At 42.0% G+C, this 144,179-nt stretch overlaps 1 protein-coding gene across 2 annotated transcripts; it reads right to left on the bottom strand.

Moving 5' to 3' along the window:
* Nucleotides 1-60,151: 60,151 nt before the first annotated feature.
* LOC106574268 (neuroligin-4, X-linked) lies at nt 60,152-135,879 on the bottom strand. Of its 2 annotated transcripts, XM_014150053.2 has the most exons (7): nt 135,480-135,879; nt 129,859-130,639; nt 117,020-117,079; nt 107,764-107,916; nt 69,842-70,027; nt 65,666-66,455; nt 60,152-62,575 (listed from the first exon to the last, which is right to left on the bottom strand). In XM_014150053.2, exons 2-7 carry the CDS (start codon nt 130,364-130,366, stop codon nt 61,681-61,683), a joined length of 2,592 nt encoding a protein of 863 aa, XP_014005528.1. In that variant the 5' UTR covers nt 130,367-130,639; nt 135,480-135,879; the 3' UTR covers nt 60,152-61,680. The 2 variants fall into 2 exon arrangements, with proteins under 2 accessions (XP_014005528.1, XP_014005529.1); XM_014150054.2 differs by lacking the exon at nt 117,020-117,079 and having other exon boundaries at nt 135,480-135,874.
* Between the last annotated feature and the right edge of the window lie 8,300 nt (nt 135,880-144,179).

Genomic DNA, 144,179 nt, shown 5'->3' with positions numbered 1-144,179 from the left:
TCTCTACCACTCCTGCTGTCTCTAGAGAGTTGAAAACAGCAGGTCTGGGACAGGTAGCACGTCCGGTGAACATGTCAGGGTTCCATAGCCGCAGGCAGAACAGTTGAAACTGGAGCAGCAGCAAGGCCAGGTGGACTGGGGACAGCAAGGAGTCATCATTTCAGGTAGTCCTGAGGCATGGTCCAAGGGCTAAGGTCCTCCGAGAGAGAGAAAGAAAGAAAGAGAGAAATAAAGAGAGAATTAGAGAGAGCATACTTAAATTCCCACAGGACACTGGATAAGACAGGAGAAATACTCCAGATATAACAGACTGACCCTAGCCCCCCGACACATAAACTACTGCAGCATAATTACTGGAGGCTGAGACAGGAGACATGCTTGCACCATTTGAGCATGGTGGTACCTGACATTATCCCACACAATGACATAGGTCATGCCATCAGCTCTACAGACCTGATTTAGCTCATCAAGGAAGGTTACATTCGAACAGCGAATCATGTGGCTGCCTGCAACTCAATATATAGAGTATATAGAGTAGAGAGCTTAAGATGTTCGACCAAACATTAGAACAGGCAAGATGAGTAATCTAAGCAACTTTGACCGTGGTATAATTGTTGATGACACACATGGTGATTCCAGCATCTCAGAAACAGTTGCCCTCCTGGGATTTTTACGCACTACAGTCTCCAGAGTTTACAGAGAATGGTGCGATAAACAAAACACATTCAGTGAGCGGCATTTCTGTGGGCAAAAACACCTTGTTAATGAGAGAGGTTAGAGGAGAATGTCCAGACTCATTCAAGCTAACAGAAAGGCCACAAATGCTCAAATAACAGCTGTTTAAACCAGTGGTGTGCAGAATGGCATCTCTTAACATACAACACAATGAATAATTCAAGCTGTTGTGGAGGCAAAAGGGGGTCCTACCCAGTACTAGATAGGTGTACCTAATAAGGTGGCCATTGTACAGTAATGTCAAATCTGAAAACATGGTCTGGAAAAGTGGTACATGGGACCATAGAAACAGTGTCTGATAAAGAATGATGATGAAATATTACATCCATAGATAATGTAGTCTAATTGGTCATCAACCAATTAGACTAATTGGTGTCAATGGATCTCGTTATCCTAAAACTTTCATGATCTAAACAATGAATATTCTTTGTCAGTTTCCATAAAACTATGCATTAAGAGTAATGGAACAGTCATTAATCATTTTGAGCAGTTGTATCAATTGATAGTAAGATCATTGTAACGAAATGAATAGACAGTCATCTCAGATGTAATGTGTGAATTGCATTTTGAAATGGTAATACTTTGATGTTAAGTTGTGTCATTTTGAACAGATGATTTTAGTTCAATGAACAAATGATCTTAGCTTTATGTGTATTGTATCCAAGCAATTGGATAAAGTGTTAGAGTTTTGAAAAATGTGCATTTTGATCATCGGTTGTGAGTTTTGTGTCTAGAGTTTTGAAAAATGACATCAAGGTTCCGAAATTAGTGCCAAAGTGATTGTAAAAAACTGTAATCAACAGAAAACAGCCCACTTTTATAGTCAATAGTTTTATACTCTCATCATTACAGCCTTTGTTTGTTGTCCAACGATTACCCATTCACGTCCTTGTACTATATTTAGGACAATATCAAAATGCGCCACTGAACAAATTCTGTTTGGTGTAAATGCATGAAATTTGATGTCAACATAATACAAGTGTCTAGACAGGCCACATTGACATTGTAAGATTATAACAATCTATCATACTTCCAGAGTCAATTAAAGATGGATTTTTAAAAAAATATTTAAATGATTTAAGCATTTGTATTTTCAAATACATTTCAGAATTAGATTGTTTAAAGAAATATAGTATTGTTATTTGACCAGTTCTAAGCCCAAACTTATTGTGGTATGTGAACTACAGCCGTTTCTGTATTGTACTATATTTTAGTCTTTGGACACATGGGGTTACTGTTTTTTTACACATTTCACGAATCAAGTCATGTGAATACATGTTCAAATGATCAGATCTTAAGAATTTTTGCTAGACCAATATATACAGTACCAGTCAAACATTTGGACACACCTACTCATTCAAGGGTTTTTCTTTATTTTTACTATTTTCTACGTTGTAGAATATTAGCGAAGACAACAACACTATGAAATAACACTTATGGAATCATGTAGTAACCAATAAAGTGTTAAACAAATCAAAATATGATTTATATTTGAGATTCTTCAAAGTAGCCACCCTTTGCCTTAATTACAGCTTTGCACACTCTTGGCATTCTCTCAACCAGCTTCATGATGTAATCACTTGGAATGCGTTTTAATTAACAGGTGTGCCTTGTTAACATTTGTGGAATTTCTTTCCTCAATACATTTTTCGCCAATCCGTTGGGTTGTGACAAGGTAGGGGTGATATACAGAAGATAGCCCTATTTGGTTAAAGACCATGTCCATATTATGGCAAGAACAGCTCAAATAAGCAGTCCATCATTACTTTAAGGCATGAAGGTCAGTCAATCCGGAAGATTTCAGTGCAGTCGCAAAAACCATCAAGCACTATGATGAAACTGGCTCTCACGAGGACCGGTACAGGAAAGGAAGAGCCAGAGTTACCTCTGCTGCAGATGATAAGTTCATTAGACTGACCAGCCTCAGAAATTGTCAATTAACTGCACCTTAGATTGCACCTCGCAGAGTTCAAGTAAGACACAACTCAACATCAACTGTTCAGAGGAGACTGCGTGAATCAGGCATTCATGGTTGAATTGCTGCAAAGAAACACTACTAAAGGACACCAATAAGAAGTAGAGACTTGCTTGGGCCAAGAAAAATTAGCAATGGACATTAGACCGGTGGAAATCTGTTCTTTGGTCTGATGGTTCCAACCGCTGTGTCTTTGTGAGACGCAGAATAGGTGAATGGATGATCTCCACATATGTGGTTCCCACCGGGAAGCATGGAGGAGGATGTGTGATGGTGTGGAGGTCCTTTGCTGGTGACACTGTCTGTGATTTATTTAGAATTCAAGACGCACAACCAGCATGGTTACCACAGCATTCTACAGCGATACGCCATCCCATCTGGTTTGTGCTTAGTGGAACTGTCATTTGTTTTTCAACAGGACAATGACCCAAAACACACCTACAGGCTGTTTAAGGGCTATTTGACCAAGAAGGAGAGTGATGGAGTGCTGCATCAAATGACCTGGCCTACACAATCACCAGACCTCAACCCAATTGAGATGGTTTGGGATAAGTTCGACTGCAGAGCGAAGGAAAATCAGCCAACAAGTGCTCAGCATATGTGGGAACTGTTAGAAAAGCATTCAAGGTGACTACCTCAGGAAGCTGTTTGAGAGAACGCAAAGCTATCATCCATATGTGTTATTTCATAGTTTTGATGTCTTCAATATTATATATAAATGTAAATAGTAAAAATAAAGAAAAACCCTTTAATGAGTAGGTGATATTGATATGAAATCAATATCGAAATTAATCTACACACTCTCTCTCTCACACACACATCGCTAGAGTACATGCAGTATTTGCAAATCCAATGCAAGTAATTTTCTCTCTTTCTCAGATCTTAACAATGTTTTGTATATAGATTGTCTTGACAAATATATAACCTACATACTCTCTCACACACACACACACACACACACACACACACACACACACACACACACACACACACACACACACACACACACACACACACACACACACACACACACACACACACAAGAGACAGAGTATATACAGTATAAGCAAATTCAATGGAGTCATTTTATCAGTGTTTTTTTCTCTTTCTCAGATCTTAAACATGTTAAAATATTCATAATTGTCTGGACCAATATACGAAGAATTCCACACACACTCACATACCCTCATAGTAGATTATACAGTACAAGCAAGTCCAATGCAAGTCAATGGAGAGTGAGGCATGCTACAGCATTCTCCCTCTTTCTCTCACAAGCTCATACTGTACCACAGACATACACATGGGTGTTCATTGATGTATACGGTATGTGTGTGCACGTCCTTATATCTATATGCCCATTTTATTCAGAGCTGGACGGAGTATTGGACTGTGGCATCTGACAACAGTGCCGGTAGGCACTTGGTTTCTAATGAAGACCATGATCAACTGGCCGGTCTGGATCAGTTTACACTTCAAGAATATCTGTACAAGATGCGTCTTCGACTACCTCCGCAGATGGTCAGAAAGATCTAATAACAATCAGATCACAACGCGTCTTTTGATTGTCTACAAATGTGGACTATCAGAATGCGGACAAAGATCAGAACAAGAGGACGCATCTTAGAACCAGGTATAAACGGGGCTAAGGGAACACATCCTGGCTCTGGAGACACATAGAGTAGAGTGAAGCTATTTCCAATAAGCATTAGTGTTAGAATAATTTGTATGGGTTAGGATAATGACTTAAGTGTTCCACTCTGAAATTATAGGATAGGGTGATATGTTTGAGAATCATGGGAAGATAAAACCAGGATATGGGGGATTGTAATACTCTGATCTTATATGCTTTAGTAGGGATGTAAACAGAGTGAAGTTGTAGAGTAGGTAATAGAAAATCATTGGAGGGTTTCAAACCAAGAGGGTCCCAACGGGGGAGGGGAGGGGAGGTGAAAGCCTTGAAGAATGTAACAAATTTTATAGTTCTTTGTGGTTAGTGGAAAAGTACTGGTTGTTTGAGAAGGGAGTGGTCTAAAGATTGGAATGTATGTGTGTATTATAAAAGGACTGAGTCCTAATTTTTGACTTTAGAACGTTCTCTGAATAAACTGTACAGACCTTTTGCAGAAAGCTGAGTCCTTGCCTAATTATTCTTAACCCAGTGTCTTACAAACCTTGGGGATTAGTCAAAGCTTATTGATTGTTAATTATTTTCATTTGGATTCAAAATTCCCATAACAATTAGTGGCCCATCGGTTGATTTGACAGATTTGCATTGGTTCAGTGTCAAATTAGTGGAAACTTCATTTACAATTTACAAAAATGTTGTGCATTTTCTACTGTGGCATAACTCGTTTTGACAGTATAAAACAATCGACATAAGCCATTAGAAGACGTGATGTCGATTAAGACATCCTCCGCACCTCTCTGACACATTTCAGTTGAATGCATTCAGTTGTACAACTGACTAAGTATCCCCCTTTCCTTTCCCTTTATAAATGGTTGTATTACTCCTCATCGGTGGATTGTAGGGAGATGGTACTCTTTTTAAGTGATATACTGATAGTGACTCATAACCATGATAAGCGCAAAGATCATCAAGATATACTCAAGCGTAACCACACTGGCATTTCCAGCCTCACAACCCTAAATCCTTCACACCTGAAAGAATCCCTGTTGTAGCCACCGCAAATACATTCTGTTTAGCACAAGATGCAGGCAGCCGAGAGGACACAAAGACATTTAGACGTTTTCAATAAGTCACCACTGTCAATTGAAAGGCATATAAAGTTCATATACACTCTTTGCCAAGGATAAAGCAGGGTACAGTCATTTCAGGAAGGGTCCATCTATCAAGCGGTAAAAGTGAACCAGATATGCATTGGGTCATCCCTCTACTTGTCACACTATAAGAATAGCGAAGCTTGTACATACATCTTCACCCCTGTTTGCCACTGGGGATTAGCTTGACACCATGCTATAATTCTGTGGCAACTGCATCCTACTTTTTTCCCCTGTGTTTATAAATCAATAATCATATATGTTATAGTTTGATTCTAGATTGTCATTAGTAGTAATTTTCACCATAGCCCAACATTGTCTAAACCCCAAACATCGAAAAGCAATGTTTCTGTTTGCATACCTAGCTACTGTACCATGTATTTTACATACTGTGTTGTGTATGGCATGCAGCTGGCAGATGCATCCATACTATGTCAATCTGGCAGATAGATACCTCCATACTATGTAAATAAATGTGCATGCCATTGAAATATGATGGTGGCGATTAGCACATCACAAAGTGATATACTTAGCAGCACGTTGACAGGGCAGACTGGATCATTATATCGTAATGATGAAGGTGAGTTGTGCTTGTCCTGACATATTCAGATTAGTTTCTCCTCACCAGTCATGGATTTCATTTCACCTTTAAGCTCCTCTGTAACTGCAGGAGGCACATATTGTAATATGGACAGACTGGTAATGTGAAGGACACTGTAAATACAGATACTCGTCTGGTTCCTTACCTGTCAATGTCCTCATTTTGAACAAAACACATCCCCATTTTGCACAAGTTTGAATCACACACACACACACACACACACACACACACACACACACACACACACACACACACACAAAACCATCATATGCAAGATATGAACAGGTGCTGCAAAAGAGGCAGCCATTTGTAAATGCATATGTTACTCCTTGAAATAATTGTGTGCAAGTGCGTTTGTTTAATACACCTAGCACAAGAGTTTATTTCAGTGATAACGCCAGAGAAGCCGGTGTTTGGAGGATATACTGGCACGGGTGTTGTTAGGCCCGAGACGAAGTCGAAGCCCAGCAGACCATGCCAATATATCCTTCAAACACCGGCTTCAAGAGCATTATCACTTTAAACAACTGGTTACCAACATTTTCAAAGAATGATTGACATATTTTCATTAAAGACGTTATTTTGATGAATTTACTCATACTATTTCATCCTTCCACAAGATATAGTCCCGACACAAATCTAGGGTAGCTACCCAAGCCGGCTGGTCGGTTGCTAGAGACACGACCCAGTCGTTCAGTCTTTTTGTTCTGTATCTATGGATGCGACCCTTCGTTCTAAGTGTTCCATTGCCGTACTGGCTGGCAACGTTCTTATCCCTTGCTTGCTAGTTAGCCAACTACGGCTAACTAACAGTCACGTCAAAAAGTGCAGTTAGAATAACAGCAAAGTAGCTGCATTTGCATGTGTTTAAGCTGTTTTCTAGAGACATTTATTTGGAGACACCCATAACAATAAGATAATGAGGTACAATTTCATGTGCTCTCTCATCAGGACACTGTTGCTCAGAGGACCTAGCCAACAACACAGCTAACACAATTACTTCAAACTGAAGCTGGAAAGACTGCAAACTAGCTGCAGTTCATTTAATTTGACATTTTTTCAATTTACATTTATTTGCATATATCCATAAAAATTTGGCCCGCTGATTCATGATTTTGACTGGCTGAGAAACGATGCCTGCCTGTCTGTCTTGTCCTGACTCCCGACATGTTCATTACTATGGGACAGCTGGAGTTTGAATATTGAAACAATGTTGCAATTGTCTCTCAGCAAGGTGTGTACAAATCTCCGCTGTTAGTCAGAAAAGAAATGTGAGATAATGTCTAGATGCTTTTTATAGTGGACAGCAAGTTTATAAATTGCTTGGCTCGGCTGATGAGACAGTGGATTGGGCAGTCAGATGGAACGGAGTAAATAGGCATTTTAACGTCATAGATTTAGCCGGTGGTAACTTGTGGAATAGACACCGGCTGGAATGTGGTTTTAAACAAGTATTCAGGACAAACACCTAGTACGCACTTACATACACAAGTCTGTGTCACAAGAGTGTGGAGGACTTTCACTTCAGACTCAACTCTACCATACTGTTCAGCAAATGCTGACCTCAATGGAAAGGAAAGACGCATCAGTGCAACCTCCACCAAAACGCTTGTCCTTTCATTGATACAGTATGTTTAGCTCTATTGAGTGGCACCATATACCTTACATAAGTCTCTGGTCAAAAGTAGTGCACTATACAGGAAATAGGGTGCCATTTGGGATGCAGTCACAGAATGAATCCAGTGACTTGACTTTACAGTTAGTGGATTGGCACCTGGCATCATTGACCTTGTTAGGATCTGCCTCTGAGCAGCACCCAACGAGACCCTATGAGACCGAGTTCCTTCTCCTGGTCAGCACTTTCTACCCACAGTAATACATCCACATCTCCCTAAAGAGGCCACAAGTCACAGCCAATAATCAGCACACACAAGATGAATGTGAAAAGAGTTATTGGTATTTCTTATTTATTTTCTTTAGTCTCTCTCTCTCTCTCTCTCTCTCTCTCTCTCTCTCTCTCTCTCTCTCTCTCTCAGTAACAGTATAGTATGTTTGTTGAGCATTGCAGCACAGCTCAAGGACTCAAGCGGAGAGGAAATAAAATGTGAGCTGGATAAGCAGTGAAAAACATTGAAAAAGAAACGAATCAACAAAGATTTCTGGTAATCTTCACTGGAGAAATTCATTCAAGAAAAGCCTGGGGCATGAATTTTCTCATATGCGGCAATTAAATGCACATCTTTTAAACACGGCAAGATCTTATGGATTTTTATTCTAAAGAGTGTAATAAAGTACTATGGAGAGTTTATGTTCTTAAGATGGCCTCACTATACAGTTAGAACCTTATCAAGTGTGATGGTTCTATAATTGCCTGACTGTGATGGTTTCATTTCTATTATTGGTTATTTGTTTGTTAAGTTTAATCTGAAAGCTTTTCTTTATTGGTCTATTGTTCACAAATGTGTTTTCGAGTTTACATTTGAAGTGGCTATTATTAGATCATTTTTGCAAAGCTTTCATCTAGCGAGCGCATTGAGCCTTGAACGAGGACATATGCGTGGCTGTTAAAATGGCATATCACAAGAGAGCAACTTCAAAAGGAAAAATAAATGTATATCTCAAAATGGATTCACCCACATAAGTCAATTTTGAAATGACAGACTTTGATCTGCTTTTAACTCTCAAAAAAGCTAAGAGTTATAACGTAGGTCAGGGTTTCCCAAACTCTGTGCACGTTTTGGTTTTTGCCCTGGCACTACAAAGCTGATTCAAACAATCAACTAAACATCAAGCTTTCATAATCAAAAACTAAACGAACCCCTTGGGGTCCCGGGGACTGAGTTTGGGAAACACTGATGTAGGTAGAGAAAACGAGAGCACACAGAGTCCTCGTGAGCATGTTGATGGCTCGATGTTGTTTTCCTCGAAGCAGGCAAAAAAAGTAGTTTATCTTATCCGGGAGCGAGGTGTCAGTGGCTGGCTTTCTTTCCCTTTATAATCGGTGATTGTCTGGATACCCTGCCACATACGTCTGATGTCCGAGCCGTTGAATTGCAACTCCACTTTTTCCCTGTACTGTCATTTTTCTTCTTTGATTACGTTCTGGAGATCCTAGCTGGTCTGTTTGTAAACGTACATGTTCCCAGTCACCTTGCCATGGTTAAATGCGGTGGTTTGCGCTTTCAGTTTTGCACGAATGCTGCCATCTACCCATGCTACATTAACTGTAACTTTTATTCTGACATTTGGAACAAAACAAATAAATTATTATTTAAACTATATTTAAACTATATAAATATAAAAAGATAGTCAAAAATAAGACTCATAAATATCAAAAAGAAGTAACAAAGACAAATAGAAACAAATTTGTGTTGATTTGGCACTCGAGCATCAATACATTACCCATCCCCCAACACTGTCAACCAAGAGTCAAGACTAAACCAATTCACTTTGCTGGTGTGCAGACTGGTTTTAAATTGTTCTTAACGATTTCGCACAAACCAGAAAAAAATGCAACAATATGTCTGTGAAACTATATAGTCACAGTATTATGACTGAATTGTGGTTTATTTGGTAGCATTTCGTAGTGTGGCTGATTATACTAATTACATTAGTACTGTACACATTTTGGGGGAGCTATTTGATAGATTCCTCTGCTCTCCCTACCTCGGGCTCCAGTGGGGAGACCTGAGGTCAACCCCCCCCGTGCCACCCCCGGCAAGATGCCGCCCTAGGCTGCTGCCCATGTCGCCCATACCTAAATCCGCCAATGCTCTGCCAATGCAGAGGCGACCCGTGACATTTCCCAGTTGTCGTGACGTTGTATTGATTAATGTGACGACTGCTGTTCATCAAATGATTAACTGTTTAAAATTACGAGATAAAATTAATCAGGTAATTTGTAACTCAGTAACCTGGGCACTATGGGAAAGTTTGTTTTTGTTGAGTTTCCATTTTCCAAATCAAAGAATATCAGAATATCGATTTTACAACAGTCGCTAATTAATCAATTTCCTCTACAGTCTCATCCTGAACGTCGCATAATCCGGAAATCTGCACAAACCCGAGTCTCACTAAATAAGTCCGTACCACACTAATTGAGTTGATTATTCATTTACTAATAAGCTAAAATGATAATATACAATACACATACACAAACACATAGTCTAGGCTATTGATTAGAACTTAGTACACTGAAACAGGTCCCTAGCAGACCAACACAATATGACACGTGTTACAGAAAATGGAAATGTAAAAAGAGAGAGAAAGCGAGAAAATCACACTTGGATACATTTGTAAACTATGCTTAGTTTAGCCCTAAAACCTTGCCCCGAACTGCCTCTCTTATGGGTCAGAATATAATGATGTAATTTCTAGTCGAAGGTCTCCGATGGGGTGTCTCTTCGTGGACCGGGTTCGCCTTCTCCTCTGATGATGGCACTCTTTGGTTGTCCACATGATGTCAGTGTCCTTTCTCTTAGTGGTTTGTTTCCTCACCCTTGTTCCGAAAGGGGGTCTTCTGAATACAGTCAGCCGTGTAGCTCAGGGCTCCAGCATAGGAATGAAAGCAGTGTAGGCACACGATTCCTTGGAGAGTGGTAACTGGTTGGTCCTGCTTGAATTCACCCTCTTAGACACAACTACTCAACTGTAGCATATATTTTTCAAAGGTTCCTTTGTCTTCTTCAACCTCGTGTTGCATTTTGGGGTTGTGACTAACTCGAACCTTGGGTGCATCGCGTGGTCACTTTGTCTGCTATGTAATTTCTTAACTCACATGTTTTATACCCTCGTGTCAGAACGGGGCGTTTCAGTCTTTATGGCAAGTTCTCTTGGCGTCACTAGTTACGAGGCAAGGTCTGGATTTTACTCAGATCCAATTTAGACAACTCACTAACATTCTCTTTGATCTGGACATTTTCCACACAACGTGCAGTACGCAAGCGTCAGGTGCATATATTGAAAACTCTTCAAGTTACAATGTTTTTGTTATAACGTTGTCATTTAACTTTTAATAACATAACAAAAACACCATTCATTTTTATATTCCTTTTATCGTCATTACCACCATTTTGTCTGACGAAACATATTGTCCCAAAGTCCAATTATTACATGTTACTGTTCTGAGGTAGGTTATCCATAGGCCCATCCTACATTCCATTCCTCCACACATAGGACAAAGGGATTTTTTTCTGCTGCCTTAAGATTTACAATGGGCGGGGGGTGTCATAAAACCCCCCACCTCCATAACTCTTGATCTCTCCCCCGCTGGTGGGTGTGAAAGATGTGTCTGTAGGACTGTGGTCCACGGTAACCTGACCTGAACAGGCCAGTCATGACAGTCCTTGTGATTAAAACAATCTTGAAGCATAGATTCTGATTGGTCAGACCAACATTGAGCAGTCCTTACCACGGGTGCTTCCTGTTTAAGTTTCTGCCTATAGGTGGGGAGGAACAGAATGGAGGTGTGATCTGATTTGCTGAAGGGAGGGTGGGAGTGGGGGGGTGGGGAGGGGGTGTCCTTGTAGCGGTCAGGGAAGGGAGAGTAACAATGAACCAGGGTATGTGATGCGTGTGTAGCTCAGGAGATGTATTGATAGAATTCTAGAAGCATTTTCTTCAGATTTCCTTTATTAAAGTCCCAAGCTACAATAAATGCAGCTTCAGGATATACAATTTCCAGTTCACACATAGTCCAGTGTAGTTCCTTGAGAGCCGTCGCAGTGTCGGCTTGGTGGGGAATATACACGGCAGTGACGATGACCGAAGAAAATTCTGTCGGGCGGTAAAGCGTTCGGCATTTGACGGTGAGATATTCCAGATAGGGAGAACAAAGGGACTTGAGTTCATGTACTTTACCAAAATCACACGCTGAGTTGTTAATCATGAAACAAACCCTTTCGCCTTTCTTTTTCCCTGAGAGTTCTTTCGTCCTGTCCGCACAATGGACCGAGAACCCGGCTGGCTGAATGGACGGGGACAATATATCCGTCTAGAGCCATGATTCCATAAAACAAAGTATCTTACAGACCCTGATGTCTCTCTGGAAGGAGAGTCTTGCTCTGAGCTAATCTACTTTATTGTCCAGGGACTGAACGTTAGCGGGTTAGCAGTCTGGCCCTACTCCAACTACCTCTTCTACGACGTCTGCGTTTTGGTGCAGCCCCTGGGATAAATAGAGCTGCCACTGGATCCTGGTCAGGAAGTCGAATTTCTGCTCTAATTTCTGGTCATTGACTGCAGATCTAATATCGAAAAGTTATTTCCATCTGTAGTTAATGATACAAAAAAAATTCTGAGCAAATAATGTAAGAAATAACAAAAAATAAATAATAATACTGTAAAGTTGGCTCGAAGTTAGAAACAGGGGGCACCTTGTCTGTCGGCACCATCTTGTCTTTGGAAGCGTCCTTACTCCATATGCAGAGAGGTCAGGTGCAATCCTAGGTAAAAAAGTACTGTTCAATCTAAATTACATTTGCAGATATCAAACAGAGCACTTCACTCTTGCTGAATGATAATTGTAGCGGGCTGCCAGGACCAATACACCAGGGGTCATCTGTGGCTGGCAAAGAGTGAAAAAGGCCTGACTGATTCTGCAAAGAAGTGAAGGAATTACCCCCTCTCTATGCACACAATCCCCCCCCGTCTTGTTTTGAGGTCTACAGTGAAGGAGGTAGCTAGCAAAGAGACCAGAGAGTCACATATATCAGAATGCTGTGTTGATGCTGTGCTTTGAGGAAAACATTTTCACATGAAATATTTAAACTGAAATAAATGTGCTTAATAGGTTGTAATTCTAACAATCGTGGATGTAATTTAAGTGTATCATATTCAACATAAAATTAAGCCACTGAATTGAACACTCTGAAAACATTTAAAGTGATTTGGCAATCATATAAAGAACAAAGCTGTTTGAAAGGGTAATTTTTGTAAAAATGTAACATTTTAGTCACTTAGCAGACACTCTTATCCAGAGTAACTTTCAGTAGTGAGGGCATACATTTTTCATACTATTTCGAACTTGTGATATTCAGTAAAAGACTATTCCAACAGAAAATATGGCATTACCTCAGCCCATACTCACCTTCCTTGTAATCTGTCTTTATTTGTATTCTACCCTCGAGCAATCAGTTTTTAGATTTCACTTTCGCCCATATTTAGCTAACTTTAAACCAACTTGACAGAATGAAAAGGCACTCTCATTTCAACAATATAATAGGAAGAGACCCTGGCTAAATAGCAAAATGAATCTGCGATCGACCAGCGCCACGTTAGCGCTCACAAATTCACTCCCGTAACCAAGCCTGAAACTGAACGTCCATAGCTGTTACAAATCCAATTTATACACATCAGTTGTTTGCTCGAGTAAGTCAATAGAAAGCATTGGATCACCTTGTGACATGCAAATGACCCTCTCTTTCTCTCTTTGTTCCACAAGGCAGGTAGCGGGCCTGGATGACGTATATCAATATATTGTATTCTCCACCACAACATCCTCCCATAGAAACAAATAATACGGTCTGGCCCCTTTGAGAACTCATTTCGGATGTTCTAAGCCTCGATTAAGGCTTTGCTGGCTAGGTAGCTATTGGGAATTTCTGCCTGCCTGTCGGTCTGTCTGTCTGCACAACAACCTGCCTGTCTATCTGTCAGTCAATCCAGCATGCCCTGTGATTTATCTATAAACAGCAATTGCAGGGAATGATCACTGTGCTATTTTGTCCACCTTGCGTTCTGTGCAGGCTGTATCATTTCCCAATATGATTAGCAATTCTGAAATGTACCATGGCGTATCTATTTGATTGCTCCTACAGTACCAGCATGGGGTTACCTTGCAATGGCTAGTAAATAATGGAAACTCAATGCAATGTTTTTTAATACATATGGAAGCAGATACTAATGCTTTGGGACATGTCAACCTGTGGTCCATATGGAAAATGGAATGGAAAAGCTCAATGGAAAAACAAGAAATATACAGTTGAAGTCAGAAGTTTACATACACCTTAGCCAAATACATTTAAACTCAGTATTTAACAATTCCTGACATTTAATCCTAGTATAAATTCCCTGTCTTAAGTCAGTTAGGATCACCACTTAATTTTAAGAATGTGAAATGTCAGAATAGTAGTAGAGAGAATGATTTATTTCACCTTTTATATCTTTCATCACATTCCCAGTGGGTCAGAAGTTTACATACACTCAATTAGTATTTGGTAGCATTGCTTTAAATTGTTTAACTTGGGTCAAACATTTCGAGTAGCCTTCCACAAGCTTCCCACAATAAGTTGGGTGAATTTTGGCCCATTCCTCCTGACAGAGCTGGTGTAACTGAGTCAGGTTTGTAGGCCTCCTTGCTCGCACACACTTTTTCAGTTCTGCCCACACATTTTCTATGGGATTGAGGTCAGAGCTTTGTTATGGCCACTCCAATACCTTGACTTTGTTGTCCTTAAGTCATTTTGCCACAACTTTAGAAGTATGCTTGGGGTCATTGTTCATTTGGAAGACCCATTTGTGATCAAGCTTTAACTTCCTGACTGATGTCTTGAGATGTTGCTTCAACATATCCACATAATTTTCCTTTCTCATGATGCCATCTATTTTGTGAAGAGCACCAGTCCCTCCTGCAGCAAAGCACCCCCACAACATGATGCTGCCCCATGCTTCACGGTTGGGATGGTGTTCTTTGGCTTGCAAGCCTCTCCCTTTTTCCTCCAAACATAACGATGGTCATTAAGGCCAACAGTTCCATTTTTGTTTCATCAGACCAGAGGACATTTCTCCAAAAAGTACGATATTTGTCCCCATATGCAGTTGCAAACCATAGTCTGGCTTTTTTATGGCGGTTTTGGAGCAGTGGCCTTTCAGGTTATGTCGATACAGGACTCCTTTTACTGTGGATATAGATACTTTTGTACCTGTTTCCTCCAGCACCTTCACAAGGTCATTTGCTGTTGTTCTGGGATTGATTTGCACTTTTCACACCAAAGTACATTAATCTCTAGGAGACAGAACGCGTCTCGTTCCTGAACGGTATGATGGCTGTGTGGTCCCATGGTGTTTATACTTGCGTACTATTGTTTGTACAGATGAACGTGGTACCTTCAGGCATTTGGAAATTCCTCCCAAGGATGAACCAGACTTGTGGAGATCTACAATTTGCTTTCTGAGGTCTTGGCTGATTTCTTTTGATTTTCCCATGATGTCAAGCAAAGAGACACTGAGTTTGAAGGTAGGCCTTGAAGTACATCCACAGGTACACCTCCAATTGACTGAAATTATGTCAATTAGCCTATCAGAAGCTTCTAAAGCCATGACATCATTGTCTGGAATTTTCCAAGCTGTTTAAAGGCACAGTGAACTTAGTGTATGTAAACTTCTGACCCACTGGAATTGTGATACAGTGAATTTTAAGTGAAATAATCTGTCTGTAAACAATTGTTGGAAAAATTAGTTGTGTCATGCACAAAGTAGATATCCTAACCAACTTGCCAAAACTATATTTTGTTAACAAGAAATTTGTGGAGTGGTTGAAAAACGAGTTTTAATGACTCCAACCTAAGTGTATGTAAACTTCCGACTTCAACTGTAGATAATATTTTTGGCTGCCATATGGGGGCCATGTTACATGTGGAAATTAAATGTCTACATCTGAATACACTAGCTTGTGTAGTACTTCATGTTTCTAAGGAAATATAATGGGATTGTTTGTTGTATTATTCTTGAACACCACAGATTTTGGAGCACCCCATAGTTCTCCATTTGAATGTGAAGAATTACAAACAGAGTGAAATGGTCACTTTGAATGGGTTAGAAGCTGACAGACAGCATTCACTAAGGCAGTGAAACACTATCATGAAATTACAGAGAGAGAGAGAGAGAGAGAGAGAGCGAGCGAGCGAGCGAGCGAGAGAGAGAGAGAGAGAGAGAGAGAGAGAGAGAGAGAGAGAGAAAGTGCTCTCATTCCCCTGATGTTATGCTTCTTTGTTTAATACAGCAGGTGGGTTAGAAAGCCTGGTTAAAAGCACTTGAGAGTTGATTTTGTAGCACTCTGAAGTTCTGAAATGCCTAATACATCAAGTCAATGCAGATAACATACCCTCCAATTAGGCCTGTAAACACTCAAGTTGTACAGCTGGTGTACAATGCATTTGTCACAACGGTTGTTACACAACCACTGTGCAACATCTCGACAACCATGTCTTTTTTTCTTCTTTTTTTTACAAACTCTGTTGTAGTATAACAGTTATGTCAAATGCATTGTCTATCATTTGGACAATTTGAGTCTGAGAGGATGTACTCTGTCTTGGGAACTGAACAAGAGTTAGATTATTATCATACAGATACCAGGTTTATTCATTAGCTATGATACAGATTGTCTTTTCTGTCTGTATTTTTTTGTCTACTCCATCTCCAACATTTGCACATGTCAGATGTTGTAAAGCACATTCTAACTGGAGGTTACATCCATTATGTCCATTGGACTAAGTGACGGGGTGGATGGATAACCCAATGGAACTGGCCTATGTAGAACTAGGATCTAAGTGAGGCAAGCACAGATACTGACGAGGTGACAACACCACTTTGTTTGCGTCCCAATGGCACTCTGTGATCTATATACTGCACTACTCTACTCTGGCTAAATGTAGTGCCCTGCAGGGGGAATAGGGTGTCATTTGAGATGCTGACACTGTACTCACTAGGCTCTTGGCTGGTCTGGGTGAAAAGGTTGGCACGCTAAGAAGGAGGAGAAGAATGCCTTATTTATTGTACCTTTTTCTCCTGGATCAAGACAATGAACAGCGGTTCTATGTCAGCAAGGTGCTGAGATTAAATCCGTTCCAGCAACAAAGTGCTAGGCCTTTATCCTCAAAGCAATCATCCAAATAATAAACACAACAAACTAGCCTCCACCCATCCCCCACGCACACAGATCCTTGAGAGATTGTTACAAAGTAATACATTCACGCAAAAGATCCTGGACAGAAAGGGGGGAAATACTTAACAAATAAAGATCCAACCAGACAATGTCCATTCAGATCAAAGAACCAAGGAACCACATCTGTTTGTTAATCCAATATATATTACATTTGAAGTTTGAAAGCAAAGATTTGCGGGTCTGCAAGTTGGCACATCTCTAACTAATTCCTGTTCATAATTAGGTGACACAGGAATAATCTGTATTTCTTCAGCGGGGGATGCATCTTGGAACACTATTGTCTCTGAAAAGTAATGTAATAGGCAACCTGAAAATAATGGACCATTTGGAATAGTTGATCCTCCACTAAATTTCTTCATAGAATCTCTGATCCTCTATGTGGTTGTCCATGAAAATAGGCTACAAGAGATACTCAAACATCTAGTATGTGGCATCATCTGTAAATGCACTGTAAAATCTCTGGCTTCGTTAAAAAAATGCACCCTATTCCCTATTTTGTGCACTACCTTTGACCAGAGCCCTAGTCAAAAGTAGTTCACTACATAGGGAATAGAGTGCCATTTGGGACGCATGCTTCCTTTAGGTTTGTACTCTCTCAGCACAGCCGAGGCTCCCAGCGGAGGCCCCCGCAGGATGAAATTGATGATGATGATGCCACCATCAATTATTTAGGACAGGTCAATATTTCACATACATGTATAGGGGGAATGAGGGTCAGGCCTTGTGGACGTCTACGAGATAAATATTTAAAGATCGATATTTCACGTGCATGCGGGTGGAAAAGACGGGGGGTATCTTATCCTTCCTGGTTGTTCCTCATTCCTACTGACCTGCTACATAGAGTGGCTGGAGAAAAAAAAACATCAACACCTTCTTCAATAAGTCATTAAAAGTTATTGATTTTCAATATATTTTCCTGGAGCACCTCGCTGAAGAGATTTACCAATTTGTGGTGGAAAATAGCCCTAACTGCCCTTCAAATCAGAGTATTTTCCATTCACCCATACTTTCACAGTATTTCCCCAGGGGTCTCTCTTTCCCCCCCCCTATTTTCCACCTGCATGCACGTGAAATATCGGTCTTTAAATATTTATCTCGTAGACGTCCACAAGGCCTGACCCTTATTCCCCCTATACATGCACGTGAAATAAACATCTCTCCTAAATAATTGATGGCGGCATCCTTGTTTCTTCCTGCGGGGGGCCTCCGCTGGGAGCCACGGCTGTGCTGAGAGAGTGAGAGAGAGTGAGAGAGAGATTGTTTTATTGGAGAATCAAGCCTGGGGTGATATTTGATATGTATGGATATTATATACACCTCACATGCAACCCATAATACGACTATGCAATTAGCCTATTCAAATGATTATCTGACTCCATAAAGATAGTACAACTATATCCAAGAGACTATAGTTGAGTTACAGGAATTAGAACGTCAAAAATGGTCTGAGAATGGAATTCTAAATGCAAATAGAATTCATATAATTGTAAAATGAACGGATTCACATACAAGGCATGAAGCTTACATTACGAAGCATTAGCACCCATTACAAGGTATTATTCGAGCCATGACCAGAGAAGGAGAGAGAGAGAAGTTGTAGCCTGAAAGGCCCTGCCCCAAAAGTCCATGGAGTGGAATAATGCCCACAGTGCAGTTTAGGAACAAAAAAGAGAGAGAGACAATGAAGCTAAGACCCTTTTATAAGCATCTGACTTATTTGGATTCAAAATCTGAGTTGTTGTCCAATTGCATTACTGTAAAGTTAACCTCCTACAGGATGTAAAGACAACAGCACCTCTGCTACCCAGAGGTGTGACACAACGGGGGTTGGAGAGATAATGCAGCCGTCCTAAGACAACACAGAGGGATCCTTGCATACCGTTGATAAGAGTCACTTTGGGGGCAGGGCTGCATTACAAGCCTTCTGAGCGTCGGCTGTCTCTGTGGTGACAAAGCGGCATTTTGTTTTAATTGGGCGCTGGGCTGAGGGGCTGGAAGCAAGGAAGGGAGAAGCGCAAAAACAAGAGAGAGCTTGGTGTCAGGAATACTAGGTGATTCCAGACACTCGCACAGAGGGGCACTGCTGTGAACATCAGAGGTTACGGTTCTGACCTCTGTGGCGCTGATGGGTTTTCGGGTTTGTAGAGTGTGTTGGTAATGAACAACAGAGGGAGGATGGAGGAGAAGAGAGAGGGGGGCCATGATGCAATGCCTTCTGACCCGCGTGTTTCTGGGCTCCCAGGTGAAGGGATATTGATCTGCTAGCTGCTCCGGAACCTGTGTTATCCAAGACATGGTAATCCTACAGGCTGAACGAACAGAGGATTCAGGAACGATTATTGTTGAGACGAATCCTTACTGAGCCCTTAGACATTTTGAGAGCTGGGAATGAGATTAAACTAATTTGCTCAGAGAACAAGTCTGTTTGAAGAGTGCGTAGGGGTTTCAACTACTGCAACATGCAATGACTGTTACAGAGATATACTCTTTATGACATATAGCTTATAGTTTTAAACCTACAGCTTTATAGTGAGAATAACGTACAGTACGTAGGTAAAACTGTTCATCCTCAAAAATGATGTTGGCCTGAACACAGCAGTGTAGATCACCTCAAGATAAAAACGTAATATTCAATATCGTTAAGTTATACTAAATATTAGCACTTCACAAACTGATGGGTAATAACCTTCAATCTGGATAACAATACAAAACAAACCATAAGGCTAGACAAATGTAATGACAAATATTACGAAAACAAGCAACACCCAAACATGACGGAGAGTAAAAAAGGAGAACCAATCCCCAAAAGAAAACGAGACTCTTCGACGGACACAGACGATTTAAGCTTCTCACCACTGGGAATGGTAAAGGTAAAAACCGATCTGTGACAAACTGGGCATACTTGAATTAGTCAGCAAAGATATAAAGGAGTTGAAAGCAAGCCTCAAGATGAGTGACGAATAAGCTGCGACATTGGAGAAAGAAACAAGCTTAAAGGGACAGTCAATAAGATTGACACCGACGTTAATGAACTTAAAAAGGAGTCTTCCTGAGAGAAGCGTTACTTGACATACAGGCTAGATCCATCAGAGAAAATCTGGTACTTACAGGTATCCAAGACAAAGAAGGAGAAGTTCCTGATGGTGTAGTTGGGGAGTTCCTCCTTACAGTGCTTCAGATCCCACGCGAAGCTGACGACAAAATCCAACTCGAATGTGTACACCATTTCGGACAGAGAGTACAGAGATTTGAGCACCCAATCATTGCCAAATTTGCTTTCTTTAAAGATAAAATAATACTTAAAACCCTGGGTAAAAGACTTGCTGGCATGAAATAGGCATGAATGATCAACTCCCAATGGAAATTGCAGAACGGCGCAAAGTTCTGTACCCAATCTTCAAGGAAAATAGATTTAAAAGGAAACGTGTAGCTCTCGTAGTCGATAAACTGTATATTGATAATCAAATGTTCCAAGACACAAAGACTACTCCATGACTATTCTAAATATAACAAAGTTTCCATAGCCTGTTAGGGCTAGGGGGCAGTATTGACACGGCTGGATAAAAAACGTACCCGATTTAATCTGGTTACTACTCCTGCCCAGTAACTAGAATATGCATATAATTATTGGCTTTGGATAGAAAACACCCTAAAGTTTCTAAAACTGTTTGAATGGTGTCTGTGAGTATAACAGAACTCATATGGCAGGCAAAAACCTGAGAAGATTTCATGCAGGAAGTGGCCTGTCTGACAAGGTGTCGTTCTTCTTGTCTCTGTTTATTGAAGAGTGAGGATCTTAGCTGTACCGTGACACTTCCTACGGCTGCCATAGGTTCTCAGAAGGCGGCAAAACGCTGAATCGTGGCTTTGCAGGCTCTGGCTGAAACAAAGTAGCGTGTTTGGGTAGTGGCTGGTTAAAGTACTGTGAGACTCAGGCTCGTGCCCGCGTCGACCGAAAGCTTTGTTTTCTTTCCTCTGTTTAGCTAAATGGGCATTCCCGGTCGGAATATTATCGCTTTTTTTACGAGAAAAATGGCATAAAAATGGATTTTAAACAGCGGTTGACATGCTTCGAAGTACGGTAATGGAATATTTAGATTTTTTTTGTCACGAATTGCACCATGCGCGACCCTGATTTACCATTTCGGATAGTGTCTGGGACGCACGAACAAAACGCCGCTATTCGGATATAACGATGGATTATTTTGGACCAAACCAACATTTGTTATTGAAGTAGCAGTCCTGGGAGTGCATTCTGACGAAGACAACAAAAGGTAATCAAACTTTTATAATAGTAAATCTGATATTGGTGAATGCTAAACTTGCCGGGTGTCTAAATAGCTAGCCCGTGATGGCTGGGCTATGTACTTAGAATATTGCAAAATGTGCTTTCACCAAAAAGCTATTTTAAAATTGGACATATCGAGTGCATAGAGGAGTTCTGTATCTATAATTCTTAAAATAATTGTTATGCTTTTTGTGAACGTTTATCGTGAGTAATTTAGTAAATTGTTAGTGAATTCGCCGGAAGTTTGCGGGGGGTATGCTAGTTCTGAACGTCACATGCTAATGTAAAAAGCAGGTTTTTGATATAAATATGAACTTGATTGAACAAAACATGCATGTATTGTATAACATAATGTCCTAGGGTTGTCATCTGATGAAGATCATCAAAGGTTAGTGCTGCATTTAGCTGTCTTCTGGGTTTATGTGACATTATATGCTAGCTTGAAAAATGGGTGTCTGATTACTTCTGGCTTGGTACTCTGCTGACATAATCTAATGTTTTGCTTTCGTTGTAAAGCCTTTTTGAAATCGGACAGTGTGGTTAGATTAACGAGAGTCTTGTCTTTAAATAGCTGTAAAATAGTCATATGTTTGAGAAATTGAAGTAATAGCATTTCAAAGGTTTTGAAAATCGCGCCACAGGATTCAACTGGCTGTTACATAGGTGGGACGAATTCGTCCCGCCTGCCCCAGAGAGGATAGGGGAGTCGATTAATGGAACATCCAATACTAGCCATGGTAGGGATTGAAATAAAAAAAATACAGATTTCCACTCCACAAATTTCTTGTTAACAAACTATAGTTTTGGCAAGTCAGTTAGGACATCTACTTTGTGCATGACACAAGTAATTTTTCCAACAATTGTTTACAGACAGATTCCAGTGGGTCAGAAGTTTACATACACTAAGTTGACTGTGCCTTTAAACAGCTTAGAAAATTCCAGAAAACGACGTCATGGCTTTAGAAGCTTCTGATAGGCTAATTGACATCATTTGAGTCAATTGGAGGAGTACCTGTGGATGTATTTCAAGGCCTACCTTCAAACTCAGTGCCTCTTTGCTTGACATCATTGGAAAATCAAAAGAAATCAGCCAAGAGTTCAGAAAACAAATTGTAGACCTCCACACGTCTGGTTCATCGCTGGGAGCAATTTCCAAATGCCTGAAGGTACCACGTTCGTCTGTACAAACAATAGTACGCAAATACTAATTGAGTGTATGTAAACTTCTGACCCACTGGGAATGTGATAAAATAAATAAAATCTGAATAATTCATTCTCTCTACTATTATTCTGACATTTCAAATTCTTAAAATAAAGTGGTGATCCTAACTGACCTAAGACAGTGAATTTTTACTGTGATTAAATGTCAGGAATTGTTGAACTGAGTTTAAATATACTGCTCAAAAAAATAAAGGGAACACTTAAACAACACAATGTAACTCCAAGTCAATCACACTTCTGTGAAATCAAACTGCCCGCTTAGGAAGCAACACTGATTGACAATACATTTCACATGCGTTGTGCAAATGGAATAGACAACAGGTGGAAATTATAGGCAATTAGCAAGACACCCCCAATAAAGGAGTGGTTCTGCAGGTGGGGACCACAGACCACTTCTCAGTTCCTATGCTTCCTGGCTGATGTTTTGGTCACTTTTGAATGCTGGCGGTGCTTTCACTCTAGTGGTAGCATGAGACGGAGTCTACAATCCACACAAGTGGCTCAGGTAGTGCATCTCATCCAGGATGGCACATCAATGCGAGCTGTGGCAAGAAGGTTTGTTGTGTTTGTCAGCGTAGTGTCCAGAGCATGGAGGCACTACCAGGAGACAGGTCAGTACATCAGGAGACGTGGAGGAGGCCGTAGGAGGGCAACAACCCAGCAGCAGGACCGCTACCTCCGCCTTTGTGCAAGGAGGAGCAGGAGGAGCACTGCCAGAGCCCTGCAAAATGACCTCCAGCAGGCCACAGATGTGCATGTGTCTGCTCAAACGGTCAGAAACAGACTCCATGAGGGTGGTATGAGGGCCCGACGTCCACAGGTGGGGATTGTGCTTACAGCCCAACACCATGCAGGACATTTGGCATTTGCCAGAGAACACCAAGATTGGCAAATTCGCCACTGGCGCCCTGTGCTCTTCACAGATGAAAGCAGGTTCACAATGAGCACATGTGACAGACGTGACAGAGTCTGGAGACGCCGTGGGGAACGTTCTGCTGCCTGCAACATCCTCCAGCATGACCGGTTTGGCGATGGGTCAGTCATGGTGTGGGGTGGCATTTCTTTGGGGGGCCGCACAGCCCCCCATGTGCTCGCCAGAGGTAGCCTGACTGCCATTGGGTACCGAGATGAGATCCTCAGACCCCTTGTGAGACCATATGCTGGTGCGGTTGGCCCTGGGTTCCTCCTAATGCAAGACAATGCTAGACCTCATGTGGCTGGAGTGTGTCAGCAGTTCCTGCAAGAGGAAGGCATTGATGCTATGGACTGGCCCGCCCGTTCCCCAGACCTGAATCCCAATTGAGCACATCTGGGACATCATGTCTCGCTCCATCCACCAACGCCACGTTGCACCACAGACTGTCCAGGAGTTGGCGGATGCTTTAGTCCAGGTCTGGGAGGAGATCCCTCAGGAGACCATCCGCCACCTCATCAGGAGCATGCCCAGGCGTTGTAGGGAGGTCATACAGGCACGTGGAGGCCACACACACTACTGAGCCTCATTTTGACTTGTTTTAAGGACATTACATCAAAGTTGGATCAGCCTGTAGTATGGTTTTCCACTTTAATTTTGAGTGTGACTCCAAATTCAGACCTCCATGGGTTGATAAATTGGATTTCCATTCATTATTTTTGTGTGATTTTGTTGTCAGCACATTCAACTATGTAAAGAAAAAAGTATTTAATAAGATTATTTCATTCATTCAGATCTAGGATGTGTTATTTTAGTGTTCCCTTTATTTTTTTGAGCAGTGTATATTTGACTTCAACTGTATATACACTACTGTTCAAATGTTTGGGGTCACTTAGAAATGTATTTGTTTTTGAATGAAAAAACATTTTTTTTGTCCATTAAAATAACATTAAATTGATCAGAAATCCAGTGTAGACATTGTTAATGTTGTTAATGACTATTGTAGCTGGAAACGGCAGATTTGTAATGAAATATCTACACAGGTGTACAGAGGCCCATTTTCAGCAACCATCACTCCCGTGTTCCAATGGCACGTTGTGTTAGCTAATCCAAGTTTATCATTTTAAAAGGCTAATTGATCATTAGAAAACCCTTTTGCAATTATGTTAGCACAGCTGAAAATGGTTGTTCTTATTAAAGAAGCAATAAAACTGGCCTTTTTTAGACTAGTTGAGTATCTGGAGCATCAGCATTTGTGGGTTCGATTACAGGCTCAAAATGTCCAGAAGCAAAGACCTTTCTTCTGAAACTCGTCAGTCTATTATTGTTCTGAGAAATAAAGGCTATTCCATGCGAGAAATTGCCAAGAAACTGAAGATCTCGTACAACGCTGTGTACTACTCCCTTCACAGAACAGTGCAAACTGGAACTGGCTCTAGCCAGAATAGAAAGAGGATTGGGAGGCCCCGGTGCACAACTGAGCAAGAGGACAAGTACATTAGAGTGTCTCGTTTGAGAAACAGACGCCTCACAAGTCCTCAACTGGCAGCTTCATTAAATAGTACCCGCAAAACACCAGTCTCAACGTCAACAGTGAAGAGGCGACTCCGGGATGCTGGCCTTCTAGACAGATTTGCAAAGAAAAAGCCATATCTCAGACTGGCCAATAAAAATAAAATATTAAGATGGGCAAAAGAACACAGACACTGGACAGGGGAACTCTGCCTAGAAGGCCAGTATCCCGGAGTCGCCTCTTCACTGTTGTTCTTCTTTCAAAACAAGGACATTTCTAAGTGACCCCAAACTTTTGAACGGTAGTGTATGTGGGTATGTGTATGTATGCATATATATATATATATATATATATATATATATATATATATATATATATATATATATATATATATATATATTTTTACCCCAAGAATATGTGGGGGATTGGAAATGATGCAGACAATTACATTAATGAAAGCTGAAATCTATCCGCAATATTACAGCTAAATTTACCCCCGAAAAGAACAACAAAAAAAACACTGTTCACACTGAAAAGGACGTCATTAAAATTGTAATTTGTGTGTGTAGTCTGTTTACGTAGTTGGCTCTGAGACATACAGACGCTTTTGATAACCAGCCTATTGTGACTTGGACAGTGTTCCTCCTTGGTCTTGTTGTCTCTATTGTGATGAATTGAATATGGGCATTAATAGCAGCTCAATATCCCAGTTTTTATCAGTACTGTTGATAGGAGGAGAGACATGAACGCAATTCAACTCGTCAAACACCTCCTACCTCCAAATCCATTATGGCCGTTTATCTTCCTTCTCTCCCTCTGGTGTCATTTTGGTCTAACATCTCTTACTCAGTGAATCCAGGAGAGGGGGAGGAGGGGGAAGAGGAAAGGGGAGGAGGGAGGGTGGGAGAGGGTAACAATACATCTGAAAACAGCTGTGGAATAGAGTATGTGCAGTGACAAATATTTAACTATATTTTTCCTAATACATATCTGTAGATCAAACAGGGTAAGGGGGAGTGAAGTAAAAATACCCCCAAAAATACAGATTTCCTGGACTGTGCCAGCTACTCAGTTCTTTTGACTTTAATGAGCCACTGCAAAGGTCATAGAGCCTAGGACTAAAATGTTATACCCTCTACATCTCTACAGTACATGACCCTCCAATACTCCATGCGTATTCTGGCTATTTATAGTTCCAATCAGAGTCAGTGAAGTGTACATGGGTCATACAGTATATTTCTCCTGAAGACCCGAGATATTATGGCAGGTGTGTGTATTACTATGGTCTGATGGGGAGACTTGTGTAGTGATTCTCTCTCTTAAGAAATACACCTCAATGAGATGTGAATCATTAAAATGACACAATGCTTTACAACTAATGATGGTTCATCCACCACAAAAAAAAAGGGCAATTGTACATGTACTTATTACAATCGCTAGTTTCAGGTCTACACACTACAGTTTAGTCAGTTTAGATGAACATGTTGGCTAGCAGAGTTCATACATGGTTGTGTGTCAACCTCAAGTGCACCCATCAGACCCATCTTCAAAAAATGCCATTTCTGTATGTATGTACGGGGCGGCAGGAAGCATAGTGGTTAGAGCGTTGGACTATAGTAACTGGAAGGTTGCAAGATCAAATCCCTGTGCTGACAAGGTAAACATCTGTCGTGCTGCCCCTGAACAAGGCAGTTAACCCAGTGTTCCTAGGCCGTCATTGAAAATAAGAATTTGTTCTTAACTGACTTGCCTAGTTAAATGAAAATAAAAAAAGGCTTTGAACTCAAAGTGCTTTTCTGTTAGCATAGTTTTCCTGATATGTCTGGAACACATAATACCATAGGGACCTGAGTAAGGTCTACCTTTTGTGTTTCCTTTTGGGAATAGACTCAACGTTCATCTCTGTTGCACCTTGTTCTCTATCAGAGACATCTCTTATTTTCAAATTCCCTTGCTTCTATTTCTGCTCTTGTTCATTTAAAGTTCATTAGTTCTTACCTACAGATCCCCTCTTCTCCGAGTGATAAATAATTATCTCGCTCTCTCGCTCTCGCTCTCTCTCTCTCTCGCTCTCTCGCTCCTTTTTTCAAAGACGGCTTCATGAGTTTATCCAAAGAAGCAGCAGCATCCCACACTCTCTGATCAGAGTCTGATGATGAGATGAATATGAGGCTACCGCTATTGGGAGCAGGATAAGAAGCTCAGTGAGTCAGCTGCTTGAGTCAACAGTTGTTCTAATCTATTAAATCATTTTCAATCACTATGAAGTATTTTTTGTAGTGTGTGTGTATGTGTGTGCTTCGTGTTTGCGTTCACAACCCTTTGAAACAACAAGCATCGCAGATCACACTACTCTTTTGCACTACAAAAAAAAGTGCCCCATGGTAATATGAAATGTTCAAATAAATCTGAACTGTCCTTTGGATCTTATGAATATAGACTCTGCAGTTCCCTTCGACTCAAAATGCCCATCACTGGAATTAAAATGTCAAGACACAAATGAGCTCCTAAGCCCCATATTTTATAATCAAACAGTGCACTAGGGATAATTTCAACGCCAGAAATAGAACCAAATCAAATGCTTCAATGGAACAAGACGAGGATCGTGCTCCCCCCTTAGACCATGTCTACACTGTGCTCAAAAAGGCATCGTGGCCAGATTACTCTGCATATGAATTTCCTTGCGAATATTGCCACTTCATAGCACCCATCTAAGAAATTCATTTACAGCCACTTACAACAAATTGATATTTTGAGGGACTGAGCAAGTGATTACTGTACATCGGCTGGTTCATGAATAATTTCCTTGAAATGAGCCTCTCGACGAAGAGTGGAAGAGAGAGGGGGAGAGAGAAAGAGAGGGAGAGATAGAGAGGGGGAAAGGGGGAGAGAGAAGGAGAGGGGGGAGGAGATAGGAGAGAAGGAAAGGGGGAGAGAGGGAGAAAGGGAGAGAGAGAAAGAAATAGAGACAAAGGAGAGAGACAGGGAGAGAAAGAGGGTAAAAGAGGAAGAGAGAGAGGGAGCGAGAGGGTTCCTCTTCACCGTGTCACTCGACCATGGTGTTTGAGTTTCACACACTGAAGAGCCATCTTCGGGGCTGCATCTCTGATACAGAAATGGCATCCCATCCTCGTCGAGAGGAGAGTGGAGGAGAGGGGAGCCAAGGGCTGCGGGGCCGCAGCAGCAGCCTCCTTTGCATGGTAATTTGAGTAGGAAACAAGGGCCCTGTCATTAGTGCATGTCATCTCACCCACTCAGACAGAGAGAGGGAGTGAGAGGTAAAGTGAGCAGAGAGAGAGAGGGAGAAAGAGAGAGAGAGAGAGAGAGAGAGAGAGAGAGAGAGAGAGAGAGAGAGGGAGAAACGGGTCGGCAGCGGGACTCGTGCGTGGGCTGCGACACCCACCTCAAGGTAGGGAGAGGTCCACAATACTAATGCCAACGTAATTAGTGGGTGAACAGACAGACAGAGAGAGATGGAGATGGATTTGTTCCTATCTCGCTTTTTCAGTGACAGACAGACACAGTTAAACACTGACATGCTAGACAGCCGACTGTTAGACAGGGCAATCCCACTCATTTGTTCTAGGAGTAATGATATCAATATAACCCAGTAATCCTTTTGTTTATGTTACTGGGAAAAAAAGGGTTATATGCTGTATTAATTGCTGAAGAATGGTAGACTTTGGCAGTACTGTTGTTGAGAGGTTATGGCAGTGGGCAGGATACCCAGTCACCCTGTTACCCAGCTGACTTCATTCAAACTAATGAGGCTATGAGTCGCTCACGCCATACACACATACACGTGCGCGCCGTGGACACACACGTGCACATACACACACACACACACACGTGCGCGCCAGTACACACACAAACACCCCACACCACACACATGACAGTGTGTCTGGGCTGGGGAAGCTACATGTCCCAAAGAAAGGTCATGGTAGATGACGATAAAGGCTATGGAATCGAGAGGTTTCTCTCCTGTCACTGACAAGAATCTCCCTTTCGCTCGCTTTCATCAATGGGCAATTATCAGATATGCTGACTGGGCCTTCACCAATACCTGTCAATCACACTAGCCCATTCCAACCACCATTCCACTCACTCACCCTGCAGTAGAGAGAGGAGAGAGAGAGGATAGAGATACCATGTTAGGGTTGTCTGATCCAGTTCTGCCTGCTGTTATAAGTCCATTTCAGTCCAGGGCAGAATGCAGGGCCACGTTCAGTGGTCTAACATTGAAGAGAGAAATGGCATGATTAGAGCCTTGGTCTACATGTCATAGAGGCATGTTTGTTCCATATAACATATTTCTATCTGAAAGTTCCAAAACATTGAGTCCTACATAACCTAAAAATGTATTTAGTACTACTGTGACCAAAAATAAAATATAACCAAATATAACCAAAATGAAGTAAACCAAAGTATCCTCAATACTTCTCTCATTGGCTTAGGCTACTGTTGCTGTTACCATTAGTAGCCAACAGAATGATCTACCAGGCTAAATAAATATCTGTACCTGTTTATCTTAAGTTGTTTTTCTCCGTTTTGCATTAGCTATACGTCCTTTGAGAAAAAACTGTTAAAGGGATGGGTCCTCTGAGTAAAGCAACAGCTTTGAATGGATAGAGAGAGAGAATGTCACATCTACATTTATGATCTGGCAGTGGAAGCACAGCCTGAAACACCTCACTGTCGTCAAGGCAACACAAGAAGAATTTGCACACAAGAGGGATGAGCATCCATAGAAGAAAGATAAGTGTTACAGGGGCCAGATTGAAGAACCCTCTCTGCACCTGTTGTTTTCTCCCAGGGACTAGAGTATGGAAGTTAGGATGCTAATCAAGCTAAAGTGTAGAGAAAGACAAGGTTATTGTTATTATTGTTTTAGGCTATGAAAATAAGGAGAACTGTAAAAGTGCAGCTTTCGTAAAACCCTGGATTCTTGCCCTCCTCCATTTTAAACCTAGTCAGCGTAATTAAGTTTTAATTGCCTTAGAATTTGTTGTACAAAACAAAAAGGATTGCAACACACACACACAAATATGTTGCGTGTTCGTTCATGAGATTATATTAGCCACCTGTTGGTGTCTGGCATTTTGACAGGCACAGACAGTGAAATTGGTTCTCATAAAAAGCCCCTGTCAGGCACACGTCAGACTGCAGTCTGGCCGCAGCTGGAGAAATTAGAAACACAAAGATTATTTCTAAAGATGAATCATGCAATCTGCTTCTGTTTTTCTAGCAACCTTTTTAAAGTCCTCTTTGATTTGTTCTATAACTTTACAGAGGGCTAAGAGTGTTTTGATCATTTGTGTGGGCGGTTGTGTCGTAACTTATGGTTCTTTACAGTATCATATTGTAACATGCTGTGCTAATCATCATAAAAACTCAAATAAATATTTTGTGGAACCAAAAGCTATGTCGTTATTTTATTTAACCATAGAATAAAAAATATTTGACATGATACATGCCGAAATACTACCAATACTTTTAAGGCGTTGGTTTTATTCACTGCCAGTTCCCTCATAACCATCATCATGCAGTGATTTCCAAACAAGAATATCAAAATGCTATCCACAGTCCTGTTAGACACAAGTCTGTCACGCAGGATGACAGCAAGATTAATGGTTGGAGAGAGGAAAGAGATGCCCTCTTCCCCTTCTGTTTCTGTGCTTTAGAACACATAACTAGTGCTGCCTCGCTCCATCTCTCCCTCCCTTGGCGTGCTGAGGGACGGCTGAATTAGGTGTCTGACTGTAGGCTTGTTATGCCTGCTGGGTAAATGCATAGCGTGCTCTGGTGCCTAATTTACCACTGTGCCGTTTACAGACACGACTCCCCCGGATTATACACACCCAACCCACCCAAAATAAACAGCAAAGCGCAGAGACGCACAGCGGCGGCATCTGTGTTCTGTTACGCCAGCCGGGAGTGGAGAGGCGTTGGTTGGAATTGATGATTGATCAGCGGGTTGATTGATTATGATTCATTCATCTGTCGGCAACGTTCACCCGGAGTGTCTCTCCCGACGCTGGCAGCTCATTTGTTTATATTAGAGGGACATCAGGGTAAAGTGGCTTTGTGTTTTAAGGCCTGTGTGCATCAGTCTTCAGTCACTCCACCACAGCACCCATCTTTCTGGACTAGTCACATATAAAATGTAATGGGTCCTAGTATCCAAATGTCCATTCTTTGGCAGTTTTCTGTAGCATGCGACATTAATACATAGTCAATCATAAATGTGTTCCACATGGATGAATGACTGTGTGCAAACTTTTTTCCAATACACATGTAAACCACGGCCATCAAATTTGAGGACAAAAGTTTCAGCTGCCTGGTCTCGTGAAACAAAAATAGGCTCCTGTTTATCTGACCGTCTAGCAGTGGTACTGAACATTAAAGGTGGATATGATCAGTCAGAGAGTACGTGTTGATAATGTCAGACAGATCTGTCGGTTAGAGGAGCTTGATGCCTCCCCAGACTGCTGTACTTTCCTGATATCTGACCTTTAGTGTAATCTACCCATCTTTAATTGTCAGAGTGAACTTTATCTGAAATAGATTCATTATTGTACCCCCTCAGTGCTCCAACTATCTCTTTTCTCTGGCGGTGATGTATATTGATATTTTTTTTATCTTCTTCTTCAGACAGAGCTTTTTGCAGTTCATTTTTTCAGTAACTAAAAAACTGTTGGTCGATTTTTATGCAATTATTTGAATTTCAAACCTGTCCTTAAATTGACTGAGTTGATTGAATGGAAGGGAATGTAACGTGTCAGTCATAGTAAAGTCCATAGAGTTGGTGGTCAACTTAATTAAGATCTGATTACTATACCAACGTGTAGTAATTCATCTTGGTAGTAATACATGTGTTCACCTCTTTAACACTAAGGGCAAACCCCTGACTTGAGATTTCCACACACACACACACACACACACACACACGCACACTCACACACACACACACACACACACACACACACACACACACACACACACACACACACACACACACACACACACACACACACACACATACATTAACACACACACTTACCACTTCACGCACTCCTGCACATGCCAAAAACACACACACACACACACACACACACACACACACACACACACACACACACACACACACACACACACACACACACACACACACACACACACACATACATTAACACACACACTTACCACTTCACGCACTCCTGCACATGCCAAACACACACACACACACACACACACACACACACACACACACACACACACACACACACACACACACACACACACACACACACACACACACACACACACACACACACACACACACACACACACCCCACACACACGATCCTGTGCTGTTTCACCTGGAGGGACAGACTGTATACATACACACTGTCTGCTGTCTGTCGAAATCCCATTTTGTTTTACTTTACTGTTTCCCTGTTGCGCTTCCATATGTAAAGCCTGCAGACATTTGTTTTGTTAACACGGCACGGTAAGAGGCAGTTTTGATTTATTTTAGCACATTCGTTTCATTCTCTTGTCTCGGGTCTCTCTCGTGATACCCCTGTTTGCGTTTTTTCCCCACCCCCTCTGGACATTATGTATGCGCCAAGCATGTCAGCCAGTAATTGGAGCATCAAGGTCATCGTTAGATGCAGGAAGCCTACAGTAATGAACCTTACAATCTCGGATCTAGAACCAGAATGCCTCAGAAGGCACTGCATTCTTCTCACTACAGGATGTTCACCTTATAAACAGTATAAATACAAAATAAGGTAAGACTTTATTTGGGGCTCCGAGTGGCGCAGCGGTCTAAGGCACTGCATCTCAGTGCTAGAGGCATCATTACAAACCCTGGTTCGACCCTGGGCTGTATCACAACTGGCAGTGATTGGGAGTCCCATAGGATGGTGCACAACTGGTGCACAATTGACACAGCATCGTCCGGGTTAGGTGAGGGTTTGGCCAGGATAGGCCGTCATTGTAAAATAAGAATTTGTTCTTAACTAACTTGCCTAGTTAAATAAAGGTAAAATAAAAATGTGGATTGTCCATCTGTAGATGCTCTACAAACTATCAGTAACATTTCAACTATCTACTAACCCCTATTTTTTACCTAACTGTAACCTTAGTAACCAGTTGCTTATCAACAGATAGTTTGTTGATAGTATGACCATCTGTAGAGCATCTCCAGATGGACAATCCTGACTATCCAAAAAGTGTGACCAAATAGCAATTTTACAATGAATAGGAATATCTTTCCATTTTGGAAAAATACAGCTTTCACACCTGAAATATTTGTGATGTTTGTTAAAACCTCACTGATTATAGTAAATAGTGCTGTCCTCTTTGGGCACGTCTCCCTTGTAGAACATTGTAGTTGTGTAATTGTTTTTATTTTATTTTACCTTTATCTTACCTGATCACTGGAGGTTTACAGGTAACTGCCAAAATAATGGAAACACTTGAGTACATGAGGGATACAACGTATATTGAAAGCAGGTGTGGTTCATGAGTTAATTAAGCAATTATGTATAAAAATGCTGGGCAGACCATTATTTTAGCTACCATGGCTATGCCCCCATAGGATGACAATACCCTAAGCCACAGGGCACGAGTAGTCACTGAATGGTTTGATGATCATGAACACTATGTAAACCACAAGCCATGGCCATCACAGTCACCAGATCTCAACCTAATTGAACATTTATGGGAGATTCTGGAGAATCAGACATCGTTTTCCACCACCATCAACAAAACACCAAATTATGGAATTTCTTGTGGAAGAATAGTGCCGCATCCCACCAGTAGAGTTCCAAATTTGTAGAATCTATGCCAAGGTGCATTGTAACCGTTCTGTCTCATGGTGGCCCAATGCCCTATAAAGACACTTTATGTTGGCGTTTCCCTTTTTTTGGCAGTTACTGTACCTGTATGTCAGAGGTTTTCTGTGAAAGTTCCCAGAACATTTGTTAGGTTGCGGCTGTTACGTGTGCTCCCTCTCCGGCCTCTAGGTCACCAGGCTGCTTGTTATGGCGCACACCTGTCACCATCGTTACGCTCAACAGCGCATTATGACACTCGCCTGGACTCCATCACCTCCTTGATTACCTGCCCTATATATGTCACTCCCTTTGGTTCCTTCCCCAGGTGTCATTGTTTCTGTTCCTGTGTCTTGTCTGTGCGTTGTTCGTGTTTTCCTGTTTTGGATTCTGTTACGTTTATTTATTAAAACACTCACTCCCTGAACTTGCTTCCCGACTCTCAGCACACATTGTTACAGCTTCAAATATTCTCATAACAAAAAAACTGTCCAACTGTGCTGATGATTATACAACGTTTGTATAAAACATTTGCCTGATGTTACAAGAACGTTCTCAGAACACATTTCATCTGTTCATTACCTGGATACCTAATGAGAACGTTTGGAGAATGGTGGTTGTTCTGTGATGGTTCCAAGGATATTTCATTTAAAACATTTCCAGATGTATTACATTTTTTTTTATCAAAAACATTATTTTAATGTTTTTAGGATGTTATCATCCTAATGTTAGATAAAACCCTAACTTGAACTTAATGGGAATCTTTGCACATTTTCCAGGAATGTTCCCAGTTTGCTCGAAATACAGTATTCCCAAGTGTCTCCTCTGATCTGATTTCTTTCAAGTGTGCCACAGTTACTACAACTACCACTGAGCCTTGAGCGGGTTTACTTTCTGTTCAAGTTGAATTGTGTTGCCGCACCAACGGATCAGTCATTTACATTTCATGGGAAGATCCCAGAAAAGATCGACTCCATGACCAGCCATTCTGGCTCTTCAGCTCCCCAGGCAAAGCCAACATGGCCGTTAGTTTCCACACAGGAAGTGTCAGAAGCTGCCAGAGGGCAGCGACAGGTTGCCTGTCTGTCTGTTCCTTCTGCACCATTAGAGAGCAATGCTTCTCCCAGGGGCCATTTTACTCACTTTAAGTCTCACTGGCATGTGTGATACTGTGACCATGGTGAGATATCACCAGCAGCACTGCCACTGACTGAAAGAAGTACCATGTCATAGATGAGAAGGATTGTGTTATGTTGAGAGATCAATCATCCATGTTCAGAGTAAAATCACATAGTATGATAACCTGCACTAGGACTAGACACATTGCAGCTGCTCTGTAAACCAAATGACAAAAATAACATAACATTAACAAAACAATGCTCATAACATCATGCATATCCATGCCAATACATGATTATTATTATTTATTTTTTTGTATATATAATTTACATCACACTACTCACAGGAAGTTTGACATCGTGACATGAAAGATTGAATCAAATAACCTCTAGATCTCTAGCCTAGAAGGCAATCATGTGTGACGGATTATTAATGAGATAGGGCGTATGTCCCAAATGGCACCCTACTCCCTGACCTTAACCCCATCGGCCCCGGTCAAAAGTAGTGCGCTATCAAGGGAATAGGGTGCCATTTGGGATCCACATACAGACAGAAGAATCACGCGAATTAAGAACATGAGAGCAAAGAAGCTGCTCATTATCATTCAAGAGGAGCTGTAAGACAATGACCTTTCCTCTGTCTGCAAGCTAAAACCAAGTTGTATTGCTAAACCACAAGTGGCCATCATTATTCACAAGTACTTGAATGAAGAAAAAACCCTAGACTTTACCTTTCAGGATTACATTCAAGAGATCGTGGACCTTGTGATGAAGGCTTGTTTCAAGGGTATATTTAACCTAACATAGCGGCTTTTCTTTCTTTCTTTTCCTGATGAGAAAAAAATAACTGTCTGGGGAGGTTCTCTTCTGCACTGTTCAACCAATTCAGTAAATATGGATGAAGAGTTAAGGTGGAGTGTCTCCTTGTTACCGTCCAGAAGTGGATGTGATGTCACGGGCTCTCTTTACATTTCCCCTGAAAACCGGATGCATCCGGTCCTTGCCATCCTGCTGAGGGTGGTGCATATGCTACCTGAGATGTTTTTACAGTTTTTCTCATTTGCTTAAACACAAAAACTGGTTCCTGTAGCACATAAACCTTTACGTCATTCCCAAAAACACACATTTCCCATAACCGTAAACACTATTCACCTGTTTCCACACGTTTTAATATTGCAAAAATCTTTCTGCAAAACCTTACACAAAAGTGGCCTAATAAATCATTCATTGCACTATATATTCATTCAGCAACCACGTGCTCTCAATATAATGAACTCAAGTCATCACAACCTAAACTCAAAGAGCACACCTTTCTCCAGGTGCAAACACTAAGCCTCAAAATTGTTAACACACCAATCAGAATTGCAGGATCAATAAATAGGGCCTAGATGCATGTCAATGTGTTTGGAACAATGGATCCTAACAATGCCGAAGTTGCAAGACAACAGAGAGGAAGAGGACGACAACAACAACAAAGACTAGTAATCTCAGATGAAATCCGTGCCACCCTAGTTCATCATGTGCTCATACATGGAAGGACTATGAGAGAACCTGGACAGCTAGTGCAACCCAACCTAAGCCGTTACATGGTTGCATCCATTGTCCGTACTTTCAGAAGGGAAGACAGGTCGTTTGCCTTGTTGTTACCGTGATACATGTAATGTTGTCGTGCATATAGACTGAATCTCCACTTTGTTCTCAGTGTAGTTATTACCACAGTAATGGATGATAGGTCAGTAATGGTCAAATTACATTTTTGCAGAACTGAGAGGCGGCCATCTATTGGAGGTAGGCGGAGACTTCTCACAGCTGAGCAGGAGACTGCCCTGGTGAATATATGGTGATTGCCAATAATGTCATCCGTTTGAGGGAAATTCAAACCCAAACAGTTGTAGACCAGGTAGTCTTCCAAGGAATTGACACCATCAGCATTTCCGATAACGTGAGTTTCCATCGGGCTGCTCTGGTTCGCGCCTGGTTCAATGACCACCCCAGGTTCACTGTTCTTTTTTTGCCAGCATATTCCCCATTTCTGAAAAAAATCTAATAATTCAGCATGGCGGTAAAGAGTGTATGACAGCAACACCTACGCACAGCAAAACCTCCTGGAGGCAATGGTGGACACCTGTGGTGATGTCTGTGGAGTCTATCCAGGGTTTTCTAATGCACACAGGGCATTTTTCCCATGCTGCCTGGCAAGAGCAAACATAATGTGTGACTTTGATGAGATATTATGGCCTGACCCAGACCTGAGATGAGATGATGAGAATGCTGATGCTGATGCTGAGTAACCAGTACATTTGCTGTATTTGGAAATACAGCTTTTGGAAATTGGGTATTTTACTGTGCATGGACTCGTCCTTACATGTTTTGTCAGTGTGACATTTCAAAGGTCAGGTTTTTGGCCAAAACAGCATATATGGTAGTATTCCCATATGCACTAATGTAAGAGGTATTTATTACAGTAGTGTTTTGAATTTCTCTCGCCAGGGTGTTCCTGAAAGGGTTATCTGGATAGTCAGTGCTGTGATTTTCCAAAGTTCGAAATTATTTATCTGAAAACCTATTCTAAACATTTTGGTAGCAGTGTTCTGAATGAATCCCTCCAGTGTGTAACAAACAGTCATGTCGTCTGTGTTTTCGACAGCTTGTGTGTTATCTGAGGGCAACGTTTGAATTGGGACGCAGAAGTTAGATGTTTGTACCGTTGTGTGTGAGTTTTAAAATTGTGTGTGAAGATTTGAGAAAATGGTGAGTTGTTTCAAGAATTGTGCCCAAGGAATTGAGAAAAACTGTAATTGAATTGGATATAAGGACATCAGGGCTGACATATCATTCTCTCCTTCAGAGAACCGAGGTTACTCAAATCTACACGCTTTGGTCACCCTTCAGTCTGTTCTGTTGTTCTCCACCGTCTGAAACAAGTAACACAAAGCGCCAGTGGACAAACTGGACCAGATCCCAGAGGAATTAAGTACAACTTCAGTTTGGTCATTTCTAAGGCTGCCTGTCTAACCATACATACAATGCAGCCCTTCCCTTTTTGCACATTTTGTTACGTTACAGCCGTATTCTAAGATTGATAAAAAAATAGTGATAATCCTCAAACATCAACACACAATAGCCCATAATGATGAAGCAAAAACTGATTTTTTTAAAAACATTTAGCAAATGTATAAAAAATTAAAAACATGTCCCTTATTTACATTAGAATTCAGACCCTTTCCTATGATACTCGAAATTGAGCCTGTTTCCATTGAACATCCTTGAGATGTTTTTACAACTTGATTGGAGTCCACCTGTGCTAAATTCAATTGATTGGACATGATTTTGAAAGGCACACAACTGTCTATATATGGTCCCACAGATGACAGTGCATGTCAGAGCAAAAACCAAGCCATGAGTGTGAAGGAATTGTTCTTAGACAAGACAAGATTGTGTCGAGGCACAGATCTGGGGAAGAGTACCAAAAAATGTCTGCATCATTGAAGATCCCCAAGAACACAGTGGCCTCCATCATTCTTAAATGGAAGACGTTTGAAACCACCAAGACTCTTCCTAGAGCTGGCCACCCGGCCAAACTGAGAAATCTGGGGAGAAGGGCCTTGGTCAGGGAGATGACCAAGAACCCCATAGTCACTTTGACAGAGCTCCAGAGTTCCTCTGTGGAGATGGGATAGCCTTCTAGAAGGACAACCATCTCTGCAGCATTCCACCAATCAGGCCGTTATGGTAGAGTAGCCAGACGGAAGCCACTCCTCAGTAGAAGGCACATGACAGTCCGCTTGGAGTTTGCCAAAATGCACCTAAAGGACTCTCAGACCATGAGAATCAAGATTCTCTGGTCTGATGAAACCAAGATTGAACTCTTTGGCCTGAATGCCAAGCATCACGTCTGGAGGAATCCTGGCACCATCCCTACGATGAAGCATGGTGGTGGCATCATCATGCTGTGGGGATGTTTTTCAGCGGCAGGGACTGGGAGACTAGTCAGGATAGAGGGAAAGCTGATCGGAGCAAAGTACAGAGTTCCTTGATGAAAACCAGCTGTGAAGGTTCACCTTCCAAACAGACAACGACCCTAAGCACACAGCCAAGACAACGCAGGAGTGGTTTTTGAACAAGTCTCTGTATGTCCTTGAGTGGCCCAGCCAAAGCCCGGACTTGAACCTGATCGAACATCTCTGGAAAGACCTGAAAATAGCTGTGCAGCGATGCTCCCCATCCATCCTCACAGAGCTTGCAAGGATTTGCAGAGAATACTCTGAGAAACTCCCCAAATAAAGCTATGCCAAGCTTGTAGCATCATTCCCAAGAAGACTCGAGGCTGTAAATGCTGCCAAAGGTGCTTCAACAAAGTACTGAGTAAAGGGTCTGAATATTTGGGTAAATGTGATATTCTCATTTTTTTTATTTTATATACATTTGCAAAAATGTTTTTGCTTTGTCAATATGCGGTATTGTGTGTAGATTGATGAGGATTTTGTATTTATTTAGAATAAGGCTGTAACATAACAAAATGTGGAAAAAGTCAAGGGGTCTGAATACTTTCCGAATGCACTGTACATACAGCAGGCCTACCTTCCCATACCCAGACTAATAACTCAGCTGTCAAGCTAGAGTTGACCTTCTGAGTGACCTCAATTCAACCTATCATAGATTATGTGTGCCCCCTGCTAGCCTCCCCTCAGCCAGTGGACAGCATGGTCTGACACTCACCCAATTATCCTCATTCTGGAGCTGGCTGGATGATTGCCATGCAGTAAAAACACATATTTCTGGTCTTTGTGCATATTAAGTACAAGCAACAAAAACATTTGCAAAATGTTACAACACAGAGTAATATATTTCTAGCAGCCCTGTGTCACGTATTATTGTCCCCCTCAACATCCACATCTGTGATAATATTGGCAGATTGTCAACAAATTCTCACACACAGTGTTGTTGTAATTGATTTGGTGTGTGTGTAGGTGTGTGTTTGTGTAGGTGTGTGTGTGTACATGTTTGCTTGCGTGCGCGTGTGTGTGCGTGTGTGTGTGTGTGTGTGTGTGTGTGTGTGTGTGTGTGTGTGTGTGTGTGTCTGTGAAAGATGCTCTGTCCTACTTTGTTTGTGTTTTTTATGTACATGTGTGTATTTGTGCCTGAAAGTGAGTGTGTGTGTTTGCCTGTACGTGTTTTCACATGAGTAGCTCAGGCAAGTAAAGTGTTGATTAGGACTCACACTGTGTGTCTCTGTAGCAATTAACACATACTCAAAATGGCTAATTAGTCTGTTTTACTCTCTCTCTTTCTCCTCTCTCTCTCTCGCTCACTTGCTCTTGCTCTCATTCTGTTTTTTTGTCCGAAGTAATGTGTTTACTGGGCAATATGGTGACATCCAAGAGTGCAAGGCAAAAGAAATTGTCCACAAAAAAACAGATACAATTCCTGAAATCTTTGTTTGAATTTTATTTGTCATGTCATGACTCATAGGAAGTATATTTTTAAGAAAGGAACATTATTTAATTCTCAGGTAATGAAAACTGTTTCAGGAATCCCATACTATGAGTTACCTCTCTACCCTGTATGTTTTCTGCCACTGTTGCTATGGTTTTTGATGAATATCCCTAATGATAACAATATGGCGGTCATCTAAGTCAGAAAATGAAACATTTTCCTCTGCTTTGAATTACTGAGAAAGCACAGAGCATTTACCTACAATACAAGGAAATATAATTAACTTCTATGACATTACATGACATACAGTTCTCTTTTAATCAAAGGTCAAATAGGCGGTGCTTATATTTGTCCTGTTTCATACATGTAACATGACCCATGATAAGACCCAGATGCAGCCACAGGAGGCAGACAATTCGAATCTCAGATGTTTATTACAAAACAGGGCCAGGGAAACGGCAGGTCAAGTGCAGGCAGAGGTCGGTAATCCAAGGCAGCATCAATCAGGGGCAGAACGGCAGGCAGATTCAGGGTAGGCTGAATGGTCAGAATCGGGAAGATTAAAAAACAGAAACTAGAGATACTGAAAACACGTTGGTAAGACTTCACAAGACAAGATGAACTGGCAACAGACCAACAGAAAACGGACCAGGGGTGGTGAGGAACAGGGAGTGGTTGAAGAAGGCCAGCCGGAGCTTGCCGCGGAGTCTTATTCTGAGCATACACAGTGCAGGCGGCGATGAATGCAGAGACGTCAGGAACCAAGGAGGCCAGCAAAAATGTTGTTGAACAAAGGCCAGGGTCTGACGGGAGCCAGGATGATAGGCAATTAGAGAGAAATGAGCCCATTCCAGGACCGGGTAACCGGGAAGAGTCCGGGACAAACATCTGGTTAGCCGGGCCGGATCCGGATGGATTAAGTTGGGAGCTGTGGTGAATCGATGCTTGAGGTCTGAGAATGCACAATCAGCAGCTGGAGAACATGTGAACGGGACCTTGGGAGAGGTGAGTGCTGAAAGGGGGGAAGCCAGAGTCCTGTAACCCTGGATGAAACGGCAATAGAAATGGGCAAACCCAGGAAGAGTTGCAACTGCAGGAGAACCAGTTCAATGTCATGGAGAACATCGTTAACAAGGGCCTGGAACACTGCAGGAGTGTTGATCAGTCCAAATGGTATCACCAGGTATTTGTAGTGCCTGCTTGCCATATTAAAGGCTGTCTTCCACTCGTCTCTTTCCTGTATCCGCACCAGATAGTAGGCGTGCCGAAGGTCCAAATTTGAGAAGATCATAGCCCCTGGAGAGGCTCGAAAGCCGAGGTGATGAGTGGTATCGGGTAACGTTTTTTAACCATGATGTCATTAAGGCCACAGTACTCAATACATGGCGGGGGAGGCAGATGTACTTTTCCATTGCCTTGGTCTCCGGACCCGACAAGGAAAAAAGCAGCCTCTGAGGTGGTGTAGTGCCGGGGAGAAGGTCGATAATGCAGTTGTAGGGCCGACGCGGAGGAAGCGATGTGGCACGGGCCTTGTTGAAAACCTCCCAGAGGTCCTGGTACTCCGCAGGAATGGCAAAAAGGTCTGAGGCTTTTCCCAAGCCCGCAGGAAGACGTCCCGGGGCAGGCTGCGCCGACTTCAGACAATGAGTGTGGCAAAACGGGCTCCAACGCTTGATAGAACCAACAATCCAGTCAATAAGGGGATTGTGCCTCTGGAGCCATGAAACCCCCAAAACCACAGGTACCTGAGGAGATTCGATGAGCAGAAATTGCATAGACTCACTGTGGTTACCTGACACTCGCAGGTTGATAGGAACCGTATTGTGGTTGACATTGCCAATAGAGCGCCCATCCAGCGCTCTGATGTCCATGAGAATGGAGAGGGGTTGAGTTGGTGTTCCCATCTCTGACACCAGGGTAGTGTCCATAAAACTCTCGTCAGCCCCAGAGTCAATGAGAGATTTTGACTGGTCACCCCACAGCAGGATGGCATGGCGATGGGTACGAGAACTGGGAAATTGGAAATTCTCCCTATGGCCCACCAACGTACTCCTACCTACTGATGAGCCAGGTCTTTTAATGGACAGGTAGAAATGTCATGAGCTGTAGTTCCACAATACAGACAGCTCTTGGTGTTCAGTCTGCTTAAACTTTTGGTAGTAGACAATCTAGCTCTGCCAAGTTGCATAGGCTCCGGAGGAGGCGAGTCGGCAGACCTCGGTGATTCCCGGGGGCACTCGGGTAACCTCGGACTCTCTTGGTAATGTAGATGCCGGGGACTTCCGGGATTCCTCACAGGCGAGGTGGGATCCTTGGACAAGTGAGTGTGACTGGGAATAGACCTTCTCTCCCTCCTAGGTTCCCGTAGCCACCCATCGATCCGTATGGTCAAGGCGATGAGAGTCGAGATCCATGGGCAGCTCACGTGCTGCGAGCTCTTCTTTAACCTCCTCCTATAATCAATTAAGGAACATGTTGAACAGGGATTCTGGGTTCCAGGCACTCTTGGTGGCCATGTGCAGGAAATCGACTGCATAGTCTGCCACACTAAGGGAGTCTTGACGTAGTAGAAGTAGCTTCGAGCAGCCTCTCTCCCGGACAACCGATTGTTGCTCACACACCGCCGTAGCCCAGGGCTCTCCCAGATATCAGCGTTATAAGGTACTCTATCTTCGAGCGGTCCGAGGGAAAAGAAGGGGGCTGCAGCTCAAAAGATGAGGGAGCACGGGGAGAGAAACGCCCGACAGGTTCCTGAATCTCCAGCGTAGCGCTTTGGAGGAGGTAAGCAGGGTTCTCAGGAAGCCGGGGTGGGCTGGGGAGACACGCTGCTGACAGCAGGGTTACTGAGATGCTGGAAGGTTACTGTTGTGACTGGCTGCCTAATAGACAATCCGCGGGAATTTCTCCAGCAATGTATTGACAGCGCGGTCATGGCATGCCGCCAATGTCTGGAATCATTCCATAAGATTTCGACGTAACTCCTCGTGTTTTCCAATGGTGGCTCCTTGGGAAGAGACGGAGTTGCGGAGCTGGTCCGAGTCTGCTGGATCAGTCATGGCCAGTTCGTTCTAACACGACCCAGGATAAGTCCCAGATGCAGACACAGGTGGCAGACATTTAGAATCTCAGATGTTTATTACAAAAGAGGGGGCAGGCAAACGGCAGGTCAAGGGCAGGCAGTGGTCAGTAATCCAAGGCAATGTTAATCATGGGCAGAACGGCAGGCAGGCTCAGGGCAGGCAGAATGTTCAGAATCGGTAAGACTAGAAAACACAAACTAGAGATACTGGAAAACGGGAAAACACGCTGGTAAGACTTGACAAGACAACGCCGGTATAAGTGCACAGAGGATAATGGGGAGAAATGGGAGACACCTGATGGGGGGTGGAGACAAGCACAAGACAGGTGAAACAGATTAGGGTGCGACAACATGTACAAATATTCACCTGTACAAGTGTGTGGTGTGAAATGGAAATATGTTTCTAGCATATCCCACTCCCCCTGAGACACCCTCAGAGAGGGGTAATGCCTCTTTATCAGTGAGTGGTATTTATGCTGAACCATAAAAGGCCCTGAAAGAAGATGTTTTGTAGCAAAAAAAAGGCCCTGAAAGAAGATGTATTGTAGCAAAAAAAAGGCCCTGAAAGAAGATGTATTGTAGCAAAGGATATTAGTGATTATAGTTATTACATACAGGCATGTAGGCTTTGTATGGTTATGATTGTAGAACATTTAAGACAACACTTTTGCCCGGGGAAATATAGACATAGATTTTTCAGAGGAGGCTGGTGGGAGGAGCTATAGGAGGACTGGCTCATTGTAATGGCTGGAATGTAATTACTCCGTTCCATTGATTCCATTCCAGCCATTACAATGAGCCTGTCCTCCTATAGCTCCTCCCACCAGCCACCTCTATGTGAATCGCAGGCCATGTCATTTCTGTCACATACTGTAGTGTGACAAAGTCAACAAAGCTCCCAAGCTGCGTATCCTTACCTTGTGTCTGAACTCACAGCCATTTTCAATGGGTACATGTAAGCCTTGGTGAGGGTACTCACACACCTATCTCTCAATCAATCGTAGGCCTAAGAGTAACATTCATGTACTACATTTTACATTTACGTCATTTAGCAGACGCTCTTATCCAGAGCGCATACATTTTCATACTGGTTCTCGTGGGAATCGGACCCACAACCCTGGCATTGCAAGTGCCATGCTCAACCAAGACTACGAACTTAAAATCGGCTAAACAAGATATCTGAAATTTAACATTTTAAATCATGATTTAACAAATTGAAATCACATTCACTGATATGGCCTGACATCATAGCATGTAATATTCCCTTCTTACTTTCCCAATCAACAGAATCTCAGTGGAAATTTACAGGGCATTCCATTCTGTGGAGCTGCACAGCTGGAACAGGAGCTGGGAATGCAATGTCTTGATTTTAGTTGACAGGTTTCATTCGCACTGCGGCTTGCTTTGCTTGTGAGCTGCAGTGGATCCCATGCTTAAAGACCAGAGGTCTCTCTCCGAGCAGCTCAAGGACATTAGATGAAGTAAGAGCCGTTTATTCTGCTACACCGCTCCTCGATGGGTTCGCTGGCGAGAAACGCAGGCGCGGTGCTAAAGAGAAATCCTTCCTGGGACCTGTGTGTTGTACAATGATTGGTTAAAATTTATACTACTACAGAGTCAGAGACATTAAAGTTTGTCAACCAAATCAGGAGAGTTGTAAATCATATATATTAATATAGTACAGTAAAATATTGTACAATTATACAGTATATAGCATATAGAACCCATAAGTATCCTTCCCGTGCCATAAAATAGAGCGTTTGACAAATACATTTAGGAATAATGGAGATGAACTGTAAAAGACAATAACAAATTCATAAAAAAAATGTACATAATGAGATGATCATAAGTGATCATATCAATGGAGCATCTCCCATTTGTTTTAAACAACTGGGTCGGCTATATCCAAACCAGGCCATGCATATTTACACTTTGCCCGTGGAGGGAAACCACACGATTGTAAACGTCCTGGTGTTATAATTTTCTTTCAGCAGATACACAGTATTCAGCAGTATTTCGCACGGGGTGTGAAAATTAAACTTTGCATTTAGTTACATTTGATGGTGACGGTGAAGATGGTGCTGGGGGTAGATTAGTGACATACATTCATACATCTAACTACTTTCAATTCATGTTGGGTTAGCACTTTTAATTTAGTGGGTATACCTGTGAGACAGTGTTGTTTATTTCCTCCTCGCGCCTCTTCACTGCCATTTGTTTTCTACTGCATATACAGGAGCTTTGTGTACATTAAACACGTAGAGGGAGGTGGTGAACTGAAAATCAATACAATCTCCTCCGGCTGTCACTACCTCCCTGTCTTCCTCCCGCTTTGACAGGTCTTTACCTGGCCCTGATTAGATCCCTTGGCATCCTAAGGGCGATGCTCGCTTGCATGATAATGTTGTCCATTTAGAATAGAGAACAGGGGCCTCCGGTGAAGAGAGAGCGAGAAAGAAAGAGAGAAAGTGAGAAAGAGAAAGACAACAACTTTGTCCTCTGTTAAGAACCTTTCAAATCGTTTTGTTGGATTGCTGCTTGCTTCGCTCTTCTCTCTTTATCTGGAGTTACAGGAAGGGCCACGGCGTTACATTATTGGCATGATAATTACGGGTGACCCCATTAACCACAGGATAGTTCTATGGGAGAGAAGAAAAGCTCTAGATGATAATGTCCTTTCTAGGGGTTTTCACTGAGCTCATTAACCCGTCCTAAAACTCTTAAACTTTCATTCGTAATGAAAAGGAAGGAAATTAACATTACATTTTGTGGGGATTTAATAATGCATGTATTGCTCCACCTTTGACATAGCAATGCAAAATGTTTCCCTCAATCCTAATCTTTGTTCAGTATCAATATTAAAACCAACTTAGTGTCCAATAAATATATCGGTCTGCATATACTCCTGCAATTGGAACGCTGAAATATCAGTTGGGTATACAAAATATCTATGAGATTCAATGGAATATACAGTATGTCTGCCAAATATATCTATTTTTAAATGTCCCAAAAAATAAATGAGAACGCATAAGACCTCTTTTGGTCATATCTGAATCCTTTCATTTTAAAAAGTTGTTCTCCTTATTACTTGTTACATGTGACAATGCCATCGGTCTATTGACATAGTCAGAGGCCTTACTCAGCACTCTGCGACTAGAATACCAATTCTATTATACATAGACTACAGTAGCTTTCAATTACTGTGATATAACTTAGAATTTAGAACATTAAACTAAAGCTACTGTTGAATGGAAGCCCTAGAACACAGGTATCAAACTCATTCCATGGAAGGCCACGTTTCTGTGGGTCTCCACTCCTCCCTTGTACTTGATCGATGAATTAAGGTGACTAATTAGTAAGGAACTCCCCACACCTGGTTGTTTAGGGCTTATTAACTGAAAGGAAAAACTAAAACCTGCATACACTAGGCCCTCCATGGAATGAGGTTGACACCCGGCCCTAGAAAATACTCTAATCCCCTAAATATAATAGAGTAGAATGGAACAACTGTAGCAAATGTAACTTGCATGATACAGCCTCTTATTTACAAAAGCCTATTTTACAATGATAGAAGTGGCCCTTTGAAATTAAAGAAAAGTATTCTAATCTCACAAACACACTACTCCCTCTATGGAGAGAGAGTGAGATAGAGAGAGAGAGAAAGACAGAGAGAGAGAGAGGCTGCTGTGTGTAGTATGGGTTGCGTGCAGCATAATCTTTAGGATCCCTAAGAGGATCGAAGCCAGGTAATTACAGATTTCTGATCCTGTAAATTGAAGTCAGTCACTGGTCTATCAGATTTGATAAAAAATATAGCAAATATGGAGTGAAAATAAGTGCCATATCATTCATTCACACCCAAGCCTTACATACAGAGAGGAGAGATTTGTTAGCCTGTAAGACCATGACAAATATCATTGTAATACCTGCAATTTTGTAATACCTGCAATGAGGTATTCCAGTTTTCATAAAGCATTATGAAGCTAATCCACTACAGGCATTTGACTACAACAGTAACCTACCAGGGTTGATGCTGAGTTTCTGTGAAGGAGCTGTCCCTTGCTGCGGAAGCCTACATTAAGCAAATGTTGAAGTGGCCAGAATTCTAAATTATACAAGAGGAATTCAAACACCTCTCGAGGCCAAAGATACAGTAGTACATGGATAACGTTAGCTAGGCTAGGGGTTAGGGTTAAGGTTAGTGTTCATTTTAGGAGTTAGATTAAAGGGTTAAGGTTAGTGTTAGGGGAAGGGTTAGCTAAAAGAGTTAAGACTAGGATTAGGGGAAGGGTTAGCTAACATGCTAGGTAGTTAAAAATGTGTTAATTAGATCGCTCATCAAGACCAGTATCATAGGGCTGCTTGGAATGTTTGATCTGTGAGATAAGCTTAGACAGATGATCACTAACTGCCTTGCATTTGCTCAATTCCATGTCCATTTTACATTTTACATTTTACATTACATCTCTCTCATCATCACTCAATGCCTAGGTTTACCTCCACTGTATTCACATCCTACCATACCTTTGTCTGTACATTATACCTTGAAGCTATTTTATCACCACCAGAAACCTGCTCCTTTTACTCTCTATTCTGGACGTAATAGACGACCAATTCTCATAGCTTTTAGCCGTACCCTTATCCTGCTCCTCCTCTGTGCCTCTGGTGATGTAGAGGTGAATCCAGGTCCTGCAGTACCTAGCTCCACTCCTATTCCCCAGGCGCTCTCTTTTGATGACTTCTGGAACCGTAATAGCCTTGGTTTCATGCATGTTAACATTAGAAGCCTTCTCCCTAAGTTTGTTTTATTCACTGCTTTAGCACACTCTGCCAACCCGGATGTCCTAGCCGTGTCTGAATCCTGGCTTAGGAAGTCCACCAAAAACTCTGAAATCAGTTTTTCTGGACCCATACAAAAGCCTGTTGAACCTCTCTTTCGTGTCGTCTGAGATTCCAAAAGATTGGAAAGCAGCTGCTGTCATCCCCCTCTTCAAAGGAGGGGACACTCTTGACCCAAACTGCTACAGACCTATATCTATCCTAGCCTGCCTTTCTAAGGTCTTCGAAAGCCAAGTCAACAAAGAAATTACCGACCATTTCGAATCCCACCGCACCTTCTCCGCTATGCAATCTGGTTTCAGAGCTGGTCATGGGTGCACCTCAGCCACGCTCAAGGTCCTAAACGATATCGTAACCGCCATCGAAAAGAAACAATACTGTGCTGCCGTATTCATTGACCTGGCCAAGGCTTTCGACACTGTCAATCACCACATCCTCATCGGCAGACTCAATAGCCTTGGTTTCTCAAATGATTGCCTCGCGTGGTTCACCAACTACTTCTCTGATAGAGTTCAATGTGTCAAATCGGAGGGCCTGTTGTCCGGGCCTCTGGTAGTCTCTATGGGGGTGCCAAAGGGTTCAATTCTTGGGCCAACTCTTTTCTCTGTATACATCAATGATGTCGCTCTTGCTGCTGGTGAGTCTCTGATCCACCTCTACGCAGACGACACCATTCTGTATACTTCTGGCCCTTCTTTGGACACTGTGTTAACAACCCTCCAGACGAGCTTCAATGCCATACAACTCTCCTTCCGTAGCCTCCAACTGCTCTTAAATACATGTAAAACTAAATGCATGCTCTTCAACCGATCGCTGCCCGCACCTGCACGCCCGTCCAGCTTCACTACTCTGGACGGTTCTTACTTAGAATATGTGGACAACTACAAATACCTAGGTGTCTGGTTAGACTGTAAGCTCTCCTTCCAGACTCACATCAAACATCTCCAATCTAAAGTTAAATATAGAATTGGCTTCCTATTTCGCAACAAAGCATCCTTCACTCATGCTGCCAAACATACCCTCGTAAAACTGACCATCCTACCGATCCTCGACTTCGGCGATGTCATTTACAAAATAGCCTCCAACACCCTACTCAATAAACTGGATGCAGTCTATCACAGTGCCATCCGTTTTGTCACCAAAGCCCCATATACTAGCCACCACTGCGACCTGTACGCTCTCGTTGGCTGGCCCTCGCTTCATACTCGTCGTCAAACCCACTGGCTCCAGGTCATCTACAAGACCCTGCTAGGTAAAGTCCCCCCTTATCTCAGCTCACTGGTCAATTCCTCCTTTGGCCGTCTCTCCTTCCAGTTCTCCGCTGCCAATGACTGGAACGAACTACAAAAATCTCTGATACTGGAATCACTTATCTCCCTCACTAGCTTTAAGCACCAGCTGTCAGAGCAGCTCACAGATCACTGCACCTGTACATAGCCCATCTATCATTTAGCCCAAACAACTACCGCTTCCCCTACTGTATTTATTTATTTATTTATTTTGCTCCTTTGCACCCCATTATTTATATTTCTACTTTGCACTTTCTTCCACTACAAATCTACCATTCCAGTGTTTTACTTGCTATATTGTATTTACTTTGCCACCATGGCCTTTTTTTGCCTTTACCTCCCTTATCTCACCTCATTTGCTCACACTGTATACAGAGTTATTTTTCTACTGTATTATTGACTGTATGTTTGTTTTACTCCATGTGTAACTCTGTGTCGAACTGTTTTGCTTTATCTTGGCCAGGTCGCAATTGTAAATGAGAACTTGTTCTCAACTTGCCTACCTGGTTAAATAAAGGTGAAATAAAATAAATAAATAAATGCAATTTGAGCAAAATGAACAGATATTGACATTTGAATGGAGATAATAGTACAAGAAATACCCATAACTTAATATTTTTATGGAGAGGATACTATAGTGAAGGTTTGAATTAATACGCTCGTCATTGTCGGTGATATGTTTTTCTATATGTGAAAAAAACACCAACACCCAGCAACAAACATCATTCACAGATCACACACCAGCTAGGGCAAAAAAAAAATCATGTTTTTGAATTCCCGAAAGAGGCAGAGGAAAGATTCCATTTTGTGTGGCCAGAGAGCTCCCTGTCATCCCGCAATATTAAAATGACCTCACGGGAAGGAATGACTGATTGAATTTGTTAGCCTGAGACAGAACCCTTTGCATTTTGTGAATAACCCAATTTTCTGTTGCATCTGCTAGGCCACTGAAAAGTTGTTCGCTGTGCTCTTGTCATCCTGAGATACAACATAAATCATAGCCGCCATTTTATCTCACTGTGGAAAGTGACAGGACAAAAATAATCCTTGGCGACCCGTTTGTCATTCAGTGTGTGCATTTTAGGTGCACTTATACAGGTACTTGATTGTGATCACATCAGTATTCATTTGAATGTTTCCATCACAATTAAATCTATATTAAGACACATTTGACTGATGTGTAAAGTTAAATGGTTATTGTTTAAATTGCTAAGCATAATCTGTATAAAAAACCTGCTGTGTCTAAGAATCAAATGGGACACACAAAACAACAACAAGAGCTTATCTAATGAGTGACATTCTTGGTCTCAAACCAACTTAGTCTTAGAGCATTTCATATTATTCAATACGTAAATCCAAAACACCCAATTTAGCATGATTTGTTGTTTTTCTTATGGCATGTATTAATTTGTGGATCCATTTCGTATATGTTATGATTTACAATTCGTATGATATATTATGAATTGCAATTCATACAATATGTTATGAATTGGTAAACGTATGATATGTTACTAATTCCAATTTGTTGTGGCTAGCATTAGCTAGGTGGCAAACGCTAACATTAGCTGGCTGGCTGGCTAATGTTAGCTAGGCTAGGGGTTAGGGTTAGGGTTAAGGTTAGGTTTAAGGTTAGGAATTAGCTAAAAGGGTTAGGGGAAGGGTTCGCTAACATACCAAGTAGTTGCAAAGTAGCTAAAAAGTAGTAAGTCATTGAAAAGTTGCTAATTAGCTCAAATGCTAAAGTTGGTTTCTGACAGATTGTGCAGAAACTCTTTGGTTGTGCAAATCCACAATTTCATCAGCTGTCAGGGTGGCTGGTCTCAGACAATCCCGCAGGTGAAGAAGCCGGATGTGGAGGTCCTTGGCTGGCATGGTTACACGTGGTCTGCGGTTGTGAGGCCGCTGGACGTACTGCCAAATTTTCTAAAACAACGTTGGAGGCAGCTTATAGTAGAGAAATTAACATTCAATTCTCTGGCAACAGCTCTGATGGACATTCCTACAGTCAGCATGCCAATTGCATGCTCCCTCAAAACTTGAGACATCTGTGGCACTCTGTTGTGTGACAAAACTGCACATTTTAGGGTGGCCTTTTATTGTCCCTAGCACAATGTGCACCTGTGTAATGATCTTGCTGTTGAATCAGCTTCTTGATATGTCAAACTTGTCAGGTTGTTGGATTGTCTTGGCAAAGGAGAACTGCTCACTAACAGGGATGTAAACAAATATGTGTACAAACATTTTGATAAATAAGCTTTTTGTATGTATGGAAAATGTGTGGGATCTTTTATTTCAGCTCATGAAGATATGCATTTATAGTTTTATTCAGTACAATTTAAGATACTCGGATTTAGTTTACTATGTTACGTCTAGTCTATGAGACCAGGCTGCTCAGACAGATATCCTCAAAAGCAGATGCAATTCTTCTGACAACTATCGAAATGGAAGAGCAAACCATAATAATACAGTCTATCTCTCTTTAACGCCTCACACATGTCTGCCATCCGCTAAAGCGAAAAGTTGGATCAGATCCATGGCAGAGCTGCTTAGCACACAAGATGGCACTGCATCTGTGCTGTGAAGTCACACACTTCCAATTACATAATTATATTTCATCTCCCCTGAAAAAACGTTTCTCATTCATTTTCTCCCTCTCTCTGTTTCCATCTCTCTGTTTCCGTCTCGTCTGTCTGTCTGTCTGTCTGTCTGTCTGTCTGTCTGTCTGTCTGTCTGTCTGTCTGTCTGTCTGTCTGTCTGTCTGTCTGTCTGTCTGTCTGTCTGTCTGTCTGTCTGTCTGTCTGTCTGTCTGTCTGTCTGTCTGTCTGTCTGTCTCTCTCTCTCTCTCTCTCTCTCTCTCTCTCTCTCTCTCTCTCTCTCTCTCTCTTTCTCCGCATTTGCTATGTACACTATACATTATTTAATTGACTGGTATTAGTCGACTGTTGCTGTGATGAGACGGTGGGAAAGTAAAACATTGAGAGGAGCGAGCTACATTAAGGAGGCACTGCTGTCTGTCCAGATGCCCAGAGCTATATGTTCCAAATGGTACCAAATTACCACTCTTTTTGAACATGACACACAAGGCTCTTATCAAAAGTAGGGCACTGTATAGGGAATAGGATGCCATTTGGGAAGCATGGTCAATCTCTAAATCTTTCAGCAAAATGTCCTGCAAAAAGTATTTGCTCAGCCTCGCTACTTAATACCAAGCAAATCAATACAACAGGAAATCAGAAGCTACTGTGTAGTCATGATAGTATCCTTTCAGTAACAATGCTGTGAATAACAAGCGAAATCCCTGAGCCAAGGCTCAAATATATTGTTTATAAAGGAACTACTGTACTAGACACAAACAAGACTTGTTTTATCCACTTGTGAGCGTACAGTCACACTACTGCATTTCAAAAGTATTCAGACACCTTGACTTTTTTCACATTACAGCCTTATTCTAAAATTTATTAAATTGTTTTTTTCCCCTCATCAATCTACACACAATACCCCATAATGACAGAGCAAAACAAGTTTTTTGAAATTTTGCAAATGTATAAACAAAGAACTGAAATACAGAATTTACATAAGTATTCAGACCCTTTACTCAGTACTTTGTTGTACATTGAGTTTCTCCCATTCTTCTCTGGAGATCCTCTCAAGCTCTATCATGTTGGATGGGGAGCGTTGCTGCACAGCTATTTTCAGGTCTCTCCAGATGGCTGGGTCACTCAAGGACATTCAGAGACTTGTCCTGAAGCCACTCCTGCGTTATCTTGGCTGTGTGCTTAAGGTTGTTGTCCTGCTGGAAGGTGAACCTTTGCCCCAGTCTAAGGTCCTGGGCGCTCTGGAGCAAGTTTTCATTCTCTGTACTTTGCTATATTCATCTTTCCCTCGATCCTGACTAGTCTCCCAGTCGCTGCCGCTGAAAACAATCCCCACAGCATGATGCTGCTACTACCATGCTTCACAGTAGGGATGGTGCCAGGTTTCCTCCAGACGTGACGCTTGGCATTCAGGCCAAAGTGTTCAATCTTGGTTTCATCAGAACAGGGAATCTTGTTTCTCATGGTCTGAGAGTCCTTTAGTTGCCTTTTGGCAAACTCCAAGCGGGCTGTCATGTGCCTTCTACTGAGGAGTGGCTTCCGTCTGGCCACTCTACCGCAAAGGCCTGATTGGTGGAGTGCTGCATGGATGGTTGTCCTCCTGAAAGGTTTTCCCATCTCCACAGAGGAACTCTGGAGCTATGTCACATTGACCATCAGGTTCTTGGTCATCTCCCTGACCAAGGCCCTTCTCCCCAGATTGCTCAGTTTGCAATCTGGGGAGCCAGCTTTAGGTTCTTGGTGGTTCCAAACTTATTCCATTTAAGAATGATGGAGGTCACTGTGTTCTTGGGGACCTTCAATGCTGCAGACATTTTTTGGTACCCTTCCCCAGATCTGTGCCTCGACACAATCCTGTCTCGGAGCTCTACGGACAATTCCTTCGACCTCATGCCTTGTTTTTTTCTGCTCTGACATGCACTGTCAACTGTGGGACCATATATTGGCAGTTGTGTGCCTTTCCAAAGCATGTACAATCAATTGAATTTAGCACAGGTGGACTCCAATCAAGTTGTAGAAACATCTCAAGGATGATCAATGGAAACAGGATGCACCTGAGCTCAATTTCAAGTCTCATAGCAAAGCGTCTGAATACTTCTGTAAATAAGGTATTTCTGTTTTTTATTCACAATACATTTTCAATAATGTCTAATAACCTGTTTTCACTTTGTCATTATGGGCTATTGTGTGTAGATTGATGAGGAAAAAAATGTAATTTAATATATTTTAGAATAAGGTAAATGAGACAACAAAATGTGGAAAAAGTCAAGGGGTCTGAATACTTTCCGAATGCACTGTATAATGGTGAATGACGGCAAACCAAAGAGAGAACATGAAAGGCCTTTAGGTCTTTCGATATCACTTGGTATGAAACCACATCCAGTTACATCAACATCTACATCAATTTAGCGCATTCTGTGTTCCTCAGAGGCCTGTCAGCTAGGAAGACAACAACAGACAAGCTGGAAGGTCTCAATGAGACAGACAAAGCTATCAGGGAGTGTCATTAGTTTGCAATGCTGCAGATTTTTTAATTAAGACAACATACTAGTCAGAAACACTTGCAAATGCCAATGAAGAATTGTGCACACCCACGCACCACTCACATGCATGCGCACACACATACACACATCACACACTTACACACGCACATGCACACCCGCACAGACACACACACACACACACACACACACACACACACACACACACACACACACACACACACACACACACAAACACATACACAGACACCTGATGTATTACTATCTGAGTCATCAAACAGCAGGCAGTCGGCTAATGGTTATTCTGTGGGGGTGTGAATGTGTTTGTTATGACAGAAGCTGCACTGATAGAATAAAGAAAAATCCATTTACATAAGGAAAGAAATTGGTAACACTTTACTTGACACCCAGTGTCATAAGACGTTATGACATGGTCTTAACCAAGTTATAATATGTCATAACAGCTGACATAACTTGTCATATAATATGGTATTAACACTGTCATGACACATATACAGTACCAGTTAACATTTTTGACACACCTACTCATTCAAGGGTTTTTCTTATTTTTTTCTTCTTTATTTACATTGTAGAATAATAGTGAAGACTTCAAAACATGAAATAACACATATGGAATCATCTAGTAACCAAAAACTGTTAAACAAATCAAAAAAAAATTATACTTAAAATTATTCAAATAGCCACCCTTTGCCTTGATGACAGCTTTGCACACTCTTGGCATTCTCTCAAACAGCATCACCTGGAATGCTTTTCCAAGTCTTGAAGGATTTCCCACATACTATGCTGAGCACTTGCTTTTCCTTCACTCTGCTGTCCGACTCATCCCTAACCGTCTCCATTTGGTTGAGGTCGGGGGATTCTGGAGGCCAGGTCATCTGATGCAGCACTCCATCACTCTCCTTCTTGATAAAATAGCCCTTACACAGCCTGGAGTTGTATTGGGTCATTGTCCTGTTGAAAAACAAATGATAGTCCCACTAAGCCCAAACTAGAAGGGATGGCGTATTGCTGCAGAATGCTGTGGTACCCATGCTTGTTAAGTGTGCCTTGAATTCTAAATAAATCACAGACAGTGTCACCAGAAAAGCACCCCCACACCATAACACCTCCTCCTCCATGCTTTACGATGGGAAACACATATGCAGAGATCATCCGTTCACTCACACTGCGTCTAACAAAGACTCGCTGGTTGGAACCAAAATTCTCAAATTTGGACTCCAGACCAAAGGACAAATATCCACCTGTCTAATGTCCATTGCTCATGTTTCTTGGCCCAAGCAAGTCTCTTCTTCTTATTGGTGTGCTTTAGTAGTGGTTTCTTTGCAGCAATTCGACCATGAAGGCCTAATTCACACAGTCTCCTCTGAACAGTTGATGTTGAGATGTTTCTACAACTTGAACTCCGTGAAGCATTTATTTGGGCTGCGATTTCTGAGGCTGGTAACCCTAATAAACGTGTCCTCTGCAGCAGAGGTAACTCTGTGTCTTCCATTCCTGTGGTGGTCCTCATGAGAGCCAGTTTCATCATAGCGCTTGATGGTTTTTGCGACTGCAATTGAAGAAATTTTCTAAGTTCTTGAAATGTTCCGTATTGACTGACCTTCATGTCTTAAAGTAATGATGGACTGTCATTTCTCTTTGCTTATTTAAGCTGTTCTTGCCATAATATGGACTTGGTCTTTTACCAACTAGGGCTTTCTTCTGTATACCCCCCCCCTCTACCTTGTCACAACAAAACTGATTGGCTCAAAAGCATTAAGAAGGAAAGAAATTCCACAAATTAACTTTTATGAAGGCACACCTGTTAATTGAAATGCATTCCAGGTGACTACCTCATGAAGCTGGTTTAGAGAATGCCAAGAGTGTGCAAAGCTGTCATTAATACAAAATATATTGTGATTTGTTTAACACTTTTTTGGTTACTACATGATTCCATATGTGTTATTTCATAGTTTTGATGTCTGCACTATTATTCTATAATGTAGAAAATATAAAAAATAAAGAAAAACCCTTGAATGAGTAGGTGTTCTAAAACTTTTGACCAGTATTATATTTAGACCTGTTGTTCCATATATTGTGTTATTATATGGCTGGTTATGACACCTACATAAGAGTGTAAAAACCCACAAAACCTACCACGGTAATTATTTTATGACTGGTTATGACACCTACAAAAGAGTGTCAAAACCTACAAAACCTACCACACAAGGCAAAACATTCCATTACACCATAACCTACATGTCAACAGTATGTAAATTGACAATTTTAAATTATAATTGTAATTACTCACACATTGATGTCAGACACGCGCTTATCTATATTGCTGATGGCTGGGATGAATGCAGGAGCAGATTTCAGGGGCATGACAAGTCACACTCTTTTTGACTGATGACTGATATAAGGGCATGCACATGATAGGCCTATCTGCCATTAACATGGTCATAATGCTTCTTGACAGTGTCATGAAGTGTATTTTCTTAGTCCAGGTAAAGTGACACAGGATGGTCATAATGCTTCATGACAGTGTCAGAACAAAGAAAAGGAAACTTCTTTGCAGGAAAAAAAACTAATTGGAATAAATGTGGGTTTTGAAACTTTTACTGAGCAAGAGGACAAGTACATTAGAGTGTCTAGAGAAACAGACACGTCACAAGTCCTCAACTGGCATCTTCATTAAATAGTACCCACAAAACACCAGTCTCAACGTCAACATTGAAGAGGTGACTCCAGGATGCTGTGTTCTTTTGCCCATCTTAATATTTTCTTTTTATTGGCCAGTTGAGGACTTGTGAGGTATCTGTTTCTCTAAGTAGACACTCTAATGTACTTGTCCTCTTGCTCAGTTGTGCACCGAGGCCTCCCAATCCTTTTTCTATTCTGGTTAGAGCCAGTTTGCACTGTTCTGTGAAGGGAGTAGTACACAGCGTTGTACGAGATCTTCAGTTTCTTGGCAATTTCTCACATGGAATAGGCTTCATTTCTCAGAACAAGAATAGACTGACGAATGTCAGAAGAAAATTATTGGTTTCTGGCCATTTTGAGCCTATAATCGAACCCACAAATGCTGATGCTCCAGATACTCAACTAAAGAAGGCCAGTTTGATTGTTTCTTTAATCACACAACAGTTTTCAGCTGTGCTAACATAATTGCAAAAGGGTTTTCTAATGATCAATTAGCCTTTTAAAATGATACAATTGGATTAGCTAATACAACGTGCCATTGGAACACAGAAGTGATGGTTGCGGATAATGGGCCTCTGTACACCTACATAGATATTCCATTAAAAATGGATTCAACCAAAATCGTTTCCAGCTACAACAGTCATTAACAACATTAACAATGTCTACAATGTATTTCTGATCAATTTGATGTTATTTTAATGGACAAAAAAAAGCTTTTCTTTCAAAACAAGGACATTTCTAAGTGACCTCAAACTTTTGAACAGTAGTGTACTTTCAAATGCCTCTCCTGTGAAGACGTGCGACATACGCCTAGCTTCTTAAAACGGGACACATTTCATTTTAAAACTAATTGCAATATTCATTCAAGCTTAATTTATGAATTCAATGATTAGATTTGGGCATTACAAATTAAAAAGTTCAAAATTCAAATGCAATATCCTAATACAAAATTCAAAATTATGGAATTCTAATTCAATATCCTAATACAAATACTAAATTGTGGAATTCTATTTAACATCCTAATATAAAATCGACATTATGGAATCCAAATACAATTTTTGTTGGCACTAAAATAGCTCCACATCTCTCTCTTTCTCTCTGCACAACTGATTTGAAAACTATTGACAAGTACTGAGAATGTGAAAAGAGGACAATATTTTTCTCAAAGCAAAAATCATAAAAACCGTTAAAGGGAATTTTCTCTAGGCCATTATCATTACCTTGGCAGCCGGTCAGGTCTTCACCACACACAGATGAGAGTTCCTCTCCACTTAACTGTTCAGCATATATATTGGCTCAGAAGATTTCATATTCATCTATTAGGGTCCTGCCACCTAGGGAGGGAATGCAATCAACTGACTTCGATGCAAGAGGTATTTACCTGCATCTTAATTCATGGTTGGAAGAAAAACACCACACAGCAATAATGTGAAGGGAGGGTGTAGTAGTAGCAATAGCTGTGTATTAGTGAGCTATAGGCTGGTCACAGTGGGCTTGACTTTATGCCTTCATGGGCCTTCCCCAATGGTATTGAGTCAGACTCCTCCCTCATTCCTGCCCACTCTTTATTTGGTTCGCTACCTTGTCACCGTGGCGATCGATACCACTCGGTAATGGCTGCTTGGAGAGCCGAGGGACTTGAATGACAGACAGTGGTGGGACCGAGCTGAGCATGTCCCCGGCTGAGCTGCCTGACTCTGAGCTGAGTGATGGAACGCTGTAGCTGGCTTAATTAACTTCCAGTCGAGTCTGGAGTATTCATGCTCAGTGAACCCCACCCCATTACCCCTAGCATAAACAACCTACCAATTAAGAAGAAGAGCTGTTTGCGCGTCCAAAACGATACCCTACTCACTTTATAGGGCCATAGGGCTCTTCAAAAGTAGTGCACTGTAAAGGGAATAGGGTCCAATTTGGGATGGAGCCCTGGTCTACTCTACAGACACACTCCATGCATGGTCGTGTGTTTTCGCTGGTTGTCTTAAGATACATATTTTAACATGCAGTTTGAGACATAACCAGACTAGATAGATAATGTAGACAATGAAGACAACATATTAAATGATCTTGGCACTTTGGCAAAGTTTTTTTTCTGTCTCGTAATAACAATTTTCTTTGCCCCCAATCTCTTGCATCAGGGCCTTATACACTGTAGGTCTAATGTCAAAGAGATTGTATAGAGACATCTACTTCGCCCCAGTAACTGCAACAACAAAAAAACTATTAAAAATGTAGATTTTCCTTCTGTCAAGTTAGTTTGAAGAGAGATCATACATTGACCCGTGGGAAGGAAGGAGGGACAGCATTGCAAAGCAATTTTACGCCGTACAGGATGCAAACCCTTGTATGCAAATACCACTAGAGACACTGCAAACCCAATGCAGCTACACACTTGGCTATTCAGCTCATAAGTGGGTCTGTTTTTACTGAGCAAAGTGGCAATTTATCAAGTCTGTAAGTCCGTGGTTTTTTCTTGGCTAAACTATTTACAAATTCCGATATCACATTTTAAAAGTTTTGGTTGTTAAATTGCCAGTGTTGATAAACTCTAAATTGTTAACTTCATGAGGTTCATGAAGAGTGCATCTGCACAAAGTAAATAGGAGTAGAGGACGGAATTGCAACAAGATACAGTACATCCATTTATATGGAAACGCATGTCTTCATTGTGTAAGATAGCAAATGAAGGAGTCTTATTCAATAGCACGTGTTCCAAATCCTGCATGTCATCCAACATTTCTTACACAGACTGGCACACACACACATTTAAAAAATGTCCATGAAGCTTTTCTTTAGAAAATACTGTGATATTTTATTAAAAATGCTGCAGAAAATCTTTATACAGGTGTCCAGCCAGAAATATCATCTATCACTTAAGGCAAAACTGCAAACAATATCAGACAAATTAAATGATTTCAAATCCTACATCAAAACCCTTGGTATCTTGACAGTTGATGGACCATTGGTAAGGATATATCTTTCATTGAAGTTACAAATGTAGCATTATTATAAACCTTTTTATATGTACTTGCTTTAGTTTTTCTCTGTAATAGGATGCAGAACGGAAAATCATTTGGGTTAATGTTGACTTTTTATTGTACTTATAATTGTTATTATTAATAATATCCTTTATCATTATTATTATTTACACTCATTCACTTGTGTTGTAGTAACCCAAGATATCAAAAGCCCGGCACAATACTTTACATATTGCTAGCATATGACAATTTGAAATATCTAACATATACTTCTTTACAAACATATCCAACTAATATTGATACCAAAATCCACTGCCTTTTTTCTAAGTAATACATTGCTGGTCACATTTGAAGCTCAGACAGTGGTGAGATTGCTGCTAGACATAAATAGCCTACAAACAAAATGATTAAATGCAGAACAAGATGAATCAGGTCACAAAAAAATGGACTCACGCTATCAAACCTCATTTTGAGACAGAATCAGAATGCTGTCTGAAAATGTAGATTATAAAGCAGTTCTCAGACATGCATTGTGTCAGAAATGGATACAAAGGATACACAGGACAATGTAATGGTTGTCTAGACGATGCACAGTATGCTCCCAAAATGGATAGTGTTTGCACTTTTTTATCTGCTGCTGTGAAAACAATGAAACACAGATTTTTATTTTTTAAAAATGGATAATGACTGATAGTGTTTATTTACATGCACCTCAACAGAAAGAACACGCTTGGAAAAGCCATAGTTAAACTCAAACAACAATAGAAGCTCTTTAAAGTTCTCTTTTTTGTTTATTTTTACTCACAACTATATACTGTTTTTTACAAAGTTTTCATAAATACATGTCAGGCTGGGGGGGGGGGGTTAAATTCAGTGCCCATGACTAGTCTGTCATACTTTACCAATGTAGTAGAGTGGTAATTCACTGTACAATTGTGTGTTGTTGTCCTATGATGTACTTGATGGCACAAAAAGCTTTTTGAGTAATCCTTATCATCACTGTAACCCTTCATGTTTTGTACTGTCTATTCAAGCATTCTACAGCAGATTATTCGACTTGTCTTCCGGTGTTGTTCTTCTGGTAAAACTCTCTTCGATTCATTCGAGAAGCTTCACTCCGAAAACAGTATTACTGTAGTAACATTCACTTTTCAAACATGTCATTAGAAGTTCATATTTGACTTTGATATACTGTTCAAGAAGGCATGGTAGCAAAATAACATCTCATCCACTGAGATGAGTTCTGTGTGAAACACAGTCAGTCACTCTGCTCTCTTTTCTTAGCGTTTGTCCAACATAGGCCAGGCAACATCGACGTTTGACTTCTCCACAAAGAGCTATACCCTGGTGGTGGAGTGTCCATGGGGCAGGTTGGTACTGTTCTGACTGCCGCCAAACGTGTTGAAGTTGTGAAGCGGCTGCATGGCGGCCAGCGAGTTGGGGATCATGGTTATGGTGCTGGGCGTCATGAGGGGGATGTCGTCTGGCGACCTACGTAGCGTGAGGGTGTAGTCGGGCGGGCAGGTGAGGCGCAGCGTGTCGTGGGCCTGGAGCGACTCACACTCGTGGTGGTGCTCGTGATCCATCTGCTGCTGCTGCTTCATCTGCAGGGACATCAGCTCCTCGCTCTGCAGGTGGGCGATGTCATTGGCGTTGGCCGCCGCATTGGCCGGCCCGGCGGAGATGCGCTGTGGGCTTGGCCCGCGCCGGTTTGACTCATGCCGCCGCTTGTCCTTCTTGTAGTAGAGCGCAGCGAACGCCAGGATGTTGAGGAAGAGCAGCGAGGCTCCCACGGCGATGGTGACGCTCAGCTCCGTGGAATAGTCCCGTTTAGTCTCGATAACCACGGCTGATTCGTCGGTGAGGTCCTCACCTTTCCGCTGGTCGGTGGTCTGCTTGGTGTTAGCGGAGGGAACCCCAGGGTGGCGGGTGGTAGAAGGCCGATTACCTGGGAAACGCTTGGTGTAAGGAAACGGGGTGGTGTCCTGCGGCGGTATCTTGGTCGTTGTGGATACATACTGGAACAACTCATTTATGTTGTGGAGGTGTGGAACTAGTTCCAGCCAGAAGGCTACCTTAGTGGCCCGGTAGTGGTCCCTGACCCTGGGTTTCAGGCCGATGTGCAGGTAGAGCTGGTCCTTGGGGTTGTACTTCGACCAGGCAACCTCTTCAAAGCGGTTAGGTTTTGTATGGATGAACTTGGTGTCCTGAGGAACGGGCTGGTTTGGATCTCTGAAATAGAGAAGATAAAAAACATTAGTCATGAAATTATTATACAATTGTCCTTTTCAGGACAGTGTTCTACAAAATGTTTAAAAAAGAGAGAAAAAAAGGGCAGCATTCTGAATAATGGCCACCTAAGCATTATTTTATCTCTAGGCTTGTGAAGTCAATGCTCGTGAAATTGAAAATTATTGACCCAAAATATTAAAATATACTAGAACGAAATGTTATGTTATATTCCTCCCAAGTGAGTCAATGTGGTCATTATTACCTCTGTAATATATATATATTTTTTTTTTTCTTTAAGCCCACTGAAGGGAATCTTTATTAAAGTAAAAAGAAGATGAAGTCACAAATGGCCACTAAAACTACCCATTAGATTCACTTTAGAGCTGAGTCATCCTACTGTACAGTTACAAGACTCATATAATTGATGAATGCAAAGCATATCCTGTGCCCCCATGTTTAACGTTCATAACAAACACCTCGGTTATTCATAGAACAAATCTGCAATAGTATGAAATGGCCCAATATCCTAGATCATGTTAACATTTTACTGTAGCGTAGCCTTTTTATTCTCCCATTGACATTTTGAAGTAGATATTATAGTTGACTGCCTCAGAGTTGGAATCAAACAACTTTCCTGTGACATTGTGACTCTGATTTCATTAACTTTCAAAGGGAGACAGAGGCAAGTAGTACAGTCGAGACGACAACCTTGGAGCCTGACACTGTTGAGTGAGTGGAAGCGTAAAAGGAATGGAATGGGAAGGGGGAATGTCCAGCTGAATGCTGAACAGAAAAAAAGGCCTCATCTTGAGTCATACACTGCACTCAGGCACCATGGGACACTCAGGACCCATCAGACCATTCAAGATGACCTCGGATGCAGACCTGGGTTCAAATACTATTTGAAATCATCTAAAATACTTCAGCTGGGTTTGATTTTGCTTGCCTGACCCAATGAAACCGATTGAATAGGCGGGAAACAGCAAACCACGCCCACCTGGCACTCCAGGCAGACTAGAGCCAATGCTAAAATACATTTGATAGACGTCAAAATAGGTATGTACCAGGAGGTCTGCTCTGCTTCCAAAACGAGCTCTTAGAGTACTGAGAGACTGTGAGACTGGGAGAAGGCTGCTTTTATCACAGCTCCATCCGTCCATCAGGTGGCCTACTAGATAACAGTGGTCTCAGGGGATCAGGATACATTTAACTGGCTAATCCTGCATGACAGTATCTCCGGCTGATGGAGCACTGTTTAATCCTGTCCTTACCGATTACAGCAGGATCTAAGTATGCCATTCATTTGTAAATGGAAGGATGGACAGAGAGAGAAAAAAATAGGAAATTATGTCTGTGCATCCCTGGAGAGTAGGATTCAATTAGATCTGATTCAATACAAAGCTAATCTTGTGACATTTTGCTATGTCATTCTACTCAAGAGAACTTGTGTGTTTGTTTGCGTCACTCTGAACGTCGTGGGCCACATTCACTCTTCCACAACTACAAAAACATTACCAAAATGGGTATATTGCTCGCAGTACTTTGTGTCAAACCCTAGTGCCTTGCTGAATATTACACTACAGTCTTTGTTAGTAACATCTTCCCATTTGACATGTTTTACACTGTCAAAATGTCACCTCTTGGTAAATTAAACTAATCTCCCTGAAATGGATCCAGTGACTGTCTAGTAATAGTTACTTACATAGTGTATGTGCATATGTTCCAGCTAGCATGTGGATCCCAGTACAATATCACTTAAGGCCTGTAGCCCTGATAGAAGCATATGGAAGCGTCTGCTGTAACAATATGCCATTTTCTCCAATACTATAGACTTGGAATAAAGACAACGCTCCAGGCATCCCATGCCCATCGGACTGATAAATACTTAGCAAGCTATTCACATGTATCTCAGAAGGTCCATAAAACATATGCTTTCACCATGCTGTCAATCTGTTTTGTGTGATAACAGAAGTACATTCAGATGGAGGGCTAGTCTACACCTCCTAAGAGACTTGTCGTCGCAGGTTTATGGAAATAGCAAAGTCCTGGATATAAATAAACCGCACGTCGGTCTACCCAGCTTCTGCTTTTTCACCAGAGGGCTGTGGCTTGCACATAATACTTACATGTATCTACTCAGATGCTCACAAATGTATCCAATCCTATCTCCCTCTGTTTGACACAAAGCCTCTCTTTGCAGGTGAAATAAAAAATCTGCTTTTCCAGTCTGCCATGTGTTCCCAGCTGTCTTCATTTTTAGTTGACTATAGCCTGCGTGTGCAGTGTATACTAAGAAACACGCACGCATGGATACACATACACACAAGCCTCACCCATTGTTCAGTCCACTATCCACCACGAATAAGAAGAAGGCTTCCCTGTGTATTGTACTTTTCAATTTTGTACATCACCCCATTTCAAAGCACTGAGATGAGTAGTTAATGATATGCCTCTCATCCCTCCGAATCCCCTGTCTGTCGTTGGGAGCCTTCTTCTGGAAAACCCTCAATCTAGCGAGGAAATTGAGGATCGCAACGGGAGTGTTTGCCTGCAGTTGGAGAGACTCTTGTGAAAAATGGACACTCTCAAATGCCATGAATTTGCTTTGGGTTCGTGCTTTGTTTGAAGCAGCACTATGGGAAAGCAAAAAGCACTCAGAGTAAAAGAGCCTCCCCATGTCAATAACGTTGCCAATCTATCCCCTGATGAACTGGGATCAGTTGGACGCTAGCCAAGCCGGAGAGCTGGGGGAGGGAATGCTACAGCCTATGAAGCTGTTCAAGAATTTATTTATTCACCTTAAAATTAATTTTCAGTGTGACTGGGTCGCAAACATCCTGCTACCTGGCTAATCCCAGGGTTCAGGAAACAAAGACGTGATCCAAATATCAAGTGATATCTGCAAACGGCAAAGCCTTAATGAAAACCAAAGCCTCTATAAGACTTGCTGAAGCACTGATTTGTTCAGTTTAGTTGAAGCTATGCTTCCATAACTTGCTAAGTGTCTTCTCGATCCATGATGGATATTTATCCACTTCAAATAAACAATCTGACAGACAGTATAAAAACAGAATGAATTGGACAACCTACCCTGTCTTGGCGAAGTTAGTCCAGTAGGTCATAACCACTGCGCTGAGCATGACGTCGTTCTTGGAAAAGTTGCAGTTGAACAGGTCCGTGGGTCCGATCATCGGGATCCCGAACACATAGGGCACCTCGTCTCCATGTGCCGAGTCAGCCCAGCTAGGCTTCATGTCGCTCTGGCAGTGGTGGTAGAAGGCGTAAAAATACGTTGGCGAACCATACTGGGCATGGAGGTCCGCTGTGGCTACGGCCGGTGCCACCCACTGGTGGTCGGTGAAGAGTGCGACTAACGTCTTCCTCCTTGTCTCGGGGTTCTCCTTGTCGGCCCAGTCAGTGTACATGAACTTAATGGTCTCCCTTAGTGTGTCCTTGCCCTCCGGGTAGCCGTAGAGGTGATCCACAAAGTCCGACACGGCAAAGTCGAAGTCGTTGGCCGAGACGCCGTCCTCGCTGTCCACGCTGCCCTCCACAAACTTGAACCCTTCGCCTTGGTTGACCCCCAGCATGATGTCGTAGTTGAGGAACTCGCCCTGTTCCATGAGGATCTGGGGGTCGTCCGGGATGACATCGCCGTCGATGACGGGGCCAAAGGCGATGTGGTACTTTGCGGGTAAGATGTTCTGTTCGATCAGCTCCTTGTAGTTCTTGCTCTGGAGGCACTCCACCAGGTCGATGGTGTCCAGCATGTTGCAGCCCACCTTCTCAGCCAGCATCCGTGTGTACTTGGCAGGCTGGTAGTTAACCGCCCAGCTGGACAGAGCTGTACCACTCTGGATGATGGCTTTCTGGAAGAGATCTGAAAGGGAGACAACTGATGTTAGACACAACAAATCTCACACATTGTGTTTGGTGTTTTTCACATGTTTTGCAATAAAACTACTAAAAGAAAATACACACACCTGGAACAGCCACATTGGTATTTACTCAGTATATAAATAATTTGTATTTTCTGGTCTGTTTATGGTAGGTATGTGTATATATGCAGTGTGTATGTATGTATGTATGTATGTATGTATGTATGTATGTATGTATGTATGTATGTATGTATGTATGTATGTATGTATGTATGTATGTATGTATGTATATTATTTTACTGCTCTAGGGATGTAATTATTGTTTGGATAACCTTACTGACTATTATGTATTGATGTATTGTGTTCTTTTCACTCTATGTGATGTGCAATGCAGAGAACGCCACAAGAAGAATTATCATTTAATTACCATGGTGAATTATTGTAATGTTTGTTAATGTGTCAATTAATCCCATAAGGGATGGGTTGCCAATTGGTGATTTGACGCAAAAATAAAATGTAATTCATTAATTCGGTATTATTTAAGTAATTCTGATGTAACATCTTCTGTGAGTGCTATAATCAGTAAAAAATGTTTTGCCTGATTACGCCTGTAACATCCACACAGATCCATAGAAATCAGACAGAGATACATGTTTACTGCATATCCTCCTATACTGACAAAAATATGTAGCAAAAGGATGATTAAGGACATGGACAGGGACATCACATCTTGTCAACGCTGGTCATAATAAATGAATCAGACTGAAAATAAAAGACACATTTGTTTATTCTGCAATGAGGCCTCAGGCCACTTATTCATCCTGAATTATGTTGGAGCTGCATGTCACGATCTGTCTGCCACTGCCACTGCAAATAGGCCACAGCGCACTAGGAACACTTCTTGTATGTTACATTTTTTCCCCCAGTATTTTCTAAGTTCTATTTATATCCTTATGATGGTGACTCAACAAGGACGACTTGAAAAGTATGCTTCCGAGCCGCAGAAGACGAAGTCTCCCTCAAGGCCTAGTTAGCAACAGAGGTTTATTTAGCTTTTTTCCCCCATTTCCTCTGGTTAAAGAATATCAGTTAAAGCCTGACTCACCAGAAGTTAATTTAAATATGTTGCATCTGCCTCCTGTGTTTACCTCATTCTGCTTGCTGAGGCGTGCCTGTGGAGCCGTGAAACAGAAACATATCATGTCCTACAAGGGGAGCAGCGATGAGGGGCTACGGCTCCCATGCCACCTGGGTCTGGCTAAAGGGAGTGATGCAGGAACATAGCTGCTTGACTAACAAGAGCCCTAGCAAATCCAATTCCATCACAACACCAATACAGGTGATAGGATACAGGGCTAACCAAAACTAGTGTGAGGGATTTTATTCCGGTGGGTGGGGGGGTATTGGTAAAATGTTTGGCCGTAGTGTGAGTGAGGGAACCAGGCTGGCAGATGTTAAAGAAATAATCCACTCAAAAACTATCTTGTCCCTTTTAGCCCAGTAGTTGTCTCTCCTTGAAGGAATCATTTGTTTCATTAGTCCACTTTTGATACAGTCCCGAAATGTTTTGCACATCAGCAATCAAGTCTTCAAGATAGACAACTTTCATAACGCTAATTGTCACTTACTACATCATAATGATGATGCAAAATGCATCACATTATGCAAAACACATCATCATGATGATGTGGAAATTAGGATTTTGAAAGTTGTATATCTTGAAAACTTGATTGCTGAAATGCAAAACATTTTGGGACTGTATCAAAAGTGGACTAATGAAACAAATTATTCCTTTAAGGAGAGACAACTACTGGGCTAAAAGAGACAAGAAGATCCCTGACTGTCTGGTAACATCTCTTCCCAACTTGAGTGTCTTTTTCCGTCCCTATCATATATATATATATATATATATACAATAATACATACATACATACATACATACATACATACATACATACATACAGTACCAGTCAAAAGTTGACACAGCTACTCATTCAAGTGTTGTTATTTTGACTATTTTCTACATTGTAGAATAATAGTAAAGACATCACAACTATGAAATAACACATATGGAATCATGTAGTAACCAAAATCAAAAATATATTATATATTTGAGATTCTTCAAAGTAGCCACCCTTTGCCTTGGTGGCAGCTTTGCACAGTCTTGGCATTCAATGTTTGAATTGGACTTCTGAGAGAACGACGATGAAAGAAAGGACTGAAAGCAGAGGATTTATGTTTTTTTTTTAGCAGCAGCGGGGCATGGAGAGAAATGAAAGTCCATTGACGAGTGCAAGACATGTCCATTTCCTGCCATAACTGATATTGATTTTGTATTGACGGGAATAAAGCCTGAAGTTGCGAGATGTGCCGGTTAAGATCCATCTGGGGCTTTGCCCTATGGAGACTGAGTAGGTAATGCTGTTATCACAGTCATTTACTCAAACAGCTCCTGGTGAGATTCAGCTGCAGAGAAAGAGAGCGAGAAGGTACACCTAGCTATTCAATTGTCTATCTCTGTCTGCGTCCCAAATGACATCCTCTTCCCTGTACGGTGCACTACTTTTGACCACCATAGGGAATATGATACCATTTGGGACGCAGCCTTTGTTTGCCTCTCTACAATGTGCTGTGCACTGGGCTGAGAGAGAGCAACAATGACACTTAATGACACTCACATTTCTAGGATACTGTTTTCTAATGATAATAAAAGAAACAGCGAGATGTAAACGTACTATAATGTCACGGCGGTGAGCCATTCTAATATTCTTGATATCCACCTACCACTTTTCTCAGGCTGGTCACACAAATATCTAGTGGCTGAGGTAGGCAATATTGTACACTTGAGTGAACCTGTGAACACACTCTAGTTGTTATCTCTGCTATGAAGGCCATCAAATGTGACGCTACGTTCTCTGAACAGTCATGATGGTGCATCCTGACTGTTTAAACAACGCACAGGTTGCGTCCCAAATTGAACTGTTTTCCCTATGTAATGCAGTAGGTTTGATCAGGCGCCATGTAGGGAATATGGTGCCATTTGGGACACAGACATACCCTCCCAGCGAGAGAGATATTCCTGTTTGAAACAAAATCCCTCTGTAGATATCTATCATATAAAGCAATACATATAATAAAACATTTCCCCACAGGTGTTTATTTTATTACCATATTCTACAATTATTGCTGAAGTTCATATGACCATATGAATTGAATTAATAATCATTCAGTGCAGTGTATAAATCTCACAGTGGACGCCGAGAATTATTCCTTTTCTGATTCATAAAAAATTCAAAAGGAATTGTATTCACTGACATATATAAAAAATATTATATAATCTCAATGATTTCCAAGGAAGTAAGGAAATATTTTTGGAGACTATACATACCTTCTGAGTAGTGAGAGAGCGTGAGCAAGCTAACACACGATGCCCCTGCACCAGAGCCGAAGATTGTCACTCTCTTTGGATCTCCTTTGAAGGCCTGAATGTTCTCTTTGATCCACCTCAGGGCTTGGATCTGGTCCAGCAGTCCATAGTTCCCCTTGGCTGCCTGGTCCCCTGTGCTTAGGAAGCCTGTGTGAACAACAAGAGACAGAATAAACTCATTGATCACCTCCTTGATCTCCCTCTAAAAACAGCTTGTCATTGAAACAAAGGGGAGACAGGGAAAATTCCTATTGGACAATATTCTGTACCTGGTGGTGATTTAGAAATGTATCATAAAGCAAATAAAATAAATAAAGCATAAAGTGTAAATACAATGAAATTGAATTTAAATGAATACATTATTGCACCTGCTAACACTTTTCATTGTAGATATTGTTGTCTTTGGGACCATGGTACAAGGAAACACAGTACAGTTAGTCACACAAAGAACAGTACTTAGATCCCTAGTGGGTGTCTCAAAACATACAGTAATAGCCCGTCTTAGACTATATTTATCACCACAACGGATGGAGGTAAATGTGACGTGAATACATTGAAGTTCCAACAATCAGTGAAATAATGGATGACCCCACCCAGGGATAAATGGCCTGTACAACACAACACAAAGGGACAGGAAGGAGTTACCTGGCATTCTCAAGGAACCCTCCTTATGGAACCAATTGTTACTGTTCTATAAGAATTTAAGCACTCAGTGAGTCAGCAACACCCGCATGCTTCTAGTCTTATTATCCAGTCAAATAACAAAACTCTTCAGTAAGTCACAGTGGTTCCTAATGACCTGGGAATCATCACTTGCTGTTTAGATCAAGAGAATAATGTAGGATAATGTAGGATTGTACTCCCTCAGTCATTTAACCTGAGCTGGCAGGAGGGATTCTAACCGAACCACCATTATACTGAGAGTAGCGGAAGAGAAGACAGAGAGACAGACAGAGAGAGGCAAAGCTCCTTTTCACAGTCAACATTCACTTGCTTTGGCTTCGACTATACAGTCTATAGAGAAACAGACAGAGAGAGAAGGCAAGTTCCTTTTTCATAGTCTGAATTCAACCACACGGCTTCAACTTGGATTCGACTTTATACAGCCGAGTGTCAGGCCAGACAGACAAGCTTGTTGATATGCTTGTCGAAATCAGAAACTTGTTGACAAATTAGCTGATTAGTCTAAACCCATTAGGTGGTGGGCCTTTAGAGTCTGCGAGAGACGGCCACCGGGGTGTCTGGTCCTTGCAAGCGCCAGGCCTTGGATGTCTAAGCCGAGTCCCTGGCACAGACAGCCCCCAGGCAGTGTCCCAAATGGTGCCCTATTCCCTACATAGTGCACTACTTTTCACCAGAGCCCTTGTTAAAAGTAGTGCACTATGTAGGGAATAGGGTGCCCTTTGGGACACACCTCAGCTCTCGGCTTCCATCCCAGGGGGGGAGAGCCCAGACAGAGCAGTCTACAGGCTACAGGACAAATCGGATGAAAGGATGGAGAGAAGGAGGAAAAGGAGGAGAAGGGAGAAGAGGAAAGACGTCCTGTGGCCCTGTGATAGGGAGCAGATCCAGTTAGTCATGGACTGGCTGTGAGGTGGACGGGATAGAGGGATGGAGGGATGAGGAGGGGTGGAAGGGATGGAGGAGAGGTGGAGGAGATAGAGGGATGGAGGAGGGGTGGAGGGATGGATGAGGGGTAGAAGGGATGAGGGATGGAGGAGGGTTGAGGGGTAGAGGGATGGAGGAGGGGTAGAAGGGATAGAGGGATGGAGGAGGGTAGAAGGGATAGAGGGATGGAGGAGGGATAGAAGGGATGGAGGAGGGGTGGAGGGGCTGGATGAGGGGTGGAGGGATAGAGAGATGGAGGGGGAGTAGAAGGAATGGAGGGGGGGTGGAGGGATGGAGGAGGGGATAGGGGGATGCAGGAGGGATAGGGGGATACAGGGAGAGGACAGACGGGTGGTAGAGGGGATAGCAGCAGAGGGTGTTGTGGGATTATAAGTCCCCTGGCAGGACTCACACTCCTGGGTGTATGACCTCCAGGCCTCAGCTTGCTCCTCTCTCTCCCCATCTCCCACTCTCTCTCTCTCTCTCTCTCTCTCTCTCTCTCTCTCTCTCTCTCTCTCGCTCTCTCTCCTCAGTCTCCACTCACCACCTCTGTCTGAGAAGAGGAGCCGAGGAGAAGGTGAGCGGAGCAGAGGATAGCCCACTCCTCAGGGTGTGTGAAAATATGAGTGAAAGCTTCCATTTCAAGAAGTTGCTGCGCATATTACTGAGAAGAACATTGCATTAAGATGTATTTATGGACCTGAGCTTTGAAGCTATGATCTATTATTTGAACTGATATTGATAACTGCTATAACTGACATTACAAAGCTTGTAAAAACACACTATACTAGTATATTTAACATCAATATCAATGTTTTGCATGGAAGTGCAACACAATGCCTGATTTAAATGCACTGTCACAGACAAACACAGCTTAAACCTCCATTAAAATGTAGCTAATCAAACATGCTGTTCAGAAATAAAATATTCCTTGAGCAATATTATTTTAGTATTGATCTTACTCTGCCTGGGAATGCATCTGAGTAAAATGTTATTTGCAGGGTTGGCCTCACAATGTGCAGAATGTTAATATTGTAACAACAATATCACAGGGTCGATGCAGGAATAACAATGTCTTTCCAATGCATTTTTTACGTCTCTGGCTTAAGGCATCCGCACGCTTCCCAGACATTTTGTGGCGAATTTGTTCGTTTTGGACTTCGGTAAGGGTTTTTTTGGCTGCTCGGGCACACAACATTTTTTCTCGAGGCCAGCCGAAGTTCGGAAACCGAAATCTCAAATCAAATCAAATTTTATTGGTCACATACACATGGTTAGCAGATGTTAATGCGAGTGTAGCGAAATGCTTGTGCTTCTAGTTCCGACTATGCAGTAATATCTAACAAGTAATCTAACAAATTCACAACAACTACCTTATACACACAAATGTAAAGGGATGAATAAGAATATGTACATATAAATATATTGATGAGCGATGACGTGTGGCATAGGCAAGATGCAGTAGATGGTGTAGAATACAATATATACATATGAGATGAGTAATGTAGGATATGTAAACATTACTAAAGTGCCGTTATTTAAAGTGACTTGTGATACCACCATGTAACCATTATTAAAGCGGCATTATTTAAAGTGACTAGCGATACCTTTATTAAGTCAGTTTATTGAAGTGGCCAGAGATTTGAGTCTGTATGTTGGCAACAGCCTCTCTATGTTAGTGATGGCTGTTTAACAGTCTGACGGCCTTGAGATAGAAGCTCTTTTTCAGTCTCTCGGTCCCAGCTTTAATGCACCCGTACTGACCTCGCCTTCTGGATGATAGCGGCATGAACAGGCAATGGCTCGCTTGGTTGCTGTCCTTGATGTTCTTTTTGGCCTTCCTGTGACATTGGATGCTGTAGGTGTCCTGGATGGCAGGTAGTTTGCCCCCGGTGATGCGTTGTGCAGATCGCACTACCCTCTGGAGAGCCTTGCGGTTGAGGGCGGTGCAATTGCCATACCAGGTGGTGATACAGCCCGACAGGATGGTCTCAATTGTGCATCTGTAAAAGGTTGTGAGTGTTTTAGATGACAAGCCAAATTTCTTCAGCCTCCTGAGGTTGAAGAGGCGCTGTTGTGCCTTCTTCACCATGCTGTCTGTGTGGGTGGACCATTTCAGTTTGTCTTTGATGTGTACGCCGAGGAACTTAAAACTTTCCATCTTCTCCACTACTGTACCGTCAATGTGGACGGGGTCCACGATCATTCCCTTTGTTTTGTTGACGTTGAGTGAGAGTTGGTTTTCCTGACACCACACTCCGAGGGCCCTCACCTCCTCCCTGTAGGCTGTCTCGTCGTTGTTGGTAATCAGGCCTACCATTGTAGTGTTGTCTGCAAACTTGATGATTGAGTTGGAAGCGTGCATGGCCACGCAGTCATGGGTGAACAGGGATTACAGGAGAGGGCTGAGAACGCACCCTTGTGGGGTTCCAGTGTTGAGGATCAGCGCGGTGGAGATGTTTCCTACCTTCACCACCTAGGGGGGGCCCGTCAGGAAGTCCAGGACCCAGTTGCACAGGGCGGGGTTGAGACCCAGGGTCTCGAGCTTAATGATGGTGGGTACTATGGTTTGGTGGGTACTATGGTGTTAAATGCTGAGCTGTAGCCAATGAACAGCATTCTTACATAGGTATTCCTCTTGTTCAGATGGGATAGAGCAGTGTGCAGTGTGTTGGCGATTGCATCATCAGTGCACCTATTGGGGCGGTATGCAAATTGGAGTGAGTCTAGGGTATCAGGTAGGGTGGACGTGATATGGTCCTTGACTAGTCTCTCAAAGCACTTCCTGAAGACAGAAGTGAGTGCAATGGAGCGATAGTCATTTAGTTCAGTTACTTTAGCTTTCTTGGGAACTGGAACAATGGTAGCCATCAGACTGGGATAGGGATTGGTTGAATATGTCCGTAAACACACCAGCCAGCTGGTCTGCGCATGCTCTTGAGGACGCAGCTAGGGATGCCATCTGGGCCAGCAGCCTTGCGAGGGTTAACATGTTTAAATGTTTTAGTCACATTGGCCACAGAGAAGGAGAGCCCACAGGCTTTGGTAGCGGGCTGTCTCAGTGGCACTGTACAGTATTGTCCTCAAAGTGAGCAAAGAAGTCATTTATTTGTCTGGGAGCAAGATGTCGATGTCCGCAATGGGGCTGGTTTTATTTGACTGTAGACCTGCCACATACGTCTTGTGTTTGAGCCGTTGAATTGCGACTCTACTTTGTTTCTAAACTGACGCTTTGCTTGTTTGATTGCCTTGTGGAGGGAATAGCTGCACTGTTTGTATTCGGTCATGTTTCCAGGCGCCTTACCATGATTAAAAGCGGTGGTTCACGCTTTCAGTTTTGCGCGAATGCTGCCATCAATCCACGATTTCTGGTTAGGGAAGGTTTTAATGGTCACAGGGGGTACGACATCTCCGATGCACTTGCTAATAAACTCGCTCACCGACTTAGCGTATACATCAATGTTATTGTCTGAGGCTATCCGGAACATATCCCAGTCCACGTGATTGAAGCAATCTTGAAGCGTGGAATCCGATTGGTCAGACCAGTATTGTATTGACTTGAGTACGGGTGTTTCCTGTTTTAGTTTCTGTCTATAGGCTGGGAGCAACAAAATGGAGTCATGGTCAGATTTGCCGAAGGCACGGTGGGGGAGGGCTTTGCATGCATCGCAGAAGTTCGAGTAGCAATGATCCAGAAAGCTACCAGCTCTTGTCGCGCATTCGATATGCTGATAGAATATAGGAAGTATGGTTCTTAGGTTAGCTTTGTTAAAATCCCCAGCTACAATAAATACAGCCTCAGGATGTATGGTTTCCAGCTTACATAGAGTCCAGTGAAGTTCTTTCAGGGCCGACGAGGGATCTGCTTGGGGGGGATATACCAGGCTGTGACAATAATCGAAGAGAATTCTCTTGGAAGATAATGCGGTCGGCATTTGATAAGGTAAGGAATTCTAGGTCGGCTGAGCAAAAGGACTTGAGTTCCTGTATGTTGTTGTGATTACACCATGAGTCGTTAATCATAAGGCATACACCCTCGCCCTTCTTACCAGAGAGATGTTTGTTTCTGTCGGAGCGATGCATGAAGAAACTGGGTGGCTGTACTGACTCTGACAACATATCCCGAGTGAGCCATGTTTCCGTGAAACAGAGAATGTTACATAGAGAGGTCCGGACAACAGGCCCTCCGATTTGACACACTGAACTCTATCTGAGAAGTAGTTGGTGAACCAGGCGAGGCAGTCATTTGAAAAACCAAGGCTATTGAGTCTGCCGATAAGAATGCGGAGATTGACAGAGTCGAAAGCTTTGGCCAGGTCGATGAAGACAGCTGCACAGGACTTTCTTTTGTCGATGGCGGTTATGATATCGTTATGGACCTTGAGATTGGCTGAGGTGCACCCATGACCAGCTCGGAAACCAGATTGCATAGTGGAGAAGGTATGGTGGGATTCGAAATGGTCAGTGATCTCCTTGTTAACTTGGCTTTCGAAGATTTTAGAAAGGCAGGGCAGGATGGAAATAAGACCATAACAGTTTGGGTCTAGAGTGTCTCCCCCTTTGAAGAGGGGGATGGCTGCGGCAGCTTTCCTAATCTTTAGGGATCAAAGACGATACAAAAGAGAGGTTGAACAGGCTAGTAATAGGGGTTTGAACAATTTAGGCGGATCATTTTAGAAAGAACATCAGCTGTCTGGATTTGGGTGAAGGAGAAGCGGGGGGGGGGGGCTTGGGCAAGTTGCTGCAGGGGGTGCTGAGCTGTTGGCTGGGGTAGGGGTAGCCAGGTGGAAAGCACGGCCAGCCGTAGAAAAATGCTAATTGAAATGATCGATTATCGTAGATTTATCGGTGGTGACTGTGTTTCCTAGCCTCAGTGCAGTGGGCAGGTGGGAGGAGGTGCTCTTATTCTCCATGGACTTTACAGTGTCCCAAACCTTTTTGGAATTAGTGCTACGGGATGCAAATTTCTGTTTGAAAAAGCTAGCCTTAGCTTTCCTAACTGACTGAGTATATTGGTTCCTGACTTCCCTGAAAAGTTGCATATCGCGGGGGCTATTCGATGCTAAAGACCTAGTAAAGACTGAAGCTACCGTTTCATCGTGGAGGTATTTGACAGCCTCAAGGTTAGCCTTGGTTAGACAGGATGTTTTTGTGCTGGTCAAGGGCAGTCAATTCTGTGGTGAGTCAAGGGCTATATCTGTTCTTAGTTCTACATTTTTTGAATGGGTCATGCTTATTTAAGATGGTGAGGAAAGCACTTTTAAAGAGCAACCAGGCATCCTCTGCTGATGGGATGAGGTCAATATCCTTCCAGGATACCCGGGCCAGGTCGATTAGAAAGGCCTGCTTGCTGAAGTGTTTTAGGGAACGTTTGACAGTGATGAGGGGTGGTCATTTGACTGCGGATCCATCATGCACGTAGGCAATGAGGCAGTGATCGCTGAGATCCTGGTTGAAGACAGCAGAGGTGTATTTAGAGGGCATGTTGATCAGGGTGATATCTTAGAGGGTGCCCATGGTTATGAATTTAGGGTTGTACCTGGTAGGTTCCTTAATAATTTCTGTGAGATTGAGGGCATCTAGTTTAGAGTGTAGGACGGCTGGGGTGTTAACCTGTTGGGGGTAGGGGGCAGTATTTACACGGCCGGATAAAAAACGTACCCGATTTAATCTGGTTACTACTCCTGCCCAGTAACTAGAATATGCATATAATTATTGGCTTTGGATAGAAAACACCCTAAAGTTTCTAAAACTGTTTGAATGGTGTCTGTGAGTATAACAGAGCTCATATGGCAGGGAAAAACCTGAGAAGATTCTATACAGGAAGTGACCTGTCTGACAAGTTCTTGTTCATCTTGGCTCTTTTTAATTGAAGACTGAGGATCTTTGCTGTAACGTGACACTTCCTACGGCTCCCATAGGCTCTCAGAACCCGGGAAAAAGCTGAATGATATCGAGGCAGCCCCAGGCTGAAACACATTAGCGCGTTTGGATAGTGACCGATCAGAGGACAATGGGCTTAGGCGCGTGCACGAGTCGACCCCATGCTTTATTTTCTTTCGTCTTTTTACCTAAACGCAGATTCCCGGTCGGAATATTATCGCTTTTTTACTAGAAAAATGGCATAAAAATTGATTTTAAACAGCGGTTGACATGCTTCGAAGTACGGTAATGGAATATTTAGATTTTTTTTGTCACGAAATGCGTCGTGCTCGTCACCCTTCTTTACCATTCGGATAGTGTCTTGAACGCACGAACAAAACGCTGTTATTTGGATATAACTATGGATTATTTTGAACCAAACCAACATTTGTTATTGAAGTAGAAGTCCTGGGAGTGCATTCTGACGAAGAACACCAAAGGTAATAACATTTTTCTTATAGTAAATCTGACTTTGATGAGTGCTAAACTTGCTGGGTGTCTAAATAGCTAGCCCTGTGATGCCGGGCTATGTACTGAGAATATTGCAAAATGTGCTTTCACCGAAAAGCTATTTTAAAATCAGACATATCGAGTGCATAGAGGAGTTCTGTATCTATAATTATAAAAATAATTGTTATGCTTTTTGTGAACGTTTATCGTGAGTAATTTAGTCAATTTTTTGTAAATTCACCGGAAGTATGCTAGTTCTGAACGTCACATGCTAATGTAAAAAGCTGGTTTTTGATATAAATATGAACTTGATTGAACAAAACATGCATGTATTGTATAACATAATGTCCTAGGTGAGTCATCTGATGAAGATCATCAAAGGTTAGTGCTGCATTTAGCTGTGGTTTGGATTTATGTGACATTATATGCCAGCTTGAAAAATGGGTGTCTGATTATTTCTGGCTGGGTACTCTGCTGACATAATCTAATGTTTTGCTTTCGTTGTAAAGCCTTTTTGAAATCGGACAGTGTGGTTAGATTAACGAGAGTCTTGTCTTTAAAATGGTGTAAAATAGTCATATGTTTGAGAAATTGAAGTAATAGCATTTCTAAGGTATTTGAATAACGCGCCACAGGATTCCACTGGCTGTTACGTAGGTGGGACGATTTCATCCCGCCGACCCTAGAGAGGTTAAGCATATCCCAGTTTAGGTCATCTAACAGTACGAACTCTGAAGATAGATGGGGGGGCAATCAATTCACATATGTTGTCTAGGGCACAGCTGGGGGCTGAAGGGGGTCTAAAACAAGCGGCAACGGTGAGAGACTTGTTTCTGGAAAGGTGGATTTTTAAAAGTAGAAGCTCGAATTGTTTGGGCACAGACCTGGATGGTATGACAGAACTCTACAGGCTATCTCTGCAGTAGATTGCAACTCCGCCCTCTTTGGCAGTTCTATCTTGTTGGAAGATGTTATTGTTAGGGATGGAAATTTCAGGATCTTTGGTGGCCTTCCTAAGCCATGATTCAGACATGGCTAGTCCATCAGGGTTGGCGGAGTGTGCTAAAGCAGTGAATTAAACAAACTTAGGGAGGAAGCTTCGAATGTTAACATGCATGAAACCAAGGCTTTTACGGTTACAGAAGTTAACAAATGAGAGCGCCTGGTGAATGGTTATCTAGAGATTGGACATTGGCAAGTAATATGCTCGGAAGCGGTGGATGGTGTGCTCGCCTTCTGAGTCTGACCAGTAGGTCGCTACGCCTGCCTCTCCTGCGGCGATCGCGTTGTTTTGGATCGGCCTCTGGGATAAGATTGCATGTCCAGGGTGGAGGTCCGAACAGAGGATTCGCTTCGGGAAAGACATATTCCTGGTCGTTATGATGGTAAGTTGACATCGCTTTTATATATAATAGTTCTTCCCGGCTGTATGTAATAACACTTGAGATTTTCTGGGCTAACAATGTTAGAAATAATTAATAAAAAACAAATAACTGCATAGTTTTGTAAGGACCAGAAAGCCTACGCCCCTTCGTCCGTGATTGGTCAACTGTAGGGTTTCTTCGATAAAGTCTATGTTGTCATTCAACTATAGACGACACGTTTTCATGCACATTTTTTCATTTACAAATTGTAACCCTCTCAACAGGCTCGAATTTGACTCTCACAATATTACCTTACTTAGAATATCTGAACAGCATGGGATATTAGGTGAGAAGGACATCTCCAATAAGAATCCCTATTGTAAACTCACTAGGGCGATGACAACCAGGGTATTAACTTCAGATAGAATGATTGTAGATTTTTGTTATTATATAAGGATATGCATTTAAATGAAATTGAAACAGTAAATAACTCCACCAATGCAACAGACAAGGTTCAAGATGTATATTATCACATTTTTTAATGTACCACATCAAAATAATTACAAATGATAAACCCCAGTGATTTCTCACAACCCATGTCCAAATTACTTGGAAGCTTGCTTAAACCTGTTGGCACGCGTTAGAGCTATACAAAATTTTTACAACACACAAGTCCCGAAGCACCCCACCGTTGTAGTTACTCACTACTTGTATATATTTATTCAGCGAAGTATAGCAGTTCCGTCCAGCAGGTGTCCTCACAAGATCCACAGCAAGCACAGCTATTAATGCTCACAGTACTCCTTAGCAGCAACAGATATCCCATGGAAACATGAAGTCGTTAATCTTCCACAAGCAATTCTTTCCAGGTCTCGCACGATGCTAGGCTAACCTTGAGGCTGTCAAATACCTCCAAGATGAAACGGTAGATTCAGTCTTTACTAAGTCTTTCTTAACAAAACTAAAATAACTCTTATAAAATCAAAGCAGTATTTTCCTTCAAAACTCAGTAGGTATGGGTTTTGTTCTATTTTTATCATCTTCTTTTATTGTTTTTCTTCACCAACACTAATAATGTATTTCCATCGTTTTCAACGTCTCTCCCTCTATTTTCAACGTCTCTTCCCCAGGCCTCCTGTTAACCAGGTCAACTCTCCCATTGTCCTCAGCTTAACAAGTTACCTTATTGTTCAAAATTTAAAAGTAAACCAACCCATTCACTTGTACATTAAATAAATATTTATTCAAAAGAAATGCATTAACGACATTACAATTCAGCAGCAATTCGATCACCTTTTAAATCTAATACCAATTAATTATAACAAATAAACTCTATACTTGGTTTTAACAAGGATATTTCAAAATACTGCACCAAACATTTTAGTTAAGATGTAAAATTGCGTGACTAAGATCTCCTCGACCAAACAAAACGTAAGAGATTTCTTGAGTTATTAATTATTACTATTTCGAGAAAGTGTATACTGGCTACGGTGTCTCAAAATGGCCAAACAGTACTATTGACTTTTTTTTTCAAGCGAAGGTCTTTTAAGACAGTATGCGAGCACACTAGTTTGTTTTGCCTAGCCGACTTCGGCTAGCTGCCAGCCGAACTGAAGCATGCTGACTCCGTTAGAGGGAGATTGCACATCAGACTAATCTCTCTCTTTCGCTCTCTCTCTCTCAGCCGGCCTTGTACTAATGCTGATGCTGCGGCAGGGCAGGGGCTGCAAGCTTAATGGAAGTTGGACAGCCATCATTCAGCCTCACAACAGTACAGCTTGGACAGATCTGGGTTTGAATGGCAGCAGTGACATAAGAGGTCTGCTTGGCCACACTGTCATTTAATGCCACTTTGAAAGGCAGGTAAAGGGCTCCATCTATGTTACCAAGCATGTAGCGGTAGGTAGCCTAGCGGTTAAGAGTGTTGGGCAAGTAAAGATCTAGTTGAAAAATCTGTCGATGTGCCCTTGAGCAAGGCACTTTACCCTAGTTGCGCTGGATAAGAGCAACTGGTAAAATGTGATGTTACCGAGCAAATGTCTCTATGGGACAATAAAGCATTCATTCCCCCCTGCATGATACTGGGTGACACATGCATTGCCTAAGGACTTTTTGGGGGGGTATTTATTCCAGAATGCATTTCCTGTGCTTTGTGTAGACATAGAGTTCTTGTGAGTATGAAGGTGAGTGAAGCATTAAAATGAAGTACAAGCTACAATCTTCATGCAGTTGTTTTTCTTTGATACTGTGTGTGCCAAAGGCCTACAGTATGATACAGAGCTATGACAAATGCATGTACTCTCATTGAAATGTCAAAATACTGTAGTCACACACACACATCCCTTCCATGTTCAGGCCATTTGGTGCTGCTGTCTATTCGATATGTTTGGACACCAGTGGAAGCTGCTGAGGGGGGAACGGCTTGTAATAATGGCTGGAACGGAGCGAATGGAGTGGCATCAAACCATGTGTTTTATGTATTTGATACCATTCCACTTATTCCGCTCCAGCCATTACCACAAGCCAGTCCTCCCCAATTAAGATGCCACCAACCTCCTGTGCTGGACACTTTACTTAAATGGTATTGATCCTGTGGAACCATGCTGTGCATTGACAGGACGATTGCACCGATTACACACCATGGGTCTGCAAATTTTCCACGTACTGTGCTAGCCTATTGGCCAGATGCAATGTAGGCTAAGAGCACAACATACACTGAATGTACAGAACATTAAAGGACCCCTGTTCGTTTCATGGCTTAGTCTGACCAGGTGAATCCAGGTGAAAGTTATGATTCCTTATTGATGCCACTTGTTAAATCCACTTCAGTCAGTGTAGATGAACGGAAGGATTAAAGAAGAAGGTTAAAGGAAGGTTAAAGAAGGATTTGTAAGCCTTGAGACAATTGAGACATGGATTGTGTACAGTACCTTGCAAAAGTATTTGGTGTTTTTCCTATTTTGTTGCATTACAACCTGTACTTTAAATTGATTTTATTTGGATTTCATGTAATGGACACACACAAAATAGTCCAAATTGGTGAAGTGAAATGAAAAAAAATACTTGTGTTTCAAAAAAATCGGAAAAAAATAAAATAAAATGAAAAGTGGTGCGTGCATATGTATTCACCCCTTTGCTATGAAGCCCCTAAATATGATCTGGGGCAACCAATTACCTTCAGAAGTCACATAATTAGTTAAATAAAGTCCACATGTGTGCAATCTAAGTGTCACATGATCTATCACATGATCTCAGTATATATACACATGTTCTGAAAGGCCTCAGAATCTGCAACACCACTAAGCAATGGGCACCACCAAGCAAGCGGCACCATGAAGACCAAGGAGCTCTCCAAACAGGTCAGGGACAAAGTTGTGGAGAAGTACAGATCAGGGTTGGGTTATAAAGAAATATCTGAAACTTTTAACATCCCACAGAGCATCATTAAATCCATTATTAAATAATGGAAAGAAAATGGCACCACAACAAACCTGCCAAGAGAGGGCCGCCCACCAAAACTCACAGACCAGGCAATGAGGGCATTAATCAGAGAGGCAACAAAGAGACCAAAGATAACCATGAAGGAGCTACAACGCTCCACAGCAGAGATTGGAGTATCTGTCCATAGGACCATTTTAAGCCGTACACTCCACAGAGCTGGGCTTTACGAAAGAGTGGCCAGAAAAAAGCCATTGCTTAAAGAAAAAAATAAGTTTGGTGTTTGCCAAAAGGCATGTGGGAGACTCCCCAAACATATGGAAGGAGGTACTCTGGTCAGATAAGACAAAAATGTAGCTTTTTGGTCATCAAGGAAAACGCTATGTCAAACCCAACACCTCTCATCACCCCGAGAACACCATCCCCACAGTGAAGCATGGTGATGTCAGCATCATGCTGTGGGGATGTTTTTCCATCATCAGGGACTGGGAAACTGATCAGAATTGAAGGAATGATGAATGGCACTAAATACAGGGAAATTCTTGAGGGAAACCTATGTCAGTCTTCCAGAGATTTGAGACTGGGACAGAGGTTCACCTTCCAGCAGTACAATGACCCTAAGCATACTGCTAAAACAACACTTGAGTGGTTTAAGGGGAATCATTTAAATGTCTTGGAATGACCTAGTCAAAGCCCAGACCTCAATCCAATTGAGAATCTGTGGTATGACTTAAAGATTGCGGTACACCAGCGGAACCCATCCAACTTGAAGGAGCTGGAGCAGTTTTGCCTTGAAGAATGTGCAAAAATCCCAGTGGCTAGATGTGCCAAGCATATTGAGCCATACCCCAAGAGACTTGCAGCTGTAATTGCTGCAAAAGGTGGCTCTACAAAGTATTGACTTTTGGGGGGGGGGGGTCAATAGTTATGCACGCTCAAGTTTTCAGTGTTTTTGTCTTATTTCTTGTTTGTTTCACAATAAAAAAGATTTTGCATCTTCAAGGTGGTAGGCATGTTGTGTAAATCAAATGATACAAAACCCCCCAAAAATCTATTTTAATTCCAGATTGTAAGACAAAAAAATATGAAAAATGCCAAGGGGGTGAATACTTTTGCAAGCCACTGTATGGGTGAATGGTCAAGAACAAAGATTTAACTGTAACGCTGCTGGGTTTTTCACGCTCAACAGTTTCCTGTGTGTATCAAGAATGGTCCACCACCCAAAGGACATTCAGCCAACTTGACACAACTGTGGAAAGCATTGGCGTCAACATGGGCCAGCATCTACGCTTTCAACACCTTGCAGAGTCCATGCCCCGATGAATTGAGGCTGTTCTGAGGGTAAAAGGGGGTGCAACACAATATTAGGAAGGTGTGCTTAATGTTTTGTACACTCCATGTATAGTACACTGCTGTATCACGTCTGTAAACACATGGAAGTCAATGCACAGAGAATATGAAGTTGCTATATTTCTGGAGCAATATATTTCGATTTGACTCCAAACATTACAGTGTTTTTTCAAGCTTCTTGCCACCAGCTGGTGCTCGCCTCATAGCCTGTATCTACACCGTGATCTGACCAGTTAATAGCACCGGTCTTTCCTATTGTACGCCTCTCTTAATGGAGAGAGACAAGTCTTTTCATTTTCACAAGCCTTGTCTTTCAACAAGACAAAAAAAAACATAGTTGGTATTGAATTGACAAGCCTGACTTTCTTTGTATGAACAGAACACATGGGAGCAAGGAAGAAAAAGCTCTGATCGGGGTCTACCCATCTATCCAGACATTCATTGTGGCGGTAATAGTGTCTAATTGTGCTCTCTGTCCAGAGAATAATCCACCCCATGGCTCCCAGATTAAATGGTAATTATCAAAGGGAGAGATGTGAGGAGGAATGTTTGGAATTAGCTGCTCAAGGAGGTCAGGTCACAGCTATAGCTAGCTCAGTGAAAGCCAGTGATCCCAAATGGCACCCTATTCCCTTTATCCCATAGGGCTCTGGTGAAAAGTAGTAGGGAATATAGGGAATAGGGTGCCATTAGGGACACAGAGAGGTGAATATCTGCAAACCAACCTCTGTCTGTATGTCTGTCAAAAATGAATCTCTCTGGCGAGTCCCGGGTAATTGGGAACTCTCACAACATTGCCATCACTGGCCAGTCTGTCATATCAACCCTCATTACGCAAATGTATGTATAGTGGTTTAGAATCCTTTATAGATGTACATCTGCAAGCCACCAAATAACCCCATCACAATGAAAGACATTGCATCCAGCGTAGGCTATATTTGTCTATCTTGTCAAGTGGCTATGTTGAAGTAGAGCCTGTATCTGTTTGTTTGATATAGCAACGGGATAATGTGTGTGAAAATTTGAAAATGTGCAAAATGGGGACGTAATAGATAATCCATACAAAGGAAACAGGCGTTGTCCTGCTATCTATCTTGTTCAGTTTGAGTCTATAATCATGGTTTCAGAATTAGAGTACACCAGAGGCAGGTGGGCTGGTCGTATTTACCCATAATCCCCAGTGATTGACAGACAGCGACCCGGGGAAGCAAAACATAGCAGCTGTCAAAGTGCATTCACTGATGCTGGTAAATTTGGCCATATTAGTGGTGGCGGATTTAAAATAACAGCAGAGCGATTATTCACACTCCAAATGGCATTATAATTATGAGTAAAAAAGACAAATGTGGACATTTTCCCTCCAGTTCTTTTTTTCTCTTCTCCTCCCGGGCCGTCATCGTTTACACATCCAGCAGGCTGTGCCCTAATGCGGTTGCTGCTGCTACTGCGCGTTTGTGTGTGTGTGTGTTCAGTTTGCGCAGGCAGGCAGGCCAGGGGCTATACAGAATCATTTGGATTAAAGCCGCCATATTAGAGGTTTGTGATGAGGGGAAAGATCACAGGTCACTCTGGGTTGTCAAATCAGGAGCTAAGTAAACAATTCATAATAGTAACAATAAATGAAGAAAAAAAAAACATCCTGTCATCGTGTTCTGCTTTGATGGAAAGTCGGGATTGATGATTGCTTCATTAACCTGGAAAACTCTCTTCCTAAGAGTTACATTATTATTGTGACATGTAGATGTGTTTATTTCCTGGAAGCAATTTGATGTTGCTGAACAATGCATACCTGATATGGGTTTTTGAAGACACATCTTTCGATGAGAGCTGACTTCTCTCTCAGTATGAAGCCAAATGTCTCACTGGTCAAAACAGCAGCATTTCTGTTACCTTCATGAAAATATATGGATTTGGTAACATTAGGTTCAAGAGGAAATTAACATTTTGATTGGCTTTTTGACAGATTGAATAATATTCATTCATTTGTGCTTTTTAATGAATAACATTCATTCAAATAATGTGACAATAACTATTGCAGTTCTCTCTCTCTCTCTCTCTCTCTCTCTCTCTCTCTCTCTCTCTCTTTCTGCCTTATTAGAAAGTTAGAGATGTAGGATTTCGTTTGTTGCTGAGAATTTTCCTGCACGGCAGGAAATGCAAACTTGTAGTGTATTCAAGGTTTAAAAAGGTGTCTAAAGTTTCTAATTTCCACTTTAAAATGGCAGACTTTATTTGCCCTAATGAAAAATGTGTCATCCCCTACAAAAATTGTCCATTAATTATAATCCACATAATAATTCACATTTCCTTTTGCTGCAGGAATATATTGCTGCTGTAGCAAACTGGCTCATATTAAGATCCTACGTATGTACCATTAGAACAGCTCATTTGAAATACCTTAGAATGTGCATGAAATTTGAGAACCTTTCCTCCCGCTAACAATCAATTAAGTTCTGTAATACAGAGAGAGAGAGAGAAAGAGAGAGAGAGAGAGAGCAGTATGTTTCTCCCAACCGTGAAGAGTGCAATTGGTTACATCCACGGAGTTAGGGTACAACCCCTGCGATCCACCAGCGTATGTTCATTAAATTGTGCAGAGGCAATTAGAATCTATCGGACACCAGACCAGAGACATTTGCACTGCTTGCAGAGTTCAGAACTGCACAAACATTCCCCAGGCCGCACAGCTCTGAACTGCATTACAGTAGCAACTGTTTTACAGGAAATGCTGCAGTATGAGGTACAACACAAGTATAGTGTGTTCAACAGCTTAAGTACTTGTAAGCCTAATTTCTGTATGCCTACTGTGAATGTATAAAAGAATAACCAAAGACAAATCAATATAAAAAAAATAACGGTATACTAAATTTCACCCCTGACGATTTGACACGTCTGTCTGTTTACAAGTTATGACTTCTCAAGTGTTGCCCTACTCTAAAAATAGCCATGTAAATCAAGTATGGACGACCCCGCTTCTCCATGCCTGAGTCAATGCCACTTCCTACTTATTTCTTGTCATTCTGTGCCTGCATGGCATCTATGACACATCCATTACCCCTCAGCCTGAGGCAGGGCTGTTTGCTCTCCTCTAATTTTGACTCTCACATGATATCAAGTCTTGTGGAATCATCAGTCTCAGAACAGAACTCCATGTGACAACATTCTGGAAACAACCGAGTCACAGCACTCCACGTGACTGATGATATTCTGCCAAGAGACCGAGAACATGAAGTATGTTGTATCTCTGACAAACCTCCATACTTCCAAACACGATCACTGAAGAGGAAGGAATGGCCTCCTTCACCCACCCACTTGTCTGACTAACTCTACCCTGCTGCGGAAGCCCTGGCCCTCTAACATGCTAGCCCTGTCTCTTTTCCATAACATCGGGGGTATGATGCTAGCCAGTTAGTCATGTAGACAGAATTACCCTTTGGGCCTTCCACAAGGACACAGAGATGATTGTGATGATTTGGACGGTATGCTATGAGTTTTGCATGAGTAATGGACCCAAAGTCTAGTAAAATGATAATCCCTATCTAGCTGTTATAAATCCCTCAGTAAAATAAATCCCAAAACAGATCTCAATACTTAGTGTCATTTTTAATATAGTATACATAGATGATGGTAGATAATTAATAGTTAATGACACGCAGGACAAATGTAAAGGGTTTAGAAAATTAATCTCCATTTGCATCTGTTTTGTTTAGTTTATTGTGACACGATAAAGAGAGGTTATCAGCCATTCTGGCTAGGTGATGCGCTGCATCAACACACTCTGTGACTGAACACAGCTTCTCCACATGTTCAGTACATGTTGTCTGAGGCTGTAACTACAGATGGCGTGTACTGTATGACAAAACAGTACTGTAGAAGTAGTATGACATAGTAGTATGACATGTACATACTACCTCAGTTGGGCCGACCAACCAGTGCTCCCGCACATTGGCTAACCCGGGCTATCTGCATTGTGTCCCACCTACCAACCGCCAACCCCTCTTTTATGCTACTGCTACTCTCTGTTCATCCTATATGCATAGTCACTTTAACCATACCCACATGTACATACTACCTCAATCAGCCCGACTAATTTTTATAGCTTCACTACTGTAAATAGCCTGTCTTTTTGCTGTTGTTTTATTTCTTTACATACCTATTGTTCACCTAATACCTTTTTTGCACTATTGTTTAGAGCGTGTAAGTAAGCATTTCACTGTAAGGTCTACACCTGTTGTGTTCGGCGCACCTGACAAATAAACTTTGATTTGAACAGTACTGTAGTATGACAGAGATGTTAAAGGTATCAAGCCTCTGGGTGTGTTTTGGGGTAAAGAGAGCGAGAGAGAGAGAGAGAGAGAGAGAGAGAGAGAGAGAGAGAGAGAGAGAGAGAGAGAGAGAGAGAAATATTATGACGATGACAGACTCTGTGGAGTGACAGGTCGTCCAGGTAGGGGACAGCTGTGTGACAGTGATGGAGGAGGAGGGATACAGAGCAGCTCAAGCACACACACACACACTCTGCCACACGTCCCAGATGTCACACACCCAAATATACATACAAACGCACTCACAGCTGTCCCAGTCACTCCTCCCTTCAGCTTCACCATTTCATGCACACACACAATGTCTATGTCACTCTTCCTTCACTTTATTTGAGCGTCACCACACACACACACGCTGGGGAAACATCACTGCTCAGTGCGGATCTGGGTCATGGAGCATTAAATCCCCTTCCTCCACACACACACACACACACACACACACACACACACACACACACACACACACACACACACACACACACACACACACCACAACCACAGCCACAGCCCATCACCTCAATGCACACCATCTGTCCTCCAAAGCTGGGCTACCAAATCCATTAGGGCCTCATGCAGCATTCACAACATTTCGGAAACTTGGATATTGTAGAAAGAAAGATGATACCATGTTTCCCACTTAAGAAGTATCAGAATCAACCAATAGGAAGCTCTGTGCAAATTACTTACTTTAATTTGAACTCGGAAGTCCCGGGTTTCCAACATGACGTGAATGCGGCATCACAGACAGGTCTCTCTCCCTCTGCAGGAACGGAACACATGAACCAGCCATCTGATAGACACCCTGGGGTCTCTGGTAGCCATGCTACGGCCAGAACTACTCTGAACTATCTGTTAGCCGCAGTGGTGCAGTGGTGCCTGGAGAAGTGGGTATACTCTAATTTGGATATAAATCCCATATATTGGTCTTTCACAGACAGGCCAACCCAAGCTGTACTTTGCAAGTAGGCTAATAGTAGGCCAACTATCAAAACATAAATGAGTCTGTCAGAAATTCCCAGGTTTCTGATTAAAGTCACACTTTTTAATAGAAAAACAACACAATTGGATGTTCTAAGTACACAACAATGCTTAAACCACATCAGGGGACCACTTTTGAGATCTTGGAAAAATCCAAGATATTGAGTTATTTCTTTGTAGTTACTCTTTAATTCAACTACCCAGACATCTAGCACTGTTGCTTGGTTAGTGGTGTTTCTGTAGCATACATAAAATGGAGTTTGCAAAACAAATGGCCACTGGATTGGTGCAAATAATCATGATATCATTCTGCCATGTCTGACCTTGCTTCAAAGTAGCCTTTAGAAAAATTGTTGTTCACGCTGCCAAAAGCATTATCCTAGTCACATTAGCAACCCATGATAGTTGTTGCATCTTTAGATCTCCCCATTTCTAACTGATATTTCCATCGCTGTCCATGAAAACGCTCACATGTGCAGTGTACATTTTAGAATGGTGTTTTCCCACAAATTGCATTTTGGAACATTCGCGCATGTGCCATGTGCACATTGCTGCGCTTAAAATGTGAAGAAATAATAGTTTACCAACATTTTAAGCTAAACATTCTGATCTGCTCCATCAGCCTTTATTAATTGATATGGCGTATACCTCCACTATACTACTTTGATACGCATTGGGGGGATTAAGAAGTGAGTATACACAATGCCCACAAAAAAAAGTGTACATAAGTCATATACCTGCGTATACCCTCCATTACACCACCGGTTAGCCATGCTACAGCTAAAACTACCCTGACCCTTCTGTTAGCCATGCTACAGCTAAAACTACCCTGACTCTTCTGTTAGCCATGCTACAGCTACAACTACCCTGACCCCTCTGTTAACCGTGCTACAGCTAAAACTACCCTGACCCCTCTGTTAACCGTGCTACAGCTAAAACTACCTTGACCCTTCTGTTAGCCATGCTACAGCTAAAACTAGGCTGACCCTTCTGTTAGCCATGTTACAGCTAAAACTACCCTGACCTCTCTGTTAGCCGTGCTACAGCTAAAACTACCCTGACCCCTCTGTTAACCGTGCTACAGCTAAAACTACCCTGACCCCTCTGTTAACCGTGCTACAGCTAAAAACTACCCTGACCCTTCTGTTAGCCATGCTACAGCTAAAACTACCCTGACCCCTCTGTTAGCCATGCTACAATATACAAGGCCAAATTAGTCCACTTTCCCAGTTATGGGTACAATATGCAATATTTATAGCGGTACAATAGTCATTTCAATTATATTTATGAAATACACCCACTGAGTTTTGAAGAAAACAAATTAAAGGGCATCATAAGGATAATCCACACCTCTGTTAGCCATGCTATTGCTTTCCGTTTATAATTGGAGTCCTAAATAGATCAATATCTACATAGTGGAAACCATCACACTCGCCCAGGCTTGTGCATAGTAGTTTAGGTTAAACCATTTAATCTAGAAATACAAAAACACAGTAAGTCCACACTCAAAAAGCATTCCAAAAAGCTAACTTAAATGTACAATTTGCGTAATGTTTTTTCCCCCAGCATAATAAGGAGAACCAGCACAGCCTCATTATCTTGCAGCTCAAGCTCAACAGCATGGGGGAGTTCAGTGTCTCTGTCACCCTTCAAAGCAAACAGGTTTGCAAGCCAGCCAGCAGAGTAAGATGCTTAATGATTCAGTGGCACATAAACGCATTGGAGGAACTCCTATGGATTGTCACTCCGGCACAGCTCAACGAGAGATAAGGGACTCCAAATGTCCTTCCTTTGGAATTGATAAATGGAGTATATGGGGTACAGCAGTTATACATCGATTTGTTCCAGTCAGGATGAGGGGAGCGAGTTTTAGAAAACATGAAACAGCAGTAATCACTATCTTTTCTATACAGACAAGACTATAAGATGACACAGTATTGTCTGCAACCAAATTATACATTTGCTGTACATAAAATGATATTTGACAATGGTGTACTGCCAGTTAGCTGTGACTGGTCCATCCATCTAAACCCTTAACACAGAAATGCATCTGTTTTTCCTCAACCAGGCATCAGCGCAAGTACTGTAGATGCGTAGCCCCAAGGAGCATGCTGCCAGATAATGTGTTATAGCACCATTATAGCACCTTCTGAGCGGTTCTCCAAGACCCACACTAAGCATGATTTGCCCCAAATAGTTTAACCAATGAAAAACATCAAGACACCCCTGTATGAAGCAACTGTCTGCAAAACATAAAGAAATACAACCAAACTGTTTATCTAAAATGGAAATCGTTGAGGATAATACAGTCAAAGGACCCCAAAGTGACACTGATCGAAGAGTGCACGTGTCATTGGTTGTTGCAGTATTTTTTATTGGCTTGCCTGGCAACACATAGGGTGCTACTCCACACATCCTCTCCACCGATGTTTAGTCAACAGAAGTAGGTGCCTGGGATCGAGGCAGAAAACACATTACACAGGGAATCGATACTAAGCAAATACATAACCATGTCAAGAAGTGGATAATCCTTTTTGTCTACAAGAGACACAGCTCTTACAGTGACTCAATCCAACAACAGCACTGTCTGATGGCTGATTGCATCCCAAATGGCACCCGATTCCCTACGAAATGCATTACTTTTGACCATAGCCCTATTGAACCTAGTAATAAGTAGTGCACTAGGGACTAGGGTGCCATTTGGAATGGAACGAGCGCTGTGTGTAAATGAGGTGAAGAGGAGGCTTCCAAAAACCCTCTTTAGAAAATCAATGTGCCACAGTGCTCTAATTGAGTGATAAAAAAGCCTGTCATACAGTAATTGCATAGATGGTTATTTGTTTATTTTTTTGTTTGTCCTTGGTTTCCCCTTACGACATGTTAAAAAAAAAATGCCCTTCAATAATCAAACTGTAATTTGCCAGAAAAAACACCCTGTCTTCTCTTGCTGTTAGTTATAAACTCAGCAAAAAAAGAAACATCCCTTTTCAGGACCCTGTCTTTATAAGATAATTCGTAAAAATCCAAATAACTTCACAGATCTTCATTGTAAAGGGTTTATCCTGTTAGGGCTAGGGGGCAGTATTGACACGGCCGGATAAAAAACGTACCCGACTTAATCTGGTTACTACTCCTGCCCAGTAACTAGAATATGCATATAATTATTGGCTTTGTATAGAAAACACCCTAAAGTTTCTAAAACTGTTTGAATGGTGTCTGTGAGTATAACAGAACTCATATGGCAGGCAAAAACCTGAGAGGATTCTATATGGGAAGTGGCCTGTCTGACAAGTTGTTGTTCATCTTGGCATTTTTTATTGAAGACTGAGGATCTTTGCTATAACGTGACACTTCCTACGGCTCCCATAGGCTCTCAGAGCCCGGGAAAAAGCTGAACGATATCGAGGCAGCCTCTGGCTGAAACACATTATCGCTTTTGGCAAGTGGCCGATCAGAGTACTATGGGCTTAGGCGCGTGCCCGAGTCGACCCCATGCTTTATTTTCTTTCGTCTGTTTACCTAAACGCAGATTCCCGGTCGGAATATTATCGCTTTTTTATGAGAAAAATGGCATAAAAATAGATTTTCAACAGCGTTTGACACGCTTCGAAGTACGGTAATGGAATATTTAGAATTTTTTTGTCACGAATTGCACCATGCTCGTCACCCTTATTTACCCTTTCGGATAGTGTCTTCAACGCACGAACAAAACGCCGCTATTTGGATATAACAATGGATTATTTGGGACCAAACCAACATTTGTTATTGAAGTAGAAGTCCTGTGAGTGCATTCTGACGAAGACAGCAAAGGTAATAACATTTTTCTTATAGTAAATCTGACTTTGGTGAGTGCTAAACTTGCTGGGTGTCTAAATAGCTAGCCCTGTGATGCCGGGCTATCTACTGAGAATATTGCAAAATGTGCTTTCACCGAAAAGCTATTTTAAAATCGGACATATCGAGTGCATAGAGGAGTTCTGTATCTATAATTCTTTAAAAAATTGTTATGCTTTTTGTGAACGTTTATCGTGAGTAATTTAGTAAATTCACCGGCAGTGTTCGGTGGGAATGCTAGTCACATGCTAGTCACATGCTAATGTAAAAAGCTGGTTTTTGATATAAATATGAACTTGATTGAACAAAACATGCATGTATTGTATAACATAATGTCCTAGGGTTGTCATCTGATGAAGATCATCAAAGGTTAGTGCTACATTTAGCTGTGGTTTGGGTTTATGTGACATTATATGCTAGCTTGAAAAATGAGTGTCTGATTATTTCTGGCTGGGTACTCTGCTGACATAATCTAATGTTTTGCTTTCGTTGTAAAGCCTTTTTGAAATCGGACAGTGTGGTTAGATTAACGAGAGTCTTGTCTTTAAAATGGTGTAAAATAGTCATATGTTTGAAAAATTGAAGTTTTTGCATTTTTGAGGTATTTGAATAACGCGCCACGGGATTACACTGGCTGTTGAGTAGGTGGGACGCAAGCGTCCCACCTAGCCCATAGAGGTTAAACACTGTTTTCCATGCTTGTTCAATGAACCATAAACAATTAATGAACATGCACCTCTGGAACGGTCGTGAAGACACTAACAGCTTACAGGCCGTAGGCAATTAAGGTCACAGTTATGAAAACTTAGGACACTAAAGAGGCCTTTCTACTCACTCTGAAAAACACCAAAAGAAAGATGCCCAGGGTCCCTGCTCATCTGCGTGAACGTGCTTTAGGCATGTTGCAAGTAGGCATGAGAACTGCAGATGTGACCAGGGCAATAAATTGCAATGTCCATACTGTGAAATGCCTAAGGCAGCACTACAGGGAGACAGGACAGACAGCTGATCGTCGTCGCAGTGGCAGACCGCATGTAACAACCCCTGCACAGGATCGGTACATCCGAACATCACACCGGCGGGACAGGTACAGGATGGCAACAACAACTGCCCGAGTTACTACAGGAACGCACAATCCCTCCATCAGTGCTCAGACTGTCCGTTGGCTTGTTGTAAGGCAGGTCCTCACCAGACATCACCGGCAACAACGTTGCCTATGGGCACAAACCCGTCGCTGGACCAGACAGGACTGGCAAAAGGAGATGCACTGCAGTACTTAATGCAGCTGGTGGCCACACCAGCTACTGACTGTTATTTTTGATTTTGACCCACCATTTGTTCAGGGACAAATTATTCAATTTCTGTTAAGTCACATGTCTGTGGAACTTGTTCAGTTCATGTCTCAGTTGTTGAATCTTGTTATGTTCATACAAATATTTACACATGTTAAGTTTGTTGAAAATAAACGCAGTTGACAGTGAGAGGATGTTTATTTTTTTTGCTGAGTTCATGTTTTCATGGTGACATTGTCATGGTGACGCGTAGATCATTTTCTTGGAACACCTCATTCTCTCCTCCATACAACCTTTGCACTGTTTTGATGTGATCGATGATGTGATTGACAAAGACTGTTGCTTTTGACAGCCTTTTCCTTGTATATGACAACTGATGAACGCTAGGCTCACTTATTGCTATGACGAACTCGCTGTCTGTGAATAAGGATATGTTATTACGTTGAGTAGTAATAATAATTTCTTAAACTTTTATAGCGCTTTTCATTACAGACAGAATCTCAAAGCGCTTGTTATGCAAAATAAACAACAATTAACAATTTAAAAATAAATATATGCTACAAGTGTAGCTAGATACGCTAGATTAAATCTGTTTGAGTGAGCATAGGACTTTCCTGCAGTCACATGACCAAATTACCCTCTAGTGGCCTCATGGGTTGAATGTTATGAATATTTTTCATCATTTCATAATTAATAAACATTCTCTTTTTTAAACACTGAAAATCTGGTGTTTCTTTATCAAACCGTTTTGTTATATTTCAGTCTTCTGTGATGTATATAAAGTGTTATGTTGGGATGCAAATTCAAAATGGAATACATTTCAACTCTATATCTGACATGGTACAGATGTCTTCTTCTTTTTTGGAGCCCATAACCATGTGTGTGAGGTGTATACTTTTGTTTCAAAGTAGATTTGTTTAAGACTACCAAGAATCCCTCTGTGTGACCCTGATTTAGCCCACTGCAGTGAAAAGATAAATACAATTTTAGAAATATGCATTATTTGTAAAAGAGAAAATTTACATCAGTTCCTAACCAAATTAATATCTATCAGAGAGGAAAAGCAATCTGGTGAGAATGTACTGTATGTATGTATGCACATTCATTTGGATTCAGTCTGGTTAATTAGGGAAAGTACAAACAGTCTCTGAACATCCAAGACTCTACGTTTGGTGGTCGGCCTCTCTCTCTCTTTCTTTCTCTCTCTCTCCATCACTCTCTCTCTCTCTCACTCTCTCCTGCACCCACACTCTCTCCCCTACCTTTCTCTATCACTCTCTCTCACTCTCTCTTGCACCCACACTCTCTCCCCTACCTTTCTCTATCGCTCTCTCTCTCCATCTTCCCTCCAGTTTTCTAACGACATTACATTTTAATAAGCTTTTCATCTAGGGAGGAGAATTATACCCTGAAGAAATCTGATGCAAATGAACCCAACCCAAAACTCTTTGCTTCATTGATTTCTTAATCTGAGGAATCACTGTGGCAAAGACTGTAGTTAATTGGTACTCAAAGTTTCACGTTATATCTTTGTCATAAAGTATTGTTAAATATACATACTGTATATACTGTATCCAGCTGTGCGAGGACATAATATCATAGGTTGGTTGCACAGGTTAAGTTTGACCAATAAGAGAGTTCGTCTGTTATTCCCCAGGCTTAGAGGAACAGAATTGTACCCCTTAACCCACCAATTCAGCTCTGGGCATAGTGGGGTGGCCTGTTTGAGCTTCCAGCTGGATGGAGCGAAAGTGATCCGATGCTCCTCTCCAGAGAGGTGTCTGCCGGGTGGACACACACACACACACACACACACATGCACATGCACGCACACACACACTCACATGCACACACACACACACAAACACAGTGTGGGTGGCCACCTGGGTCAGTGAGCACGCTCGCATTGGCTTGTTGTGCCTCCCCCTTGTCTATCAAGTCTTAGTGGTGTGTCGATGGCCAACAATAGCAAGCCCCAGCAGAATGTACTGGCAAATGCTCCAGACAGAATAAAGCCATGACCTCCTAGATGTTCCTATCTGTGAAGAAATACAATATCATATCCTCTCTGAAGATACTATAAGACAAAATGGCCCTGAAATGTCAGAGCAGTATGAGGCAAAGATTATTGTGTAGCCTATGTTTGTTTAACTGTAGAAGACAGAGTGAACCATTAGATGCTATCTTAAAATGGATTCAAAGATGTATGTTGGGGCTATATTTAAACCTTTTTAAGACTTTTCTTTCAGGTTATACACATCTTGTACTGTATGTGCCCAGCTCATGATCACATTTTATTCATTGAGTACAGTGGTAAAGGAAGGAACAGACTAGCAGAGATAACATTTACAAGGAAAGACTGGAACGCTATAAACACACAGTTGATTCATGTTGATTTATTGCAGTAAACTAGCATCTGTATTTAGCTGTCAGAAGAATACAGTTTGTTCCTTACTGGGGTTAAAATGTTGTTGCTTTGTATTTCCAAGTGAGATAACTGCTAAATGTTATATTCAGTAGCAATATTTTTCAAAATAATAAGTTAAAAGAATAAAATAAAAACAGTTGGCATATCTAAAACGTCTGCAGTATATCATTGACTTAGTACCCAAATACTATGATAAACTCTGTCACCCGAAGTAAAGAACATAGCATGTAGAAGAGATTATCGCATGCAAAGAGAATATCTCAAGTGTTCTTAATTAGCAATATAACGCGGTCCTTTAACAACCAGGCATAAATCCACATTCTTAAACTTTGTTTTAAATCATCTTTTCATTACGTTCTCTTTACGTTTTTTTTTTTTTTAAACGTTCTCCCTCCTTCTCAACAAGTAGCTTCTTTGAACAATACTTAAAAGCCGGCAGGATCAATATTTTCCAGCACGCATCCAGGAAAAGTGCTAATCGGATTCAAGCTCATGAAATTAAAATTACTCAGCAGGGATCAGGCTGTAATTAGTGTCAAGCTATTAACTTTCTTTTATATGTCTGTTAACTGAATACTTAAACATTGACTTTACTTTAATCAGGAACATCCTACACAAACTGAATAGCACTATAGACTTCATTATAATCAGAGCACCATACATGTCCTGCATCGATATGTGTTATGAGGAACACATAAGGCACATCAACTATAATCCCCTGACATGGGAATGCCATGCTCATCAACAAATCAAACACATCTTTAACCAAGCACGATCTGGAAAAATCCATTATCTGCAAAACAGTGCATTTTGGACACAAAGATGAAGTACCTGTTGCATCTCCCTGGTATTTAAGTGCCATAATGTTTCAGACATCAAGAATAATCAATTCTCTCCTCATTTCCAGAGTTACACAGCCGGGCCGTACTGCGTGTGGCTTTGCTGTCATTAAAGTGCTCATCTAGGTGCTGTTGTACTGTCATAATTCAAAATGTCTTCATCCCTTACTTGTGTAGAACATCACAGCAATGTTGACAACACTCTTAGAAAGAAATTGCTATCTATAACCTTAAAGGGTTCTTTGCCTGTCCCCACAGGTACATGTACAGTTCACAACCTGATCAAAATAATCCCTGTGGCTATATGGCTATGGCAGGAAACATCACTTCTTTCCCGTTTCTCTCTCTCACGCTATCTACCTCTCATTTCCATACCACTTTCGCCTGAGCGTAGGAATAAGCGTGAACAGATAAGAGCATTTTCGTAATATCCTCTAAAAGAAGCTTAAGAAGTCTACACTGGATGAAGTGCTGTGTCTCTGATGTTACCAGGGGCGCAAGTGGGGGGGACATAATTTAAATTGTTCTTATCTAGTCGGATAAACACTCCAAACAGCCTACCCGACCGCTCGGAGGCGTCCACATGGTCCTAATGCACACGTTGCCTAGTTTTCTATCACATTCCAATTATAAAACTGGTGGGGGACGAAAATGAAATTTCAGAATGTGGGCGGGGGACATGTCCCCCCGTCCCCAGTGAAAGTTGCGCCCCTGGATGTTACGGGCGAAGTAGACTATTTGAAAGAATAGTATCCAACCATGTCACATTGCGCGGTCTTCAATCATGTAGGGGAGGGAAGAGGATGATAAAAAGGCATCTGACATTTAAAAAATGTAGATGTTGGTTGTGTCAATAGCTAAATGTAGCAGAAAATCTAGAATAGGATTGAAATCATGCCTCCTACAGTATACATAATGCAGTGTAATTTTGTGTAAAATTACACTATCTAGTCTTGCTCAATTCCTTTCCTCAGTGTTATACATTGCCAGTCTGTTACTGTTAAATTGAGTCTTCATCACCACCTCAGGAACTGAAGCATTTTAACACCTTGAGCTTTGCAAATAAACAAACTCTGAACATGAATATGCAAAACATTTTACACTGCTAAATTGTGATGCTTAGAGGCTCCCAAAACCTTTAAAAATGGAATACTGTGTAAGAGAAGGTCAAACATAAAACATTTTCTCTTACTTGCTAGCTTTTACAATAAGACTACAGCACAGCTGAGCAGAAATTAACAGCATCAGTGCTTGTACTACACTGGGAGTTGACATAATAATAATAATGATGATGATGATGAAGATGAAGATCATCATCATAATATAAAATAACAATAATATGACAACCTTTCTTCACTATTCCTCTGCATATACAAGTGTATGGCCATATTTCAGTAAACTGCAACAGGAAATCATATCTGGGTTGCAACTCATGTGGCTTAAAGCTGTAACGTCACAGATATTTTGAATCTGTATGTGTATTCAATTCAGAGCCACTCTACAGCAAAGTCCCATACCGTGGAACCATAACATTGAGCAATATAAGTTTATTGTTGCTTGGTTGGGTGGGTTTTGATTTAATCTGTCTCTTGATGTCTTCTAAGGTCAACAGACTCACTGTAATCTCAGAATGATAGTGATCATCAACTGATGATGCGTTTGCTATGTTAAATCCGTCTTATGCTTTTAGGCTCTTTTTGTTACTCTCTGACAATTACGTTCATACATAAAACTGTAAGAGACTCTTGATATATATATATATATATTTTTTTTTTTTTTGCAACTATAGCAAACAGTATCCACAAGAAACATGTAGGCACACCCACCCACCACACTCTCCTAGGCTTCTACTGATTCACATTACAGCTGGTATAATAGCAATTGAACCTGGAACGTGTGGGTCGTGAAATGTGCGACCTCCAAACACCGAGGGAGTCACAGGGAGAAATAGACTGTGATGACCTGGTGTTGTTCAGCCGCACAGTCCCCCATAATGGTTAACCCAGAGGTGGAAACATTGCCACCATCCTTACCCGTTCACTAGCCCCCAGCAGAACCAAATCAACTCCCCCATTGTGTTGTGACTGTTACAACTAAACAGCTATTACGGCCACCACGCCATTCCACTTAGCCATTTGCAAATCAGTCATTTTTCGGCAGTCTGAGTCTCATTTAAAAATGTTTACTGTGGCATTTTCCATCCTGCCTCATTATCCACCAGACTGGAGAGGGGAGGCTGAGGCTTTTTTAAACCATGGAGGGAGATGAGCGAGCGATGCTCGGTCATATCAGCCGATTGTAATTGCCAAAATTCAATGCAGCGTGCAATTCCGTTCACTATACTCTGTGTACCAGACCACTTACTTAAAACAAACTGTACAGGATAAACAATGCATTAGGGAGAGGAAAGGAAGACAGAGAGGGTGAGAGAGGAGGGCATCAGCCATGCACTCATCCTCTGGCGTAACAAAAAAAGGATGCTTTTAGATTTGGAGATTTACTGAGCCACTGACCAAATCAATTTAAAATACCACCCAACTTTCTTTCTTTTTATCATCCCTCAATCTTTCTACTCTTCTGAGATTCAGTATTTGCTGTCATCAGTACAACTCTTTTTGTCTGTGTGTGTGTGTGTGTGTGTGTGTGCGTGTGTGTGTAATGTGTGTGTCTGTATGTGTATGTAATGTGTGGCGTGTGTGTGTGTGCGTCCGTGTCACGTCCTGACCATAGAAAGCTGTTATTTTCTATGGTAGAGTAGGTCAGGGCGTGACAGGTTTTTTTTCTAGTTTAGATTTTCTATGTTATGTTCTAGTTTTGTATTTCTATGTTGGGCTTTGTTTGGGATGATCTCCAATTAGAGGCAGCTGGTCATCGTTGTCTCTAATTGGAGATCATACTTAAGTAGGTGTTTTTCCTACCTGGGTTTGTGGGAGATTGATTTTGAGTATGTGCATGTTGTAACTCTTCGTCATGGTTTGTTGTTTTGTTCATTCAGTTTATTTTGTATGTATTGCATCGTTTCACAATTTAATAAAGAAAATGTGGAACGATACACATGCTGCGCTTTGGTCCGCTCCTTCATCCTACGACAGCCGTGACAGTCCGTTCGTTTCTGCGTGCGTGTGTGTGTTGATCCACACACTGATGATGTCCATGTCCCATCTCTCCATCTGGGCCTGTGTGGCACTAGCCTAATCTCTCCAGTGCATCTGGTGCACTGTAGCTTTGCTTGACAACTGTGTCAGCTCAAAAGCTAAGAAAACACTTAAAGGTGAAAGAATGTGGATGTGATAAAATATCTCTGTATGGCGGACTTGGAGAGAGCCTGCATGCCTACTTCCAGAAAAACATAGCTGGCTTGTGTGTTTAGCTACTGCCTATTTTTATATTTATGTGCCTTATGAGGACATGAAAATAATGGCCACTTTTTTTCCTGAAAGGAACATTTACAGACCATAGAGAAGAGACAGAAGATATCAACATCAATATATTTCTGTGTTTTGTTTACAATTACAATGGGTGCTCTTCTACCGAACCGTCATGACAACAATGACCTTTAAAAGTTAACCTGTCTGCGATCAGCCTTATTTTGCTAAATATTGTTACAAAAAGCAGGACGTGAAAAGCTCAATCACATCCCTCCTCTAAAGGTCTTCCAAACAAAAACAAGCTATTAATATTCACGCGTAAAGCCAACCGTAATCCATAATGATCTGACAATTACTCAGAAATAACTGCTAATTTGTTTCCTTTCTGATTTGCAAAGTCATTTTCAACAACTCCTTTGTTGTTATGGTCATATGCTTTATATAAACAAACAGTCAACATGACGCCAATGCCATTTTTATTTACACTTACTGTATTTTACCAGGTAAGTTGACTGAGAATGTATTCTCTTTTACAATTATTTACCATTACTACAATTTAAGTCCAAATCAACTAGTGTGAAATAAAGAAAGAACTAGCCTAGTGGAAGTCAAACAAACAGTAGCTCAATGTGATTTATAACACACCATAAGAAAGGAAAAACTCACTCATTGAAATATTACATTTGAATGGTTTCAGAATGTTCTAACCTATGCTGCTAAAAGATACATTGCAACGTAAAGAATATGTTTTTACTTTCTTGCAGGATATGCCTTTTTGAACCCGGCACCCGAAGACTTGCTGCTACAAACTTTTGAGCTGAGCATGTCAATTTCTCTTTCTATCTATCACACACCGCCATCTTCCCTGGGACACAACAGAGCTGAATCTGAAGAAGCGTTTGAAGAAGTAGGCATGAGACCGGTGCACATTTTCAAAAGGAACGTAGTGAGAGAGCACCATTTGTCATGTTAACGAATGCTTTGCCCTTGTTTTCCTGCCCTGGTCCATTCCTTTCATATGCAGGCCTAAAGGAAATGTATGTATGTTTGTTTGTTTTCTCCTTTTTAAATGAGCTGGGGCTGCTGAAAGAGAGCTGACCAGGCATCAACACTGGGACAGTTGGCTGCCTCTGTGTTCACTTCTCTTCTCTGTCACGTCAAAGCGGCCTCTCCTCTCTCCTTTCCGTGACTCAGAATTAGTGTGGTTAGTGTACAGTATATGTCATGAACAGCCTCCCAGCCATACACATATTCTCTTCCCAAACAAGGGTGATACGGCCGACATGTCTTCATCCCTCACTAGCTTGGGGAAATCAACAGGGGGTTCAGATCTCCTCCTGGCACTAGCTGTCCTTGGCCCAGTGTGAGTGGAGTCAAGCAGGCTCCCCTTTAGGCCCCCTGGGGGTCCCCTTTAGGCCCCCTGTGGGCCCCCTTTAGGCCCCCTGGGGGCCCCTAGGGCCACCACCAAAGACCAACAACAGCCCCAATAAAACACATCAGCATAGAGAAACCACAAAAAACACTGTAGATAGTGGAAACACAAATACTATGACATGTTGTTTTGAGACACATCATTCACTGTCTCTCTCAGTTGTTGACATAGACATTACAGACTTATACTAAAATTGATTAAATAAAAAATGTTCTTCATCAATCTACACAATCTAATACCCCATAATGACAAAGTGAAAACAGGTTTTTAGACATTTTGGCAAATGTATAAAAATATCTACGTAATTGTTCAGAACCTTTGCTATGAGATTCGAAATTGAGCTCAGGTGTATGCTGTTTCCATTGATCATCCTTGAGATGTTTCTACAACTTGATTGGAGTCCACCTGTGGTAAATTCAATTGATTGGTCATGATTTGGAAAGGCACACACCTGTCTATATAAGGTCCCACAGATGACAGTGCATGTCAGAGCAAAACCCAAGCCATGAGGTTGAAGGAATTGTCTGTAGAGCTCCGAGACAGGATTGTGGCGAGGCACAGATCTGGGGAAGGGTACCAAAACATTTCTGCAGCATTGAAGTTCCCCAAGAACACAGTGGCCTCCATCATTCTTAAATGGAAGAAGTTTGGAACCACCAAGACTCTTCCTAGAGCTGGCTGCCCGGCCAAACTGAGCAATCTGGGGAGAAGGGCCTTGGTCAGGGAGGTGACAAAGAACCCGATGGTCACTCTGACAATGCTCCAGAGTCTCTCTGTGGAGATGGTAGAATCTTCCAGAAGGACAAACATCTCTGCAGCACTCCTCCAATCAGGCCTTTATGGTAGAAGGCACATGACAGCCTGCTTGGAGTTTGCCAAAAGGCACCTAAAGGACTCTTAGACCATGAGAAACAAGATTCTCTGGTCTGGTGAAACCAAGATTGAACTCTTTGGCCTGTATGCCAAGCGTCACGTTTGGAGGAAACCTGACACCATCCCTTCGGTGAAGCATGGTGGTGGCAGCATCATGCTGTGGGGATGTATTCAGCGGCAGGGACTGGGCAACTAGTCAGGATCGAGGGAAAGATGAACGGAGCAAAGTATAGAGAGATCCTTGATGAAAACCTGTTCCAGAGCGCTCAGGACCTCAGTGGTTCATGTTCCAACAAGGACAATGACCCTAAGCGGCAGCGTAGCCTAGTGGTTAGAGTGTTGGACTAGTAACCAGAAGGTTGCAAGATCAAATCCCTGAGCTGACAAGGTACAAAATATGTCATTCTGTTCCTGAACAAGGCAGTTAACCCACTGTTCCGAGGCTGTCATCGAAAATAAGAATTTGTTCTTAACTGACTTGCCTAGTTAAATAAAGGTTACATAAATAAGTACCAAGACAACACAGGATTGGCTTCAGGGCAAGTCTCTGAATATCCTTGAATGGCTCAGGAGGAGCCTGTACTTGAACCCCATCAAACATATCTGTTCAGCGATGCTCCCAATCCAACCTGACAGAGCTTGAGAGGATTTTCAGAGGAGAATGGGAGAAACTCCCCAAATACACGTGTGCCAAACTTGTAGCGTCATACCAAAGAAGACTTGAGCCTGTAATCACTGCCAAAGGAAAAAGTACTGAATAAAGGGTCAGAATATGATATTTCAATTTTTTTATTTTAATACATTTGCAAAAATGTCTAAACCTGTTTTGGCTTTGTCATTATTGGGTATCATGTGTAGACTGATGAGGAAAAAATACAATTTAATCAATTTTAGAATAAGGCTGTAACAAAATGTGGAAAAAGTCAAGGGTTCTGAATACTTTCCGAATGCACTGTATACCATATGGTGTATATATATATATATATATATACACATATATATATATATATATATACATCATCATATATATATATACATATCATATATATATATACATACACATATATATATATATATATACAATATACACATATATATATATATACATATATATATATACCATATATATATATACACATATATATATATATATATATATATATATATATATACATCATATATATATCACATATATATATATATATATATATATATACACATATATATATATATACACACATATATATATATATATATATCACATATATATATATATATATATATATATACACACATATATATATATATATATCACACACACACACACACACACACACACACACACATACATACATACATACATACATACATACATACATACATACATACATACATATATGTATATATATATATACATGCACACACATACATTTTACATTACATTTTCTTTGATATAATAGCATGGAATAAATGTAATGCTCTCTCTCGTAACACTCTTCACAGTGCAGGAAACTGCAGTTCAATATGTGTCACCTGACACAATCAGCAGGGGCAGGGAGGAAAAGAGGCTTCAAGCTGTATTAGATCTACAGAAACTGACAAGTCCTGCTGAGGCAGAGGCTATCCTAATATGGACACTGGATCGAGAGCAATCAGCTAAAATAATATTGCGCTAGAATTGTTCTCCTCGTTCGACTGAATAGGACATATCGTGTTCCCAAAACAATATTTCCATTCCATTACAGATTCACCAGTAGAACAAACTATTGGTAATCCCCCTTTATATTTCCAGACCTTGTAGGGGTGTAAAAGCCCTCATCTGGACCTATATCTGGACTGGATTAAGTCGGTATTTAATTGTATTTTAAGACCTAGATGCCAAACACTCAGAACCTGTGTTTACCAGGCAGAGAGAGAGAGCGAGAGAGAGCGAGAGAGAGCGAGAGAGAGACAGCTAGAGAGCGAGAGAGAGCGAGAGACAGAAATAGAGACCGAGAGAGATAGGCAGAGAAGGTGTGGGGGAAGGTAAGGATAGAGAGGGTTAAGTGTAGGCAGCCAAGACACATGCGTCTGAATCAGGGAAACATCAGCAGGCCCCTCACGTCTCGCCATAATGGGATGGAGAGAGGAGAGAGGAGGAGAGGAGCGGAGTGCCATGTGGCTCTGACACATCCCAGCTCAGAGTAATGGAGCTCAGGGAGAGCTCGTCAAACAGATCGGCCCATGTGGAGCTTGGACACAGATGGTGCAGTGTTACGAAAACAGCGTGGCAGCATGGCATGGTACCAATGCGGTCACAGCCAGGGCCAGCCACTGGATACAGAGCCGGAGATGCTACACACACACACACACACACACACACACACACACACACACACACACACACACACACACACACACACACACACACACACACACACACACACACACACACACACACACACACACACACACACACACACACAGAGAGATGACCCACATACTGCTCTTGATTCCATCTCACACACACTCTGCTGCACGGACACCATGCCATTCTTCTGCGCGTTTGTGAGATTAAGAGGCTAAAGATACCATCCGTCACCATGATAGTTGGTTACATAATATAGCACTGGTTGGTTACATAATACAACACTTCTATTGTTTATAAAATTGATTGATTCTTCAAACCAAGCGGAGTTAGTTTGAAATAAATGAACACACTATTCAGACATTAAACTATCTGAACACACTATTCAGACGTTAGACTACCTGAACACACTATTCAGACGTTAGACTACCTGAACACACTATTCAGACATTAGACTAGCTGAACATACTATTCAGACGTCAGACTACCTGAACACAGTATTCAGACGTCAGACTACCTGAACACACTATTCAGACGTCAGACTACCTGAACACACTATTCAGACATCCGACTATCTAGCAAGAGACTGCCCAAGGTTCTGGGAGAGGAAGGTGGTGAGCATCTGAGGAGAATTTACATTCTGGTCCTTATCTTTATCTGGGATGAATACATTTCTATTTCTATGGCAGAATAGAGACCATGTAGCTGAGGGATGCTCTAGCCTGAACCTCTACTCTGAGAGACACACAAACACGTGTGCATTTATAGGTACCCACAAAAATGTACACACACACACACACACACACACACACACACACACACACACACACACACACCCTCATCTCTCTCCTCACCCAGTCTATCAAAGAAGCAGAGAGACAGACTTAACAAGGGCCTTCTTTCTCCTCTCTCTACGTTTTTTTCTTCTTCTTTCTTCCGCAGTGCATACTTTTCCAGAACACCTTTTCCCCCTGGCTCTCAATCGCGAAACTAAATATAGCGAGCAGTGCAGACAGCTCAGCTTTATAGCAAATGGAAAGCAGAGCAGCAGTGGATACCGGGGTGTGAATATGAATTGAACACCCCTGGATGTAGCTTTGGTTTTCTTATGGGCTTAACAACACTTCAGCATCTTGGCCTCCATGAAACTACCAGGTTTAGTCTCAGCTCGTCCCCAGGCTCAATTATTACCGTGTATACACAGTGAGGTGTAGTACTCATAGACAGAGAGGTGTGACAGAGACAGAGCCGGCTGGTGGACGAGATTAGGAGTTTATCCGAGAACTGCGAAATGTACTGTACTGTGGATTTAGAAAATAGACATGGATAAATCTTGCAGATGCTTCTGACAAATATAGCTGTTGGTAAAAATAGATCCATGAACAAAGCATAATGTGGGCCCACATAGTATAATCAAGACAGCATAGCTTGAGCGTTTGGTTATCTTCCAATTCGTAGGTCTGGTATAATTTGCTAAAACATTCACAGTATCACTATGGACTGGGATGACAAAGCCTATCAGCTTGATAACCTCTCCGACTCCATTATCCCCAGAGTTCATACTGGAGTTTCAGGAGTTGATATGCTGGGGGAAAATAGCTTAATTCCATGTCGGAACATTTAACGTTGTTTTACCAGAATCCTCTCCTATTATAAATATTCTCTCCTACCATCACATTCTCCTCTCTTGTACTATTAGAGCAATCTAAGATGTAAACTTTTGCCAAATCAGGTAGAAGTAAAAACAAAATCTAAAAATTCTCTACTTATTTACTCCCCATTCAATTTGTATGGGTTTATTTCCTGCAGAGCCATCAGTTGAGAAAATACTGAATTACAATCCAATATAACTTTACAAAGAATACACATTTTGAAAAATACAAATTATACCACACAAACCTCACAATGTTAAATCGCCAGCATTTACAGTACTACAGCCAACCAAAACACACAAACGCACAGCATGGATGAATCCATCAATCCATAGAAATCACAACACAATGCGCTAAGAACACCCAAATGTTATGCTGTGACTTACCTAACACTCCGAGCCTGTAGTTTATGGTGATTACGATGACGTTTCCGTAGCTCGCCAGGATACTCCCGTCGATCATGTTCCCCGTTCCCTCCATGTAGGATCCACCATGGATGTACACCATGACCGGCTTCAGCCCGTTCTCATCGTGGATGTCTGGAAAGAAGAGCAACGAGCATGAGCGCCTGTAGATAACACTGAGTCTGGTAGTACGTCCCAAATGACACCCTGTTCCCTATGTAGTGCACTACATTTGACCATCGCCCTATGGACCTTTCTCAAAAGTAGTGTAGGCTCCTACGCAGGGAATAGAGCGTCATTTGGGTGGCTAGGAAGGAGCCAGCCACATCCTTTACTTTGGATGCATACGTTTTTTATTTATTTTAAAAATCAGCAGGCCAATGGAATATCGGTAGTTCAAAGTGGGTGTCATGTGTAAACGCTATTGGACGGGATAGGTCCACTGTAAGTACTGTAGTATTGGAGATACTGTAAGAGGGGAAACTTCCTCCCTTAGATATGTGATAGTGGCATCATTCTGCAGATATCTGCACAGGGTCTATGTTCTTGAAATTAGACCAACACACAAGGACTGTTTCCCAAATGGCACCATGTTTCTTATATAGTGCACCACTTTTGAACAGAGTCCGTATAAAGGGAATAGGGTGTAATTTGAGACGCGGCCAAACATGACTGCTACAGTACAATTAGGCAGGGTGAATAGCTTATTTTGGAGCTTCCCTACTCTGGTTCTGATTAAAGCTGGTCATTAGTGCATGTGTAGGAGTTGATTATAAACTAAGAGGGTAGAGTCTTAGCATGAGAGAAGATTGGAGAGAGATATCATGTTCCACAAACAACCAGCCTGCTAGCATGATAAATCACAATTCAGTTCAGCCAGCAGTCACAGGCCTCAATAGGGTGTTGTTCAATGACTTATAGTTGATTCCTATGGGTCCAGCGTTGCAGAAGTCATAGCTCAGCATTCTACCACTGCTTTCCACATTCTACCTCCTTAGGACATGGAGGAGAAGCAATGAGTTTAGAATCAATGATTTGGGGAAGGAGGAATTTTCAAGGATTTCATTACTTCAACACAAAAAAATGTAAGGTGTTCTTCTAGCCTCTGGGTAGAAACACTATACAGTGCAAACCAACTTTTTCTAAACCTCAATTTAGAGTGTATTCGGGAGTACTCAGTACTCAGAACCCCTGAATTTTTACACATTTTGTTACGTTATAGCCTTATTCTAAAATGGATAAAATAGTTTTTTCCCCCTCATCAATCTACACAATACCCCACAACAACAAAGTAAAACTGTTTTTTAGCATTTTTTGGGCCACTCAAGGACATTCAAAGACTTGCCCCGAAGCCACTTCTGCTTTGTCTTGGCTGTGTGCTTAGCGTCACTGTCCTGCTGGAAGTTGAACCTTCACCCTAGTTTGAGGTCCTGAGTGCTTCGGAGCAGGTTTTCATCAAGGGTCTCTCTGTACTTTGCTCTGTTCTTCTTTCCCTCGATCCTGACTAGTCTCCCAGTCCCTGCCGCTAAAAAACATCCCCACAGCATGATGCTGCCACCACCATAGGTGCTTTAGGTGCCTTTGGCAAACTCCAAGCAGGCTGTCATGTGCCTTTCATTGACCGTTGGCCAATCTACCATAAAGGCCTGATTGGTGGAGTGCTGCAGATGGTTGTCCTTCTGGAAGGTTCTCCCATCTCCACAGAGGAACTCTGGAGCTCTGTCAGAGTGACGATCAGGTTCTTGGTCACCTCCCTGACCAAGTCCCTTCTACCCAGATTGCTCAGTTTGGTCAGGCAGCCAGCTCTAGGAGAGGTCTTGGTGGTTCCAAACTTCTTCCATTTAAGAATGATGGAGGCCACTGTGTTTTTGGGGAACTTCATTGCTGCAGAAAGGTTTTGGTACCGTTCCCCAGATCTGTGCCTCGACACAATCCTGTCTCGGAAAAAAGTTGCTAAAGTTACATAAGTATTCAGACCCTTTGCTATGTGACTCGAAATTGAGCTCAGGTGCATCCTGTTTCCATTGATCATCCTTGAGATGTTTCTACAAATTGATTGGAGTCCACCTGTGGTGAATTCAATTGATTGGACATGATTTTGAAAGGCACATAGCTTATGAATGAATACTTATGTGAACAAGGTATTTCTGTTTTTTTTATAAATTTGAAAACATTTCTAAAAACCTGTTTTCGCTTTGTCATTATGGGGTATTGTGTGTAGATTGATTATTATGTTTTATTTTATTTAATACATTTTAGAATAAGGCTGTAACGTAACAAAATGTGGAAAAGGGAAAGGGGTCTGAATGCTTTCCAAATGCACTGTATATACGAAAGTATGTGGACACCCCTTCAAATTAGTGGATTCGGCTATATCAGCCACACCCATTGCTGACAGGTGTATAAAATCGAGCACACAGCCATGCAATCTCCATAGACAAACATTGTCAGTAGAATGGCATTACTGAAGAGCTCAGTGACTTTCAACGTGGCACCGTCATAAGATGCCACCTATCCAACAAGTCAGTTCGAAAAATTTCTGCCGTGCTAGAGCTGGTCAACTGTAAGTGCTGCTATTGTGAAGTGGAAACTACAAGGAGCAACAACGGCCTCGTATTGGTAGGCCACACAAGCTCACAGAACGTGACCGCCGAGTGTTGAAGCGCCTAGCGAGTAAAAATCATGTGTCCTCGGTTGCAACACTTCCTACCGAGTTCCAAACTCCCTCTGGAAGCAACATCAGCACAATAACTGTTTGTCTGGAGCTTCATGAAATGGGTTTCCATGGCCGAGCAGCCGCACACAAGCCTAAGATCACCATGTGCAATGCCAAGAGTCAGCTAGAGTGGTGTAAAGCTCGCCGCCATTGGACTCTTGAGCAGTGGAAAAGCGTTCTCTGTGGTGATTACTCATGCTTCATCATCTGGCAGTCCGACGGATGAATCTGGGTTTGGCGAATGCCAGGAGAACACTACCTGCCCGAATGTATAGTGCTAACTGTAAAGTTTGGTGGAGGAGGAATAATGGTCTCGGGCGGTTTTTCATGGTTTGGGCTTGGCCCTTTAGTTCCAGTGAAGGTGTAAAGAACCCTGACTTCAACAACATCAAACACATTTGGGATGAACTAGAACGCCGACTGCGAACCAGACCTATTTGCCCAACATCAGTGACCGGCCTTACTAATGCTCTTGTGGCTGAATGAAAGCAAGTCCCCTCAGCAATGTTCCAACATCTAGTGGAAAGCCTTTTCAGAAGAGTGGAGGCTGTTATAGGGGGGACCAACTCCATATTAATTCCCATGATTTTGGAATGAGATGTGTCTACGAGCAGGTGTCCACAAACTTTTGACCTTTTAGTGTATCTCGTAAATATCTACTACACTGGCTGAACAAGTGGGGTCATACATCATCCGTGACCATATCATCAGGGCTCTATGTGATTCTTCAAAATGTCACCAAGGATGAGAGCATCAACGATGGAAAATCATAGCACGGCCCCTCCACAGGATTGGATAACAGTCAATGTGAGCGTACGTATGTGTGACTCACCAATGTATTTTTGAGTATGTATGATGATCCTCAACGTATGTGTGAGATAATGTTAGTCAGCGTGTACAGCAATGTAAATGTGTGTGTACTGCAATGCTATTTCAAATCATGGAATTCCAAATAAATAAGATTCCACTTGGTCTAGTGTTGCAGGGGCCAACGCATTGGTCATAGCAGGCAGCGGGCTAAACGAGTCAAGGTTTACCCAGCCATGACCCGAACTACGTAATTGGTATTCAACCAAGGCCTTCTCAGTACACTCCGATTATTGGTTTCTGTTGCATCCGCCATTGGCTGCTGCTGCAAGGGGGCGGGCCAGCTGCCTGGCTAGCCTCTAGGTCACATTGCTTCTGCCTCCGCAGGCTTGGCAGTGAGTAGCAGGGCCTATAGGCAGACAGATGACTGCCTTGCATTGGAGCTCAGCTGTGTGTGTGTGGGTGTGTATGTGTACGCTCGTGTGCGTGCATGCGTGCGTGTGTTTATATCGCTTCCCCTCCTCCGCAAGAAAACCCACCAATATATAGAAAGGAGAGGTGAAAAACAACCCACAGTGGTAATTCATCTCCGCTGTGTTCTGAGTGGGCGCCTAGTGCTACGCCAATGTGAACGTATCTATTTCACAACTCCTCACATGTTAGCACAGACTAGCCTGGGCAGTGTGTAGCCTGCAGTTTGCTGTCGTGGCCGAGGCCGTCTTGAGAAGGACCCCCCGTTCACCTCCGCCATGCTCCTCTTGGGCAGGCAGCCAAATACAGTGCACTTCACAGATAGACTGGGTCGACAAGACGAGCCGGAGGAAGGGTAACTAACTCATATCTTCTAACTTATTTAATGGGCCACTTTCTCCATTCCACGCCGAGGTTTTTACTTGAATTCATTGGTAGGATAGGAGCTGCTGAAACCAAGTGGAAAATTCCAGATGCACATTAAACAGGAAGGGCAGTCCATAAAGTGGTCAGTGGCTCCAGTCTAAAACAGATACTGATCTGATGCAGGCTCTTCTAGCTAGGCTCTGAGTTCTATGTTCTGAGATGGAATTTGGCGGGCCTTCGATCGAACATAGAAGGCAAATTGGCTGTCGCTCTACATCTCGAATGTTGACTTGCTCTGGGGGAGGTTGAACTGGAGGAGATTAAGACAGATAAGCAACTCTGATCCATTCCAAAAGACCATGACAGATTTTAGGAGCATGGTTTTTATTTTTGATCTTTTCGGGAAGGGGTCATTTTAGGGTCTACTTGTCCCAGCGTGTTCCCATCCGGTCACTGCAGAGCACTTAAAACAGATAAATAGAGAGAGAGAGGGAGAGGGAAGAGAGAGTGGAGACAGAGATGAGGGAGAGAGAGCGCCATGAAAGAGAGAGAGAAGAGAACACCTCTCTCTCTCTCTCTCTCTCTCTCTCTCTCTCTCTCTCTCTCTCTCTCTCTCTCTCTCTCTCTCTCTCTCTGTAGAGGAGCTGCATGGAGCTGCCTAGCTGAGAGCTGCCTGGCTGGGTGACTCTGCAGTGAGCATGCCCTACATATTCATCACTGCCACACCGGGCCGGGGGGATAATATATTCCTCCACGGGCACAGCGGCGCCGCACACATTACTCATCTCTACATGGTGTGGGAAGGAGGGAGAGGTGGGAGAGGAGGGAGAGGAGAGAAAGGGAGAGTAGGGAGAGAGGGAGAGGTGGGAGAAAGGGGGAGAAGGGAGGGATCGAGTAAGGGGGGTCATCAGAATTTTCCATTGGTTTCAGCATTTTCCAAGTGTTAGTAATGGGATAGAGGGATGAAAGGGAGAGATGGAAGGAAGGGATGGAGGGTTGGAAGATGGCAATTAATGACCATGCAGGGGGAACAGTGAACTCCTCCAACCCCACAGTCAGACAGGAAGTAGCTGGTCACTCTTCCTGTTCCTGTTTGATAGAGCTGGGTCGTAATCATGAGAGGACATTGTAGCAAAATGTTTCACAACCGGTAACTAGTGTTTCTTATCCCTCCCTGTTTCAGGACGTTTTTTTCCCAGTTTGGTGCCTAATGGATACGATCTTGCTTTAACACAATCTCTACACACGTCTCCATGTGCCATACAGAGACCTGTCAAGGAAAACAGAAGAGGAATTCCAAAAAGAAAGCTTAGTGTCAGATGTCTCAAAGGCATTATATTAGCTACCACACTATAGAGTATTGAAGTACGTACATACACACTCCACACCTCTAATGTACTTAGACATGGTCTCAATTACAGAGACATTTCAAATAATACCCTTTCTTTCTTACTCCAAACTAAGTCATGAAATAATAAGGATATATTTGATCGCTCATTTCAAAGTCTCCTTGAGGGCACAGCAAAACAACGGTTTTCAAATGCAGCCATTTAAAACTTCCAAGAGAATAGGAATACGGATCTATCTCATTTAAGCCTGAGGTGAGTGTTTTTAGTGAGGGAACTGCAGCAGAGGAGGTGGGAGCTAGAGGAAGGGGGGACTCAGTGAGCTGCATTGCTGTGCTCTGAGCGAGGTGTGCATGGGCGCGTGTGTGTCCCTTCCGTGCGTCAGTGTGGCTGTGCGCGCATGTGCGTGTGCGTCCTTTCCGTGCGCCAGTGTGTGTGCGCGCGTACATGGGAATACGTGCATGTGTGCGTGAGGTGTCTTTGCTCTGCAGCACTGTACTCTATGGCAGCAGAGTTATAACCTCAGGGGAACGGGGAAGGGGGGGGGGGACAGGGGGGGGGTGATTCATCACCAGCGCAGACGTTCAAACAGTCAGTGAGCATCGATCCTCCGCCTGCACTGGTCGTAGCACTCCCGAAAAACACAGGCGCGGGTTTGACACGACACGGCAGTAGTTCTTAAAATGAAGGGTTTATCCAGGCACGTTCAGTTAGTCTGAACGTTTAGTTCAAATGGTGTAGCTGTACACACAAGTACACGCCGAGAGATAGGTTCTCTACCAGCTGATCGGACAATACACACTGAGAAAACAGTAATAAATACATTCATGGTAATGATCGGTAGATTCTAAAGGTTACAATATACACTGCTCCAAAAAATAAAGGGAACACTTAAACAACACAATGTAACTCCAAGTCAATCACACTTCTGTGAAATCAAACTGTCCACTTAGGAAGCAACACTGATTGACAATAAATTTCACATGTTGTTGTGCTAATGGAATAGACAACAGGTGGAAATTATAGGCAATTAGCAAGACACCCCCAATAAAGGAGTGATTCGGCAGGTGGTGACCACAGACCACTTCTCAGTTCCTATGCTTCCTGGCTGAAGTTTTGGTCACTTTTGAATGCTGGCGGTGCTTTCACTCTAGTGGTAGCATGAGACGGAGTCTACAACCCACACAAGTGGCTCAGGTAGTGCAGCTCATCCAGGATGGCACATCAATGCGAGCTGTGGCAAGGTTTGCTGTGTCTGTCAGCGTAGTGTCCAGAGCATGGAGGCGCTACCAGGAGACAGGCCAGTACATCAGGAGACGTGGAGGAGGCCGTAGGAGGGCAACAACCCAGCAGCAGGACCGCTACCTCCGCCTTTGTGCAAGGAGGAGCAGGAGGAGCACTGCCAGAGCCCTGCAAAATGACCTCCAGCAGGCCACAAATGTGCATGTGTCTGCTCAAACGGTCAGAAACAGACTCCATGAGGGTGGTATGAGGGCCCGACGTCCACAGGTGGGGGTTGTGCTTACAGCCCAACACCGTGCAGGACGTTTGGCATTTGCCAGAGAACACCAAGATTGGCAAATTCGCCACTGGTGCCCTGTGCTCTTCACAGATGAAAGCAGGTTCACACTGAGCACATGTGACAGATGTGACAGAGTCTGGAGATGCCGTGGAGAACGTTCTGCTGCCTGCAACATCCTCCAGCATGACCGATTTGGCGGTGGGTCAGTCATGGTGTGGGTTGGCATTTCTTTGGGGGGCCGCACAGCCCTCCATGTGCTCGCCAGAGGTAGCCTGACTGCCATTAGGTACCGAGATGAGATCCTCAGACCCCTTGTGAGACCATATGCTGGTGCGGTTGGCCCTGGGTTCCTCCTAATGCAAGACAATGCTAGACCTCATGTGGCTGGAATGTGTCAGCAGTTCCTGAAAGAGGAAGGCATTGATGCTATGGACTGGCCCGCCCGTTCCCCAGACCTGAATCCAATTGAGCACATCTGGGACATCATGTCTCGCTCCATCCACCAACGCCACATTGCACCACAGACTGTCCAGGAGTTGGCGGATGCTTTAGTCCAGGTCTGGGAGGAGATCCCTCAGGAGACCATCCGCCACCTCATCAGGAGCATGCCCAGGCATTGTAGGGAGGTCATACAGGCACGTGGAGGCCACACACACTACTGAGCCTCATTTTGACTTGTTTTAAGGACATTACATCAAAGTTGGATCAGCCTGTAGTGTGGTTTTCCACTTTAATTTTGAGTGTGACTCCAAATCCAGACCTCCATGGGTTGATAAATTGGATTTCCATTGATTATTTTTGTGTGATTTTGTTGTCAGCACATTCAACTATGTAAAGAAAAAAGTATTTCATAAGATTATTTCATTCATTCAGATCTAGGATGTGTTATTTTAGTGTTCCCTTTATTTTTTTGAGCAGTATATATATGTCTGAAAAACCATTTGACCATTTCTGAGGGGAACAAAAAGAAGAAAGAAACATATCTGACAACGCCAAGAGAAAAAGGTTATGAAGAAAAGGTAATGCACACAACATGCCCTTTTAGTAATCTCCCCTAATAAGGATTTAAGGTGAACCTTATTCACAGCTTTCACTCCTGCCTATCTAAGCCTATTACCATTTCACATCATCAAGGCGGCTATAAGAAGGCAATCTGGATTTTTTTACAGTACGTCATTGAGAGGTAGAAAATGCCTAGATAAAGCCTGGTATGTACTGAGGAGATAAAAAGCACACTTTCTAGTGTTGCAGCTTTTGAGAAAGAGAATGCCAACCGTCGTAGCACAGTGATCTAAAAATGCCCTTTGATTTTAAAACCATGAAGACAACCTGTGCCTTAACATCCCTGAAACATTTCCCCAGTGCTTTCACTCATCTCCTAGCCATCCCCAGATCTTTAGAGAAACACAATCGAACCACCATTTTGGGTTAATAGTACCATGCACAAGAAAGCGAGCAGAACACATATGACAGAGATTTTGACAGAGTTACAAATGAACAAGGTTTCCAACTGTCAAAACTGAACAAACGTGGGTTAGTGTAGTGCTCATGCTTCACCGAGCAATGAAGAAAAAGAAAGAAGAAAATAAACTAAAGGGAAAACATGACTATTTAATAACTTCACCTCCGAGGAGGCCAGAGAAAATACATGCAGAGTTTCAATTTAACATCTTTCACTTTGCAGCAAAGGGGGAGTGAGGGGGGAGATTCTTGTAAGTGGTGACTATTGGAGCGTACACCTCATTCCCCATTTAGAGGTGACCTTTCACCCTTAGTACACGACCTTCTGATTCGCTGTAAATTATGATCTGCATCTCCAAAGAGGAAAGAGGTTGTTAAAAAAAAGGAAGATCCCAGAGGTGCCCATTGATACGCACTTCAAGGGTTAAAAATAGAAAAAACTCAACAAAAAACTTCACAAAAAATGTATCTATATATAGTTTTGTACATGCACGAATATCAGGCTTTTCTTTTTTTGGGGTCAAAAATGAAAAAAAGACAGAAAAATACCTTTGTCTTCATCACCATCATTATTGGTGAAATCACCGCCTTGACTGTTTGAGTTGGCTCCTACGGTCAACAACAGGAGGGAGAAAAGTAGAGGGGATGAGGGGAGACAGGCTCTTATAAAAACCAAAACATTTTTTTTTGTGGAAACATATTCATTCTAACAGTAAGTGGTTCAACCAATTGGATAGCATGACACAAAATTAGGAGCACCAACACAGTATTCTGATAACAGTTCACAAAACACAGCTGTTTAGTACAGGTAAGTATATCTAATGAACAACTCTCCTTCCTATTAGACAATAGATATGGTGGCCCTAAAGGGCATAGGAGCTTTTAAAATGAATTGCTCCTTAGGGACACTGTTGTCATGACGTTTCCCTGTTGGGTGAGGTTTATGACCCTCCCATAAATACCTTTTCCCCTTTTCTCTCCACTCTACAGAATGGACTCTTGGAAAGCCCTGTGTTACCACAGAGAAAGTATAGTAACATCAACAGGTTGGGGAATGGAACAATATTTCCCTTTCTCAACCAGTTGAAAGTATCCAGTGGTACTTATTAAAGAATATGATGTCAGATCAGTTGTTGTCTGGGACATTATATCTGATGACAGGATGACATAAATTGAATCTTGGAAAGTCTACACATTCTAGTTATCAGATTCACATGGAATTGTTGTGCAATTTAAATGTTTAAAGATTAAACTATATGTGAGAAGATTAAATGTGATTTTAGCTCCTAAATGAGAGAATTGTTTTCATAAGTAAACTTATGCTCACTCAGTGGCCACGCCCAAGTGAACAGACATTGTTTGGAGAGGGATGAAACATACTCTTCTCTTCCCCAGTACAAAAGCCCCCGTGACCTAAATTCACGTTAGACTAAGCAAACCCCGGTGTGAGCTGTGGTTGCAAATGGTTGAACGACTACTCTATCTAACAAAATGTACATGAGACCAGATCACGTGGAGGTGACGATCACCACGCTGGAATGGTGAATTCCGACTAGACCAGCCAGAATACAGCACGAGCTGATTATGGCAACTTGGTATGAACTTTGAACTATTATTCACCAAAGATGAAGTGATACATCCTAGAAGTTGAGTTATCAGCTGCAGCTGTAAACGTACGTGGCCTAAGAAAGGACAGACAATCTCCTAAGAACGACAGGGCACTTCAGCGTATCCGCTCTACAACACTACGACCAGAAAGACTCTTCAAAGGACAATGGCGATCTCTGCTGGGTCAACCATTCTTCTATCTTCGACCCATCTATCGAAGCGCAGCTCAGAGTAAATATATATCTTGCATTTTTCTTTTTCCGAATGGCCAGTTATTTGAATGCATAAGATTCTGTATTTACGGTAGTATAGCTTCTAATGGTCCGACAGAGACCCCAATCCCTTTGTCCATCGGTCTTCCCGCTCTTTCATTCAAACCCAGCCCCCTTCCTTTGTGTAACCAGCCGTCATATCGGGTTAGTCCGGTAGGGGCTTTTCATGATATGATTTGTAATCGATGTATGATCTATCATGTGTATATATATATATGTAATTCTGTATAATTATTTCGGTATTTAGTAAATAAATAATTAAGTAAATTTGTGTATTGCTGAGTCAACTTGTTAGCCAGGGTTTGTGCAGATAACCAAGTACTTTACGACCATCAGAATGAGACTGAATAATAAGGTGACGATTAATAATTGACTGCTATTGATATTAGAGATCTTCAGATCTTTAAGAGAGTGGATTCGGGAGATAACCGCTCTATATAAATGAATGCTTCCGTGGTGCCCCAGGTTATTAATGGTTTAATTGTTGCATGGTTTAATTCAATCACGTAATCAATTAAACGTTAGGTAATCGATTCGATAAAATAGCATGTCATATAATTTAATCATAGTCAGAGACACGATACTGTATAGACTACACCCCTCACACTAGGGCAGAAATCACAACAACATACTAAGAACTCATGTGAAAGACACTGATAAGTAGAGAACAGAACATCAAGGCTAATCAAGTCCACTCCAATCTTCCTCCTAATTTGGATCAATGATCAAATATAATCAGATTCTATCACTAACTCATCAAATATCCCGAGGTCAAATTCCATGTTTAAAAAATGTAAATCACCTTATGCTATGCGAGTGTTGTCCCTACCTTCATATAAGACGTGGTAGACTGGTAAGGTCTACACCAAATCAAACCATATTTTATTGGTCACATACACATGGTTAAGCAGATGTTAATGCGAGTGTAGCGAAATGCTTGTGCTTCTAGTTCCGACAGTGCAGTAATATCTAACAAGTAATCTAACAATTCCCCAACAACTACCTAATACACACAAATGTAACGGGGTGACTGACAATATGTACATATAAATATATGGATGAGCGATGGCCGAGCAGCATAGGCAAGGTACAATAGATGGTATAAAATACAGTACACAGTCATGGCCAAAAGTTTTGAGAATGACACAAATATTAATTTTCACAGTCTGCTGCCTCAGTTTGTATGATGGCAATTTACATATACTCCAGAATGTTATGAATAGTGATCAGATGAATTGCAATTAATTGCAAAGTCCCTCTTTCCCATGCAAATGAACTGAATCCCCCAAAAACATTTCCACTGTATTTCAGCCCTGCCACAAAAGGACCAGCTGACATCATGCCAGTGATTCTCTCGTTAACACAGGTGTGAGTGTTGACGAGGACAAGGCTGGAGATCACTCTGTCATGCTGATTGAGTTCGAATAACAGACTGGAATCTTCAAAAGGAGGGTGGTGCTTGGATTCATTGTTCTTCCTCTGTCTACCATGGTTACCTGCAAGGAAACACGTGCCGTCATCATTGCTTCGCACAAAAAGGGCATCACAGGCAAGGATATTGCTGCCAGTAAGATTGCACCTAAATCAACCATTTATCGGATCATCAAGAACTTCAAGGAGAGTGGTTCAATTGTTGTGAAGAAGGGTTCAGGGCGCCCAAGAAAGTCCAGCAAGCACCAGGACCGTCTCCTAAAGTTGATTCAGCTGTGGGATCGGGGAACCACCAGTACAGAGCTTGCTCAGGAATGGCAGCAGGCAGGTGTGAGTGCATCTGCACGCACAGTGAGGTGAAGACTTTTGGAGGATGGCCTGGTGTCAAGAAGGGCAGCAAAGAAGCCACTTCTCTCCAGGAAAAACAGCATGATGGAGCACCTTGCCATAAGGCAAAAGTGATAACTAAGTCGCTCGGGGAACAAAACATCGATATTTTGGGTCCATGGCCAGGAAACTCCCCAGACCTTAATCCCATTGAGAACTTGTGGTCAATCCTCAAGAGGCGGGTGGACAAACAAAAACCCACAAATTCTGACAAATTCCAAGCATTGATTATGCAAGAATGGGCTGCCATCAGTCAGGATGTGGCCCAGAAGTTAATTGACAGCATGCCAGGGCAGATTGCAGAGGTCTTGAAAAAGAAGGGTCAACACAGCAAATATTAACTCTTTGCATCAACTTCATGTAATTGTCAATAGAAGCCTTTGACACATGAAATGCTTGTAATTATACTTCAGTATTCCATAGTAACATCTGACTAAAATATCTAAAGATACTGAAGCAGCAAACGTTGTGGAAATTAATATTTGTGTCATTCTCAAAACTTTTGGCCACGACTGCATACATATGATATGAGTAACGTAAGATATGTAAACATTATTAAAATGGCATTATTTAAAGTGGCATTGTTTAAAGTGACTAGTGATCAATTTATTAAAGTGGCCAGTGATTGGGTCTCAATGTAGGCAGCAGCCTCTCTGAGTTGCTGTTTAGCAGTCTGATGGCCTTGAGATAGATAAAAGCTGTTTTTCAGTCTCATGGTCCCAGCTTTTATGCACCTGTACTGACCTCACATTCTGAATGGTAGCTGTGTGAACAGGCAGTGGCTTGGGTGGTTGTTGTCCTTGGTGATCTTTTTGGCCTTGCTATGACATCGGATGCTGTAGGTGTCATGGAGGGCAGGTAGTTTGCCCCCGGTGATGTGTTTTGCAGACCGCACCACCCTCTGGAGGGCCTTGCACTTGAGGGAGGTGCAGTTGCCATACCAGCCCGACAGGATGCTCTCGATTGTGCATCTGTAAAGGTTTGACAGGGTTTTGGGTGACAAGCCAAATTTCTTCAGCCTCCTGAGGTTGAAGAGGCACTGTTGCGCCTTCTTCACCACACTGTCTGTGTGGGTGGGTGGACCATTTCAGTTTGTCTGTGATGTGTACGCCAAGGAACCTAAAACATTCCACCTTCTCCACTGCTGTCCCTTCGACATGGATAGGGGGGTGCTCCCTCTGCTGTTTCCTGAAGTCCACAACCATCTCCTTTGTTTTGTTGATGTTGAGTGAGAGGTTGTTTTCCTGACACCACACTCTGAGTGCCCTCACCTCCTCCCTGTAGGCTGTCTCGTCATTGTTGGTAATCAAGCCCACTACTGTTGTGTTGTCTGCAAACTTGATGATTGAGTTGGAGGCGTGCATGGCCACGCAGTCGTGGGTGAACAGGGAGTACAGGAGTGGGCAAAGCATGCAACCTTGTGGATCCCCAGTGTTGAGGGTAAGCGAAGTGGAGATGTTGTTTCCTACCTTCACCACCTGGGGGCGGCCCGTCAGAAAGTCCAGGACCCAATTGCACAGGGCGGGGTTGTGACCCAGGGCCTCCAACTTGAGGATGAGCTTGGAGGGTACTATGGCATTGAATGCTTAGCTGCAATCAACGAACAGCATTCTTACATAGGTATCCCTCTTGTCCAGATGGGATAGGGCAGTGTGCAGTGTGATGGCGATTGCATCGTCTGTGTACCTGTTGGGGCAGTATGTAAACTGAAGAAGGTCTAGGGTGGGATATAAAGAAGGATTTTATCTAACAAAACGACACTACATGTTATAGCTGGGACCCTTTAGATGACAAATCAGAGGAAGATTCTCAAAAAGTAAGTGACTATTTAATCTTTATATGTGAATGTATGAAACCTGTGCCGGTGGAAAAATATTTTTACGTGGAGCGCCGTCCTCAAACAATAGAATGGCATGTTTTCGCTGTATTAGCTACTGTAAATTGGACAGTGCAGTTAGATTAACAAAATTTTTTGCTTTCAGCCTATATATGATATGTACCTAAATGTTTAAAATCCACACTAACTATTAGAATTTATTTGAATTACGCACCCTCCAGTTTCATTGGAAATTGTCCTGCTAGCGGGACACCGATCCTTAAGAGGCTTTAGCGGGCCGCGACGGTGGCACTGTATTATCCTTAAAACGGGCAAAGGTGTTTAGTTTGTCTGGAAGCCTGAAATCAGTGTCCGTGAAGTGGCTGGTTTTCTTTTTGTAGTCCGTGACTTCCTGTAGACCTTGGCATATACGTCTCGTGTCTGAGCCGTTGAATTGCGTCTCCACTTTGTCCCTGTACCGGCATTTTGCATGTTTGAATGCCTTGCGGAGGGAATAACTACACTGTTTATATTCAGCCATATTCCCAGACCTCTTTCCATGGTTAAATGAGGTGGTTCGCGCTTTCAGTTTTGCGCAAATGATGCCATCCATCCACAGTTTCTGGTTAGGGTAGGTTTTAATAGCCACAGTGTGTACAACATCTCCAATGCGCTTCCTTATAAATTCCCTCACCGAGTCAACGTATATATCGATGTTGTTCTCTGAGGCTGACCGGAACATATCTCAGTCAGTGTGATCAAAACATGCTTGAAGCATGGATTCTGATTGGTCAGACCAGCGTTTCTAGTCACTGGTACATCCTGTTGTACACCTGTTGTATTCGGCGCATGTGACAAATTACATTTGATTTGATTTAGTAGTGTTATGACCTCATGGCCTTAGAGACACTGAGGTGATTTCCCTCGCCAGCCCGGTAACAGTGTGCGATTTATGAATACAGGGATTGTATGGGTTGTAATATTTTCTGTACTGTCATGTGCAGGTTGTGTTAGACCCTTTCTCTACAGGGGTCTGATTGGGGTCTTATGCTGTTTGAGGTGGGCGCGTTGTTAAATTCAGATGACGTGATTAGCCATTGCTGATCTTCAACTGGACCTTTAGCCTGCTGTGGTGTGAGAATACCTGGTTGATAATAGACATCATTCTCAGATAAGCACTGCAGATTGACTCACTGACAGACCCATCAGAGTAATAATGATGATCATTAAGATTAAGACAGCTGAGACAGGAGTAGCATCCTGTAACATTGAGTAGCCACTTTGCTGGTCTTAGACTGTGGTTGCATCCCACCTGCCTTCAAGAAAAACCACATGATTTGACATGTGAAAACGTCTTTTTGGAACACTTTGTATGCCACTGGGCACACACTGGTTGAATCAATGTTGTTTCATGGAAATGACGTGGAACCAACGTGGAATAGACGTTGAATTGACATCTGTGCCCAGTGGGATGTGATCACATGTTTTCACGTGTAGCTTCACATGTAGTTTCACAGTGTCGCTTTACACGTTGTCACATTATCACAATAAATTCACATAAGATCACGTGATCACATGAAAACATGTGTTTTTGGAACACTTCACGTGTTAACGTGAAATTCATGTGATCTTTCCATAAGGGTCTTTCCTCTATATAGTGCACTACATTTGACCAAAGCCCTATAGGCCCTGGTGACAAGTAGTTAACTATACAGGGTATAGGGTGCCATTTGGATTGCATTCTAGTTCCAATTAAAATATTATCTCATTTAAAGAAAGCAACAAATATTGCTATGATAACTGTTTGTTTTGACACTATGTTGGTCTGGTGTCTCTGAGGCGCTAGATCGCTAGCTGGTTGGTACATAATGAGGCCTAAGGCTTAACACACACACACGCGCACACAACTGAACAGGCCTGTAATCTCACAGTTAACGGTATCTCAAGCTGTACAAACAAAGGCAAGTGGCATGTCAGTTTAACGCAGCAAAGCATAAACTCCCACATCTGTCCTGTACAGAATGTCCATACACACACCCACACACGTGCACATACACATGCATGCACTCGCGCACACACACTCACTGTACAACCATCAGACAGACACCCAGCACATCTGTCAGAACAGATGAAAGAAGAATCCAGTCTCTGTGTTTGACTGAGTCTTGGTTTGTTTGTTGCCCTTGAAAAAGTCAAAGGGAAAACTGAGAGCATGCAGAGTTGTCCAAGGCTGAATCTCGAATGGCACCCCATTCCATATAGTGCACTACTTTTGATCAGAGCCCTCTTCCTCTTCCCTAAATAGGCACCTTAGTCCCTATTAGAGGTCGACCGATTACGTTTTTTCAACACCGATACCGATTATTGGGGCCCAAAAAAAGGGCCGATACCGATTATTCAGCCGATTTTTTTGTGAAAATGTATTTATTTATTTGTAATAATGACAATTACAACAATACTGAATGAACACTTTTATTTTAACTTAATGTAATACATCAATAAAATCAATTTAGCCTCAAATAAATAATGAAACATGTTCAATTTAGTTTAAATAATGCAAAAACCAAGTGTTGGAGAAGAAAGTAAAAGTACAATATGTGCCATGTAAAAAAGCTAACGTTTAAGTTCCTTGCTCAGAACATGAGAACATATGAAAGCTGGTGGTTATTTTTAACATGAGTCTTCAATATTCCCAGGTAAGAAGTTTTAGGTTGTAGTTATTATAGGAATTATAGGACTATTTCTCTCTATACCATTTGTATTTCATATACCTTTGACTATTGGATGTTCTTATAGGCACTTTAGTATTGCCAGTGTAACAGTATAGCTTCCGTCCCTCTCCTCGCCTCTACCTGGGCTCGAACCAGGAACACATCGACAACAGCCACCCTCGAAGCATCGTTACCCATCGCTCCACAAAAGCCGCGGCCCTTGCAGAGCAAGGGGAACAACTACTTCAAGGTCTCAGAGCGAGTGAAGTCACCGATTGAAACACTATTAGCGTGCACCCTGCTAACTAGTTAGCCATTTCACATCGGTTACACCACCTTAATCTCGGGAGTTGATAAGCTTGAAGTCATAAACAGCTCAATGCTTGAAGCACAGTGAAGAGCTGCTGGCAAACGCACAAAAGTGCTGTTTGAATGAATGCTTACAAGCCTGCTGCTGCCTACCACCGCTCAGTCAGACTGCTCTATCAAATATCAAATCATACACATAATTATAACATAATAACACACAGAAATACGAGCCTTAGGTCATTAATATGGTCAAATCCGGAAACTATAATTTCGAAAACAAAACGTTTATTCTTTCAGTGAAATACGGAACCGTTACGTATTTTATCTAACGGGTGGCATCCATAAGTCTAAATATTCCTGTTACATTGTACAACTTCAATATTATGTCATAATTACGTAAAATTCTGGCAAATTAGTTCGCAACGAGCCAAGCGGCCCAAACTGTTGCATATACCCTGACTCTGCGTGCAATGAACGCAAGAGAAGTGACACAATTTCCCTAGTTTAATATTGCCTGCTAACCTGGATTTGTTTTAACTAAATACGCAGGTTTAAAAAATATATACTTTTGTGTATTGATTTTAAGAAAGGCATTGATGTTTATGGTTAGGTACATTCGTGCAACAATTGTGCTTTTTTCACAAATGCGCTTTTGTTAAATCATCCCCCGTTTGGTGAAATTGGCTGTCTTTGTTAGGAACAAATAGTCTTCACACAGTTCGCAACGAGCCAGGCGTCCCAAACTGCTGCATATACCCTGACTCTGTTGCACAGAACGCAAGAAAAGTGACACAATTTCCCTAGTTAAAAGAAATTCATGGTAGCAGGCAATATTAACTAAATATGAAGGTTTAAAAATATATACTTGTGTATTGATTTTAAGAAAGGCTTTGATGTTTATGGTTAGGTACACATTGGTGCAACGACAGTGCTTTTTTCGCGAATTTGCCTGTTAATTCACCTGTTTGGCAATGTAGGCTATGATTCAATGATAAATTAACAGGCACCGCATCGATTATATGCAACGCAGGACAAGCTAGATAAACTACTAATAACATCAACCATGTGTAGTTAATTAGTGATTATGTTAAGATGGATTGTTTTTTATAAGATACGTTTAATGCTAGCTAGCACCTTACCTTGGCTCCTTGCTGCACTCACATTACAGGTAGTCAGCCTGCCATGCAATCTCCTCATGGAGTGCAATGTAATCGGCCATGATCGGTGTCCAAAAATGCTGATTACCAATTGTTATGAAAACTTGAAATCGGCCCTAATTAATCGGCCATTCCGATTAATCGGTCGACCTCTAGTCCTTTTAGTGTACTAATTTTGACCAGAGCCCTCTGTGGCACAATTGTGCTGCCTCATGACCTAGCCTGGAGATATTGTCCCCTCTCTGCCTGCCTGGCCTTGCCTGCCTCTCCATGCATATGACTGGCTCTCTGAATCACACACTCACAACAGACAGACTGGCAGCTAATAGCTCAGGCTCCAGTGCTGTGAACCCAACTGGCATTGGCATGCTACTTATGCTGAGAGAAGGGCCTGCGTCCCAAATGGCTCCCCATTCCCTTTTAGTGGACATTCCCTATGGGTCCTGGTAAACGTAGTGCACTATATAGTGAATAGGGTGCCATTTGGGAAGGACCCAAAGGGCACGGCTCTCTCTTACACAAGACACTCACACAAGAAAAAGCATTAGAGCAAGGTAAACCTACTATAATACTGTATTGAGCTGTCATTCAAGCCTTGTAAATGTATTTGTTCTCTTTCTTCAATGCACTGTAGCTATTCTCCCTCCTGTGTTTCTATGTAAAGGAGAATTTGATTCATAATGAAATACAATAATACATGTTATCTGCTGCATATTGATGGATGTGAGTCTGAAACGGCACCCTGTTCCCTATAGAACACACTACTTTTGACCAGAGCCTCATGAACAGAGCCCGGTACCGTATATAGGGAACAGTGGGCCATTTTGGATGTACTGTAGCTAAGGTGTGGGCCACAGCCATACACCCCTATAACCAACAAAGATCTCATAAATCACAGCTCGCCATTGAATTGTAGAGGCCATTATCTCTGGGAGCGCACATGAAGGTAACAAGCAGTATATTTATTGTAATTTCTGCTTTCTATTTCTGTTCCAGTGTTGAATACTAAAACAGAACTAATGTAGGACGGTGTTCATAATTAAAGATGGAGAGAGAAAGAGATGAGACCTAGTATGTATTCCAAATTGCACCCAATTCTCTGCATAGTACACTACTTTTGACCAGAGCCCTATGGGCCCTGGCCAAAAGTAGTGCACTACATAGGGAAAAGGGTGCCATTTGGGACGTGAGCCCTGCTGTGGTATTGTCTTCTCACCCAGAAGAGCCCTCAAGAGGCTCCATATTCACTCTGATTAATTCACAATAAAACAGGATCACCTCCCGGGTCTCCGCAGTAGTACCCAGTCTGCAGCCACTGCAGAGGCAGATAAAGCCAGCTCCAGCAACAGCTCCAGGAGCTATCACGCACACACACACACACACACACACACACACACACCACACACAGACACTGCAGCTTTTTGTCTGCACAGACAAACATAGCACCCAAAATAAAGTAGCTCTGGCATTAAAATACAATCCCAAATGTACCACTTTTCACAAGCCAACCCCTGCTAGCCAAAATGGTATTCACCACCCACACTGCCCAATCAAAAAGGATACAAAAGAACAGAACTTGTGCAGGTTATCAATATGTCACACCCTGATCTGTTTCACCTGTCCTTGTCTCCACCCCCCATCCAGGTGTCACCCATCTTCCCCACTTATCCCCTGGGTATTTATACCTGTGTTTTCTGTCTGTCTGTGCCAGTTCGTTTTGTTTGCCAAGTCAACCAGCATTTTTCTCTCAGCTCCTGTTTTTCCCAGTCTCTCTTTTTCTCATCCTCCTGGTTTTGACCCTTGCCTGTCCTGACTCTGAGCCCGCCTGCCTGACCACTCTGCCTGCCCTTGACCTCGAGCCTGCCTGCTGCCCTGTACCATTTTGGACTCTGCCCTGGCTATGAGCACTTGCCTGTCCCCATCTGCCTCCTGTGTCTGCATCTGGGTCTCACCTTGTGTCGTGATACAATATTTAACTATATATGGCGTAGTCTTTTGTACTTAAATCAGATGACACAATGGAAGGCCTTTTCTTAATCTGTCAGTCCATTTCAAGAAGAGAACTATAAAACTATAAATCCTCTTTTCTGATCCTGGGCTGGCAGGATGTCTCTACATTACACAGGATTTGAAAAGGCCAACACTGAGGGCGTCTGTAAGGATGACGGGCAGCCGGCAGTAGGGAGAAGAAGAAGATGAACAGAACAGGGAGAGAGAGTTGTCTTCCATGAAGCACTGACTGACTCCTCAAGAGGAGACAGAGCCTGTGTCCCAAATAGTGCACTACATTTGCCATGTAGTAGGGAATAGGACCCTGGTCAAAAGTAGTGCACTATGTAGGGAACAGGGTGCCATTTGGGATGCAGTCAAAAAGAATATGGAGAGAGTTGTCGTCTTGACTCCTGAAGAGGAGCTGTTGAGTTTTTCCTTCAGGCCAATTACATTAAGCTAAGAAATGTAGCTTTAGTTCAGTTGATTTTTAATACATCAACATTCATGTTCTGCATTCATACATTTTAATGCCAGCAAACGTATCGTAATATACTGATACTGAAATTGCCTTCATTCTGTAATTGACATCTATGAATTCAGGTTAGAAGGCATAATGTATCAAAATGAAAGATACCTGAGGCTAGTTACATTACCTGAGGGTATACTATTACCAATACACAGACCAGGGAGTTCAGATGCCTCTGCTAAACCAATGGATAGACAGCAGCACTGTCTGTCCACAAGAATTCTAACCCTTGATCCATCCACTCCACTCCTACGTTGCTTTCCTATCACATTATTCCTAAAGCCACAATACAACAGAAATGACTGGATATACTGGATAAACTTGGACATCAAGCATATTTGAGTACTATTGCCTACATGCAAATGAAAAAGCACACAGGGATTTCAGTTCACGTCAGTGATTTATAAGAACTTTCTTTAAAAATCTCTGGAGATTGTGGAATAGTATGTAAGAGTAACGACCCAGGCTGTGCATCCGGACTGGGATTGTCAGATTATCTATCCCCTCCTGTGGTATTTAATCTAGCAAGAGCTCAGAATAAATGTAGCATAGAGAGGTGTAGAGTTCGGTATGAATAGATTAGAGAATTCTCTTCACATTGACCTTCATAGACCAGAAAGAGTCTGTCTCTTCAGAAGAGACAGCGACAGCCCAGCAACAGTTCATGTTTGACCTTAAACATCTGTGTTCCAGTTGCACTAAGTTAACCAACTCTTTATTTTATTTTATCTTGCTGTAGGAGTCTGATAGGGGGGGCCTGAAGAGGGTAAGTGCATTACATCCGTGGTGTAAGTGTCAGGACTACTCTGAGTCAGGAGTGCTCACTCAAACGGGACCTCTGCACGGCACCTAATCAACAGGAGAGAAGGCTAACTGCTACAGAATAGAATAGACAGGAGTGGGACATGTAGGGAGGTCTAAAATATCTATTTTCTCTCTATTAGACCACATACAGTAGTCCACATTCATTTCAAGCCTTCAGTCAAAAAAGCATTTTGCCCTTTGGTAAAAGTATCGCACTTTGATCAACGTTGCACCACCGTTTCTGGTTCAAGAAGTAATCCCAGCCACTTTGAACTGCTTCAGAACAAATGGACCTGCAAAGTGAAAATGCCAATGTAAACCCAAAATGCAAACAGAGGATAACAAGATATTTGTGTTAATCAAGGTGTGACATACCATCCTCAGTTGGCACGTAAATGTTTAAATACAGGCAGTCCTCGTTCTGATCCTGCATATAGGTTACCACTGTATCCAAGTTCGCTGTGAACCACACCGGCAGCATATCGTTGAGTAACTTTTCCTCCAGGTACTGTGGACACACAGGGGCGAACTGGGTAGCATTCCTGATCCCTGGCCAGGACATGGGAGGCTCGGGGGGCTGGAAGCGTCTCTCCCCTGTAGGGGCCAAAGCGTACGGGATCCCCAAGTACTGCTCCACGGGCCCTAGGATCTCATTGGGCAGCGTCGTCTTTAACCCCCGCAGCTTCCCGTAATTCGTGGTGACAACAGGGTGGACTGGGGTCTGAGCCACGACCGGCAGACACACAGACCCTAACAGGAAGCCAATCCATAAGAGAAGGTAGACCTTGGATAGGTAGACCATCCCCATTCCATGGGCTATAGTGGCTCCTCCAGAGCTCCATGGAGAGGTACTGGTTCCCCCTGGCCTGGCTCCCCTCAACATGCTCCTGCTGCGGTCAGCCAAGCAGATTGTGGTCCTGGAAATTCTGGAACTCCTCTCCCACCCCCCCACAGCTCCCAGACCAATAACCTGCTCCTCAGGCTGTGATTGACAACTGACAGACAGAGCTCCAGCCAATCAGAGCAGCTTTGTGCAACTCGGTGCCCCCCATCCTACGAGAGTGGGTCTACTTATAGATTGTTGGTCGGGAGCAGTGTCTGTATTTGTCTCCAGATGTCTTTGCTCGTCGACCCAATTCCAGCTTGGTTGGTTACCCTGCAGGGAAGACAGAATGGGACATGTGAATTAATCCTCGACACATCAAAGGCTACATACAGTATGATATCCAAATCCCTTCCAATAGATGTCCACTTGTTGAGCATATAGCAAATATATGACTGCAAGTCCCCTCTGTGTCGAATCAAAATGTGCAAGAGACGCAAGGCATGAAATTGTATCTTTCTAACAAATCAATAGCCTGGAAAAGACAACAACATAAAAGTGTGGTTTCGAGTGGAATCAACAACAGAGATACTATATTGGCAAACTGCTTTATTTCCTTGTGTGATGTCATCGTTATGGTCAGGATAATGTTGAACATAGCAGCAGTTTCAATAAAAGAAAACTCCAAGGCTGCATCCCGATGATTCTCCACCCATTTCCCAAAGTGTGCACTTGCACACTTGCCATTATGAGTTAACAATGGTGGAAACTCTCTAGCCAATGATTACACCAATCCAATGCTTGCAAATTTATGACCGGAAGTGTACAAGTACACACTTCTGGAAAAGGGGGGAGAAAAAGGATGCCGCCCAAAATTTGACAACACACACAAAAAAATACTACACTTTACTATAGAATACTACAGTACTTACTATAGAATTCTGTAGTTAACTGTAGGATACTGTAGAATACATTACTATACACTGTAGTATCCCTTGATCATGTGTACTATAGTACTTAGTACTGTTGAATACTAAAGTATTATCCACACACACAAAAAACTGTAGTAAGTACTACAGAAATGTCCGCAAAAACACTATTAAAAAAACTATAGTAAATACGACACAATTTAATTTGCATATACCCTACCCATTCCCCTCTCCCATATCCCAAATTGTGCCATCTGTAAGTGACAAACCTACATGCCAAGAATAGACCATATATTGTGCAACCTATGATTATAGAAAACAGAATAAGCTCTGAAATCTCTGTTGAGAACCCAATTCTACCTACCCGCAGGTTATGGAAATTTGCTTACAGTCTATAGCATTTCTCCAGTAGGTTTCCTCAAGGAAAAAGCCCCCCACTACTATGTAAAATATAATAAAACAAAAACACTATACTAAATACTACAGTAATGTCCCCAAACACACTAGAGTAAATATTACGGTATACCGCACTACAGTCCGAAAAAACACTATAGTAATTACTATAGTACATACTACTCTTTTTTTACTACAGTATTTATACTATAGTAAACTGTAAATACTACAGTATTCACTGTAGTGTTTGTGAGGACTTCAATCGCAAAAACACTACAGTGAATACTACAGTACAGTCCTCAAACACTACAGTGAAAACTATTGTATTCCTACCATAGTATATACACTATAGTATCTTTTATATATATATGGGAAGGTGCCTAATCACTACACAGTGTCAGAAACATGGTTATCCATAAAAAACCAGAGCACCCCATTCACAAAACTTGCCTACCTAGGTCCTCCTATACTTCAATACAACCTATAAGTATTCTGTTAGTAGTATCATAGCCAAGCAAGGGGGGGATATACTCCAGTCTACTGAGTAGATTATTTCTCTTCCAGTATTTTACTCCACCAAGAAGCTTACGTGTGAAGCCTCATGAATAGGAGAGCTGGCCGGTTAAGAAGCCTCTCACAGACATTTGTGTCAGAAGCAGATGGCTTATGCATGCAGCAGGTAATTTCATTTCGGAGGAGGAAGAAGAGACTCTCCTCTCTTTCCTCATTCCGCTACATGCCCTCGGATGGTGTTGAGACTGAGACGATGGTGGTCTGCTAGTCAAATCAGGGACGTGGATGAATTACTTTACCACTCTTGTAACACAGCATGACAATAATACTCACACTGCCAGGGGGGATTACATCCGATGCCTAACTGCCATTGTTGACTTCATATATTCTGTTTGACATCAAAAATTGAATAATTCAATAAATAAGTAACAGTTTAATGTGAGAAACAGAAACAGAATCTAAACAAAGACAGGATAAAGAATGTGATCCAAGAATATGGTCTAGTTTAATGTTGAAATAATAAGATGGAATGGACTATGTTCATATATTTCAGCAGTTCCTGTATAAATGCAATACATTCAGTCTGCCTCCTTACCAGTAACACACAAGAAAGAGAGAGTGAGGAGAAAAGGAGAGAGATGGAATATGAAGAGATTGGAGAGATGGGGCAAACTATTCTCACTCTCGGTATGATTACAAGAGATAAGTCTTTTGAATTTCAATAAAGGCTGAATCCATCATTTGCATTTTAATTATTACAAAACATGTGGTTCAGGGAGCTGTATCTCCTCACTGAAGTAGGCAGTCAGTAGAAAATGTTGTAACACTCTTCAGGTGCCAATGTCCTTGAACGGACCAAAAATAAAACATCACTAAGCGACATCCAAAAGGGCACCCTATTCCATATTTAGTGCACTACTTTTGACCAGGGCACATTGGGAATAGGGTGCCATTTGGGACGCGATCCAAACAAAACTCAACATGAACTTTACTTGACCTTCTCATGATGCACATACAGGACATATTTTACTGGTCTCTTAAAGATGGTGATAAACACTGCACAATAGAAAGGAAGCCAGACTTCCTCCCTCACTAAAACGAGATAGAGGGCCAACAGAGATCCTTGACAACCAATAAAGGAATGATATTTATCAACGTTGACAGTACTGAACGCAAAGATATTGTCAACCGCTGAGCCCACACTGGAAAAAAGTGTGTGTGTGTGTGTATGTGCGTGTGCGTGCATGTGGGTACATGTGTGCGCCATTTGTAATGATAGTTTTGTTGACAATTCATGTTGAACTTGGACAGAGCAGACACTTTTTTTTTAACAGGATTGATTTGATAAGGATAGATCATGACGTTGTGATACTGTAATAACCTTGCTCTATGTAACCATGCCAGCAGGTAAAATGTGTCTTCCAGTAACATCCAAATATACATGGATACATGTAACAAAGTTGTTGAACTATTGAACTTTACTTCACAGTGTTGGTCCTGTGTGGCTCAGTTGGTAGAGCATGGCACTTGCCAGAGTTGTCGGTTTGATTCCCACTGTGGCCACCCATACAAAAATGTATACAGACACAATAGTCACTTTAGAGAAAAATGTTTGCTAAAAGATGTATAATTGTATATTATAATAATACAGTTGTTTTATGCAGTCTTACAGTGAATTACTATTCCTAACATTGGATTGCAAATTGAAATGCTGCACAGAATATCTGGATAGACAGGTCTACGTTCTATTTTGACACTTATGCCATATTATAACCAGGATGTCATCCATAGGCCTGTCACCAATAGGCCTATTGTTGAGGAAAATTGCACTAGTGAGGTAAAATGTCTCCCAATTGTGAATGAAATGTCTTATTTTCTGATGGGGAGGCCTGACTGACTGACTCAAATAGGCCTATAATGATGTCACCAACAGGGAGAGCTATGATAACAGTATGCCACTCCAAATATGTAAAGTGTATTTGAAATAGGCCTAATTTTCAAATAATGTGAAAAGTAGGCCGATTTTCAATTCGAATAGCGCACGCCTATTTAGACTGGTGGAAGGCAAGGGGTTGGTGGAATAGACTTGATGACAGCTTGACGAATCATTCATAGGAGAGTGACAGCCTTCTCTCATGCTCTCCCGCCTACGTACTGTAGGTTACTGCCTACATAGACATGAGAATATGATATCTTGCTTTCCCAAAGATTAAACATCTTAACTGGCCCACTAGAATGCAACCAATATTTTTTTTAAAGGGGTTTCCAGTGTGCAAGGTAGCAGAACATAGCAGGATTCTTTAAGGTGAATGTTCAAAACAGTAGCAAACGCATTTTACCCAATTCGTCTCATCCCCAGATATCCACCAGATATCCACAGTACCATCTTGTGGTTCTCCGCTGAACTCACTCTGGTAATGTAGTGCCATATTTCAGCCTGGATGGGAATCTGCAGTCTACAATGCACCTCGCACCTTTTAATAGGTATACGGAGGTGATCCAATTATGCTGAAAGGTGGGTCAAACACACATTCACTGCAAGACGATCCTCTTCCATTCTAAAAGCCTGCTATTGTATGGAGTCTAGATGACAAACAGACAGTGGACCTGGCCCCTCAACACTGGTGGTGAGTGTATGGTTACAGTTGCACTCATAGCAGCCTAGTTTCTTAAATTGCATTAATTATGGCATCTCCATAGCAGTGCTGCCAAGAGCCGCTTTGTCGTCTGCAGGGATTAAATAGCACTGGACATCATGGGTGCTGCTCTCTGTTCAAACACAGATAGCCATTTCCTAGGGCTTGTGTGAAATAATGTGGCCACAGGCGATTAGGGTTATGAATGGCATGTCCCTTAGGCTATAATGGGCTTTTGCGAGTTTTTCTCCATAGCCAATTTGTCATTATCGAATCCAACGCATGTTGCTGTGGCTCTACATAAGAAGCGAATAAACCCCAATTTGATCATTCTGGCTTTGAGCAAAAAAACCTCTCAACACGTCTTTAAAGTGCGTAGAACATGGATCAATCGTCTTTGCAATGCCAGGCGATTTCGTTCAACACATGGCTTGTTTTCATAATTACATTGAATGATGATCATACACATTTCTGAAAAACTGGTTGCGCGCCACGCACTTTAAGCAAATGACAGAATGAAATCCCGTAGTAGCAAGCTCTTCTCAAAATGTCTGCAGCGCGTGTCCGGACAAGCCATATAACGGGAAAGCCGCCAGAAAACAGCCAGAAAACAAACACATTATAGGTGGTCTAAATGAAACTAAACTGTGTAAAAGACAAAATTGGTTTACTGACTATTTGTAGGCTAATAACAATACTTACCTTTGCGGTATTCCCACTGTATGAATGTCGCTCGTAGTCCTGACTTCAAGGGACGTGGTAAGAAAATGTACACCACCACACAGGAAAAAATAAATCTCAACAGTGTGCGCTCCTCTGAAAATCCCAACGTGATAGTGCGGTCCAGATAAAAACAGTCAAACTCCGCTTCAGGTTCTATGCAGAAAAGAAAAATTGAGCTTTCCGTTTGTTAATGACACGCATAGCCTATACGGTAATTTCAGTGAGTCATTGTGGTAGCACGGTCAATTGTGCTGAATCTAATTGCCGTAATAGAGAGAAAGAAAGCGCGGAGAGATCGGACAGCAAAGACGAGAAATTAAGGATGGAAAGACCAGGGCTGTTCAGTCGCGCCCCTCTCTCTCTCGCTCTCTCTCACTTTCTCCCTCTCTCTAGCTCCAGTTGCTATTGGACTACACTAAATGAAATGTACAAAGCCTGCAGCCAATGGATTGCCGCATTCTCTCCATCACTGTTAACCAGCTGCCAGTATGGACCAGTTTTGGCATCCGTGAGGAAAGGACAGGAGGGTAGCAGGTGTAGTAGTGCATACTGTGGTTTTGTTTTGCTGATCATATTCGCCCAGGCAGGCTGTTATACCCATGTAGGTACCTGTAATGAAACGTGTATCAAATATCTATGAACTAACTATTCAGCTATACAACGAGCCAATTCATTACACCTGATATGCAACATGAATTCAGCTTAAGCAAAGTTTCGATCCAGTAGCCAAGCATTAACATATCTTATTTGAACTGTTAAGTGTTTTCATATATATTTCATTACGCTTAAATGGTGGTAATCTGCCCTTAAACTGGGTGCCCTATAGCTATCAATAACTGAATAATAACACAAAGTGAAAAGTCATTTGGGAATTTCAACAAGCTGAGTGAAGCCAACAGAGCCAAAACGCAAGAAACAATTATATGTAAACACACATTTACATTTTAGTCATTTAGCAGACGCTCTTACCCAGAACGATTTAGAAGAGCAATTAGGGTTAAGTGCCCTGTTCAAGGGCGCAAGGACAACTAGATTTTTCATCTAGTTGTCTCGGGGATTCGAACCAGCAACCTTTGTTACTGGCCCAACGAATACATATTTCATCGTGCATTGCAGAGAAAACATGTTAAGTACAGTATGGATTATCACACATGCAGAAAGACAGACCACATGAGACATGATCAAAGGGACCAGGAGATCTCCCTCTGAGTTATGTTTCCAGCATAGACGAATGTGTTCGTCTCGGGCAGACTAAAGTCAATACGGATAGGCAAGCTTGCTTTGATTCATGTTGGTGCTAGCTTGCAAGCAACTATGTAGTTCTAGGTATCAACAGCCAATCCAGTAGGGGCAGGAAACTATAGTGAGCTTCGATTGGTCAATAGCAACGCGATGTCACGGAGTATTTATATAAAGTTCAGCTTTCCCCAACTTTGGTCCCACGCGGTTCACTCTTCCGTCCTCATGTTCGCATCGCCCAGCTTTATTGAGACGGCAATAAGGAAAAAGGAAACCCTCAATTCCCTCAGTCAATAATCCCACTGAGCTAGCTAGCGCACCGAACCTATGTCAAATCATTTGTCTATTTAAGGCAGAGATTTGTCAATGAATTTTGTGTAAGTCAGCCTTTAAATCACCAAGGTGTATTAGCATGTAGCCTGTGCTGAATTTGTTTGTTAAAGGTAAAGACTTCCTGTGTATCTTTTTTCTCTCTCTCTCTTCAGGGATCCTCTGACTGCACCTTACTGTCGCTGCCCAACGTCATTTGGAGCTGAACATTAGATCGCGGGATCGAAATTGTGCCGCTGTCCGTGGTGCTGAAATAATCTCTAACCACTATTTGCTTGTCTGTTCAGGCCAACACATCTGAACTTTCTACACACGGAAACGTCACTATAGTAGGCTAATGAATTGCCTTCAAGTCATGTTTACCATTTCCCCCTAGGGTTGGGTTGCCAAATTCCTCATAATCACTACAACACCTCACCGCAGCATGGGTGTCGCCAGTCAGAGGTCAGTGTGGACAGAATCACGTACTCTGTGTCCCAAATGGCACACTATTCTCTACATAGTGCACTATTTTTGTTAGGGATTTTGGCAATGAAGCCCTTTATCTACTTCCTCAGAGTCAGATGAACTTGTGGATATCATTTTAATGTCTCTGTGTGCAGTTTGAAGGAAGTTGCCAACTAGCATTAGCGCAATTACTCCAAGTCTATGGAAACAACTAGCCTTAAAGGGATAGTTCTACCACTCTAATTTCCTTCATACTGGACACAAAGTTCATCTGACTCTGGAGAAGTTGATAAAGGGCTTCATTGCCAAAATCCCTAACTATCCCTTTAATCTCAAAGCCACTGCCAAGCACACATTGTTTTAAAACATAGAGGTGACAATAGAAATATAAATATAAACAGAAATATAAACATGATCATTCTCATCACATGTTAACAATGACATCATTTTGTTAACAATGACATCATTTCAAAAAAATGTTGTTAATACAAAATCCGATGTGTTCTGATAATAATTTTTAGCCAATTAACTGCTGTGAAACTGAAAGTTTGCCTAGTCTGTAGACGACAACCATTCTCTCTTCACTTTTTGAATGTACAGTTCTTATCTCAATAAAACTTTTCCCCTTCCTGCAGAATCTATGGGAGGAGCTATAGGAGCACGGGCTCATTGTAATGGCTGGAATGGAATGGTACCAAACACATCAAACAAATGGAAACAGTGTGTTTGACTCCCTAGAGTTCATTCCAGCCATTACAATGAGCCCGTCCTATAGCTCCTCCCACCAACCTCTGGTGTATACTGTATCTACCGCCATACATGGATTCACTCACAATATTTGGGATGTTTGAGTTTCTCCATGAAATGCAGCACTGCCAACGGCATTGCAAACCGCATTGTGCGTAAATTATAACAACTTTTTCCTTTTTCCTTTTTTCCTATTTTGGAGGAATGATAATGTCTGAAAAAACTTCCAACAGCTGTATCATTTGGTTTGAGCATTGAACACCAGACTGCACATCAGTCTAAGTTATATTGAAACAGGAATTACTTACAGTCTTGAGTTTGGGTATCTACTTGGCTTAGTAAATATATAAATGCAGAGCTGCTATACGAATATTAACGTGTCTGTTAAATATGAATGAATTCATGATTAAATAATTATTTATTAAACTTGCTCTGCCTAGATAAATTAAAGTGGATTCTTTAATGCAATAAATTATTCAACAGTTATAGGTTTCTTTCGGATTATAATGTTATGCAAATGGTTAAATAAAACAGTTACTGGAGGAAAGAGATGCTAAAGCTACTATAATAATGTAATATTCATGTCATTTTCCTTTTTAAAATGAACAGGAACACAACAGGTCAATGGTCACACCGGTAGACATACAGTAAGGAGCTAAGTGGCTTTGTAAACTGTTTGGAATCTGCCCCTGCATGTCAGTGGTCTGTTTACTCTAAAAGACAAAGCTATTTCTGGATTTTCAATTGTTTTCTTTTTCTCCTGACTCTGGGCTTGGCCCCTCCTTGATCTTACTGTGATCGTTGTATTTGAATGAGGAGAGTGAGGTGCCTAAATGACTCCGAGCCTCGTGAACTTGGAGTGATTTTATGCCCATCAGGGTGTCCCCAGCCCCACCTCTGACAATGGAAAGTCCAGACCTTTTGATCAAAATCAGAAATGGCAGCTGCCACGGCAAGTGAGCAAGATAGACAGAAACGCTTTATTATACACTCAGATAGAAATAGGTTCTGTAGATATCCAGCATAACAAAAGATCACAATAATGAAGAAAGGTCAAAGTCCTCTGACTATCGCTGTTAGGTATTTCTTACTGGATTCTCTCTCATCATTTACTGTACCACTGATCCCCTTTAGCCGCGTCTATGATGTCTTGACTATAGTGTACATGTTGGATCCTGGTCAAGTATGACCTCTACTGACTCACCATTTCCCAATCAACTTGGCTATGATCACCACAAATCATTTCCAGTCACACCCTCTTCTATGACTGAATCTGAATCCTACAGTAACATACTGGATCACGGTGTGGTGAATTAATGAAGTTCTCTGTATGTCTGATCTACAGTAAAATGGCTTTCAGCCAGATTATGTTGATCCCTGATCTATAACACAGTGGGGAGGAGTGAAAAATTCCTCCATTCTGAGGGTGATTAGGAAGTCTTTAGCCTAGCTAATTTGTCAACGAGAGGCCCCTTCAATGGTTGGACTGTGAATAAGGATGGGATGCTCAATAAAGGACTCTGTTAATCAGGGGAATGAGATGACGAGGACTGTTGACCATGTGGATTCAAAATCCCCTCCTAAATGGGGTTTATGATGATTGACTGGACTCGGGAACACATTGAAAAATCATTAGCAGCAATGACTTCTGTTGTCACAGGAGTAGCCTTCAATCTTTCTCCATATCCATATTTTTGTGATGATTTGTTTATTTGTATGATTTCATGCTTTTTTTTCGAACATTACTGTAGTGTAAAGTGTAAACCGGCCTCCAAAAGTAATGTTCGCGTTATACCCTTGCACCTTCCACTTCAGTCGGTGATTACCTAATATAACATGCAATGCTCTTACCTAAGCCCCTAAGTCCCCTCTTGTCCTAGGTGACTGTGGAGTGTGGAATGCACAGGAGGCCTCAGGTTCTGTTGCCTCCATGAGGAGTCTTTGCCGAACACCTGAGCCCGTATACATAAAACAGTGTGCTGATCTAGGATCAGGTCTTCTCTGTCAATATAGTCTTATTCATTATGATCTAAAAGGAAAAACTGAGAGGGTCTTACGTAGTGGGTCTCAGTGGATGACAGGTTCGTTCAACATTTATCCACAGAGTTCCTGTCTTTCTGTTTTAGGGAACGGTTTCTCAGACCCAGAGTAAGCCTAGCAAGAAGCATATTTAATGGATTTTCGCCATTTAAAGTGCTTTTTAGTCTACAATTAGGCTTAATCTGTATCTGGCAAACCGTCCCTAGAGTTTGTTTGTTTAAGGGTGTTAGTTTGGATCAGTAGCATCGATGTCAAGATCATTGAGGGGCAGCGGGACAAACATGGCAACATGGAGTGTTTCCTGACAGGCTGTGGTCTGGGAAAACACACTGTTAAAACCTGTTGGGGATCGAGGGTAACCTAATCCCACTGACGGGATTGCTAGCAAGGCGGGAAATTCAAAACATCAAAAATGTAATCATTTCAATTTCTCAAACAATCAACTATTTTACACCATTTAAAAGATAAACATCTCCTTAATCGAACCACATTGTCCGATTTTCAAAGAGGCTTTACGGCGAAAGCATGAAGTTAGATTATGTTAGGAGAGTACATAGCCCAAAAAGTACACACATCCATTTTCAATTCAAGGACAGGCGTCACCAAAAGCAGAAAAACAGCTAAAATTATGCACTAACCTTTGACAATCTTCATCAGATGACACTCCTAGGACATTATGTTAGACAATACATGCATTTTTGTTCTATCAAGTTCATATTTATATCCAAAAACAGCATTTTACATCGGCGTGTGTCGTTGAGAAAATGTGTCTCCCCCAAAACTGCCAGTGAATTTACAAAAAAATACTCATTATAAAACGTGGTTAAAGTATTAAACTGTTATTCAAAGAATAACAGATTTCAAAATAACTTTACTGGGAAAGCATACTTTGCAATAATCTGAGTACTCTGGTCAGAAAAATACACTAGGCTATACAGCTAGCCGCTATGTTGGAATCCTCTAAAACCATGAATAACATTAGCAATATTCCCTTACCTTTAATAATCTTCATCAGAAGGCACTTCCAGAAATCTCAGGTCCACAACAAATGTTGTTTTTTTTCCGATGAAGTTCATAATTTATGTCCAAATAACTCCATGCTGTTCCGTGTTGTTAGCGCGTTCGGTAGGCTACTCAAAATGGGAGGGAAAAGTCACGACGAAAAGTAAAAAGAAAATCTATTTACGTTCGTTCAAACATGTCAAACGTTGTTTAGCATCAATCTTTTGCTCCATTTTTAACGTGAAACATCAGTAATATTTCAACCCGACCTCTCCTGTGTCTTGAAACAAGTTTTGAAAAATGTCTCGCCTCACATGAACGCGCATGTGCGCGCAATAATGAAGTGACGACCTCCCAGGGACGTCAACTTCCCTTCCTTCTCATTCGTTCTCTGTTCATCATAGACGCTTCAAACAACCTTATAAAGATCGTTGACATCTAGTGGAAGCCATAGCAAGTGCAAAATGAATCCTTTGTCACTGTGTGATTTATTACCAATGACTTGAAAATAGTACAGCCACCAAATGTTCATTTCCTGCTTGTATTTTTTCTTAGGTTTTTGCCTGCCATATGAATTCTGTTATACTTAGAGACACCATTCAAACAGTTTTAGAAACTTCAGAGTGTTTTCTATCCAAATCTACTAATAATATGCATATTCTATTTTCTGGGCCGGAGTAGTAACCTGTTTAAATTGGGTACGTTTTTCATCCGGCCGTGAAAATACTGCCCCCTAGCCCCTAGAGAAATGCTCATGTACTTACCCTCGGCTCTATGCAAAACATGTTATGATTGCCACTGCCATGAAAAACAATGATATTTTATGTATTTATTTGCCATAAGCAATCTGAAAGCTAATTTGTTGAAGCAGCCTATTGGTGGTGTCTGTCTAGGGATGTCAAAATGCTGCAGCTGCTGAATTAAGTAGCAAAACAGCTATACTTATTCATTATTCATTCATTTCACATTTGTGAACACCGATAATATCAGGGTTCAAGGTAAGACCCAGATGCAGACCGTGTCGAAGAAACAATGTTTATTACAGCAACAGGGGCAAAGGTACAGGACGGCAGGCAGGCTCAGGGTCAGGTCAGGCAGAGGTCGGTAAACCAGAGGTGGGGAAAAGGTACAGGACGGCAGGCAGGCTCAGGGTCAGTGGCAAACAGAGTAGTCAGGTGAGCGGGCTCAGGGTCAGGACAGGCAAGGGTCAAAAACCAGGAGGATGAGAAAAGAGAGACTGGGAAAAAGCAAGAACTGAATACAAAAACGCTGGTTGACTTCACAAACAAGACGAACTGGCAACAGACAAACAGAGAACACAGGGATAAATACACAGGGGATTATGGGGTGTCACGTCCTGACCATAGTAAGATGTTATTTTCTATGGTAGAGTAGGTCAGGGTGTGACAGGGGGTGTTTTGTGTTTTTTTAATGTTTTCTATTTCTATGTTCTTAGGTTCTAGTTTTTGTATTTCTATGTTGGCTTGTTTGGGATGATCTCCAATTGGAGGCAGCTGGTCCTTTGTTGTCTCTAATTGGAGATCATATTTAAGTAGGGGTTTTTCTTCCTGGGTTTTGTGGGTGATTATTTTTGAGTAGTGTTTGTTCTCCTCTGCATCACGGTTTGTTGTTTTTGTCTATTCAATTATTTTGATGTATTGCATGAGTTTCACAGAGTAAATAAAAATGTGGAACTAGACACACGCTGCGCTTTGGTCCCCTCTCTACGACAGCCGTGACATGGGGAAGATGGGTGACACCTGGAGGGGGGTGGAGACAATCAGAAAAACAGATCGGGGTGTGACAGATAAACGTCAGAGAAATGCGATAGAGATTTTAAAGCTTTTAATTGCATTTAACAGTTAAATTTACCTTGTGTACATGTTTATTACTGTTGCTGTGATTTTCTGGTTTGTTCGTTATTAATGACTAACGGTCTTCACGTTGATATCTCTTCCTCAAAACAGCGTGAGGTGTCACAGAAAGGGAGACGAGAGAGAGGACACCAGGGAAGAAGATCTGGGCAAGTTTAGCAAGATATATATATATATATATATATATATATATATATATATATATATATATATATATATATATATATATATATATATGGAATAAAAGAGCTTCCCACTGAAAGTGGATCAGGGGAAGGGGTTCCTAAACACATAGCTGCAGGCCTTGTATTTTTTCCAAGCAAAACCAAAATACAGTATGATCACCAAACACCGTTAAATACATGGTTCCAATTTGTCATCTGCCGTAATTGTCTGTTTTTGCAACACTATTCCACTCATTGAGAAGAAACCCATGACCTATTATGAAAGACAGACATTACATAAAACAATTACTGCTATATCAATGACTGTATCAATTTACAGTGAAATATGGCACTGAAGCTACAGTATATTTAGATATGGGCACCAAGCGTGAAATCCTTCACCAGCGTGTGTTTTTTTGCATTGGGACTAATAGTCTCTCTGAAAAAGAACCATCACCCCTCAACCCCTTCTTGTCATGTATTTCACACTGTCAACGTGTTAATGGTAAGGTTTGAGGCATTCCCATACTGTATACTATTCCTGTAGGAGTCCATCTCACTCCCATGTTTTATACATGTCACAGAGACCTGTGCAATAGACTGTGTCTGTGTCCCAAATGGCACCCTTTTCCCTATTTAGTGCACTACTTTTGGCCAAGGCCTATAGGGAAACCCATAGAGCTCTGTTCAAAAGTAGTGCACAACATATGGGATAGGGTGCCATTTTGTGATGCAACCTGTGCTTTTTCACATCTCTCCGTTTGACCAGAACATTCTGACCTGGTCTAATACCGTGTAGCACAAACTCAACCTCAACCATTCCTGCTCTCTTTGCT

Source organism: Salmo salar, chromosome ssa16 (assembly GCF_905237065.1).
Source record: "Salmo salar chromosome ssa16, Ssal_v3.1, whole genome shotgun sequence".
NCBI classification, from domain to species: Eukaryota; Metazoa; Chordata; class Actinopteri; order Salmoniformes; family Salmonidae; genus Salmo; species Salmo salar.
The sequence above is the reverse complement of the archived record's forward strand: the minus strand, read 5'-3'. Positions and strand labels throughout refer to the sequence as shown.

Excerpts from the sequence above, each read along its gene's own strand:
- LOC106574268 (XM_014150053.2), bottom strand. The coding sequence starts at position 130,366 with ATGTTGAGGGGAGCCAGGCCAGGGGGAACCAGTACCTCTCCATGGAGC. Across the intron at positions 107,917-117,019 it reads TGATGGTGATGAAGACAAAG|ACATCCACGATGAGAACGGG; the intron begins GTATTTTTCTGT and ends TCTTCTTTCCAG. Across the intron at positions 66,456-69,841 it reads GCTCTCTCACTACTCAGAAG|ATCTCTTCCAGAAAGCCATC; the intron begins GTATGTATAGTC and ends TCTCCCTTTCAG.